At 42.9% G+C, this 144,179-nt stretch overlaps 1 protein-coding gene across 4 annotated transcripts; it reads left to right on the plus strand.

The window, feature by feature from the left end:
* The first annotated feature begins 9,183 nt into the window (after positions 1 to 9,183).
* Positions 9,184 to 77,941, plus strand: FAXC (failed axon connections homolog, metaxin like GST domain containing). Of its 4 annotated transcripts, XM_036249286.1 has the most exons (7): positions 9,184 to 9,208; positions 9,692 to 9,813; positions 15,286 to 15,421; positions 27,776 to 27,972; positions 37,516 to 37,739; positions 68,703 to 68,819; positions 75,067 to 77,941. In XM_036249286.1, the coding sequence occupies exons 2-7, from the start codon at positions 9,707 to 9,709 to the stop codon at positions 75,354 to 75,356; spliced, it is 1,071 nt and encodes a 356-aa protein (XP_036105179.1). In that variant the 5' UTR covers positions 9,184 to 9,208; positions 9,692 to 9,706; the 3' UTR covers positions 75,357 to 77,941. The 4 variants fall into 4 exon arrangements, with proteins under 4 accessions (XP_036105179.1, XP_036105178.1, XP_036105181.1 ...); XM_036249285.1 differs by lacking the exon at positions 9,184 to 9,208 and having other exon boundaries at positions 9,290 to 9,813; positions 75,067 to 75,863; XM_036249288.1 differs by lacking the exons at positions 9,184 to 9,208; positions 9,692 to 9,813 and adding an exon at positions 11,275 to 11,469.
* The last annotated feature ends 66,238 nt before the right edge of the window (positions 77,942 to 144,179 follow it).

Here is a 144,179-nt window from a genome sequence, read left to right on the forward strand (position 1 = left end):
TCTTCCACTTAAGGCCAACTCCGTGAGGGACGCTTCAGTGCATACAACTGGAAGCCACAGTGCAAGGAAGCCATGATGTCCTTCCTGCAGTTCAGCCTGTGAGGCGAGGAGCAGGATCGAGAAGAGTCAGAGGATGTCTGGAGGCAAGAGGACAATGTCTGGCATAGAGACTTACTTTTCATTGCATTCTTTTTGTAGCATTTGAATTTTGTACTGTGTTTATGCATTGATATTAAAAATAAAATCAGTCTCTTTTAAAAGAATGGAAAAGTATTTATTTCCCCCTCTAACTCTATCGTCTCTGCTTTCCTTTTTTGCCACCACATCTGTTGCAAGTGTTGTCTGCACATACATCCTGCCCTTTGTTTTCTAAGCCTAGCTTCTGTCCCCTTGACACTTCAATGTGCTCATCCACCAAGGTCAGCAATGTCCATCCTGCTGGCTAAATTTATTTTACTTGACTTTGGGGGGAACATGACACTATTTGTACCACCTCACAGTTCCTGAACCACAACCCCTTTCCTTTGGCTTCTGCTGCTCCAACACCTGTCTAACTGTCTTCCTGGCCCTTCTCCCTCAGTCCCCAGGATAAGCCTCCCTCCTGTGGCTGTCCTCTATATGTGGTGCTGTCAGGCTCTGTCCTTGGCCCTCCTCTCATCTCACACAGCATTACCGCTCACATGCTTATGTCTACTCCCTTGCTTTTAATGACCCCAGCCATCTCAATCTCAGTTGCCACTGGGCATCTCCATTTGGCCATTGTGTAGGCTCTCTAATTTCCACCCCCTGTATTTAAAAGTAGGCTTACAGTTGTGAGTATATGAAACAGTTTATTCTTGCATTATTATTTATTATTGTATTATTTTCCATATGAACAACTGTAAATATACTTTTAAAAAAAATCCTCACCCAAGGATATTCTTTCCATTTTTGTTCAGATATAGTGGGAGGGAGAGAGGAAGAGAGAGAGAAACATTGAAGTGAGAAGAACACAATGACTGGTTGCCTCCGCATGACCCCAACCAGGGTTGGGTACGAACTGCAACCGAGGTATGTGCCCTTGACCAGATTCAAACCTGCAACTCGTTGATCCACGGGCTGACGCTCTACTGCTGAGCTAAACCGGCCAGGGCTAGGCTGTCTGTTATGGGCTGAATTGTGTCCCCCTAAAAATGCATATTTGGAAGTCCTAACCTTCAATAACCTCAAAATGTTATTTTACTTGGAGATAAGGTCTTCAAAGAGGTAATTAAGGTACAATTAGGTCATTAGGATGGTCCTAAACCAATATGATGAGTGTCCTTATAAGAACAGTAGATTAGGACTCTGGCTGGTTTGGCTCAGCGGTTAGAGTATCGGTCTGCGGTCCAGAGAGACCCGGGTTTGGTTCCCACTAAGGGCATGTAACTTGGTTGCAGTTTGTCCCCGGCCCTGGTTGGGTCGTGCGGGTGGCAGCCACTCGATGTGTCCCTTTCACATCGATGTTTCTCTCTCTCTCCCTTTCCCTCCCACTCTATCTGAACAAAAAAAAAAAAAAAAAAAGAAGAGTAGATTAGGGCACAGGCATAAGAGGAAATACATCTGAAGATACAGGGAAAAGATGGCCATTAACAAGCCAAAGAGAACGGCCTTAGAAGAAAGAAACCTGCTAACACCCTGTCCTTAGATTTCTAACCTCTAGAACTAGGAGGAAGTTTCTGTTGTTTAAGCCACCCAGTCTGTGGTTCTTTGTTATGGCAGCTCTAGCCACTTAATACACTGCAGAAGCTCAAAATGTCCCAAGCTTGTATCATGACCCACCTTCTCAACTGCCCCTCACTCATCTGAGCCTGATTATTATTTACATATCTTTTCCTAGCATCAAGTTTACTGAGACTTATATAATGTTATAAAATGACTGGGTTCAGTGAATCAAAAAGTAGATAGGCAAAGTCCTTTATGGACTCATAGGATTCAGAATACCTGGGTAGGGAAATATTAGATCTCCTCTCCACAAGTCAAGTCATAAAAGCAGAAACTTTATAATAAAAGTCAGGGTAACATTATCAAGTACATTGTTATTTATTTATTTATTTATTTATTTATTTATTTATTTATTGTTCATTCTCACCCAAGGATATTTTTCTACTGATTTTTAGAGAGAGTGGAAGGGAGGGGGGGAGAGAGAGAGACATCAATGTGAGAGACATATCAATTGGTTGCCTCCTGCACAACCCTGACCAGGGCCAGGGATCGAACCTGCAACCCAGGTATGTGCCGGTGACCAGAAATTGAACATCCATCCTTCAGTCCTCTGGCTGATGCTCTAACTGCTGAGCCAAACCAGGCAGGGCATCATTTTTTATTAAAAAAATATATATTTTCGGGCACTTTCGTTCAAGATGGCGGGGTAGGTAAATGCGGTATTGCGTCCTCCCACAACCACATCAAAGTTACAACTAAACTACAGAACAACCATCATTCAAAACCACCTGAAATCAAGCTGAATGGAAGTCCTACAACTACGGAATTAAAGCAGCAGCCACATCCAGACTGGTAGGAGGGGCGGCGGCGCGAGGGGTGGTGCGACGGACTGGTCCCACACCCAAGCGTGGTGGATAAAAATCAGGAGGCTCCCGCGGCTGGGAAGGTCCTTCCTGAGGAATGAGGGGTCCCGTCCCACACCAGGTGCCTCACTCAGGGTTCCAGTGCCAGGAAGAGAAGTCCCCATAACTTCTGGCTGGAAAAACCAGCGGGAACTGAGGCTCAGGGAAGCTGAAGCGGCTGGAGCCCCAGGCAGCTCCCTAAAGGGCCGGCGCACGGACTTATCGGACTCTCTCCCTCTAAGCTCGGAGGGGAGGCAGCTCGAGGGGCACCAGAGTCACACAGGGAAGAACTGAGCTGTTCGGCACTGGAGCGAGGGCTGGAGAGGGGGCTTTCTCCAGGACAAACGTGCTGTCAGAGGCCTTTGTTCCTTTGGTGAGCCCTTCCCGGGGGGGCAGACAGAAGCCATATCTGGGACTCCAGCAACCTGGCTCACACTGGTAGGCCCACCCTGGTGACTCCCTGAGGCCCTGCCCAACCCAACTTTCAAGCCCACCCAAGCTGTTGCCACTTGCTTAACCATAGGATTGGCCTGTCTTGGATCCTGCTTCAGGTTTTTCCTAAATTCTTTCAAACGAGCAGCATCGGGTCTCTGCGAGCCCCATACCTCTCATTAAGTAATACACTGAAACAAACACAGGGAGGCAGCCAAAATGAGGAGACAAAGAAACATGTCCCAAATGAAAGAACAGAACAAAACCCTAATAAAAGAACTAAGTGAAATGGAGATAAGCAACCTAACAGATGCTGAGTTCAAAATACTGCTTATAAGGATGCTCAGTGAACTTAGTGAGAACCTCAGTGAACTTAGGGAGGGCCTCAAGAGCATAAAAAAGGACCAGTTAGAAATCATGGATGCACAGTTAGAATTGAAGGAGGCATTAACTGAAATAAAGAAAATTTACACAGCTTCAATAATAGAGTATGTAAATCCAAGGAGCAAACCATTGATTTGGAATATAAGGAAGCAAAAAATGCCCAATCAGAACAGCAAAAAGAAAAAAGAATCCAAAAAAATGAGATAGTGTAAGGAGCCTCTGGGACAACTTCAAGCGTGCCAACATTCACATCTTGGGGGTGCCAGAAGGAGAAGAGAGAGAACAAGAAATCGAAAACCTATTTGAAACAATAATGGCAGAAAACTTTCCTAACTTGGTGAAGGAAACAGACATACAAGTCCAGGAAGCACAGAGAATCCCAAACAAGATGAACCCCAAGAAGCCCACACCAAGACACATCATCATCAAAATGCAAAAGGTTCAAGACAAAGAGAGAATCTTAAAAGCAGCAAGAGAAAGGCAGCTAGTTACCTACAAGGGAGTTCCCATTAGGCTGTCAGCTGATTTCTCAAAAGAAACTTTGCAGGCCAGAAGGGAGTGGCAAGAAATATTCAGAGTGATGAAAACCAAGAACCTACAACCAAGATTACTCTATCCTGCAAAGCTGTCATTTAGAATCGATGGCCATATAAAAACTTTCCCAGACAAGAAAAAGTTAAAGGAGTTCATCACCACCAAACCGTTATTATATGAAATGATGACGGGTCTTTTTGAAGAAAAAGATAAAATATATGAACAAACAAAATGGCAATGAATACATATCTATCAACAATGGAATCTACAAACAAAATGAACAGGTAGAACAGAAACATTCTCATAGATACAGAGAACATTTTGTTGGTTGCCAGTTGGGAGGGGGGTTGGGGGAATGGGTGAATAAGGTGAAGAGATTAAGAAGTACAAATTCATTGCTAGACTGACAAACCTCAAAGGGAAAGGTGTTGGGGGGTGGGAAGAAATAAACTAAAGAACTTATATGCATAACCAATGGACACAGACAATAGTGTGGGAAAAGGCGGGAGGGGGGCGGGAGTGGGGAGAAGGGGGTCAATGGGGGAAAAATGTGTAACATCTGTAATACATTTTACATCCAACAATAAAGATTAAAAATAAATAAATAAATAAATAAATAAATAAATAAATAAAATATATTTTCATTGCCCAACCAGAGTGGACCATCGACCCATGCACCAAGAGGTCACCAGTTTGATTCCTAGTCAGGTCACATGCCCTGGTTGTGGACCAAATCCCTAGTGAGGAGCATGCAGGAGGTAGCCAATTGATGTTCTCTTTCATTGATGTTTCTATCTCTCTCCCTCTCTCTCTAAAGTCAATAAAAATTTTTTTTGTTTTTTTTAAATACATGTTTTTATTGAGTTTTTTTAGAAAGAGAGGTGGGAGCCCTGGCCGGTTTGGCTCAGTGGTTAGAGCGTTGGCCTGCGGTCCGGAGAGACCCGGGTTCGGTTCCCGCTAAGGGCACGTACCTCAGTTGCAGTTTGTCCCCGGCCCTGGTTGGTCGTGCGGGTGGCAGCCACTCGATGTGTCCCTTCACGTCGATGTTTCTCTCTCTCCCTTCCTCTCTCTCCCTCCCACTCTATCTGTACAAAAAAATGGAAAAATGTCCTCGGGTGAGGATAAAAAAAAAAAAGAAAGAAAGAGAGGTGGGAAAGGGAGAGAGAGATTGAAACATCAATGTGAGAGAGAAACATCAATCGGCTGCCTCCTGCACACCCGCTACTGGGGATTGAGCCCGCAACCTCTTGGTGCATAGGATGACAGTCAATCCACTGAGTGTCAATGCCCCTGGGAAGGGCATTATTTTTTAAATAATTCTGAGATATTTTAATACAATGGCATCTTAAATTTCATCATGTAAAACCAGCAATAGTGCCAACATCACATCCATTCATTACCACAGCAGCAAGTTCTGAAATCTCATAAGTTATATTTTGAAACATGAAGTACATTTAAAAAAAAAAAAAAGCTTATATTGATTTGTTAGATGGAGAGAGAAAGGGAGAGGGAGATAGAGATAGAAACATCGCTGTGAGAGAGAAACATCGATTGGCTGTCTCCTGCATGCCCTCTACTGGGGTTCGAGCTGAAACCTGGGCATGTGCCCTGACTGGAATTGAACTGGGACCTCTCAGTCCATGGTAAGATGCTCAATCCCCTGAGCCACACTGGATTGAAGTACATTCTTGTGAAAATAAATTTTCCAAGATCAATGAAATTTATAAAGCATTGCATTTATTTATGTTCTTTGTGTTGGCACCTGAAAAAGGTGGCATGATATTACTAACTCCCCCAAATTCGATGTCTTCTCTTTTTCCTCTGCTTTACCCCTTCCCACACCATTATCTCTCCTTCCCAGTGGCTTCCTCTCTCAGCTCTTATCACTTGGGCTAGGACCTCTCCGAAGAGATCTGCATTGCTATCTGTTCTAATTGCTCTTCTTGAGTCTTAATTAATTTTCTTTCCATGTCTGATTCTACTGCTGAGTCAACCCTTTTATCTGTCTATTGTCTAAGCTCATCAAGAACAGTGGCTCTATTGAGTTGATTAAGAACCATCCAACATGTGAGGTCCCTTTGGGTAGTCTTTGATCCTCCTCATAAGCCACTGGTCTAGACCACTGTTAATCAAAATGTGGTATGGTCTCACCTGGAAGCTTTTTAGAAGTGGAGAATCTCAGACCCCACCCCAGAACTATTCAGTCAGAATTTGCATATTAAAAATATCTCCAGTGATTAATATGCACAGTATTGTTTGAGAGGCACTGATCTAATTGTCCATTATTTGATCATCACTGCAGAGCCCTAGTTGATACATATACTCTTTCAAGTTTGGGAAGCACTGGTTTAGTTGTTTTTTTGTCATATCATTATGGCCAGGCTGCAAAGTCACATAGCACAGGCATAACAATGCCTGTATAAGGAGCTGTCTGAATCTACTTTTCTCACAGTATAACTGGTAGGCATTTGAAGCTTTGAGCCATTGGATTTAGACAGAAATGAATGGTGTAAGGAAGGAATACCATGAGCAGCTCTCCAGTACTGGTCCTCGGTGTGAGAACTATCTGAGGCTGTGAAAAGTCCAAAGGGCTGGTGGCATGAGATACATGGGGTTTGAATCCTGGGTCTATCATTATGTAGCTCTGAGAGGTAAACTTGTTAATTTATCTCTCTGAGCCTCAGTTTCCTCACTTGTAAAATGGAGATGGCAATACTTCTTTAATACAGGTTGTTTTGAAAAGTTACTGAAAAAATAATCACTAGACAGGTAGGTGTTCAATAAATATTACTCCCTTCCCTTTTCTTGTCTTGGAACACCTCAATTGAAGTTAGTAAAACAAAGTCCTTGAAAAATAAAAACAAGATGCCTCTAGCTTGGAGCTAATGTAATGATACCAAGGCCATCAGACTTAGTGGTGGGAGGGGTGAGGTGGTGAGTAAAGATGACCACTCTGGCTCCCAAGGTCTTCATTCCATCTCACTAGCTGTAGACCCCAGGAAGGGCCGCTGGATGACATTCTCAGCTCCCTACACTTCACCTTGCAAGGCAGGGTCCTGCACAGCCACTATGCAGGAACCCAGGGGGTTGAGCCTGGGATCTGACTCTATGTGGGATTCTAAGGAGCCATTCTTTGAAGAGTTGATCTCCTCAGCTCCGCTGTTAACCCAGCTCTGTTGAGTTCCTGTCTGGCTGTTAATTACACCACCAGCACTCATCTGGGGCTGAGTCCTGCACTTATGCCTCAGCTCAGTTTTTCTTCTCTCTGTGGCTGGATTGTACTCCTTTGTGGAGCAGCTTTTCCATGTGGGGCTCAGTCTGATGTTGCACAAAGAGTTGGCTAAGGCTTGCACCGCTGCTTTGCCTTCACAGCTGTAGCTGCTTTCCTTATTCCCCCAATTTTTATTCTAACATTCTCGTACCAGACTTTCATCCAACTCATAGGTCCTCTCAGACTACTCTGCCTCCTTTCACCTTTATACAAGCCAAGTTCTAATAATCTTCTCTGTTCTGTGCTACGGATCTAAAAACTATACATTAATCTACATCAGATTGTTTAAGGTTATATTTTAGCTTCTCTTATGGGGGTTTATTTTATCTATACCTGCCTCTTACAGGCTTTCACTTTAGGGCATCTCTGAAAATGTAAACCATATTTGAACCAAAGACCAAATAATGCTCAAAGATGATCTGATACTCCCAGGATGCAGCAGTGGGCCACGCCTTCACCACTGGGTGGGCAGGTCTGCCTTTCAGAGCAGCTGTGAGAGTGAAAAGCAGTCAGTGGCTCTCTGGGATCAAAATATCAGTTTCATCTGGTTTCTAAGTTGTTTGCTAGTCATAGGGTTTACCACTGTGGATTCTCCCTTTTGTTTTCCATGTTCCTCCACTCAAGGTGCTTTATGCCCATCCCCACGGCTGGACCTAGACACACAGGCACATCATTTGGTACCAAATATCAAACTGCTGTTCTTTAAATATTGGCTCAACACTTAATGAGAGCAAAGTCGGAGTGCTATGTGGGAGGGACAGAGAATGGAGAATCACTGGTGCTAGCACTCTTTGTCCCCTGTCAGCAGGGGGCATTTCTGCCCTCACCCAAACTTGCCTGCTCTGCCTCCAATGGACAGGGCCTTGTGGCCTCCTTGGAAGGCCCTTGAGTTCCATTCCTTGCTACTTGCTCATGGAAGGTTTGCTTCCAGCCACACCCTGCTTCTTCTTGAGAGGCCACATATGCATATTCAGTCGTGTTAGGGACCCCTCATGTGTTGGTACTTGGGTACCAGCCTGGCTAGCCCCTCCCTTTATCTCCTTGGGACTGGAAATAAGCCCACATTTTAATAATATGAACACACTCTCTGCCTGTTCTAAGGTCTGGTGTGGTAGGGAAGTAGAATGGAAGGGGAGTCCCCCTTTACCACAATCTCTGCTCCCTCCTGCAAGAGCCTGGGGGCTCTATCCACCCTTTCACCATAAGAGTGATAGATAACTCCCCTGGCTGGTATTTTCCCAGTTCCTCTAATTTTCAATTATCCATGCTCCTGCTAAAATTTATGTGTACATCATAAACTATAAAACACGATCCTACTCTTTGTACGTACAAGCATTAAAAAATGAAGTTACAGGAAAAAAATAGAACAGACATAGTTTGACATATTTTCTGCTCCGAAAAGGAAAGGAAAAATAAAACAGCCCACATCAGCAAGTTCCCTGGTAACAATTTCAAAGAGGAAATACTTGAGCTAGAAGGAACATCTCTCTAGAGTACATTTTTGTTATTTGTTACACCAGAGATCTCCTTCTCACGAGCACATGGACAAGACCTCAGTAATTGTGTAACGTGATAAGAGTGTTTTTACAAGTTATGCAAATACACAGCACTTTGCTGATGATCAGAACAATCTAATTCCCGATCCTTGATGCGGGTGTTGGTTTCCAGCCCCGTCGGGTGGCGTTTCCTGCCCGCAGCTCCGCGCGGCCCCAGGTGAGTCCTGCGCGCTCCCCACACTCTCGCTTGCGGGAGGGGATGGAACGTAGGCGGAGGGCGGGCCGCGGGTGGGGGGGACCAAGATCCGGGCCTTGACTGCAGCTTCCTCCGGGCGGATCCGCATTTGTAGACACCCCCGCAGCCCTGCCCTAGCTCCCGGAGCCTTTCCAGGCCGTACCGCCAGAGGCGCGGAGCCCGCCGGGGGCGCCCCAGCCCTGCAGCGCCGGCCGGGGCGGAGGCCTCAGGACCGCGGAGATGCGGGGCGGGGGCAGGGGCAGGGCGCGGGGTAGGTGACTTTATCCCGCCTCTGTTTTCCTGACCCGGGGAGCAATGACATCACGAGGCCTTCTCCAGGCGCCAACACAAAGAGAGGCTAGGAGAGGCCGCTGCGGGGGTACCCGGCGGCGGCCCTTGCTGCCCTGGGCTCTGGGGTCCCGCCGGTCAGGGCCGCGCCAGGCCCTTTCAACTCCTCCTCCTCTGCTGCCACCGCCTGGGTCGCCGACGCCCGCGCCGCCTGCGCCGTCCGCTCCCACCGCACGCAGCTGAGCCCGCGCTCCCCGCGCCGGCCCCTTCCCATGCGGGCGGCGCGGGCCCTGGGAGGGGCGCCCGCAGCCAGCCGCGCAGTATGCACTGGGGGGTTGGCTTTGCCTCGTCCAGGCCGTGCGTGGTCGATCTGAGCTGGAACCAGAGCGTCTCTTTCTTCGGCTGGTGGGCCGGGTCCGAGGAGCCCTTCTCCTTTTATGGGGACATCATCGCTTTCCCTTTGCAGGATTACAGTGGGATCATGGCAGGGCTGGGCTCCGATCCCTGGTGGAAGAAAACACTTTACTTGACTGGGGGAGCTTTGCTGGCTGCAGCTGCGTACCTGTTCCACGAACTCCTGGTCATTAGGTGAGCCGGAGAGAGGGCCCCGCGCTGGGGCGCCGGAGGGGCACCTGGCCAGGGCAGGGCAGGCGCGATGGAGGGGGAAGGGGGGAACGACCGTGCCAGCTCCTCGGTCACGCCACCCAAGTGCTCAGGGTCCTGTCCTTACCTTTCCCCAGAGGCAATCCATGGTCACCTGGCCTTGAGGGGCAGTTTAGAGTTGACAAGAGAATTAAACTGGTGTTGGGAGGGAAAAACATTGTCTCCCAGTCTTGCGGTGCTGAAAGCAAAAAATCTTTGGGAAGATCCTAAGTGCAGTGTTTTGCAACAATAGAATTAGGCCCTGTAGAAATACTAAGTTACATTTTTATGAAATACCTTATTTGTTTATAGATAATAATGCTGGAACATTAACCGCTAACCTTATCTTTTACTTAAAGGTTAGCTCTCCATTCTCCCTCCCCAAATGTTAGTATCATCAGAAGGCTGATATTGCAAAAGGTCCAGAGACTTCTGGGCCCCTGTTAAGGATGCATGCCCAGGTGTGCTGTGCAGTTTTGATGCAGCCTTCACCTGGTTCTCTGCTAATCTGGTATTTAAAGCTAAACATCATCTTCAGGTTTAAATGCCATTGTTGTGTGAGCCCTAGGAGATTCGAGGATAGGACTAGCACATGGGCGTGTTTGACAAGAACTTGGAAGTCACCCAGAGCCATAAACAGTTCCATGGCTGCCTGCCGCAGAGTGTTGACAGGATTGACTTGGAGATACCAGGAAATGGAGGCCCCTGGTGTTGGTACACCCAGCTGTACATGAGATCTTTGTTTGAGGAAGGTAATACCACAGGCTACTGAGATGGTCGTTTGGCTAATTGCTACATTAATTTACCATGAACATTTCTGTGTGTTTGAACCCTCTGTCACTGGGAGATGACCAGAAGAAGCAGTTTTCAATAGCTCAGCATGTCCTTCTGGGCCAGTATTTTTTGAATAGTGAGAAAGGTGCCCACACTGCCTTTTTCCAGTGGAGGAGACCTACACAATAGGTTGTAAACAAAGACAGTGACAGTGACCTTTAACAGGCCAGTAGACATCCCAGGAGGACACTGTGACAGGCTAACTTAGGTATTGTGCATATTTCTAGCCTCTGAGAGGAGGAGGAATCATTTAGGCCTGGGGAAATGTGCTTTCATATTTAGTAATAACTGAGAAATTTTATTTTCATTGTATACATTGAATACTCTCAGCACTACCTTGAATCTAGTTGAACCAAATAATTTAAAAAGTAAAATGATCTCTCTAGATTATTTTATGTTTCTACTACTTTTAGAATTCTATTTCAAGTTAAAGGTTCAAGCTCTATGCAAAACTAAAACATTTGTGCAGTAATTTAAATGGTAATCCCATTGTTTCTCAATTATATTCCAGCCCAAAGCCTTTTCAGGATCCCAAACCATGTGCTTCTCACCAGTTATCCACTTTGTGAAGGGAGTGAAGACATGTCTTCACAGGGCTGAGTCTAAACCTTGCTTACATGACCTTGCAGAAATAGCGAGGAGCTCAGAGCTCACTCTGGGAGCAGGCCACACCCTGGTAGGTGTGGTCGCTGGACACAGAAGAGGTCTGTGCACACAGATGTGTCCTTCACCTGCTCAGGGGACTACTTGGATACATATTTAGTTGAGGTGTGTTTAATCCTTGGTTTATTCACTTTCGTTTCTTGACAAATGCTTAAACTGAGTTGGAAAGTCCTATTATAATGCAAGTAATAAAAGTAGCTGCCCTGTTTTGAGCCCTTAGTAGGGGCTCTGCATAGCAGTGCTTTGCTTGCGTGATTGCATTTATTCCTCACAACTAGCGTTGGATGCTCGATCCCCATTTTATAGGTAAAGAAATTGTAGCCCAGGATAGTTAAGCAACTTGCCCAAGATCACACAGTAAGAGTACTAGGATCCAGATTCAAGCCTGAACTTTTTTACCACTGTCTCCTAGAGAGTACAAATTCTGAAATAGGTTTTGATGGGGGAAGAGGAAGAAAAATGTAGAGAACTGGGGCATAGCTCGGGGAAGACAGGACTGTGGTAAGGACCTGAGTTTTTGACAGCCTCTAGGGGCACGGAGGGATAGTGGAAAAAAACTGAGGTTGCGGACTGATGTTCAGAGGTTACATGATAGAGACCTCCACTTAAGGTGAAATAGTCAATTGTCTGTGTAGTTTAGGGAAAACACATATATGGGAAATGGACAATACACCTTGAAATGGCTACACTGTCTGAGTTCACTGTCAATCAGAGCCTTCACCATTCTGCTTGAATTTGCTGCTGCTTGGACTTAACCTGAAAGTTTGTCTTCAGAGTTGAAAAGTGAAGTTGACTGGTGAGAATTATTTGCGAAGTTTTATTAATGAGTATAACCTAAGTAGGCATTTTGAATTTTACTCATGTTTTCCCTGCCATAATATTTTTAAACAAATGTAGTCCCAACCCTGTGCTTTTTTTGATCCTTGCGTGGAGGTAGCCTCAGCAGCTATCTTAAGTTCAATTCAGCATTTGGAAAGGTATTGTTTATACGTTGAATGACTGAGTAATGACTTTGTTACTGGTAGCTCATTTGCACTTCAGGCCCATGGACTCATCCTGTCCTAGAACACTTAGGGAATCAGAGCAGCCCATGGATCATCTGACCTCCATAAACAGCTCATCAGCTGTACACAGAGGTGCGGTCACCTGTGATATCTTTCCCCATGGGAATAGGGGCCAGTCTTGCTGCTTTACAGGTGTTTTCTTATACAACCCTCATTGTAAGGGCATTTTATAAAATATAGCTGTCCAGGAAACAGGTCACCCACTTCTCTGATCCTAAGTTAGAGGGAGGTTCCTCATGTGTGGAGGGAGGGCTCTGGGGCCAGATAGGGTTAAAATTCACTCTGCTTTTAATCAACCATGTGACCTTGGATTGGAGAGTAAGCTTCTTGGCTATTGGGTTTTCTCATCTGTAAATAGGGATGATAATAGTAGTCTTCCTCATGGAGTTGATAAAATGTTAGCACATATGAAATGCTTGGCACACCGTTTGACATACAGTGAGCATACAATAAAGGTTGGACATTAGTTGTTATAGATTTTCATCAGAAACTTTCAGGCTTGAGTGGTCTGAGTTAAACTGGCTGTTTTAATATTATTAACTGAGAAATTATCCATTTTGGTGTAGTTGAAGTGCTTAAAAGCTTGGGAACTACAACTGTTAACCACATGATCTAAAACTCATATTCCCTGGGCAAGTTATTAACCTTTTTGAGCTTCGAGTTCCCTGTCTGCTATAAAATTTAAGTGTAGTATAATATACTAAATTTAAACCATAACAATATCCACTCTGTAGTGTTACTGAAATAATTTCATATGCATGTATACAAAGTCATTGGCACAAATGCTTGTCGCATAGTGAGCTTCTATTCTTATTATGACATGACTCAACCATTAGAATTAGGTTGTTCTGGCTAGTGGCATAGGGGATTTGATATTTATCTCCCAACCTTTCCATTCGTAAATTTTTGCCTGGCTAATTTACGTGAAAATACCACTCCATGACTTGAATTATTTGGCTGGACAAAATCAGTAAATTGTCAAATCTACAGTTTGCACTGTCTAAGAACATAGTCCAAATGGCTTCTTAATTTTACTATCTGACCTCCCAAACATTTCATCTAAATGAAAACTTTTGTTTCATAGCAAATATTGTCAGAAAGCAGCAAATATTTTTACTTTTTTAACCAATATTTTCAAAGGAGCCATTCTTACCTCTGTAAGTGGAATGGGCACGTCAGTGGTAAACTCCAGAAGAGTTTGTTATGCTGAACGGAGATGCTGCAGTAAGTGAGCATCCATGTGAGGATGGTACGAAGAGCTTGTCCTTGCTTGCTGAGATCGAGCTACTCAAGGGATTTAGCCAGGAACAGTGTGAGGGAACCAGGGGCTCAGGGAAGGCCAAAGGGAAGAGTGGGAAGTGGTTGGACAGAGTGGAAGATGGAAATTGCAGGAAGTTCCTGTGGTGTATGAGTAGAGCTGTGTGGAATGATGAGATTTTGTAGCATAAGGGGATAAGACCATCTCTCTCTGAAAAAGAATAAAGTCTACCCCTCTTTCATAATGCTTGATAGCTCACCAAATATTTATATATATTAGCTTATTTAGTTATCAGGATAATCAATACACAATAGATACTGTCTCACTTTCCCTGTGAGAGAGGAGAAGTCCAGGGTATCATGCCCAGTAGGAGGCAGGACTTGGATTTGCTCCAGGTGTCCAGACTTGGAATCCAGTACTCATTTACCTCATGGTGACTATTATTTATTTATTTATTTTTTTATCCTCACCCGAGGACATTTTTCCATTTTTTGTTCAGGTAGAGTGGGAGGGAGAGAGAGGAACAGAGAGAGAGAGAGAGAGAGAGAAACATCGATGTGAAAGGAACACATCATGTGGCTGCCACCCGCACAACCGACGAGGGCCGGGGACAAACTGCAACCGAGGTACGTGCCCTTAGCGGGAACCGAACCCGGGTCTCTCAGGACCACAGGCCGACGCTCTAACCGCTGAGCCAAACCGGCCAGGGCGTCATGGTGACTATTAAAAAGCTGTACCAGGGAGGTCTTCCCTACCTAAAATGTAGCCAAAGGAAAAGGGACATGAAGTGTGGCTGAGACAGAAGAAGGAAAAGGTAGGGGCACTAAGATACATGCTGTGTGGACCCTGTGAGGGAAGAGAGGATGAGAGAGCCCAGAGCCGGGTTCCTCGGCACCAGGGGTGAAAGGCCAGGTGAGGGCATGGGCAGTTTGGAAGAGGGACCAGCATCTCAGATTTCCTGAAGTTGTGGGTCTTGGCAGAGTAAATCTGCACTGTTATCCTAGGGTCCTGTGGAAGAACACTGTTTCATGGTGCAGTCTGTGGTTAAGGCCATAGGCTCTGACTGCCTGGTTCAGTCTAGGTTCTGCTGTTTACTAGTGATATGACTTTGGGCAAGTTAATCTCTGTGTCTCACTTTCCTCATTTATAAAACATGGATCGCAATAGCACCTACCTCATAAGGTTATTGTGGAGGTTTAAATGAGATAATACCTGTGAAGCCCTCAAAGCAATGCCTGGCACATAATAAGCTCAGAAGATCATTTTATCAATCCAACTTGTTCCCTGGCAGAGAAAATAACCAGTAAGGGAAAGAAGGGAAAGAGGGGGACCTGTACCTGAAAGTACTCTTCCTGTCCAGAGGATAAAGGGACCAGAAACATGTAGTTACTTTTCTGAGCCCTTGGGGTCATAGTAATATCGGGGTTTGTGTCTCACCCACCTTCCACTTCCTGAGAGTCTCCGGGTGAGGAAAGCCCTGTGAAAAACAGATCTGCTTGTTCACTGAGGAGCTACAGCCCCGCAGGGATCTCCGAGGAACTAAGGGAACTGAATGTATAACTCGCGGGTTGTTCTTTATTTCTGTTTTGGTTTTAACAGGAAACAGCAAGAGATTGACTCCAGAGATGCTATTATTTTGCATCAGTTTGCAAGACCTAACAATGGTGTCCCCAGTTTATCTCCTTTCTGTTTGAAAATGGAAACTTATTTGAGGATGGCTGACTTACCCTATCAGGTACTTGTGTGCAAATATCTTCTATTCTCAAGACAGCAACATCGGTCAGAGAGCGGTACCTAGTCTCACACAATGGGAAGGGCTGGCACTTGGTGCTGGAGGGGGCGAGTGTGAACGTAGCAGCACCCAGTCCTTTGTGGGTACTTGACTCCAGGGTCTGTTGATTTTTACATTCAGTTTAATGTAGGTTCAAAAGGGTATGAGCTTCAGTAGGGTTTGGGTCATGTTATTTTTTCTGACATAGAATACAATTTGGTCAATAGTTTGGGTAGGTTTATTGGGCAGCTGTTAATACAGGTGGCTGTACCATTTCCTGATGTGGTTTTATCCTTTAGGTTTCTATTTATTGACAGCATTGCGTTTTGTCTCATGAATCCTGGGAGCAGAGCACCCAGTGGGCACCAGGGAAGTATACGCAGATCTCGTGAGAGTGTCTCCACAGTGTTCCATGTTTTGTTTGGGTGGCATCCTGGGAAACATTGGCTCACTTCAGCATTAGAGAGTGAACAGAGGAATGTATTTAAGGGTATACATTTTTCTCTGAGTAATGCTTGAGTTGTGTCTCACAAATTTGACAGGTTGTGTTTTTATTGTCATTTAATTCTATGTATTAAAAAAAAATTCTCTTATGTTTTTCTTTTTCACCTAAGTTCTAGCCAAATGCAATTTTTTTTTTTTTTTTTAATCCTCACCCAAAGACATTTTTGCATTTATCTTCAGATAGAGTGGGAGGGAAAGAGGTGGAAAGAGAGAGAGAGAAACATCAATGCGAGAGAGAGACATCAAATGGTTGCCACGCACAAATTCTATTTTGTTTTTGTTATAGTGATTGCTCTTAAGATCCTAATTTGTATTTCTTTATCCCTATTTATTTCTTAAATGCATCCTCTTCTGTACTTACCCTCTAATAATACAAGGACCTTAGCAGGTTCAGGCGAACCTTGGTCTCTCTCTTCCCAGCCCTCACCCCATTTGTGTTTCTGTTGTGTAATACGCTTCTTCTGGAAATCTGGAAATACTCTCTCTTTTTTCTCTCGGCTCTTTTTTAGACAACAAGCCTTACTAAGCTATTTACTATCCTAATTTCCCATCTCTTTCCTCACAGGATTTGTTTGTCTTTTTATCTGAGTTCTTCCTTGATGAGTATTTTCAGAGTGAGCCTTTAAGTGGCAGGCTGTGGCCCTGCATGCTGAGAGCACCTTTGCCCTCGAATCTGATAATTCTGTATTCAAAGTCCTTTTCTTTCAGTGGTTTAAAAATTATATTCTCTTATTAATATAAACATTTAACAATATATCTCCATTGCCTTTTTGCGTCCTTGTTGCTTTTGAAAAATCGAGTGTATATCTGATTTGTTGTCTTTCTTTTTTTCTCTGGTAGCTTTTAGAATTTGTGTTTATCTTGACAATCTTAAATTCCACTATACTGTGCCTCACTGTAGGTCCTTATGTATCTTGCTTGATCCTTTATGAACTCTTTTAATTGGAAGTCTTTAATCTTTTTAATTTGGGGGAATTATTCATTTTCTTCAAATACTTCCTTTTTTTCTGCTCCCTTATTTCTGGATCCTGAAGGCTCTGCTTTGGTTTTGCGTCTCTGAACGTGTCCCTTCATTCTCTTCTTCCTTCCGGCAGACCCATCTCTCTGAGCACCCGCTGCTCCGTTCTCTCCTGTCATCCATCCTGCTCTTCCTCTCTCCACTGTGCTCAGCTTTTACATTTCCTCCTTAACAGTTCCCCTTGGTTTCATTACTGATCTCTTCCATGATCTCTTAGAGGATATTTATCATGCTAATTAAATTTTTTTTGGCTTGTCCCTATATTTCTGCCTCACGTTGTAGGTATCCAGGCTGTTGCGCTCTCCTGTAGTGGTTGTACTCCTCTGAAGTCTAGTTGTTTTGGTTTGAGACCTCCTTTCACCAGGGATGTCAGCTTCCCTGCCTGGGAATGTATATGAGCAAGGTCTAAAGCTCAGCCCACAGGTTGTGTACTTCGGGGGGAAGTTGCAGAAAGGGAAGGAGGTGAGCCCCAGTGTGGTTCCTCTGGTTTGTTGCCACTCCTCCAAGTGGCTCTCACTGGTCAGAGGTTCACCTTGAAGTTCTTTCAAAGTATCAGCATTGAGAGGTGGTGGTCTCCCTGAATGGAAGCAGACCAAGCAGGAAGGTTGGAGGGGGAGAGCTCCTCACCCAGCCAAGCTTTTGGCTGCCCTGTTAACCATATTCCCGTCCAAGCCCTGACTCCCCAGGGCCTGTGCTTTCTGAGCCGGTTTTTCTACAGAAGAGGGATGGGGTCAGCAGTGACCCTTCTAAGCAGCACGGGACGAGATGAGTGTCATGCTCTCAGCTTGGTAAGTGCTATTATGGAGTTTCTCTGGGAATGTGGTAGGAGGCACTGAGTCAGGATTGTGGGGGATCTGGGGGGACATGGGGTATTTCTGACTGGGAACTGCAATGCAAGGGTGAGTTTGGAAGCAGAAGCAGGGAGATTAGCCAGGACTTTCTAAGCCAGTGATGGAGGAGAAACTAGCAGTAAAAACAGACAAGGCTTGACTTATCTCAGTGCAGGGGATCTGGTTTGAAAGATCACTGTCCATCTTGCTGTTGGCAGTCAGCACTAAAGAGGTGTCACCGAGGGGTGCAGACTGGAGGAAGAGGCTGCTATCCGGCAGCTGTCTGTTTCTGTTTCATCATCACTCTAGAAAGAGTGCCTCCCTTAGCCACGATAGCTTTGGGACAGTTAGGGTCCAACACCTAAATTCTGTGTGTTGAGTTTCTGGCTGCTTTCAGGATCCCGTGTGTCCCCAACCCCATGAAGCCACCTGCTGTTTGCAGCAGCTGCACCAGCTGCCAGGCTGTCCCGCCTTCTCCTTTCTTGCCTTCTGGCCTTCAGGTGCTGATTGCCGCCCCCCCATCTTTACCAGCAGCCTAACTAAATCCTTAGTTCATGTTTCGGAGCAGCTGCTGTTTAGGTAGTTTAACTGAAGCAGCAGGGCACATGCCTCGCTGTGAAGCCTGGAGCTCTTACAGAGACCTTGGAGAAGGGAAACGCTTACACCCTTCTGAAATGATTATTTCTTATTATACACACACACACACACACACACACACACATATGTTAATCCTCACCTGAATATATTTTCCCATTGATTTTCTTGGAGAGAGTAGAAAGGAGGGAGGGAGGGAGAGAGAGAAAAAGATCAATATGAAAGAGGTATATTCATTGGTTCCCTCCCGCACGACCCCAACCGGGGCCAGGGATTGAACCTGCAACCCAGGTACGTGCCCTTGAATGGGAATTGAACCTGCAACCCTTTGGTCTGAGGGCTGATGCTCCAGCCACTGAGCAAAACCAGCCAGGGCAAGTGTATATATATTTTTAAAAAGGAATGGTCTGGGAGTGTTATTTTCTTCTGTGAGGTCTCTACAGAAAATATGTGGAGGGGTTGTTCAGTGCAGGGCAGAGATCTTGGGTAAAAGGAAAGTGGTTCTGTGCTTTAGAAGAGGATGTGCCTGCCCCAGTACCTGAGCCCATGTGCCATCAGCAAGGCTTTGTGTTGATGCAAGTGATGCCTGGGAAGGGGTGGTGGGAAGTGCTCACTTCTCAGACATCTGCAGACAGGTTTGTCATATTCCCAGGGTGTTCCACCTTCGGCCCCTTCTTTGCCCTGTGCTTTCAAAAAAAAAAAGATTAAAATGTCATGTTCTAAGAGCATGCCTTTATATTTGAAGCTTTTTTATCTTTTAACCTAAGTGAGACTGGAATAAATATTTGAGGACCATTAATAGGCACCCACAGGCCTTTTTATTTTTTTAAACTTATCTTTATTGTTGAATGTATTTCAAATGTCCTTCCTTTTTTTCCCTCCTTGACCCCTCCTCCCCACTCCCACTGCCCTTCTGCTTTCCCCACACTGTTGTCTGTGTCTATTGGTTATGTGTATATGCATGTAAGTTCTTTAGTTTCTCTCTACCCGCCCCACCTCCCCCCTTCCCTTTGAGGTTCCTTAGTCTAACAACCAATTTGTACTTAATCCCTTCATCTTTTTCACTCAACCCCCCTCCCATCTGGTCTCTTGCTGCTTTTAAGATTTTTCTATTTGTCTTTAACCTTTGGCATTTTGATGATGATGTATCTTGGTGTGGACCTCTTGGGGTTCATCTTGTTTGGGACTCTCTGTGCTTCCTGGACTTGTATGTTTGTTTCCTTCACCAAGTTAGGGAAGTTTTCTGTCATTAGTTGTTCAAATAGGTTTTCAATTTCTTGCCCTCTCTCTTCTCCTTCTGGCAGTCCCACGATGCAAATGTTGGCACACTTGAAGTTGTTCCAGAGGCTCCTTACATTATCCTCAGTTTTTAAAATTCTTTTTTCATTTTGCTGTTCTGATTGGGTGGTTTTTGCTTCCTTATATTCCAAATTGATGGTTTGCTTCTTTGCTTTACCTACTCTACTATTGATTCCCTGTACATTATTCTTTATTTCAGTAAGTGCATCCTTCATTTCTTCTGGTCCTTTATTATACTCTTGAGGTCCTCACTAGGTTCCTTGATGTTCTCACGAAGTTCCTTGAAATTCTAAGTTCATTGAGGGTCCTTATAAGCAATGTTTTGAACTCTGCATCTGTTAGATTACTTATCTCCATTTCATTTAGTCCTTTTCCTGGAGTTTTGTTTTCATCTTTCATTTGGGACATGTTTCTTTGTCTTCTCATTTTGGCTGCCTCCCTCTGTTTGTTTCTATGTATTAGGTAGAGTTGCTATGTCTCCTAGGCTTCCTAGGGTGGCATGTTGTAGTAGGTGTCCTGTAGGGTCTAGTGGCACAGCCTCCCTGGTCACCCAGCTGGGCCCTCGAGGTGCACCCCTCATGTGGACTTTACACCCTTTTGTTGTAATTGAGTCTTGATTGCTGTTGGCAATGGAGGGTTTTACTCAGGCTGATTAGCTGCAAGGATGGGCTGTGCCCACTAACCACAGACCTCTGACTACCTTGGAGGGTCAGCTGTGCAGGGGCCCACCACACAGAGCAAGACTTACTTCAACAGGGCTCTGAGTCCACTCCTTGAGTGTGTCACTTGTGGAGGTGGTTGGGTGGTGGTGCTTCGATGTGAACCTGTTCACTGGGTGTGCTGGTTCTGGGGCAAGGTCAGCCACTGCCTTTGTTCTTCCTGGGGTCACCCGGCATAAGCTACAAAGTGATCTGTCAATGGCTGCTTCTTGTGCTGGGCTTGGAGGTGCCCAGGCAATGCCAAGCTGTGAACCAAGGCTGGCTGCTTTCACAAGGCCTTTTTAAAAAGCCTGATTATTACCTTTTTAAAATCTGGATATAAATATCAATAGGTCAAGTTTAAAACTTTTCATTTTGTAATAATTATAGGCTCATAGGAAGTTGCAAAACATGTATAGGAAGCTCCCGTAATGATTTTTGTTAAAAAATAAAAATAGCTTTAGTATTTTTTCTGGTTATGTGTATTTGACATATGGTTATAATAAGAATTTCAAGCAATACAAAAAGTATGGGTAGGAAATGAAAATCTCCTGACATCCCACTAGCTAGAGATTACCGTCACTGATATTTTTGATCACCCTTCCATTCATTTCTCTAGACATATGTGAGGACACCTTCATCATTTGACATAACTGGTTGTGTAAGAAGCATGTATTTCACACAATACTTCTTTTTAGATAAGAGAAAGAAAAAGAAAGACGGGCTTCTTTGGAAGTCGCTGCGCTGACTTTCAGTTTTAACTGCTGCTGTTCTATTTATTTGTTGATCTTGTTTTTTCCATCCCATCTTTTAAGAAAGTCCTACGCTACAGATACGGTAAAAGAATGATAGAGTAAACACCCACATGCCCTTTACCTGGATTCACCAGTTGTTAACATGTTACTTTCTTTGCTTTATTTCTCTTTACAAATACCTTTTATGGACAATTTTATAATGAATCATTGGAAAGTAGGTGGTAGAAATCGTGAGACTTCATCCCTCACTATTTCAGTGTGCATCTCCAAAAAATAAGGACATTCTTCTATAAAACCATAATACAGACTTCCGGTCAAGATGGCGGCGTAGGTAAACGTGGTATCGCGTCCTCCCACAACCACATTCAAGTTACAACTAAACTACAGGACAACCATCATTCAAAACCGCCTGAAATCGAGCTGAATGGAAGTCCTACAACTACGGAATAAAAAAAGCAGCTGGATGGAGACTGGTAGGGGAGGCGGAGGCGGAGGCGGACGGTCTGGTCCCACACCCACGTGTGGCGGATAAAAAGTAGAAGGATACCTGGCTGGGAAGGTCCTCCCTGAGGACTGAGGGGTCCCCGTTCCACACCATGTGCCCCACTCAGGGTTCCAGTGCCAGGAAGAGAAGTCCCCATAACTTCTGGCTGGAAAAACCAGCAGGAACTGAGGCTCAGGGAGGCTGAGGCTGAGGTGGCTGGAGCCCCAGGCAGCTCCTCTTAAAGGGCCTGCGCACAGATTTACTTGGACTTTCTCCCTCTAAGTTCAAAGGGGAAGCAGCTCGAGGGACACCAGAGACATACAGGGAAGAACTGAGCTGTTTGGCATTGGAACGGGGGCTGGAGAGGGGGTTTTCTCCAGGACAGACCTGCTGTCAGAGGCCTTTGTTCCTTTGGTGAGCCCTTCCATGGGGCGGCAGACAGCCACCATATCTGGGACTCCAGCAACCTGGCTCACACTGGTAGCCCTGCCCTGGTGATTCCCTGAGGCCCCACCCCACCCAACTTTCAGGCCCATCCAAGCTGGTACCATTTGGTTGACTATAGGTTTAGCTTATCTTCAATCCTGCTTCAGGTTTTCCTAAATTCTTTCAAACAAGCCGCATCTGGCCTCAGCTAGTTGCACCTCTCATTAAGTAATACATAGAGACAAACACAGGGAGGCAGCCAAAATGAGGAGACAAAGAAACAGGTCCCAAATGAAAACAGAATAAAACCCCAGGGAAAGAACTAAGCGAAATGGAGATAAGCAACCTAACAGATGCTGAGTTCAAAATACTGCTTATAAGGATGCTCAGTGAACTTAGTGAGAACCTCAGTGAACTTAGGGAGGGCCTCAAGAGCATAAAAAAGGACCAGTCAGAAATGAAGGAGGCACTAACTGAAATAAAGAATAATTTATACAGATTCAATAGTAGAGTAGGTAAAGCCAAGAAGCAAACCATAGATTTGGAATATAAGGAAGCAAAAAACACCCAATCAGAACAGCAAAAAGAAAAAAGAATTTTAAAAACTGAGGATAATGTAAGGAGCCTCTGGAACAACTTCAAGTGTGCCAACATTCGCATCGTGGGGGTGCCAGAAGGAGAAGAGAGAGGGCACGAAATTGAAAACCTATTTGAAAAACTAATGACAGAAAACTTCCCTAACTTGGTGAAGGAAACAGACATACAAGTCCAGGAAACACAGAGAGTCCCAAACAAGATGAACCCCAAGAGGCCCACACTAAGACACATCATCATCAAAATGCCAAAGGTTGAAGACAGAGAGAATCTTAAAAGCAGCAAGAAAAAAGCAGTTAGTTACCTACAAGGGAGTTCCCATTAGACTGTCAGCTGATTTCTCAAAAGAAACTTTGCAGGCCAGAAGGGAGTGGCAAGAAATATTCAGAGTGATGAAAAGCAAGAACTTACAACCAAGATTACTCTATCCTGCAAAGCTGTCATTTAGAATCGATAGCCATATAAAGAGTTTCCCAGACAAGGAAAAGCTAAAGTTGTTCATCACCACCAAACCATTATTATATGAAATGTTGAAGGGTTTTCTTGAAGAAAAAGATAAAAAATATGAACAAACAAGATGGCAATGAATACATAACTATCAACAATTGAATCTACAAACAAAATGAACAAGCAGACCAGAAACATTTTCATAGATATAGAGAACATTTTGTTGGTTGCCAGATGGGAGGGGGGATGGGGGAATAGATAAAAAAGGTGAAGGGATTAAGAAGTACAAATTGGTTGCTAGACTGACAAACCTCAAAGGGAAGGGGGGTTAGGGGGTGGGAAGAAATAAACCAAAGAATTTATATGCATGTATGCAAAACTAATGGACACAGACAACAGTGTGGGGAAAGGCAGGAAGGGGCAGGAGTGGGGAGGAGGGGTCAATGGGAAAAAAATGAGGAACATCTGTAATACATTCAATAATAAAGATAAAAAAAGAAAAAAAACATAATACATATTATATATTATTGTATAAAATATAATACAATAACATATTTTTTTTCAGTGTGTTATAATCCACTAAACTAGCCCAGGTTAGTTCAGATTTAGCCAGTGGGAGACCTTTTAAGATGGCTGCAGGGAATGTAATAGATATACATTTAGCTGAAATTTGGGGCATCATGGCTGTGTAGCAAATCAGAATGACAAGACTTTAGGATTTCTTTTTTGTTTTGTTTTGTTCAGACAGAGTAGGAGGGAGAGAGAGGAAGAGAGAGAAACATCTACGTGAAAGGGACACATCAAGTGACTGCCACCCGCACAACCCAACCAGGGCCGGGGACAAACTGCAACTGAGGTACGCTCCCTTAGCAGGAACCGAACCCGGGTCTGTCTGGACCACAGGCGGACGCTCCAACTGCTGAGCCAAACTGGCCAGGGCTAGGATTTCTTTTAAGGTCTCAAGTTCTCCATCTCAGAATGGTGATGGTGATGGTGATGTCAATCCTTATGATGCAGGCACTTTGTCAAACACTTCATGTGCATTTTCTCACTTGATTCTAGCAACTGTTATTATATGATCCCCATTCTATAGAGAAGGAAACTGAGGCCCAGGGAAGATTAGGGAGACTCAGGGAGGCCCACGGTTGTACACTGAATAATGATGGAGCAGATGGTTCCGTCAAACTTACAGCATTCACTGCTGTGCTTATAATGCCGTGTGAGTGTGGATGTATTCATCTCACCAGGGACAGACTTGTATGGGAGACTTCACCTTGGGAGAAATGTAGAGGATCTTCATCTTTCTTCCCAAAATTGCCTTCAGAAACTACCCTTAATGATCAGCCAGACTCCAATTGCTTAAATAAAAACAGACCAGGAGTGCTTTAACATATTGAAGGAAGTTAAGAAAATTATCACATATATATAGTATCTTTTTATTTTTAAAGTAACATAACCACATTTAAATGTTTTGAAATGAATGGTAAAGACCTCCTGTGTCTACTCATAGTCTGACCAATGACTTTTGACATTTTTCTGTTTTCTTTTAAAAATGTTTTTTAATTTATCTGATTAAAAAAATATTTTTTATTTATTGATTTTTAGAGAGAGAGGAAAGGAGAGAGAAAAATAGAAACATCGGTGAGAGAGAACATTGATTGACTATCTCCTGCATGCCCCTCACTGGGGATTGAGCCCACAACCTGGGCACGTGTCCTAACCGGGAATTGAACTAGTGACCTCTTGGTGCATGGGTCAATGCTTGACCACTGAGCCACACTGGCTGGACCAATTTATCTGATATTCAGTTAGACGTAATCAATTAGAGTGTCTCTAAAATGTTGTCTCCTGCTTTTTCTAATCTAGTAAGCAAAATCATTTTTTTGATGAAAATATACTAGAGTTTTAATTTCCATAGTAGTTGGCCATTAATTTTTATTACTACAATTTAAAAAAGTGGTCTAGATAAAAATGTACCAAGTACCCAGGGAGAGGGTGTCTGAGGAAAGGCAGAGTGTGGAAGGAAATCTATGAGAGGAGGAGAACGTACACTGGACGGCGGAAGCATGGAAGAAAGGCAGACAATGGTTGCACCTTGCGGAAAGAATTCATCAATAGTGAAGTTTGAACAGAATGTTTGGGATGGACAGGGCTTTGCAGAGAATAGAGAAAGGAATTCCTGTAAAAAGTAAAGAGTGTACAAAGTCAGAGAGGTGGCAAAATATTTGACTTGGTTGGGTGTAGGTAGTTTGGATTCAGGAAACCACAGGAACTGATAGCAAGGGGGCTGGGCAGTTGGACAGCAGCTAGGTGGTGTGGGCCTAGGCTGCCATTTGAAGGGGATTAGAGTAGATTCATTAAAGCCATTGGGTAATTTTGAGCAGCAGAGGTCTTATAACCTATTGGCATTGCAAACAGTTCCCTTTGATGGTAGTGTGGAGGACAGATTGCATTTGTGAATGACAGAAATGAAGTTCAGAAGGGGATGCGTTAGAAGGTTATGGGTTGTATCAAGAGAAGTTTGAGACTAGTGCCATGTTATATGAACAATTTACATCTTTAGTGTACAAATTATAAGAATGTCAGATGTACTAGCAACTTTTGGAGGTGCGTGACATTTCTCCTGGTCCACATCAGGGGCAACGTCTAGGGTGGCATATCTGTGTGCAGTGCCTGGCAAAGCAGTGGGGGCAGGGAGGACTTGCCAAACTGTGAACCCTGGCACAGGCTGTATCCACCAGCGGAGGTTCTGTTTTCCTAATCGCACAGAAGCAATATGACTGACAGCAGCCCCATTAACTCCCTTTGTTCCAGAATGAATTTTGTTAGAATAAGCAATGGGATAAAGTATCAACACCAAGAGATGGAGACCAGTCAAAATTTCCAGTATGCTCCATCAGAGACAGCAGTAAGCAACATTAAGCTAGTACCTGCTCTGCTTTTTAGCTTTCCAGAAAGGTGATATTTCGTCAAAGGTCTGAGAAGCCTGGGGCCCTCAAGCATAATCCACGCCCAGTCCTTGTGGGCACAAATGGGCAACAGCCTTCAAGTGTTGTGCTATTCAGCCATAACCCTGTTATCTCACTGGGGGCCAATTCAGTGGTCATACAAGCCACTCACAGTTTGCAGGCATAATGCTTAGACACAGAGAGGCTTGACTTCGTCATTTTGTAACATTCTATGTTTGTTATCTCTTGTGGTGAGCGGTACTGTTTGGTTTTTGGGAAAGGCACATACAAATCTTCATGTGTTTTAGGTAAGAACAATTAGAGCATTAGTCATCTTTGTTAATCCCAATGATTTCTCTCATACATAAAATAACCCAAAATGGTAATTAAAAAAAATTTTGGCAAATACTGATTTCTAGTCTAAAAGAAGATTTGACCCGGGCTCTCCTAGAAAGGGGCCCTCACAGAGTTTGCTGTCATGAAGCATCTGGACAAGGAGGGCTCTTCTTGTGCAGGGCTTGGAGCGTATGATTACTTAAGCTGAACTTTGTTTCTCCAGGGGTGATAGGGTAAATGGATGCCTCTAGAGCAGAGGTGTGCAGGCTGCGGGTCTGCCAAAAAAGGGGACGGTTTTCACATTTTTAAATAGTTGAAAAAAGTCAAAAGAATATTTTCTATGACATTACATTTCACATTTTAGTGTCCATAAACAGTGTTTTGTGGCCACTGTCATTCATTTATGTGCTGTCTCTGGCTACTTTCAAGCTACAACTGCAATGTTGAGTTGCTGCAACAGAGACCAGTTGGGTTGCTTAAAATGTACTGTCTGGGTGGTTACAGAACAAGTTTGTTGATCCCTACTCTAGAGAAACAGTTTAAAGATGTTGAGGTCTGATTTATTTAAGATTTGTCTAATGCAGTCTTTTTGAAGTAAAACATAGCTTTATTGAGGTCTAATTGGCATACTATAAATGGCACATATTTAAAGTGTATAATTTGATAAATTTTGGCATATGTAAATATTCATGAAAAAATTCACCACAATCAAGATAGTGATGTATCTATTACCCACACACTTTCTCTTTGCCCCTTGATAATCCTCTCTCCTGTCACTTCCTGTCCCCCATCCTCCTGAGCATGGTCAGCTTTCTGTCCCTATAGATCAGTTTGAATCTCTAGAGTTTCATATAAATGGAATCCTACAGTAAGTACTCTTTTTTTGGTCTGGCTTCTTTCACGCAATGTTATTTTGAGATTCACCCATGTCATTGTGTATCAGTAGTTCATTCCTTTTTATTATAAAGTTATACCAGAATTTACTTATTTATTTATCTCTTGATGAACATTTGCATTTTCTCCCGTTTTTAACAATTGCAAATAAAGCCTCTATGAACATTTGTGTACAAGTCTTTGCATGGATATATGCTTTCTTTTCTTTTGGCTGGCTGTCTCTCCTCTCTCTCTCTCTCTCTCAATAATAAGCTGGAGCCCATGATAAAATTTATTGGAATAAAGTAATATCTTTATGTGAAGGAAATCTTGTTTTTTTTTTTTCTTTTCCCAAGAGAAATCATTTATTCTAAGAGTTTATGTGCTGAGTACAATCACTTGAGTAGTCCAGTCACTATCAAATATATGGTTGGAATGTTTGCTTCTGTTAATCATATGGTGAAATTTAAATAAAACATTGCTTTTCTCTTTTTAAACTTTACTCTGCTTAGAACTATTTTGGTGGAAAACTCTCTGCTCAAGGGAAAATGCCTTGGATTGAATATAATCATGAAAAAGTTTCTGGCACAGAATTCATAATTGACTTTCTGGAGGAGAAACTTGGAGTGAATTTAAACAAGCACCTCGGGCCTCATGAAAGAGCCGTGTCCAGGGCGGTGACCAAGATGGTGGAGGAGCACTTCTACTGGTGAGTCCCGGGCGCCGGGCTGCCCAGGGCCTGTCCTTGGCCTTTGGAATAAGCCAAGTTCTTTGTCACTTTTCAGCTACTCCCCAAACCTTTCCTTTAAAAAAAGCTTTTAAAAGTTTTCTGCATTCTGACTGACTTAGGGATCAAACTTAGACTGTTAAGTTTCCAGGTATGTCGAACAGGGCTGACATGTTCTGTAGAGCCCCAGCTAGTACCTGGTTTAGGCTTTGTGTGCCATATGTCTCTGTAGAAACTACAGTTGACCCTTGAACAACTTGGGGATGGGAGGCACCAATGCCCTGGGCAGTCAAAAGTCCACATGTAACTTTTGACTCCCTCAAAACTTAACTGCAACTAATAGCCTACTGTTGACTGGAAGCCTTACCGATAACATGAACAGCCAATTAACACATATTTTGTATGTTATATGTATTATTACTACATTCTTACAATAAAGTAAGCTGGAGAAAAGAAAGTGTATTAAGAAATACATTTATAGTACTGTATATATTTATTGAAAAAAATCCACGTATAAGTGGACCCACACAGTTCAAACCCGTGGTGTCCACAGTTCCAATTCACTCCACCCTGTCCTGCTGTTGTAGTGGAAAAGTGGCCATAGATGATATGCAAATGAATAAGCATGACCGTGTTTCAGTAGAAGCACTGACATATGAATTTCATTGAATACAAAAGATTTATTTTATTTTATTTTTTTGCCTCAACCATTTAAAAATGTAAATGTGTTAGCCTGTGAGCTATAGTTGGTTGACCCCTGATCTAGCCACCCCTCACTAAGGTGAGGGAGATATTTCAAAAGACTGGGCTCTTTGCCAGTACAAACCGCGGAATTAAAACAACATTTTATCAGATGCCCAGAGAAGGGGACAAAGAAGTAAATCAGGAGAGTGGTCTTAGGTGAAATAAATGACCCAAGCTTTGTAGGATTATTGTCAGTTTTCCCCAGAGGACAGGAGCGTCTCTGTATTCCAGAAGTAAAGCGTGCTACCTCTCTCTGCGTGCCTGTGCCCCGACTGCCTGACCGCTAGCTTGTATTCCCTGACTCACACTGTGTTGATGAGTGAGTCTGTTCTGCACATGGCCTTGTGCAGGCTGTGGCCCTGCGGGAGTTAAACAGGCCTGGGTCTTCTTGCTTTACAAACTCATTGTCATCTGTTTGTTTTTTCTTTCATCCATTAGTTGGAGCACCTCTCTATACCCCAGTAGATAAGAGAAGTTTTTTCTCTGATTTCTGCAAACTTTGTCTTGTTCCAAAGATTCAATAAGAATTGTTAAGCCCACTTCTTTAGTCATGAATTGTTGCCCCTGGTCAGGAGGTCACCCAGCTTTTACCTCCTGCACTAGGAGAAACACTCAGTGTGGAGTTGATATGGAAGGTTCTTCCTTGTCACCTTCCCATTTCATCCATTCAGCTCTCTTTCTAAATGGAAAACTTGTGGTTCTATCTCTTGGATTTTAAGTGCTCCTCTATTTTTCTTTTCCTTTTTCTACTTCCTGTTCTTTCCCAGTTTATTGCAGGGCTGACCTGAAACACCACTTCAGAAGGGGGTGGGAGCAAGGTGGGAGCAGGCAGGGGTGCTGGTCTGTGTGGGAGTAATCACAGACCAGGTTCCAGAACGAACCCAGGTCTTTTCCTTGTAGCAACACTGCTTGAGAACTGCTGGCCTTCCCATTTCAAAGAATGCAGGGTTCTGCAGGGAGGACCCAAAGGCATGACTCTTTGTGACATGCTTAGCCTGTGTGACGGAGCCTGTGTCATGTGCTAGCTAGATCCCAGTCCCCACAGTGATTGAGGGACATGAAGAACCAGTAGAGGGCCCTCCTACCCCTCCTTGATGTGGCCCTCCAAAGCCTACCTCATTTGATTGATGGGCCCTAATGTGGAGAGCTGGTGCTTTGTCAGCTGCTTGAAAAGAAGCCAAAGCCTTACACTGGTTGGTAGTTTTGTTACAACTCTTTGACTTCTGTAATGGTTCCTGAAATTTATATTTTGGTTAGAAAGATTCCCAAGTACCACCTGTCACTGCTTCTTGCTCTGGGTGTGTGAATGGTTTATGTATATTTACTTCATGGTAGAAGTCCATCTTCTGCTCTTCCTCCCGCTTCTCTCTCTCAAGGGCCCCTCTGATACTTGCTGGGAGCAGGGTATGGTGGGGGAGGGAGGAGTGCTGTGCGAGGGGTGGAGGGAGGTGGGAGGTGGTATCCTGGTAGGAAAGTATCTTAATTTTATGGACCACCAACCTCCAAGTGCTTGGGTCATACACAGACTCTTCTTTCTTTTTAATTAGAAAAACACTTATTTTTGGGTTAGCTACTATTTCTCATTTGTGTCTCCTCAAGAGTTCATTTGAGAAAGAATAGTTAAGGTGGAAGGTCAGGTCCTAATTTCTCCAATTCCCTTAAGTCCCTAGTAGCAGAAGGAAAAACAGACCTTTCTTTGTTTCATAAGGTTTCCAGACCTTCAGCCAACGTCTTGCTTTGGGGAGGTGCTGAGCAGCCTTTCCTGAAAGCTCTAAATGCCAGGGGAGAAAAGGTCTTGTCCTCCTTCGTGGTGAGAAAATGGGTGACACAGAACCCGCGGATTCTCCACCCTCAGGCTCCTCTCCTCCTTCCCCTTTCTGGTCTCAGAGGCAGGACAAGTGTGTACCTGTGGAGACCAGGCCAGCACAGGAGCTTGACCACAGTATGTAGGGAAACAGTGTAAGTGTGAGCTTTCCATGAGAGCCCACTCAGTTCTGACAATCCACAAGCTCCCAGGTTGTGCCTGTCCTTACAGCGGTGGAAGAGGCAAAATCAGCTGTTTAACTCGGTTGATTCAATTAGCTGGAGTTTTCAGATATGTTTATTTTGGTCTGAAACTTTCAAAATACTCCCAGGTATGGTTTTCTGCAGAGCAAAGATGATGGAAAGCTGTTATTGTTATGTAACACCTGAAACTGTTTTAGGTCTGCCCAAATAAACACGCTCAACTATAAAGTGGCTTTTTCCTTGCACTTGAAAGCCATGTAATTATGTCCTACTTGCTTTATAAATCTATTATGGAAGATGAAGAAGACAGGTTTTTATCCCCATTGTTCCACCGAATGCTCTAGTTAGATCCAATGCAGGGGAGTCCATGTAAGGGGAAGTCTGGGAGACATAGGGTCATATTATTGGAGTGATACTGATTTTTGGTAATAGACACAATAGCTTCTTCTATGTGACATCTTGTCCCCTGGTGGACACCAGTGAGTGTTTTGAGCGTCTTCCAACCCCCTAGGGAAGTGTGTGGGGCACCTTTGTCAAACTAACTAGTCATAACATTATCACCTATAAATATAAAGGCTTCTAGGTTGGCTACAATGGAAGAGTTTTGAGTTTTTCAGTGAATGGGGAAGTGGGAAGTTTTAATAAAATGGCTTGCCACCAAGATCTTCTCTAAAAGCCAGAGGATTTTCTGTCCCTGATTCCAACCATATTGATGTATTCTCCTCTGGTATCTCCTCCAGTTTTAGATGTAGTGAGGGGTTCTGTTTGGAGGAGCTGATCTCATGCTCGTGAAAGTTGGTGAAAATACTGAAGTGTATCATATACTCCTGTACCCTTGAGTGTTTAGAGCACAAGCAACACATGGCAAGGGCAGCACAATGTGGAGAATGGCATTCTAAGGGTCTGGAAGGTCACATGCAAGGACTCCCTCATCAAACATGGTTTGCAGTTTCCCACATATTGTTATTTGTTTCTGCTATGGGCTAGGTCTTGTGTTAGGTTATAACGAGAGATATCTTCATTTAAACATCCAGGGTCAGTTTTTCTTTCCTGTCTTCTTGATCTCCTTTAAAAATGTTTGAGCAGGGTTTGTTTTTCTGTTCTAAGATAATCATTCTTAAAAACCAAACAAAAAAACCCCAAACCCTTTGACCCCATTTTGCAGAAGAGATCGGATCCATCAGTCGCAATAAAGAAAACGAGTATCTACTTCCTGAAAGAGGCTCTCAGAGTGATGAATTATTTTAATTGCTTGGCCTAGTTTAGTTTCCAAATTGGCCCTTCTCAGTCTCCCCAGTTAATAATTCATGACTCCATGTTCAGTGGCCTCTTCCCAGTGAAGAGTGACACAGATCTCAGAAGAGAGAAGTGGTCACCTCTTCTTCATTCTCCATAGGCACTGCAGCTCTTCCCATTTTTCTATTTAAACATTGTCATCCCTTAGAAACACTACTTAGCAGTGCCTGGTTCAGAAGTGAAGCCTTTTTTCATTCAGTCCATGATTCATTTCTTCAGCTAACTTAGTTTCTGAATGACTGCTAGTGGCCAGGCACTGTGCTGGATCAGTGGTAAGCAAGGTGACGAGACTCTGTCTCTGTCCTCAAGTGGCTCCCAGGTTGGAGGGAGACATGGAGCCTTTATAATGGTCAGTGTTGGGGAAGAGTTTGAAGAATCAAGAGGAGGCAGCCAGAACCTGCTGGAGGGATAAGGGGACAGCTTCCCAGAGGAAATGGTGTCACAACAGAATCTAGGGACAATGAGAGTGACAGGTGAAAGGACTGTGTGGTAGGGAAAGATTAGGATATCCAAGCGGAGGGAGCAGCATTTGCAAAAGTTTAGGTGCATAAAAGGGGAATTTGGGAGACACACATAATTCTGTATGGTGATGCATGGGAAGAAGTGCAGGGTGATGGGTCAGACTGTGGGGAGGGGGCTGGCGTGCCAAGCAAAAGAGCCACGGGGAGTTAATGAATGACTGAGAAGCAGTGCCATTCTAACATATGCTTAGATTTGTGTTTTAGGAAGCTCTTTGTGGCTGACTTTGGGCAAAGGGATTGCCGGCTGGCCTTGAGGGGATGTCAGGAGACCAGCTAGGAGGCCACTGTCCTCCGGGTTGAGAATACTGAAGGGCTGAACTCCAGTGTTAACTGAGTTGGAGAACAGGACCAATTCGCAGGGTGACGGGCTGTCAGGAGTGAGGGGTGGGGGCAGTGAGGAATAGCTTCAGAGCTTCTTTCTGGCTCTGGTGAAGGGAGGCCGATTTGAAGGGAAGGAAGATGATGAGTCTAGTTGTGGAAGTGTTGGTTTGTGGTTCCTGAGGACCCCTCAGGAGGGTCTCTGGATCTCAGGAGAGAGGTCTGGGCTGGATGTGGAGTTGGGAGTCATCAGTTTGAAATCATGGGTTGGAAACAGATCACTCGACGAGTGAGAAGATGGAATGAGTAAAGATAAACATCTTGGGGACATGTAAGAGATGAGAGGAAAAGCAGTAGAGATGGAAGATAAGGAAGAATTCTAAGAAAGACACCAATATTGTTGATGCTATAGAGAATTCAAGAAAGATAAATACGGAAGGTTGATTTGGATTTTGCAATAAGGAGGCATTGTGGACTTGGCGGGACGGTTTTGGTGGAGCGTGACTGGTGGGAAGTCCTGCCATGTGGACAGTTTTCAGGAAGCGAGGTTGCAGGAGGAGGCAAATTTGTGGTTGTAATGATATGGAAGCATATGTCAGTGATGCCTTTGGCCTGCAGTAGTTGATTTAGGAATCCATGAAGCATTTATTTTCTTTGGTTTAAAATTTTTTTTCTTTATTGATTTTAGAGAAAGGAAGGGGGAGGGAGAGAGATAGAAACATCGATGAGACAGAACATGGATTGGCTGCCTCTTGCATGCCCCCCACTGGGAACTTGGCCCACAACCTGGGCAGGTGCCCTGATCAGGAATCAAACCAGCGACCTCTTGGTGCATGGGTTGATGCTCAACCACTGAGACACACTGGGCAGGCAATTTTCTTTGTTTTTTTAAAGTTTATAAACACTTCACTTGGCTTGACCCTGAAAGAGCCTGCTTGTCCCTCATTATCTTCTCTTCCTTAATGCATGTTTATATATAGGGCCCAGTGAATGAAAGAGAGGAAAGAAATCAAGAGTAGGGCAGGAAAAAGAAGGGATAAAGACCAGACAGTGTCTCAGGTTACTTTCATCTGCAGACCTCTGAGTCAACCCAGTGTCCCTTCTGTTCTCGTCATTCAACTTGCTAATGCAGGTGGAGAACCTTACACCCTTCCTTGCGTTGGTGGAGACTCCTGCCTGCTCAGCTGTGTGGCCCAGACAGGTGCCTCTCCCACCCTCACCTGCTACTCTACCCACTAGTCTTCAAAAATTCGTTCCTCATTGCTGCATCCTCATCTTCTGCACCTGCCCTCTTCCTGCTGTACAGAGGAAACTGAAGTCATCAGGCAGGACCTCTGAACCTCTCTGCAGCTCCTCACCTCTTGCAAGTGGTGCCCCTACTTCTGTTTATCTCAGAGGAAGCAGAACCCTTCTCTTCAAGCTGCCCTCCAGCCTGGCTGTCTCCTCTTCTGCCTTGCCCTTGAACTGTGGTTTCCCCACTCCTTACCCTGGAAACTTCTTTAGGCACCTCATCTCCTCTCGCGGCTGTAACCCTGCCACCGGCGCCCCTGCCCACACGTTCTTTATCTTGATCTAAACCTAACTCCTGCGTTCTCAACCTGCTGGACTCCTCACTGAGGGGTTCCATGGAACCATCAAATGTGGCAGGTTAACTCATCTTTCATCAACTAAGTCTGTTCCATCTTGTGTATTGCCAGCATTGTTTAATAATAATATCATCCATTAAAACCATCAGCCTGGGAGAAAATGCCTAGTTTCTCCTTATACCTAGTCTTGTATATCCACTGGCTTTTTTTTTCTTTCTCATATCTCAGTATTTTTCCTCTGCATTCCCTGTTCACCATCCCCCGTGCCATTGCCTTGGTTCAGTGCATCCTGTCTTGCATGGTCTTGCCATGGCCTTCCAGCCAGCCTTCCTCTGGCAGTTTCTCCATTTTCAGCCCTTCTTTCACCACAAGTCTGATCATGTTTCTGGTCTGCTTAAAGCCTTTCAAGCAGTTAAACTTTGCTTTCAAAATAAAGTTTATCCTTGTTTGCTTCAGATCCATCCGGATCCGATCCTTGCCCACCCTTCCAGCCTCCAACTCTTACAAGCTTCCTCAGGCATCCAGTACCCCACCCACCTGCCCTGAAGTTCTTGCCATTTGTCACCCAGCCAGTGCTCTTCCTGCATGCACCTGCTCCCTCTGCTTGCCGGGTGAGCTTCTGCTCATCCTTCAGGCCCAGTTGTACTTACGACAAAACCTATGTAATTTGCCTACATACAGTGCATTTTCCCCCATGTCAGCCTGTCAGCTAAGAGCCACAGTAGTCCTAATTTTTACACTTTAGATGCTTCCTGGATGCTATTATTACCTGGTCATGCTTAATTTAGGATAATTTAGTTTTATTCCCAGATCATTGAATTCCAAAATAATCAAGGAAGATATAGCCTATTTATTGTGAATTTATATGTAGTACAATTAGAATGAAAGTACTGAGTTATTCTAAGAGAAAATGAAAGTTGACACCTTAATTACTTAATTGCAGGTATAAAGAGAAGAGCAAATAGAAAATATTTAGTTTGAATATTTTTATTTATTTAAAATATATTTTTATTGATTTTTTTTTTAGAGAGAGAGGAAGGGAGGGAGAGATAGAAACATTGATGTGAGAGAGATACATCCATCAGCTGCCTCTTGCATGCCCCCTACTGGGGATGAAGTCTGAAACCCAGGCATGTGCCCTGACCAGGAATTGAACAAGGACCTCTCAGTCCATGGGATGATACTCAATCCACTGAGCCACACCGGCTGGGCTAGTTTGAATATTTTTAAAGAATTTATGAGAATAAGTGTGAGCTCTTTCATATCAAAGCTCCATTGATTACTCTGACTGTACACATTAGTTAGTCACCATTGGGATATACTTTTTCCTCTTCTCACCAATTCCATTTCTTGACTCCTTAATGTTCTATTTTGAAAGACTTTTAGAAAAGAGGTACAAAAACCCTTGTAACAAGATTTGCAGGCATTCCTTTAACAAGGTGATACAGAAGAGTTATGGTTGCAGTACAGAGAGAATGTTGAAATTGGTTGTAGGACCTTTCAGTAAAAATCAAGAATACTTAAACATTTTTAGAGAAATCTAATTTTTTTCCTAATTTTCATTTTATAGAGGAACAAACCCTAAAAAAATAACAATACAAAGTGATCAAAATTTTAGGGTCTTTTTCCTTTTGTGTTGTTAATCCTCACCTGAGGATTTTTTTCCATTGATTTTTAGAGACAGCAGATGGGAGGGGAGAGAGAGAGAGAGAGAGAAACAGAAACATCAATGTGAGAGAGACACATTGATTGGTTGCCTCGTGCATGTACCACAACCAGGGCCGGGGATAGAACCTGCAACCCAGGTACATGCCCTTGACCAGGAATCAAACCCGAAACCCTTTGCTATGTGGACCAATGCTCTAACTCTGGAGACATACTGACCAGGGCTCAGGGTCTTTTTTTACTTTTTTTTTTTCTTGAAGTGTGAAAGTAGCTATAATTTACTATCAATCCTTGTGTCCTCTCTGTAAAATTATTTTTCACTCTTCTAATTATTCTGAAGTAGCCATTACTGCTGTATTAACCAACATAGGAGTAGAGATGACCGCTAATACATCTTTTATTGCTCATTATTGCAGAAAAACTAAATATCTTATGCCTGTACGCCCACAGCTACATTTTTGTCAGCCTTCAGTAGGAAACCCTTTCATTTCTACATACCAACACTATTAACCATGAAGACATTCCTGCAGCTGCTCAGGCACAGAGAACAGAATCACCAGGGGCCTGGGCATCCGCCAGCATAACACCTGAACAGTGACTAGCTGCTTAACTGTCCATACCTGTTACACAGGGACCCTGGACAGATGGCAAAGTGCCATGCAGATGCAAAAAGTGATTCCACTAAGTTCCTTTGGTATTTGTATCCACTTTAGAGTCCTGGGGAACAAATCGAAGCCGAGAGTTGACTTTCTGGAGAGTAAGTCATTAATATAATATTTATAATTTATGTGGTTTATAATAAACATCAACAAGTATACCTACTTCCTAATCCTTTCACAAAGGCAACAGTTTTGTTTTTTTAAAAACAATTTATTGATATCATGAAATATAAAGTGCACACACAACATGTACAAAAAAATATGCAGCTTAATTAATTAACAGAACACATACCTATGTAACCATTGCTTTGATCAAGAAAGAGGATGAAGCCAGTCCCCCAGTCGCTGCCGCTGCCTCCTAGTGCCCCCGTAGGTACGCACTGTGCTGCCTAAAAGACTTTTAAAGTGGGTTTCTGCTCGTTTTCTGTGGGGTTCCTAAGGGAAAGCAGACGCATGGCCTTGGGGGTGGGACAGGGGCATGGTCTGAGGGCGGGTGCCAGGAGAGGTTTGGTGGAATGGTAGCATGGCATTGTTATCTGGGTTTGTTACTGTGTCTCTCACAAGCCCGAAGTCCAGGCATCCACCAGGGCCTGTGGTAATAGCTGCCATGCAGACGGCTTTTTTAGAAAAGCCGCAATGACTCGGTTTCTCCAGAGTGTGCTAAATTCTGAACCGCTCATGGGAAATGTATCTAATGCACAGTAGTAACTTGTTTCCACACACTTCCAGGACGTTAGCTTATTGCCAGTGGGTGGACAATCTCAATGAGACCCGGAAGATGCTCTCTCTTAGTGGTGGTGGTCCCTTCAGCAACCTGCTGAGGTGGGTCGTGTGCCACATAACAAAAGGAATTGTGAAACGCGAGATGCACGGCCACGGCATTGGCCGCTTCTCAGAGGAAGAGATTTACATGCTGATGGAGAAGGACATGCGGTCTTTAGCAGGGCTTTTGGGTAATGTACCACACCTTCTATTCTACATTTTCTGTCCTTACTTTTTGCATGATTAGTAAAGCACTGTTAGTTCACTGCTTTAAAGTTTGATTTTGGTTGGTTGCTTTGCCTCCATGGGTTTAACTGTGCTGGGGATGCCCCTCCAGGGGAAGCACAGCCATGTATGTCCATGGGCTGGTGAGGATGCTGAGATAGAGTGACTGCCCTTGTTCCCTGGCTGGTGGCAGGGGCTGGGCTTATGTGATTTTGTACTGGGCAGAACTTGAGTCTTAGCTATAAAGATTCATAAATATCATTTGAATTTAGGAGGTTCTATGTGTGAATGATGGGCTCTCCTAGGGACAGGGAGCCGAGCTCTCTAAGTGACTAGCCATAGAACTAGTCCTTTGGGCTGCTGACTTTGTTTGGGGAAGGTGGGTTCCACTGCCCCCCTCTCGGCACCCTCACCTCCATTCTGGAGCACATTAGGTACCTCACCTCTAGGAAGTGGGGTTTGGGATTTGTTTTGTTGAAGTCCACCTTGTGCCCCAGGCACTGGGGCTGTGCTGGGTGTGACATGCCCCCTGAGGATGACCCACTCTGACAGGCCCCTTCCTGGTCCACATTCCAGATGCTTACTGGGCCTGGAGTCCTTCCCTGCTCTGCAGCTTGCAGGGGGAGAGCCCGATGGCACACTCAGCACTCACATACACCTCTCGGCCAGCTGTGTTATCTGGGGGTGCGGAGGGGGTGGTGCTGGCTGGGCTCCTACTGACATTCAAAAGCACTGCCTGGCTTCAAGATTGACACTGTCTGGACCTTCTGGTGCTTTTCCTCTCTGAGCCCAGGTGGGCCTGCCTGATGTAGGCTTGAACGGAATTAGCCTCCAGTGTGTCTTGTTTCTTTGGAATGTTAGACTGGACTTCCAGCCTCACAGAGCAGGTGTGCAGAGGGCCATTTACTCCTTAGTAATGGCCGTGTCCGCTCCTGGATTCCTCCCTTCCTCCCCAGCTAACGGTGTTGGGAGGCCCAGCCAGCAGGCATCGAGGCACAGCAAGCCAGAGATTATGCCGGTGAAGTGTTGCTCATCTCTCACAATTTAACAGTGTGGTTCCTTAACCAGAGAGGAGTGATTGTGACCTTTTCGGAGCATTTCTGTTTGGGAGAACCGGGAGCAGCGTGCTAGCTATAATAATGATAACTGCCAATGTTTCTCTGGCATGTAATGACTTAGAAAAATGCTGTCTCCCCAGTTGTGGTGAGATGGGAGGTGAATGAATCGCTAATAGCCAGGCTGTATACCTGGCAAGTATTCAAAACAACATCACAAGCCTAGATAGTTTTTTCTGCAAAGAAAAACAGTGGGCGGCTCAAAAGCTGAGTTAGCTGGAGGTAGATTTTGTACAAGGGCCTAGGGAGGAGTCAAACTCTTTCATAGAAGCACTTTTTCTGCATTTGGGGAGGAAGAGAGAGGCTCTTTGGCTGAATACCATGGTTTTTCTTACCAAATGCGGCAAAAATCATCAACTTCTCCCTTCACGCAGAGATAGAGTTTACCTTTTATTTTTAATTGAAATTTTTTTATTACAGATATCCCTCCTTCTCCCCCCTTTGACTCTCCCCCCCTTCACCACACTGTTGTCTGTGTCTATTGGTTATGTATATATGCATGTAAGTTCTTTGGTTTATCTCTTCCTGCCGCCCTCCACCCCCGCTTCCCTCTGAAGTTTGTCAGTCTGTTTCATATCTCTGGATCTATTTTGTTCATCAGCTTATTTTGCTTATTATATTCCACAAATAAGTGAGATCATGTGATATTTATCTTTCTCTGATTGGCTTATTTAGTTTAGCATAATACGTGGAACTTACTTTTGATGCCAGATTCCTAAGAGACTCAAAATGCAAAAATGACTTTTTGTTGAGATCATTCAAGATTTGGGGAAATTGTCCACAGATGTGTTTGATTCATTAAGATAAATTAGATATCGACATTTTCGTGTAATTGACATCAGTGATTTGAACACCTCTATGCCCAGGAGCTAGGGAATACGAAGATGGTGTAGAGATCATCCCTGCTCTCAAGGAGCCTACAGTCCGGCGGGAGAGATGAGACTCTAAAGTATGAGTAGGCAATTATGGCCCCGAGCTGGTGGCTGTTTTTATTTATTTATATTTTTATGGCTTGTAAGTTAAAAATGATTTTACATTATTAAAATATAAGGGCAAAAATGCAACAGAGATTAAATGTTTGCCCTCTGGCCCCTGCTCTGAAGGAGTAATCGTGCACGAGGCGGGCTGTGGCAGGTCTTTTGACGGAGGTCTGCACCTGCTGCTCTGGGGACACAGTAGCGGCAGGGATGAAATGGTGGGGAGGACTGGGGAAGCCATATAAGAGGTGGCAGTCATGTTGGCCCAAGAAAGCAGTCATCCTAATGAAGAAAATAAGGAAGGACCCAGGTCTGTCATTTTCTAGCTTTGTGAACTTGGGCAAGTTTCTAGACTTCTCTAGGCCTCAGTTTCCTTATTTGTAAAGTGGGGACAATAATGGTGAGAAGGCTACTAATATGTGTAAGTGCTCAGAATAGTGCCTGGCATGTAGTTAGCAAATAGATAATGAGCAAATGTACAGTTCAGTGGTGACACGGTCAGGAAGGGGAGGTTCACCATGCTGTGAGAGCCCATGATGGTGGGGGTGGCTCCTAGTCAGTGCTGTTCCCTATTCAATTTTGCATGTTCCCATGCCCCCATTGGGACGGTGTGTGTGTGTTTCAAGCAGAGGTACCATATATGTAGTGAATGCCTGATTTTCACCTTATGCAAGAAGTACACACATTGTCTGTTTCCACCCTCCTCTCAAAAGGTGAGAGTCAGAAAGAGCACGGAAGAACAAAAAGGAAAAAAAGGTTAGGCTCCTGGGAAGCAGTTAGGTAGAGGCAAGAAGCCTAGTGGCCCTCACAGGAGAGAGGGAGTTCTGGAATCAGATCCCTGTGTTCATACCTTGCACCCCACGAGTTACCAGCTGTCTGACCTTACCTCAATACCTTCAGTTTTCTCATCTGCAAAATGGGGTCAGAACAATACCTACACCATAGAGTGTGAGGGCTGAATGAGAATTTAAGTAATGTACTTACCATAATAATGGGCACATCATAAATGCTAACTAAATATAAGCTGTCACCGTTATCACTTTCACAGATTTTACGCATAATGCAACATTAGGAACATTGTGTTCTGGGGGAAAAAGTATTTTTTTCTGATTTTAAAATTTCTTAGTTAATTGTAGAAATTCGGGAAGGTTAAAAAAGGTACAGATGCCTGGCCGGTATTGCTCAGTGGTTGAGCGTCGACCCATGCACCGGGAGGTCTCAGGTTTGATTCCTGATCAGGGCACATGTCTAGGTTGTGGGCCCGATCCCCAGTGGGGGGCATGCAGGAGGTGGCCAGTCGATGTTCTCTCTCATCAATGTTTCTATCTCTTTCTCCCTCTCCCTTCCTCTCTCTCTAAAAAAGCATAAAGAAGAAAAAATAAAAATAAAAAAAAGTACAGAGAAGGAAAATGCCACCCTAATCTTATAACCTATTATCAGCCACAGTTACCATTTTAGTGCATATCTTTCTAATATTTTTATGCATAATTTTGAATCATGTATATGTAGTTGTACACAGACACACACTCACAAGTTCTCAACCTGTCTTTCCCTACTTAGCACACTGCAGATATTTTCTTCTGTTATTAAGTATGCTTTAATTCAATTCTGTGTGCCTGGAAGCACACGCGATGCCATGAAAACTGATATAAGACTCACCAGCCAAAGGTCCAGTTTGCCCTCTGCCTCTTTTATATTTTGACCTATTATTAATCCTGAGTCCACAGTTATGATCTTGAGGGAGAAGGAAAATACGACAGAATAAAAATAAATATATAGTTGTGTCCCGTGTTAGCACAGAGATCTCCAATTGTGGCTATTAAATATGAGATTGAAGTAAGAATATAAGATGGAATCCAGTACAAAGTCAAAGTAACTCCACCCTTTTGCCATATAAGGAAACTGAGGCACAGAAAGGTTAAGTGAGTTGCCCTTGGTCATACAAGCAGTAAACCTGGAGCCAGGAATCAAATCCAGGCTGACTCCAAGTCCTACCATTTCTGACCCAACAGCTACCCTGAAGTTCCCTGTGAACTGTGCCTTAAAGTGGAGGGTGTTATGTCACGATGACTTCATTTGAGCATTTTCTGAAGTTGTCAGAACTGGCAAGTTAAAATGTAGTTTTCAAAGTACTTCTTAGATATGTTTTATCGTGTTGCTCCTAGAGGCTGAGTAGAGAATTGCACAGGGAGTGTAGTCATTGATTTAGATTTCTGGGGCTTTGTGAGCTGAGCTCATCCCTCCTTCCTCAGGAGGCTGGCTCCCCAACAGGGAGATGTGTTAAAACTTCAAGCTGAAGTGCATAAGTACTTGAGGAGAAATGATCTCTTTTTGGAGCTGCAGTTGAAAGAGCCAAGTAAAGTGGAATTTTTTAATGGAAGTGAGAAAATCAAGCTGATTGCCAGCCAACTATACTTGACTAATGAAAAATGTAACCCTTCTTCCCCCACCCAATCTGAAGCCTTTTATTAAGACATAAAAATGGCTAGGGAAGTCTTTATTTTTCAGAGTCCTGGTTAACACTGGGTTGGCACATGTCAAAGATCCAAATCTCTTGGTTATTTTAATAAACATCAGCATGTGATCTTAACTATTCAATGGAGTCCAGGGAGGCAAAGTAGTGCTTCCTTCCAGAGGCAGTAAAAATGAGTCACTTGCCATGCATGCTTCGTGTCACCCACATCAGCATGTATAAGTTACAGTGTGGTACAGTTTTTCAGGATGAATTAAAACTTAAAATAGTTTTTTAAAGTACATAGCTATTCCATTGATCACCTAGTTCTTAGTTAAATACTATATAGGAGATTATAAGAAGCATTTGTGATTAGTAATAGAAAATTTCTCCCCCACACGTAACCAAAAATGCCTTTGGGGTTTCATATCTCCAGACTGGGGAGCCTCACTATGGCGCAAAAGGGGTGATGTGGTCCGGGAAGTAGATGCACCTGGTGGAGTCAGAGGACTCAGGGAGGGGCGAGTATCGAGGAAAAGGTAGAGACAGTGTAGCTGCAATTGTGCCTGGAAATCGAGGCCAGAAATCTTTGAAAGGCAAGGTGCCATGTTGAGAACCCCTTACCACTCAGTCAAGGAGAAGAGACAGCGGTCTCAGTGAGCTGGGACTCCAAAAGAGGGGGTGGGGCTCTAGGAGGAAACAGAGTAGGGCAGGGGGTGTGGTCACCACAGCGAGGGAGCTGCCCTCTTTGGGGAGTGTGCCTTGGGTTGTTGCCAAACCCTTGCGGCGGCTTATACTCCTTGTTTTGTGGTTCTCACACTTCTAGTCACAACACAAGACTGCATTTTGATGCTTTTGGAAAGCAGCTTTCGTAAGGTTGAGCTGAGTTATTAAGGACAGGTGAGGTAGGAACCCCTTGTGTGTGGGTCAGGGCGGATTGCTGCTGAGCCTGAGTTTCCTCTCTTGTCCCTGCTGACCCCTAGGGCTCAGGCTGGGGTAACAGTCTGGGAGTCTGGGGATGGGGTTGGGGAATGTTGGTGATAGTTCCAAAGGAGACGTAAAGAAGCTGTGCATTTATCTAATCGCACCAAGGCAACACAGACTGCTAAATTCGAATGTTTCTTTGCTTTTAATTGAACTGTTATAGACCCTATGTGATGACACAGCAGTTAACTCATGGGAAAAGCAAATGAATGATTGGTAAATAAAGTGGGTTTGGGAGAGATAATCATATAGGGGGAGAATAATAAAAAATATGGTTTCAGTTATGAGGCTCGGCTGTGCACCATTGGTGACCAATGAATATGTGTTGGATGAATGAAGGGAAGAGCTAATGGATGTCATGACACATTTAGCAGACAGCCAAGCTGGACTCCAGGATCTGTGGATCTGGGAGTATTTTCTGAGCAAACAATTAAAATTTTAAATGCCTTTAAGAGGCGGAATCAGAAATAATGATGGGTTCTCCAGGTGGGATCTGCACTTTCCTGTCAAAGAATGTACTTTTCAGTCATGGCTAGAGACTTAGGAGGGAGAGTATACTTGTAATAATTGGAATTCAGACAGAAGAGCAGTGCCTGTGAGTGGGGGCTGTATGAGTCTGGCTGTGTGGTCAAACACACAAAGATGTGCCGGGCTCTCTGGGAGGGGCTGAGAAGACGGCAGTGAGCAAGCACATTGGGCACAGCCTGAGAGACTAGATTTATCAGGAGGGAGATATCATTGTAGACATTTATAATATAGCAACACTTATGAGAAGTACCACATTGGACAAGTATGAGGTGCAACGAGGACATTTTTACAGGGCAACTAAGTTGGTCAGGGGGTTTGGGAAGGCTTCTTTGAGAGGATAACATATAAGCTGAGCTCTGACCGATACGCTGGATTTAGGCAGACCTGTGCGTGGGGAGGAGGAACCAGGGTGGGAAGGGGAGAAGATTAGCCTGGAACATTGAAGGAACATCACAGGTAAAGGCTCTGAGATGAAGAGCAGCTGGGTTCTTTAAGGAATGAAAAGGTGGCCAGTGTGTCTAAAAATTGTGCAAGAGCTGATGTGTACAATGAGGTGGAGGTAGGCAGGGGCTAGATCACACCGACCTCACATGTCCCCTAAATAACTTGTTTTAAGAGCAATGGAAGCCATCAGAGGTTGAAAGTAGGGAGGTGGTAGGACCTTATTTATATTTAATATAACCTAAATGTAATGTCTTTAAGCCAAGAATGGATTTGAGGGCCCATTGAGCAGGCCGCTGCAGTCCAGAAAGATAAGATGGCTATAGCCATGGTGATAGAGTTGTGCATAAAATGGTGGAGGAAGGCTATATTTTAGAGACAGAAATGACTAAAAATTAGTGATTTGATATGTGTGTTGAGGGGCAGTGAGGGTAAGGGTGGAGAATAACCAAGTTCTTGGCATGAAAACTTAGTAAACAATTTAGTCAGTAGATTTGGAGAACACTGGAGAAAAGGAAGATCATGAATTTCAGTCGTAGAAATGCTGAGTTTGATATCCCTGCAAAACAGACGTGGGTGGAGATGAAGAATATGATAAAGGCAGCCTTTCCAATCAGTGGAGAGAGGACAAATCAATTTGGTAAAAGGTATTGGGACAGCTGGCTAACCATTTGGAACAAAATAAGTACAATCTGGACTTTATGTCATACACCTGAATAAATTGCAAATGGATTAAGCATTTCAATGTAAAGAGTAAAACCATAAAAGTGTCAGGATAAATTATGGAAAACCTTTATATAATCTTGAACTTGGGAAAGTTTTTCTAACATGGCATGAAAAGGAGAAACCATAAAAGAAAAGTTGAAGTGCTAGATTACATGGGAAAAATAAAATGAACCTCCTGTATGTCAATAATCATCATAGCTAAAGTTAAAATTGAAATGGTGAGCTGGAAAAATGTTTGCAACATGTGACAGAAGAATTAATATTACTAAATATATAAAGAGCTTCTACAAATCAATAAGAAAAGTGAATACCTGAAGGGGAAAATTGGCTAAAAGACATAAAAAGGCAATTTGCAAGAACAATACAAGTGAAGAATAAATACATGAAAAATGTTGAACCTCTTTGTAATCTGAACAATGCAAGTTATAAACATGAGGCACTACTCTCAATCAAATTGGCAAAGTTCTCTTTCTTAAATAAGGTGACATTTCGGCAGGGGAGGTACTGACACTCTCTGCTGGTAGTAATTAAAACTAGTACATACTTTCTGAAGTTGAGTTCCACAGTTTTAAAAGTTATAAAATTTTACACATTTATTTATTAAATAATTCAACTTCTAGGATTTTTTTTTTCTAAGAAAATTATAACAAAGATTTATCTATAAAGATTATAAAACTGAAACATTGACATCTTACAGTTGTTATTAGTGTGGATTTTTGGTCTTGCGTCCCTGGCTTTTGTTTGAGTTGGTAACAGGGAACTCAGTTCCTTGAGGCACTGGCTGCTCTCCCTTTCCCTGCCCTCCTCTCACCCCTTATATGGTCAACTTTAGCTTCTTTCAGGTGGGGGTATAAAGGTTTAACCATGGCAGGATACATATAAATTGGAATACTTTTAGGTGCCAATTTGGGGCTCATTTGTGAGTAATTTGCATTTCTCTCACGAAAGAGGATATCATTTCATCAGTTCTTCTACTCACAGACATATGTAAAGAAATCATTATTACTGCAAAGAGCTGAGCAGTGAGCTTGGTGTCAGGAGGTTGGAGTCCAGTGGGCCACCTGAAGGTTTTTTTTAGGATAGAGTGTTAAGTGACAGCAAAGAGAAAGTCAAAACACTTAACTCATAGTTGCTTCTAGACAGGTGAGAACTGAAATACAAACTAGGTGAGAGGGTCACTAGAGAGCACTTCATTATTTTTAAACAACTAACAGACTAATAAGGAAATTATTTAAACATCATTTTTTTTGTATTAGTTATGTACCAGGTGCTATGCTAGTCTCTTGGGAAACAATGATGAATGAGAAGGTCTCTACCTTCAAGAAGCTTATAATCAATTCCTAGGATGTGAAAAATGTCCCATGTGATCTTGGAACTCTGATTGTAGTCTTTCAGAAATAGGAAGGATAGGGAAAATGTCAGAGGATGGAGATAGGAAATTGTCCGAGTTTCTAAAAGGGGAGGGAGAAGCAGAGTCTGATAGTAAAATAAAATACTAGAATGGATTATTAAGTCGATAGTTTTCATGAATGACTATCATTGGTTCATTATGAATAAATCATACCAAAAAGTAACTGCTGTGTCTCCTTGGCTTGCTGGACTTACTAGTTCGATAGACCATCTCTTGATTTCTTCAAACCACAGGGTACCATTTCTCATGATATTCTTGTGGGCAAGATGCCTGGTTTTCAAAGGGGGTATGTGTAGTGACACCAAGGTTTCACTACAAGGCTTTGTGGGGAGGAGGGGGACTCATTCCACTCCTGCTTCACCTGAAGCAGCTCCTCTGTTGTTTGTTTATACAGGTGGGGCAAAAGTAGGTTTACAGTTGTTTGTATGGAAAATAATACATTAATAAACAATAATACAAACATAAACTGTTTCTCATGCTCACAACTGTAAACCTACTTTTGCTTACCCTGTATGTTGGCAATCTGCTGTATTTTGTTTGACAGACAACTTCTACCAAAGAAAAAGGGTTCAGAGCCCCTGGATTAATTATGCCGCATTTGTGGCTGGTTGAGTAACTGGACCTCCACGGTGCCAGTGAATGGATTGATACAACCCTGCTCTTGACTCTTCTCAGTGACCTGTTGACAACTTCAAAGGAACATCTAACAGTTTCTGAATGACTCTAAGTTGAAGGATAGCTAAAAAATTGGACAGGAAAATCAGGACTCAAAGCTTTCAACCTTAACAAAAAGAAATCTAATAGGGATAAGTGTCAAATTCTGTATTAGGTCCCCACACTGAATCGCACAAATCTAGGGTGAGGAGAGACGTATGAAAAAAGACATCGTTTTAGTTGATTTCAATCTCAGTATGTCACCAGTGCCATTGTCTGCCAAAGAAGCTAATAAAAACCTAGCCTGTCTAAACAGAGCATATGTCACAACTTAAAAGTTGTTTCCTCAAGGAAACCTTTCTGGAACTTTCTCCCGGCATGTGTCAGGCCAACTTGTCCCATGTTCCCAGGCACCTGGTGCTTTCCTCCTCAGAGCACTCCCTGCACCTTCTCTCAGTGATTTGGTTTGACTGTCTCCTCAGCTGGACTCTGGTCGATTCATTTCTGTCTCTAGGGCCTGACCGAGTGCCTGGCACACATTAGGTGGCCAACAAGTGTTTATTGAACAAGGAAGTGCAGTGTTCAGTTCTGGGATCCATCTTTTAAAAAGAAGTTGGCCAAACTAGGGTGTATCCAGAGAGGGGTAGTTAGGAAGATGGTTAGTCTCAAAATAATTTTATGTAAGGAATTTGAGGGTCCTGGGGATGGATGTTCTGGAGAAGTGAAGATGGATGGGTCATATGCTAGTGTTTTTTTAATATTGAAAGTGGTTGCTACAGATGGTGAAGATACTTGGGGAGAGGAGAGGACAGAGAGGAAGGCAGAGTGTGTATGTGGGAGGATGACAGTGGGTTACAAGTTAGGGTGAGGCAGCACTTGAACACAGACCTGTCCAGAATTGGAAGGGCTCATCTTGTGTGGTCAGAGCAGCCTTCTTTGGAATTACCCCAATGTGAGGAAGATGGCACCATCAGGATAGCTGAGGAATCTTTTCACAGATGATGAGATATTTAACTAGAAAAGGTCTCTGGAGGTCCTTCCAGTTCTGATGGTTTCGTGGTTTTATATTCATGCTCTAGAGAGGAACAAAGGCAGTTTTCTAAGTTATAAGGCAAGGCAGAGGCCAGAGTGGAAATTCATCCACTCATGCTTGGTTGATCTCTTGGATTGTGACTTGTTTAGGGGGCTACTCCTGTCTTCTGAAGGCCCAGTGCTTTAAATGATCTGTGTTTACTCTTGTCTCCTGTTGGTAAATCTACTTTTGAACAACAGCTGGCTTCTAATAAACCTTTCGTCTAATCTTCCACTTCTTTTGAGATTATTTTTACTCAATGGCTTTGGACACCAGCAAACTTGTTTTGTTGTTGTTGTTGTTTTTATCCTCACCCGAGGACATTTTTTCCCATTTTTTGTTCAGATAGAGTGGGAGGGAGAGAGAGAGAGAAACATCGATGTGAAAGGGACACATCGAGTGGCTGCTACCCGCACGACCAACCAGGGCCGGGGACAAACTGCAACCAAGGTACATTCCCTTAGCAGGAACTGAACCCCGGTCTCTCTGGACCATAGGCGATGCTCTAACCACTGAGCCAAACCAGCCAGGGCAAACTTGTTTTGTTTTTAAGGAGATGGGGAATAGGCTCCTTTCATCGCCACTTTTGCTACCGTGTTCAGTTATATCATGCAAACAGCACTGCCCTCAGACCTAGGCTGGGAGCCACCTGGATCACAGCAGCCACACTTTCTGCCTCCCAGCGAGGGACAGGGGAAGCTTTCAGGCCTAAGCAGTAGCAAAGGATGAGCAACACTGGGTTACATCTATGCATGTTTCAGCACAGTTGGCGTATGTTGAGTAATTGGGAACAGAAGGTGGAGGAGAATAAAGACATAGAAGTAATTATGCCTGTCAATCTAGCTAGAGAGATGAAATCCACAAATAAGAAGAAAATAAGAGACAATAAGGAATGTTCTAGAACCTCAAAGCAGTGTTTCCTAATGCAGGTTCTTAGCCTTCCAAATTACATGTCTAGAACAGTGGTTCTCAGCCCTGATTGCTCATTGAAACCAATTTGAGGGCTTTTAATTTTTTTCTTTATTGATGTTAGAGAGAGGAAGGGAGAGGGAAAGAGAGATAGAAACATTGATGAGCGAGAACATCGATTGACCGCCTCCTGCATGCCCCACACTGGGGATGGGACCCACAACCTGGGCATGTGCCCTGACTGGGAATCGAACTGATGACCTCTTGGTGCATGGGTCGACGCTCAACCACTGAGCCACACAAGCCAGGCACCTCAAGGGCTTTTAAAACACAGCTGCAGCCCAGCTGGTGTGGGTCAGTGGATTGAGTGTCTCTCCGTAGACTGAGAGGTCCGGGTTGGACTCCCAGTCAGGACACATGCCTAGGTTGCGGGCTCGATCCCTGGTAGGGGGCATGTAGAAGGCAGCCGATTGATGTTTCCCTCTCACATCGATGTTTCTATCTCTCTCACTTCTATGTTTCTCTCTTTAAAAATTCAATAAAAACATATCATTAAAAACACACGCACACAAAAATCCACAGCTAGACAGGCCTTATGCTAAGCCACATAACTTAGTTTCTGGGAGTAAGGTCTGGGGAAAGGTAGTTTTAAAACACAGCAGGTGATTTGAATGTGTTTGTAGTCTAATAATATAGGGCAGGGGGGAGGACGGAAGGGCCAGCCTGGGTCTTGGGAGGAGGATGGTGGGTGAAGAGCCATGGACGGGGCCATAAAGAGGAGACTGTGCCTTGTTTTGGGCGGGTAGGAAAGGGAGAAAACTGTAGTCTTTTATAAGGGAGGTGATAACATTCAGAGCAAACCAGGCCTACTTCACAGTTTTGTCGAGAGGGTGACCCAGGTTGGGTCCCTCTGCATGGTACTTAGTCCAGTCCTTCTTGATTTCTGTGTCAAAAACAAACCTATTATGTAGACTGTAGATTTTTTTTGTGTGTGTAAATTTTAGATATTCTTTTTAACAGCATCTTGAGATGTTGTATTCTTACAGCTCCCCTGAGAACTAGTTATCTTACAAATGAGAAAGCTAAGTGAGGTAAGTGAGGGTCAGAGAGCCTAGGGACTAGATCTCAGGCTGCTCAGCTAATGACAATGCTTCTTTCTTTTTTTTTTTTTTTATCCTCACCCGAGAACATTTTTCCATTTTTTGTACAGATAGAGTGGGAGGGAGAGATAGGAAGAGAGAGAGAGAGAGAGAGAGAGAGAGAGAAACATCGATGTGAAAGGGACACATCGAGTGGCTGCCACCCACACGACCAACCAGGGCCGGGGACAAACTGCAACCGAGGTACATGCCCTTAGCGGGAACCGAACCCGGGTCTCTCTGGACTGCAGGCCAATGCTCTAACCACTGAGCCAAACCGGCCAGGGCCCTTCTTTCTTTTTCTCCAGTATAACTTCTGCATGATTGCTTTGGTGGTTTGTTAAAATCATATGCAGTGATGAAATCATTGGACTTGGAAACCATAAATTCTATTTTTACCTCTATTGATTGGTTTCCAGTGAAAGCCTTAGCTTTTTTTTTTTTTTTTTTTAAATTCATTTATTTTTTAGAAAGAGAGAAAGATGCAAGAGGGAAACTGCCTTCTGCTGAGGATCAAGGATGGAGCCTGAAACCGGGCGTGTGCCCTGACCTCCTGGTGCTCTGGACGACACCCAGCCCACGGAGCCACACCGGCCAGGGCCAGCCTTAGCTTCTTTACAGGTTCATACCAGAGTCCTGTACTCACTGGCGGAAGTGAAGTGATTCACTCTGAAAGGTCTTTCCATGTTATTCAATAACTCTAAATTGCTCACTGCTCACTAATGGAGAGGACCATTAGATCAGAAACCAGAAAACATCAACTCTTCTTTTCCACTTCAGACTTCCCAGGGAGGAATGGATGGCCTGGGGAACCAGAAATCCTTAAGTAGCCAGGGATCCATGCGGCCAGGCCCTGCTCTTACGCAGGTGTTTGCATCCTTGTGGGGACTAGGCCAGTAGGGCCAGAGTTGTGCTCCTTTCTTTCCTATGTTCATTGTCGCTATCTCAGTTGCTAAAAATATGTTGATTATTCATGAAAACATAAACATTACCTTTAGCAAAATAAAATTAAGTGCTGATCAGTTCTTAGAAATCTTTGCGGCTTATCTATCAACACAAACAGGTTGGTCTAATTTTGCCAGAAGCGATCTGGTCTCCACTTGATCCTGGGGGCATTCCAGCTGTGTCTTCCTCTGAGAATAGTGACTTTGGCTTTGTGTTTACATTTTCAGGGTTCCAATGTACTGAATGATTAAAATAAAAGAAAAAGGATAGGACAGAATAACGTAGATAATAAATTTTTAAATCTTTATTAGCACATATCTTTTTTTTATCCTCACCCGAGGACATCTTTTGTTCAGATAGGGTGGGAGGGAGAGAGAGAGAGAAACATCGACCTGAAAGGGACACTTCAAGTGGCTGCCACCCGTTGGCCGGGGACAAACTGCAACCGAGGTACATGCCCTTAGCGGGAACCGAACCCGGGTCTCTCTGGACTGCAGGCTGACACTCTAACCGCTGAGCCAAACCAGCCAGGGCTAGCACACATCTTGTAGGGGTTTATGCATTAGGTTGATGCACAACGAGAAGGCTTAGTGCTTTCCCAGTGTGCCAGGTGTGGAAGCCCTCCCATCTGTGGCTGATTTGTCTGGATAAAATTCACCGAGCAGACTGCCTAAATCAGGGAGGAATTGTAGATAAATAATGACCTGATGTGTCCTAATACATTGTCAGTTGTTTGGTCCTTGGTGAACCCAACAACATATTTTTTAGTTATTTAAATTATTCAATTTGTATGAAAAGATTATAATCAACACTTAAAAAACTGAAAAGAATTTAGGTATGTTCCATCATTCTGTCCACCTAACTCAGTAACCTATCACCTAACTCAGTAACTATTTTCTGTTTTCCTGTATCTGCCATATGTATATTTTTAATGCAGTTTTATTTCTGTTGTATACATCTCTTTGTATTCTGTTCATTGAAAAAAGTAAACTCTAAACATTTTTCTGTTTGTCATAGTTTAGACATTTATCTTTTTAAATAGCTGCATAATACTTTATTGTGTTGGAAAGTATTAAGTCCCTTAGACTTGGACTTATGTTTTTTTATTTTTTATAGATAACTAAATTAAATATCTTCATGCTTTGCTTCTGAGGAATTACTTACTCAAGACACACTCATAAGTGTGAAATTTCTGGGTGAAAGAGTATGAACATTGCTGGGTCTGTTCCCAGGCATTGCCATGGCGTTTTCCAAAAGAGAAATACAGATTTACAAGGTGACAAGTAAAAGATGAGGTTACCCATTTGAAGGCTCATCAGTAAGAGGTCATATTGCTAAAAAATGGTTTACTACTTTATTCATTGTAAACTGTTATCTTAAGGATATTTTGTTTTTTGACTCTTTAATCACTTGTAAGAAATATTTTTCTTTTGATTTTTCATAATTCTGTTTCTCATGTGAATTAGTTTTCAACCCTTTGTCCATTTTTCTATCGAATTTTGAGGTTTTCTTTAAAATATAATTGACCTATTTGTACCTCACAGATCTAGTCTCTGAGTGACAGTTGAGGCTAATATTTTCTCTGTCTCACTTGGAAGCGTAAAGATTTATGTGAGTGGACAGTCGGACTCATGGTCATCCTCTTCAATCCCAACCCCTCTGTGGGCGTGCACAGTGATTGTGTGGACCTTTGGGCCAACACCTCACAGCCTTGAACCCCATCCCTGCAGTGCCCTCTGCTTCTATGGAGCTGCCTTCTGCCTGAGGCCAGCTCCAGACTCAGACAACACCTGGGCTGTCCCGCATCTGACCAGGACCTGCCAGCATGCTCCGCTTAGACTGTCTCACTCCCACACCTCATCACTGGCTGCCTCTAGATCTCAAGCGTCTTTCTCATTCACCTTCCCTGCACTTGCCATTTTATTAGCCCCCCTTTTTATATTGACTTTCACTCATCCGAGCCTGACATCCATCATGGGAGCTGCTCTCTTCCCCGGTTTCCCCATCCCTTGGACCTTCCTCATCCAGCAGTGCTCCAGTCAGCTCAGTTAGCCGGTCAGCCTTGGTCTCCTCCCCGTGCTGAGTCCCAGCCTGCCCACCCATACCCCTCTTCAGGGGTTTGAGTTCAAATTCTCTCTCTCTTCTCTTCAACTTTATTTCTTAAAAAGATTTTTAAAATATGTTTTATTGATTTTTTTTTTTTTTTTTTAAGAGCGAGGAAGGGAGAGAGAGATAGAAACATCAATGTGAGAGAGAAACATTGATTAGCTGCCTCTTGCATGCCCCCTAATGGGGATCGAGTCCACAGCTTGGCCATGTGCCCCGACTGGGAATCAAACTGGGACCTCTCAGTCCATGGGACGATGCTCAATCCACTGAGTCATACTGGCCGGGCTTCGACCTTATTTCTTTATAGGCTCCTTCTACTTACCATGTAAGTTTTTCCCATCTTTAAAAATAACACTCCAATTCTGACCTATCTCTTGCTTTGCCTTCACACAGAAGCTTATTTGAAATGCATTCTTCACCTATCTCCCCTTTACTCTTTTTATTTATCTATTTTTTAATCCTTTCCCAAGTATATGTTTGGCTGTTTTTCATTGATTTTTAGAGAGAGAGGAAGGGGAGCGGGGAGAGAGAGAAACATCAGTGTGAGAGAGAAACATTGATTGGTTGCCTCCTATAAGTGCCCTGACCAGGGATTGAACTTGCAACCTGAGTATGTGCTCTGTCTGGGAATCGTATCCACAACCTTCTGGTGTATGGGATGACCCTCTAACCAACAGCCACGTGGCCAGGGCTCTCCCTTTTACTCTTGAGCCACTTTATCCTAACTGCTAGTCCCCACTCCCATCCTGCCCCCAAAGTACTCATGAACAGGTAAATAACACCCTGTCTATCACCAGATCCATTTAAAAGCCTTTTATTTTAGTTTTCTATTTTGACCTTTTGGAAGAAGTAAACTTCTACCTGAGGGAGAAGCTTTGAGAAGTCTCTTCCCTGATGTAAGGCTAATGAAAATGAGGTTTCTTCAGTGATTGATGTCCAAAGGATTCAAGCTTTCTCTTCCTGTCTTCAACCCTACAGATTCCCAGGCACCCCCTGAGGAGGCCTTAGTCTCTTGCTATTTCAGGTAATGCCCTGATTGTTGGGTATAATCTGCCAACACATGTAAGCACTTACTTTTCATGTATTAACTCATATACTGCTCACTCTGATCCTATCCATGAGGACATTTAGGCCCAAAGAGATAACTTGTTCAGGGACGCCCAGCTGGTAAATGGTAGAGCTTGGATTTAAACCTAAGTCTAGGAGAAGCCAGAAATCATTGCTGAATACTTTTTAAGCCTTTATCTTACTTATTGGATAAGTAACCGTTTTGGAACATTCTTCCATGCTTCTCCTTTTTAGGTTTCTTAAATACTGATGGTTCCCAGGGTTTCACCCCATAACCTCTATTCATCTCCTGAATCCATCTGTTTTCTTTATTTTCCCAGAGATGTCCCACAGCTACCTCAAATTCAGCACATCCCAAAACAGAAGTCCTCACTCTTCCACCAAACCAGCACCCTTTCCTGTAACTTCTACTGAAGGGCACCATCGTTCATTCAGTTATTCAAGTTGGGTCCCTAAAATTTATTCCAGATTTCTCCTCCTCCATTATCTTCCACCTGCCTTTCAAAGCCCTATACTGCCTGGGCCCTGCCTTCTTTCCAATCATATTTCTTAACTCTCACCCCTTGCTCACCGTACACCTGACACTCTGGTCTTCTCTGTGCTTCACAAACCCACCGACGACCTCAGGGCATTTATTTGTCTTAGCGCTTTCTTTCCCTTGCCTAAAATTCTCATCCTCAAGATCTTTGCACTGCTGGATTCTTCTTGACATTCGTATCTCTGTGTAAATGTCACCTCCACAGAGAGGCCTTCCTTTCCATGCAGTCTAACGTGGCTGTCAGTAACCCTTTATCACACCACCTTCCTGTAATTCTATGCATAGCACTTATCACCAACTAAAGCTTTCTTGTTGATTGATTTGTTTATCATCTCTCCATGTGCTGTAGACTCCATGAGAGCAGTGACTTTGTCGGTCCTTTTAGTCTCTGAATCCTAAGCACCCAGAGCTGTTTCTTGCATATAATCAAGATAATACTGATAAGAGCTGATATTTATGTAGAATTTCCAACGTACCTCTTCAAATAGTAATACAATATATAATATCCCCATAATATAATAAATACTTTATAATAACATATATGGTGTGTATTATACATTAATTATATAAAATACAATATAATAAAATATAGCATATATAACACAGATATGATACAGTATAATATATAAGTAAATACCTACTGTATTTTGTATAATATATAAATATATATATGTGTGTGTGTATACATATATATATGTATATGTATATGTATATGTATATGTATATCTCCTAATGGTAATAACAATACTTATTCTTATAAGGTTTTGGAAAATTAAACGAGCTAGAAACCATTCTCATTAATTCTCACCAAAGCCATATGAAGCAGGTATTTTATTATCATCATCATCATCATCATCATTGGTATTCTTATGCCTGGTTTGTAAATGAGGAAACTGAGGTACATAATGGTTAACTAACTTACCCGAGATCACATGACTACTTAGTAGAGGGGTCAGGCTTGGACTCACGAGTCATCTCTAGAGCCAGATGCTCAGTAAGTGCTTGCTTACTGGATGAATGGATGTAATTCATTCATCAAATACCTTACTTAATCTCTTACCTCCTTTCTCCCCCTCAGCCACAATAGAGGCACCCAATGTCTCTTGTATGAATTTTGCCACAGCTTTTTAGCTGGTGTCCCAATCTCCAGTTTTGCTTTTTAATTTTAGTAGAGTGGTTAATCTAAAATGTACATCAGAACTATAGGCTATCAATTGTTTTAGACTAAAATCCAAACTCCTTTTCTTTACAATCTGAATTCTACTCACATCTCTTTCCTCTCCCCCCTTCACCCCCACCATGTGCACCTTGATTCCTACCACACCAAGTTACTCCTGGATCCCAGAAGCCCACTGAGCTGTTTTTCAGCTTCTTGCCTTCGCATAGTCTTCCCTTACCTCACTTAATTGGACAGATTCTTAAGACTTATTTCCACTTACTTAAAAACTTCTGAATGTTTTCCCCAACCTCCTCCAATCCCATGGGGCTGCCTACATTGGTAGGTCCCTCTTCTCTCCTGTTCATTCTCTGCATACTTTTATCATGGAAGTACTACATTGTCCTTGTGGGGGCTCTTCCTGTGCTTCCTTCTTCCCCCAACTTTCCCCCAACCTTGCCTGTGTATGTTGTAATTTTGCAGGAATTGGCTCTAACCTTGATACCTAATCAGAGGCCTGGTAAATAGTAGGCACTCAATAGTTATTTGCTGAATAAATAGTAACTTCCAAAAGGAATTTGAGGCAATTCACATATAAGACAGGGCAATATAATATATTCAACATTAATACAAAAATTTTAGAAGCCAATTTAGAAAACAATTATGTTCTTGGAATGAGTGTTTCTGTAACCGGGCACAATTTCACTTCGAGTGTTTTGGCTACCAAGATGGACTGGGAAATGCATGGGACAGGTTTGTGCTTACTTTCTAGGAGAAGGAAACACACAGGTTCTTCAATTGGGACAATTTTTTTTTTTTTTTTAAATCCTGAATTTAGAAGAAGGGATTGGATTTCCTTATAGACAGTGTTTTGAATATAAACATTTGTAAAAAAATTCTCAATTAAAGCTCAAGATTTAACATTGAATTGAGGCTCCACAGGTATTTGTTTGGGGAGCTACTTTAATATAATTCCAGTATCTTTTTTTTCTGATATAATTTATTATAGGAGTGGAGCTTAGAGAACCTAGAGGTTTTGATAACTTGCCCTACAACCTTGGCACAGGCACCTCTTAGAGCCACTTTCTAATATGTTATTTTTTGCAGGAAAGGGTTGAGGGCAAGCTTTGGCTAGTCCTGAGTCAGCTATTTTACATTTAATTCTTTGGTGACTACTAGAGGTATAGCTCTTCCACATTGTTGTATAAAGAGAGTTCTCCTTGGAGGGTGTCAATGGTGGAAAAAGAAGAAACATCTGTAAGAAGGAAAGAAGGAAGGAAGGAAGGAAGGAAGGAAGGGAGGGAGGAAGGGAGGGAGGAAGGGAAGGAAGGAAGGAAGAGAAAGAAAGAAAGGAAAGAAAGGAAAGGAAGAAAGAAAGAAAGAAAGAAAGAAAGAAAGAAAGAAAGAAAGAAAGAAAGAAAGAAAGAAAGAGAGAGAGAAAGAAAGGAAAGGGAAGGAAAGAAAAGAGAAATAAAAAAAAGAGAGTTCTCCTTGCATTAAGTGATCCAACCTTGGATATTTTCTCAGAAGAACTAAGGGCTGACTTGCTGTGCTGCCTGGTTAGAAGGCCATCTTACCTTTATGGAAGGTGAGCTATAGGCAGTATGGGGCAAGGCCACAGTAGTTCTTAATGAATTATTAGCTCAAGTACCTATATAAGCCCTTGGATGATCCCCAGAGTTCTGCATCCTAGAGTCCTATACCATCACGGGAGGGACAATTTTGGTTTAAAGGATTTAAGGGCAAGGTATTATAAAGTAGTTGCCATTCACTGAAAAATATATTTATTGAGTATCTAATCTGTGCTGGGCACTAGGATGTGTACTAGGGGATACGGTTTTAGCGCTTAAATGGAGCTCATCATCTAGTCTGGTGTGGTTTCTTTCCCTGATTGTACAATTTAGGCAAAATCACAAGAGAACCATTCTGATGACTCTGTCAGGGCATCCAGGTACCAGTAAGCCCCCAAATAGCTGAGTTCATTCACCTATTAGATGATGGTCACTTGGCATTGTCTATTTAAACATTGAGGTATGGCTGCCAAATGTTGTAATTTAAGATTTAGCATAGTCGATATATTTTTTCCTTGACCCATTATTAGTGAACAAGATCAGTTGGTTTTGATATTTTTCATGACATTTTTTTCAAACATACAAAAAAGTGGAACAGTAGTCCAGTGAACAGCTTTTATAACCATCACCTCAATTTAATAGCTGTTAACATTTTGTTACAATTTTTTCAATTATTTTTTGAGGGTGTATGTGTAGGTGTTTGTGTGTGTGTGCGTGTGTGTGTGTAGATGTATTTTAAAGAAAATCCCGATATCATGACACACAACCTCCAGAAACTTTTGAATCTAGCTCTGATGTTTTCCTCCAGTAGCAGGCAGCCTTGAAGGTGGCTGCCAGTGATGCCCACCTCCCAGTGTTCATCCTCTTGTGTAATCCTCTCCCCCAGACTTACTGATGGTCTTCTAACAAATAGAATATGGCAGAAGCAATGGGCTGTCCCTTCCAGGATTAGGTTACAAAAAGACAATAGCTTCCATCTTGGACATCTTCTCTCCCCTGCCCTTGCTTTCTCACTCACGTGCTCTAATGGAGGTGAGCACCATTGTGAGCTGTCCGTGGAGAGGCCCACCTGGTAAGGAACCGATATCTCTGACCAAGAGGCAGCAAGGACTGAGGCCTGTTAGCAGCCATGTGACTGAGTTGGGAAACAGGTCCTCTCCAAGTCAGGCCTTGAGATAACTGCAGCCCTGGGTGACACCTTGATTGCAGCCTGTGAAAGACCCTGACCTAGAGGCACCCAGCTAAGGCCGCATAAATTCTTGACCCACAGAAACTGTAAGGTAATACATGTTTGTTGTTTTAAGCTGCTAAGTTTTGGGGTAATTTGTTACTTAGCTAGTCATTACTAATATACCTACATAGCTCCAATCCCATTAATCTCAGTCGGTACCTCCTTGAGGTGCCGTTGAGTTTGAAGAGTAAAGCCAGGTTGTCAGCAGAGAAAGTTCCCCAGCTAAGGTGAGTGGTGGACACTGGATCTCAGTTGGCTCAAGTTATTTTGATAAAAAGTTTGACATCATTTAGAAGCCGAATCTTATATTTTAGTCTCTCAAGAGACAAATATTACTACCTTTTCTGATTCTAGCAGGAATATTCTCATCTTAGCTGTGTAGAAACCTGGATCTATTTAAGATTATAGCGCTTGGCACACAAGAGTTTTCTGTCTCCTGATTCACTAATCTTTGAGGAAGTAGTCTTCTCTGGGGAGAGTTACAGAGGAATTCTTAACCATTTAATAGTCAAGATACACGGACAAGAGTTTTCAGTAGGGAAGTAATAAGGCCTCCTACAGAGTAGTAGATAAAAAAATTCCTGCACTTGAAAAGAAGCATCACACAGAATTTTGATCTGATGCCCAGCATACTCAGGGCTATATCATTTGGGAAGGTGTAGGATTTCCATTTTTAAAAATGAAGTCGATAACTGTTTGATTTCTTCCCAAGGGACCTGTGTCTACTGAGTAAATAAATAAGGTCTACCACTCTGAGCAGGTCTTAACAGTTCTGAAGGTTAAACATCTTTACCAGTTTTTGATGATTGCTCAGATGTTTGAAAGTGGATAAGGATCCTGGGATCCATAAAATAAAGCAAAATCCTTTGGGAATGTGGAGTCCACGTGCATAGCTCTATTGGCCAAACACCAAACCTCCCATTAGAATCCATTACTATTCAGCTTTCTTTTTAAAACTTTTTTTTTCTTTATTGATTTTTACAGAGAGGAGGGGAGAAGGAGAGAGAGGTAGAAACATCGATGAGAGAGAACATAGACTGGCCGCCTCCTGCGTGCCCCCGCTGAGGATTGGGCCCACAACCTGGGCATGTGCCCTGACCAGGAATTGAGCCAGTGACCTCTTGATGCACGGGGTTGACGCTCAACCACTGAGCCACACCGGCCGGGCACTATTCAGCTTTCTTAAAATAATGATAATGTCTTATAAAAGGATTTGAACTTAAATTGCAACATGGCATTGGGTTCTGTCTGCTATGTTGTTTCATGAACTAAAGCAGACTTTGGGGGCTACCAGATAGTCTTTATTGAATAAAGAGAACAGTTGGTTCCTCTGATTGCCAAATACACGACAGCCAAGGCAGAAATGAAATTAAGGGGAACACTTCTCTTGGGGTGTAGTTTGAGTTGAGTGTTCTATATTCTTTATCCTCAAAAGGTGTATTTGGGGAAGTGAAACTGGGAAGCCCCATATGACTTTTATACCCCTTAAACCTCACCATTTCAGTCAAATATGTAGTCAGACTCAGAAGTAACAATACTGCAGCAATTTCAAGAAGAGAGACAAATAGCCCTGGCTTGTGCGACTCAGTCTGTTGGGCATTGTCCTGTGCACAGAAGGTTGCTGGTTTGATACCTGATTAGGGCTAGTGCCCGGGTTGCAGGCTTGATCCCTGGTAGGGGGCATGCAGGAGGTAGCTGATCGATGTTTTGCTCTCACATTGATGTTTCTCTCTTTCTCTCTCCTCTCTTCTTCCCTGTCTCTGAAAAATCACTTTAAAAAAGAAGAAAGACAAATAAGCAGGCCGCTTGTCAGTGAGTCAGTAACACTGTGTCATCGTTAGATTCTTAAGACTGCCAAGAGCTGCTGTTTAAGGATATTAAATTATAATAATAAGTGAGTCCGATCAGGCATGTGCCTCCTCCTGAGGAATGTCCTGTGTATGTTTTCCCACAACTGCTGCAGAGTTTTCTAAAACAACAGTGTATAACATGGAGGCTTTGAGTGGACTTTGGAAGGTGCTCAGGAGGACTGAAGTACAGAGGAGCAAGTACAACCTGTGCCTTGTGGTTGAGACGGATGTACTCCCCTGTCTCATCTTAGGGACTTTTAAGAGCCAGGGTGTCAAAGAGGCTGAGAGGAAGAGTTGAGGTGGTTGGTCTTGGTGGTCACTGGGAAAGGGGTCTGAATAGTTCATACAAGCTGAAAAAAAATTCTCCCTTGTGTGTTCTTTCAGAGAATCTTATAGAAAATTGCAGGAATATCTAATTGTTTTCCATAATGAAATCTGAGAAGAGATTAAACTTAGGGCTTCTTCTGTCCCTCCTCCCCACTACCTTTATCTTTTCCCAGAGTGGGAACCAATTGGTGCAACTAGTAGAAGTCAGAAAGTTGTCAAAGTTGATGATTTTAATTCTGAGATTTACTCATAAGGAGCATTAATAACCTCACATATAAGATAGCCCCCTCCCCCCAGATGAAAGAATCACATACTCAATTATTTTAGAGTATGCTGGGGATATGAATAAGAGCTCTGTAAAAGAAGTGGCCTGTCATATTATTTCTGACAAAGAGAGAATGGTCAGGAGTATGAGAGAACAGAAAGTAGATTTTATTTTCTCCTGTAGGTTTGGGAGATTCGCATGTAGAAAAAGAGTTTAAGGAGTGTATTCTTTGAAGGTTGGCTGGCAAGATTACTGTGACCTGTGCTGTCTTTGGGGAGACTACTTAAAATCTTTGTTTCTCAATTTTTCTTAGATTCCCAGTTAAATAAAGGCAAGAGGAACAATTAGAAAAATAGATGCTGTCCATATTAACTTCACTTAAATGATCTGCTTATAAATTGTATCTGTGCTGTAGTATAGGGAACTCTATGTAGGTGAAAGAAACAATTATTCTTTGTTTCTTAGAGTAATAGAAAAACGAGTGCTTGAAAATCTGACTAGTCTCTTTAATTTTTCTCTTGAACTTATATTTTCTGTCAAAGCCAGCCTTTTGTGTTTTACATGTATAGCACTTGAAAATTTAGCTAAATGGCATAAGTGGAACAGATAGTGACCATTAGCTGATGGGGACTAATTCTGGGAAGAGGATTTGTAATGGAGGAAGCAGATGCCATTCAGAGATTCATTTCTATAGCAGTTTCCAGTGCTCTGGAATAAACTTTCTACCTACTGTTCCGTAGTAATGTATGTGAAAACAAGTAACCAACTTTTACTTAGAAGGATGTTAGTGGAGACTTACTTTCCTAGGAATAGGAAATGTGGCCATAAATTCTTTGTGTGATTCCAGGGGAAAGAAATGGAATTGATGGTGGAAGTTCTAAGGAGACATGTTTTGTCTCAGTATCAGGAGCTACCTAATCATAGAATAGTTTGCCCTGCCCAAGAAGAGATGGAGAAGTTCCTATCGGGGTTGAGGTTGAGGAATGTTGGTAGGAAGTGGGAAAAGGGATTTCCACACTGGGAGAGAGACTGGGCTGCATCTGTCTACAGGCAGTACTTGTTCTGATTATTGGCAATGAGTATAAAATAACTCCTTATGTTAGAATAGCACCTTCTAGTTTGCAAAATGCTTTCACATTATTATATCTTTTAAAACTTTATCTGAGGATATGTTTCTTGATTTTAGAAAGAGAAGAGAGAGAGGAGGAGGAGAAAGAGAGAGAGAGAAACATCGATGTGAGCAAGAAACACCAATTAGTTGACTCCTGCACACTCCCTGACCAGGATCAAACCCGCAACCTTTTTGGTGTGCTGGATGATGCTCCAACCAACTGAGCCACCCAGCTGGGGCTCACATTATTATACCTTTCAAACATTACAATAGCTCTTAGTTTGAAGAAAGGACGGAACTCAAACATAATTGAGGCCCTCATCACCTTCGTTGATGGTTTCTACACTGATAGGTAGGTGCCAGATGGACAGAAAAGTAAGACAGAAAGTTACTGTCCTCAAGGAGCTTATAAAATATTTGAGATAGGACATCCACATAACTAAGACTATGAGGTGACATGTGTGAATTACCTAATGGATGATCTAGATCAGTGGTTCTCAAAGTGTGGTCCTTGGGCAGCAGCATCAACCTTATGTGAGATCTTGTTAGAGATGAAATTTTAGGATCTCACACCATAGCTACTGACTTAGAAACTCCTGGCTTGGGGTGAGGGCATCGATTAGTGTTTTAAAAAATATCCCCAGGTGATTATGATGCATGCTCAAGTTTAAGACTGCTGGTTTATTCTAGCCTAGAATGATGCTTCTCAAACTTTAATAATCGTAAGAATCACCTGGAACAGTGCTACTCAGAGTGTTGCCCAAGAACTGCTGGCCCTCCAGGTGACTTTCATGTCTCTCAAGTTTGAGAAGCACTGACCTGAAAGCTTGTTAAAACACAGATTCTCTAGTTCCACCCTCAGATGTTCTGATTCAGTATGTGGGACCTGAGAGTTTGTGATGCTGCTGCTGACCCTAACTAGTTTTTGAGCAGTGTGCTCTAAGCCATTGTGCCTACAGAGGAGTGGGCACTGAGAGGTACTAGTGGACTGGGACAGGGTGGGTAGCCTTCATGGAGTGGAGGAAGGAGGACTTGATCTGAACATCAAGGGAAGGGTTAGGTTAGATAAGTGGAAATTATTTGGGACAGGGAGGATGGGATGAGGGATGGTGCTGTGATGAGCACCCAGCGTGGTTAACTGAAGTAGAACATTCATGCTGGGTATACCTCGGCTCGTCATGCCTGGGCCTGGAGAGAGTTTTTTGCTGCTAGCTCTCCACATCCTCCACAAGGAGGAGGCTGAGAGCCAGGCAGCTGGCCAACAGCCCAGGCCCAGGAGCCTTCCTCTGTTACAGTGTTATGTAGTCCCGGCCTCTAATGGGACTTTTAAGACCCATATTGCTCTCTGCTTTTCTTCTCTGATTTTCTCCTCTTCTTTTCTGTTTACCAAACCCAGTGTGTATTAACTCTGCAGCTTCCTTGTTTTCTCAGGTGGGCTTGGATTCTGGTCACTCACCTCAGATTCCATATAGGTTTAGTTCTCTCTGGACAACTGTGTGGCGTTGCCCTCTGCATTCTTCCCTGCCTCCCATCTCCCAGCCACCACCTCAGTCAGTGCTAATGAGGATGAGGGGCGGGTAAGAGGGGTGAGGGTCCCAGGCGACACGCTCATTCGTCTTCCACATACTGCCGCCTGGTGTTGCATCCTGGTGTCTCCTGGTCAGTCCTGTGTTGTGGCTCATGATAGATGTGGAAGACGATGTGGGAAGGGCAAGAGGCCAGGCTTGGAGGTCAGGATAAGCAACCATAGGTTAATGGGTTATTTAAGGTGTTGACCAATGATCTATGATAAAATCCAATCACAGTAAGCTCAGATCTGGGGTATAAAGAGTATATAACCTCCAGGGCCTCAGAATATTCTTTTTGTTCTTGACTTCGTACTTCCCCATTCCGTTTTTGATTATCCTCGGATACCCCAATGGTTCTTGCATCTCCAGCATAGCCTTTCTCATGGAAAGGAGCTGCCCAAACCACCAAAAAGATGTAGGATCAGATTCTAGAAACACCCAGGACCAGCTGTTATTTCCCAGCCCTCAGTGAAGCCAACTCTTGCCTTGGGCTCTACTTCTCCAGATCTCCCCGGCCCCTCCCCTCTGGCTGCTTGATCACTGTCCTTGCACTTCCTCACTAGTCTCTGCTTCTTAATGGCTACTTGAAGACCCAGCCATGGAGCTCTGTGAAATCACTCTGGGCACTTGAGGTCACCCTGCCTTCATTTGCTGGATATGCTCCATACCCTCTTGTGACGTGGGCTCACGCTCACAGTCAGGAGGGCTCTGCACACTCAGGGACACAGCCTGGGTGCTTGGAAGCTGGCCTCTGGTGGAGCATCCCTCAGGGAGTCTGCTGTATCCTATGTCTCTCATCTCCTAGGGATTCTGATAAATTCAACCTTCATTTGCCCTCACCAGGGGTTCTAGCCTATACTTCCAACCTGGCAGGGAGCTGTAAGCACCCAGACTTGCTCAGCTGCTTTTGTCCATCCCCACAGGAGCCAGTGGTGTGGTTCCGCTCTGAAAATGAAGCTTGAGTTGCCTCATCACCCAGCCTGCTCCTTCAGTGCCCTTCAGAAGTGCCCTTAGTGCTTTGTTTTTGCTAAAACCCTCTGGTTGTGAGATCTGTGATCTCTTGGTAAAACCTGGTAGTGCTCAGACTTGAGGCTTTAGCTTGGTTTGTCTCTCTCTAAGCAGTCAGATCTGAATTCAGGTTCCCTCTTAGAAACACTTCCCTCCAAGGACCAGAAGGTCAAAGCTGGAACAATTTGAGAAACAAAATGAATAATGAGTGTACTGGATTATAAGCCATAGAATAAAGTAATTATTGGTAAGTGCATACTTATATAAATAAATAATTGAATGCATTAGTAAATGGATGAAGTGAACAGTAGACTTCTAATCAATACATGTGGAAGGAATGAGATAAATAAAAGATCTTGATTAGGCAAATACCACAGTGGTGATTGTTTCAGGTAATACCCACCAATGGATGCTGAAATCAAAGGGCCAAAGTTTGTGGAGAAACAGGATATTTATAGTCTCAACAATATCTCTCCTAATATTATTCATTGCAAAAGGAAAAATAGTACCATTATAGTAAAGAAACCTCACAGACTACCTTTAACACATGGTCAAGGTTAACATTTCCAGTGATAAGACACAGACATTATGGGCCCTCTTCTGATTTGATGCCCCAAGAAGGTGTATTAATCAGGGTTCCCCAGAGAAACAGACCAACAGGATATATGACAAAAAGTTTTTTTTTTAGTATGAAGATTTAGTGTAAGGAATTGGCTCATGCAGTTATGGAGGCTGACATGTCCAAAGATCTGCAGGGTGAGTTGCAAGCTGGGACACCAGATAGCTGATGGTCGAGCTTGAGTCTGAAAGCCAGCAGGCTCAGACCCAGGAAGAACCAGCGTTTCCATTGGAATTTGAAGGCAGGAACAAGCCCATGTTGCAGCTGGAAAGCAGTCAGGCAGGAGGGATTCTTTCTTACTTGGAAGAGAGTCAGCCTTTCTGTTCTATTCAGGCCTTCAACTAATCAGGTGAGGTGCACCCACATTAGAGAGGGAAAGCTGCTGTATCAGTCTACCACTTAAATGTTCATCTCATCCAAGGACACCTTCACAAAAGCACCCAGGATAGTATTTGACTTAGCACTCCATGGCTTAGTCAAGTTGACAGAAAAATTAACCACCACAGAAGGGTACAGAATTACCTCGGTGGTATTCTCACCCAAAATGCATGACCTAATCTAATCACAAAAACCTCAGACAAACCCAGATTGACAAACATTTTACAAAATGACTGGCCAGTATTCCATGAGTGTCCAGGTTATGAAAGACAAGATGGAGCGATTTCACCGGTTGAGGAGAAAGGAGGCGTGATGAGTAAATGCACCGTGAGGTCCTGGATTGGATCCCGGAATAGAAAAGAACATGAGTTGAAAAATTAATAAAATTTGAATGAAGTCTGCAGCACAGTTAATAGTGTTGTATTAATGTTAATTTCTTAGTTTTGATAGATGTACTGTGGTTATATAAGATGTTAATATTACCAGAAGCTGGTTGAAAAGTGTACAGCAACTCTGCTATTTTTATAACTTTTCTGTGAGTCTAAAGTTATTTCAAAATAGAATGTTTAAAGAAAGCTTCCTGCCATTTGGTACATAAAGGACTTTTTAGTAACAGGATATTTTTATATTCTTTAAATTTATAACTGTTGCATGTGTATACACATATAATTTTGTATCTACCTTTCACCATTTCCACAACTGATAAGTTCCATCAATTTTGTTTGCTAGCACCTTTTAAAAGCCCTGAGACTTCTCTTTTCTCTCTTTCCCCTTGTATTCTGTATTCCTTCCTGGCTAAAGCATCTTTTGTAAACAAGCTCAGCCCGCCTGCTGTTCCCTGGGGTCTTTACCACTGAGATGATGACCTGAGGCATTTCAGGCAGAGCAAAGAGCATTGGGCTGGACGTCTGAGACCTGGGTGCCAGCATTCTTAGTCCGGTTCTGTTACTAACGCAGTGTCCTTCCAGTGACACATTTGGGCTGAATACTATATGTAGTGGTTCATGTATAGTTTCAAATTATTACATGTTTTATTATTTGTTTTTTTTTTATCAAGGTCCCAGGTGTTCCACTGTTAGGTTTCCAAAGTTTTTTTCACCCCTATACATTTACATTTTTCCTCTGGGATTGTACAGCGAACTTCACAATTTACAGACTTGACTCTGGTGTTTCCCTGAGACGTCGTAGCAATTTGAGATGGTCGTTTCCTTTTGATCAGAAAGACACGCTCCTCTATCTTTTCTCCTCTGTGAGACAGTGTGTAGCCCTTCTCCCAACAGTCCCTAAAACCTCTTGTGGCTTCCACCTGGTGGGCGTCCCCACTTTCAGGCCCTGGCTCATTCCCTGGGCTGGAACCCCTCTCCTGCCCTGCAGGCTGATGCCACCAGATAGAGCTAACACAGAAAGCTGTGAAAGGAGGCTTGAGCTGGACCTCGAAGGAGCAATAGGATTTATCATATGGAGAGAAGTGAGGAGCACATAGGTTTTGGGGGCAGGGGAAGGAGGAAGTGTAGCATGAGCAAAGGTGTAGCAGTAAGAAGCACAGTGTCCTGGGAATGGGGGTGTGTGTGTCCCCCGGATTTGCTAAAGAAAGGGAGGAGTGAGGGATAGAGCTGGAACATGGGTTGGAGGCAGAGTATAATGAGCCTTTAATTCCAAGTTAAGTTTGGGCTTAATTTCATAACTCATTTTAAAATCATTAAAAGCATTTGTCAAAGTGTGTGATATGATGAAAGAGTGTCTTAGAGATTTAAGTTCAGGGGTACGGGATGGACTGGAGACCCAGGGGGACTATCATCATGAGAGCTAATGTTTATTGAGTTACCCAGTTATGGTGCTATGTGCTTTACATGCATTACACCATTTAATCCTCACATTAGACCTATGAAATGGGCACCGTTAATATCATCCCCATTTTCCAGATGGGAAAACTGAGGCTTTGAGAGGTTAAGTAATGACCAGGCTCCCACAGTGAATGCCAGGATGTGAACTAGGTGGATCGCTTCCACCTGTGCTACCTCTATTTGCTACAGCAGCTGACCGTGGCCCAGGAGACAAACTGGGGGCAATTTTCATAGTTAGATGTGATAGTCCAGGTGTCAAGGCCTGAACAAGGTCAGTAGTGTGGAAAAAGAGAGCTGGGAGCAGCTGTGTGAAACATCCTTGTACAGGAGCCTGATTCTGTGCTGGGCCTGTCATCTTACAGCTTTTCTTTACGTAGTGTTTCCGTGGAAGCTGGTGCTCAGTGCTGAGAACCTTGCCAATTAAGGGGGCATACGCATCTTAGGCTTCTTGTTTTTCCCAAGGAAATGTATCAGTTTAATAAATTAAGTGCTGAGTTTGGGGGTGCTAGGCTTGGGTTACTTTGGTTTAAGTAACCCAAGTTAAGATGGTTTAAGCAAACTTCCAGGTTTTGTCAATCTTCAGTCACGCGAGATGGAGATGAAGAGTTGCCTTCAGAAATCTGTGGGTGATCGGTTGTCCCTTTTTTACCATGAACCTCCTTCCTTATTTGTTTTTCTTGATATCTTCCCAGTTACTTCCCTGCTTCACAATTGTATAGGTTGATGTATCACAGAATTGTTTAATTTGTTTTACTTTTATTTCTATCTTTTTTTAAGGAAAAGGGGGTGCATACATTTCTCCTATTTCAGGGAAGTGTCTGCAAAGCTTTTGATTCACAGTTAGATGAGCATATGATACAAGTGTGCTGAATGCCCTTGTGACCACGCAGGCAGCGCAGGCCAGCAGTGACCTCTCTGTTCTGTCTGCTGCAGGTGATAAGAAGTACATCATGGGGCCCAAGCTTTCCACTCTCGATGCAACTGTCTTTGGACACTTGGCACAGGCAATGTGGACCTTACCTGGGACGAGACCTGAGCGGCTGATCAAAGGCAAGCACTGCAAACCTCTTCAGGTTTTGTTGCTGGGAGGGTGAAGGGTAGGGGTAACACAGTGGAGAATTCTAGGCTGATGCCTGTGAGCTTGATGGTGCTCTATGGAGATACCAGGCTGTGGCATCCAGGGCCAGGGTCAGTTTTCTGTGCTCGGGGTATGTACGGGTGGAGGAGACACTGGGTTCTCACTTGCCATCTTGTTCACGCTGTGCTCTGGCAAAGCTGATACAGGTCTTGCCATGTCTACACCAGGGTGTTTCTTCCAGTTCCTTACATAGTGACTTAACGCTTGTGGTTGAAACAGGGCTTGAGTTCTACCTAGTGCCCTTGTTTTGTTGCTCATTGTTAATTCCTTGGGACAGTGGTAGCTCACCACTTTACGGGGTGCCCACTGCTGCAGTAAGCAGAGTGGGTGGGGCTGATGGCCTCACCGCCCGGCTCAGATGCTCCTCCGTCTTATCCGATCTCAGCTATTTCACATGTAGGTCATGATTCTGTGTCATTTGAGTTCACAGCACTCCTTTCTATTTCAGTGGAGTGTCTGTAGATCATACAGACAACAATGAAAGTGTCAATAAAGCCCTGGCCTCAGCGGTTAGAGCGTTGGCCTGCGGTCCAGAGAGACCCGGGTTCGGTTCCCGCTAAGGGCATGTACCTTGGTTGCAGTTTGTCCCCGGCCCTGGTTGGGTCATGTGGGTGGCAGCCACTCGATGTGTCCCTTTCACGTCGATGTTTCTCTCTCTCTCGCTCTCCCACTCTGTCTGAACGGAAAATGGAAAAATGTCCTCGGGTGAGGATAAAAAAAAAAGAAAGTGTCAATAAATGCTTTGTAAGTCTGGTGCTCTGCAAAGTTTTATTATTAGTATTATTATATGTACATTTTGACCCAAGAAACATAATCTTGTATCTTTGTTGAGTGATCTTGACTATAATACCTGTCAGAATTACAGTTCTAGACTGGAGGGGTAGAAGTGGGGATGAAGGGGACCTGAGCTAAAGGATGAATGTCCGTGTGAGGGTGGGGGTGGGGTGGTAGCTAGGAATACATTTCATGTTGGTTGGCAAGAGGTCAGGGAAAGTCAGCTCAACTAGGGTTGATGTCAGGGAACTAGATCTGTGTGTGTGTGTGTGTGTGTGTGCTGTGCTTGTGCTTGTGTGTAGTGGAGTGAGGTGGTGGGATAAACAAGGCAGCTGGGGTCCCTGGGAGAGGCATCCCCTGCATTGGTGGGTGGGGACTGTTCAGAGTCATCTCCAGTTCGAAGCAGTCCCTAAACAAGTGCCTGGGGGCTGGGGATGTGGGAATGGCGGTTCGATGTTTAGGTTTGGGGAAGGGGATTGACAAGAGTTAATTAAGGTGTTTATGCCCCAAATGAGCAGGTGAAGGGTGCAGATGAGATCACCAGTGCATAGTAAGGCTGAATTGTACATTAAAATGAGGCGGGCGAGTAATCATGGATGGGGATCGTGGGTGGGTTGGCGAGGAGACCGGCTGGTGAGGGCTGTAGCTGTGTGTGTGTGTGTGTGTGTGTGTGTGTGCGCGCGCGCATGCTCAGAACTTCAGACCAGGTTTTGGGTAACAGGAGTCACTCTCCACATGGTGGTGAAGCTGGGGTTCCAGATGCAGTACCAGGTTTGGTAGCAATGGTTCAGGCATTGATCAAAGGTGTTCTGGACTTCAGCTAAGTGGGGCAAGGGCTAGTATGTATTGATATCTGATTTCCTAAATGATCATCATGGAGGTGTTCCTTGTGTTGGGATGTATCTAAATTGAATGCTATCACATTGGTGATATTTATAGCTTTTAAAATATTACTTTTCCTTTTTAAATCAGATTTTTTATGGTAGTCTAAAATATAGTTTCCTTTTAGTTTATTTAGGAGTATGTTTTATATTTACTCTCTCTTCTTGTTACTTCCTACTCCCTCCCTCTGTTTCTCTGCCATACCACCCTTACACACCCCCTAGCAATAGCCCCCACACCTACTTACATACTTCTATACACACACACCTCATACACACTCACTTATACTTCTAGCCAAGCATATTTGCGCGCGTGCACACACACACACACACGCATGCACATCTGTTGAGGTCATCTGCTAATTTAGTCAGAAACATTCAGGAACCCATCATCAGTGCAACTCTCAGATTCTATAGTATTCTTTCTTGCTGAAACGAAGCATCTTTTGTTAATTTATTTATGACTAGCCCTTTCGTCTGTTACTTCCTGGAAGGGTGTGAGGCATTTAGTGTTCTTTTTAGAGAAATGATTAGCCTTTTTGGAAGATTGATTTTGTGTCCCACCCTGAGACACACACATTTGGGGGAATCTGACACCATCATCTGCAGGGGACTTCTGGCACAGAGTTGCATGTACTTTGATTCTTAAAACAATGTAGCGGTGTCCAGCTCTCCCTGGGAAAGGGTGTAGCATGAATTATTATTTAAAAAAATTTTTTTTTCTTTATTGATTTTTAGGGAGAGAGGAAGGGAGAACCAGAGAGAGATAGAAACATCGATGAGAGAACATTGATTGGCCGCCTCCTGCATGCCCCTCACTAGGGATGGTGCCCACATCCTGGGCATGTGTCCTGACCAGGAATTGAACTCATGACCTCTGGTGCGTGGGTGGATGCTCAACCACTGAGCCACACCGGCTGGGCAGCATGAATTATTAAAGTGCAGCAAGTCTCTAAATCCCATTAGATTCAGACCCCTTCCTAACCTCTGCATCTGAGCTGCTAATATGCAAGCACACTACTAATTTGGTCTCAACTTCTTTCTCTGCTTTTGTTATTTTCCTGTGTTAGAGACTTTCCCAAGAAGTAACAAGAGAAAGGAGATATAGAAACAACCAAGGACCCTGGGTAATTTAGAACTGGCTCAAACCCAGGAGCATTCGTGAATAGCTTGGAGGAGGCAGTATTTTCTGCCTTAGCGTTGGAACACCCACGTTTGTGAGAGTGTGGGTATAAATATTAGCTTTTTGGTTCCAGATATTATTTACAATATCTAGCCACACAAGCTACTTCTGGAACAATCTAGGTTAGTGAGAAGTGTTTCTTAATTTAGGCGAGTAAAAGACAAACTATGAATATTCAGCAATTAGAGTATTTATGTATTTGTTTATATATCTGTATCTCTATAGATATATGAAATATTATTTTCTTACTGGGGAAAATTTGAAAAAGATAGAAAGGTAAAAAAAAAAAAAATCAACTTGTGACCCCATCACTCACAGAGGCATGCTGTTAATATTGTGGTATGTATCCTCATCTTTTTTTTTTTTAAATCCTCACCGGAGGATATTTTCCCATTTATTTTCAGAGTGAGAGGGAGGGAGAGAGGAAGAGAGAGAGAGAGAAAAAAAATCTATGTGAAGGACACATTGATTGGTTGCCTTTTGCATGACCCCAATCAGGACTGGGGACTGAACTGCAGCTGAGGTATATGCCCTTGACCGGAATTGAACCCATGACTCTTTGGTCCGCTGACCAACACTCTAACTGCTGAACCAAACTAGCCAGGGCTGTATCCTCATCTTTTATCAGGTACATGAATGTCTATATTTTTAAAAATTGAAATCATGATATTGATACAATTATAACCTGCAGTTTTTACTTTTTATTTTTTTAAATCCTCACCTGAGGATATTTTTCCATTTATTTTCAGACAGAGCAAACCCTTTCTTAACTGCACGATAGAATAATCACTTCCTTCATGACAACTCATTATCTTTAGGGGCAGCATCTTATAATTCCTTGAGACCCCAGGCAGAATTACAGGAAAATATTCTGTGACAGGCGGTGCAAAGCTGTCAGTTTCCAGGCCAGGCTGTCAACTCCCCAGCAGAGAGGCAGAGTAGAGTTGTAGTGAAGGACACGGAGCCTGGAGACTGCTCGCGTGTCTGAATCCTGGCTCTACCACTATTTAGAACTTGACTTTAGTCAAGTTAATGAACCTCTCTGTTGCAGTTTTCCTGCTACAGATGGGGATAATAATGTTTCCTGCCTCATACAGGATTTTTGCAAGAACTAAGGAAGTTAATATGAATTCAAGAAATGAAGAAAGCACTTCAAACAATGCCTGGTACACAGGAAGGACTATCTATATGTTTGCTCCTCTTATTAATTTTTATTATTTCACAGTGAAGTGGTATTAATGTCACACAGTCATGAAGGGGGCAGGTCTCGGGGAAGAAAGGTAAAGAAACAGGCTGAAGAAAGAACAGCCACAACAGAAGTGGATAGACTCAGAGGTGGTGGAGATCCTGTGGCCCTTGTGAATAGATTCTGACTTTCTGGCAGCTCCTGGAGAATGCACTTGATTGAGGCAAACAGGGCTGTCCCCAGGGCCTGCTGTGAAGTGGCCAAAATTCATTTGCCATGTCTCCCCTCACTTCCTCGCTGCTGGGATCTTTATCCAGTTCCTGGGTAGGTGTGACTGACAGCAATACCTGGTGAGGTCTGTGTCACGACTGCCTCCTTGAGGGAGAAAATAAATGAAGGTTTTGCATGCACCTCCCCCAAAGGGACAGTGACGTCGACTTTTCTGCTTCTGGTTCCTTAGCGTGTACATAAAAGTCTTCGAGTGGGGAGCAGTCAGAATGGACTCTTACAAGGTGTGAATTGAGCTATTATGATCTGATAGGACTGAAAATGGTGACCTGCAACCAATGTGAGAACACTGTTCTACAGGGCTCAGGAAGAAGGGAGATGTGCTTCGTGGGGTGTTTATTTAAGCAGGACAACAATCAAGTTGTGAAAAATTGTAATGACATGTGACAACTTTTACATTCATGTTACAGGAAGTTATGGAGAGATCAAAGTAATAATGACAATAAATAAATAGGAAAAGTACTGAAAGAAATGACACCAAGATGTTAACTGTGGTTATCTTGGATGGATGAGATTATAGACCCTTTGGGTTTTCTTCTTTATGATTTATAGTTTCTTTATACAGACTTATAATTTTATAAAATGGGAATATGTTATTTTATCATAGAAAATAAAATAGGGTAGTTATAGACTATTATTAAAAGAGCAATTTATACAGAAACAACCTAAATGGCCTGTGATACGGGATTGGTAATAAAATGAAACCATGGTACATCTGTATAATGAAATGCTATGCAATTATCAAGGTGCTGATAGTGTGAGATCGAAAGGTTTCCATGATATGTTAAGTGGGGAAAAAGTAGGATAGGAAACAGAATATATAGTAAATGTTATACAGCAAATGTAAATATGCATAAATGTATACATAAATACCATATAAAATTCTAAAAGAATGTAAATTAAAATGTTATTTTTTTCTTATCTATATTGTCTAATTTTCTGCAATAAAACTTGGATTACCTACCTACACAATAAGTGAATGTTTATATAACTTTTAAAAAGTAAACATCCAAAGAATATTTTTAGGGCAATGAAGTCCTGAGACAGATTACATCTTTATAAGCAATGTTGCCACCTGGTGGAGTAAAGGCAAAAACTCACCCTCTTCCATCCTTCCCCATTTGAAATTAGGTGATGAAAGCCAAATACTGTGTCGTGTTTCAGACAATGTCTGGAGGATTTTAGTGACTTAACCACAGCGCTCCTTTGATTTACATGGAAAAGAAGTAGTCCCGGCATTGAGTGGGGACCCGATTGTGGGTGCAGCTGTGGAATTTAATTAAAAAAACTAAAAAATCTGCTGTATTGTGGGTACACTCATCCATAAAGACAATTCTGAGTTTTGCATTTTATGGATTATTTAGAGCTAAGTTTCCATCCTAACATAACATTTATTAACTTGGCATAGTACCCAGCCCATAACAACACTACAAATATTTGTGGAATGAATGATCACTCCTGGCCGATTTAATCCAATTAACAGTTGGTGTATTTTCACGGACTATAAATTAATTTAAATATGAACCAGTTGACGCAAACATAAAATAATAAAATGCTTCACAAAGCCAAATGATGGTCGTTTAGCTGCCATTTCGGATAAATGACCTACCCCCAATTTCTCATCACCAAAGGACTCACTCCTAAATTTCATCTAGCCTCTCACTGAATTTAGCTTTTCCCACTCACCTTTCTTATTATGAGTAGAAAATCTAAATATTCTGACAGTTCCTCGGTGGAAAACATTTTTCATGTCGACCCCACCCCATCCTTCCAGAACCCCAGACAGCCAAGTGGCGGGCAGATGGTTGGCTCTGGGAACTAACCTGCCTGTTCCTCCCGCACTGCAGGTGAGCTCATCAACCTCGCCATGTACTGTGAGCGGATCCGGAGGAAATTCTGGCCCGAGTGGCACCATGACGACGACAACACCATCTACGAGTCGGAGGAGAGCAGCGAAGGCAGCAAAACGCACACGCCCCTGCTGGACTTCAGCCTTTACTCAAGGACAGAGACCTTTGAAGATGAGGGAGCAGAGAACAGTTTTTCCAGAACCCCAGACACGGATTTCACTGGACACTCGCTCTTTGATTCTGACGTGGAGATGGATGACTACACGGACCACGAACAGTGCAAGTGACACCGCCTGGCTGGCCCTCTCCTGCCGGGGCGGGGGCGCCTGGCCCGGCGGCTCCCTGGGTGGAGATCCCCCCGATCCGGAGGGGCTCTGTGCCTGGCACCCTTCTCGCAAGCAAGCTGGACTAGAGCAGCCTTATTTCTTTTTGTACAGACAAGACACAGAACCATTCGGATGGCTCCATTTCAAACAAACAGGCAAAATGCAAACACAAAAAAATGTCAGCATGGTTCCTGAAACCCATCTTTGTTTTCATTAGAAAACTTATATCCTGAGGTAGACCAGGTGCAAGAATAGGTTTTCCTCAGATTGTGTGTTGACCCTCTTCAACATGAGGGCTTCATTGAGAGACGAATTCCTGGGCATCCTCCATCCACCAGGGTTTGCAGTAATGAGAGATGTCGTCAGAAGAAATGTAGGAGACGGATGTTCTGTGGCTGCTTGTATTTTATGTGTGTATATTGTATGTTGAGATATAAGTCAAATAAAATCCATAGATATTCAGCAAACACCTACTATGTGCAAAGCACTGTGCTAAGTGCTAATCAGTGTAAGTTTTATTCTAAACACTCTGCCAGTGACTAGCTGTGTGATTTTAGGCAGGTCTCTTAATTCCTGTGTGCCTCATCCCCCCACCTGTAAAGTGGGGATAACAAAACTCTCCACCTACCTACCTCACAGGGGTGTTGTGAGGATTCATAGGGTCCCATTTGGCGCTTTAAACCTCTTGGAAGAGGTGTGGCATAAACACAATATCTTATTCTGTATTGTGCTTCATACATTTGGAGATTTGAGGGCAGAGGAATTCCACACCCAGGCAACAGCCGCCACTATCCCGAGAAAAAGCCGAGCAGATGAAACACACTGAGGCGCAGTCAGGACCCCGTCATCATTCCTCTTTGTGATCTTGCTTGAATTGAAATCTTGTGTTGAAAGAACCTTGGAAATATTTTTATACATCATCAACAGCTACAAATGGTCTTTAATTATGTATATTTGCAGAAACATCTTTCTTCCATTGCCTGAACACACCCTGGGATGTTGTCCTTTGCTGATTCCTGAGTTTAACTTACCTGTGTTTGATTTATTTGGCGGCAATAAAGCTCCAGAATATGATGAGCTTCATAGAGGTGAGGGAGAAAGTATTTGATTGAATTCTGTAACCAGAAGCTTGCCAACTTGTGATGTCTTTTTGAAAACAAACCTGGCAGGAGGCATGGAAAAGGGGAAGGAGGAAGAGGACCGTGTACTAGTATCAAAGCACTTTGTGCAGTGTAGACTCCACGCAGCTTTATTAATGCAGCTTCTCCGGTGTTCTCAGCCATTGCCCAGTGAGAGGACAGCGATGCTGAGGAGACATTTTAATGTTTCTTAAGGATCTCCCATTCCCTTCCCAGACTCCCACCGTCCCTTTAGAGACCATGAACTCTCTATTTACTGTATTTACCAAGGCACCCATCTCTGAAGACACAGTTTTTGTTGACTTAAAACATTTTCCAGTGGAATTTGGGGTGAAGATCCTGGGGTGGATTTGGGCTAATAGAGTCAGTGTTAAGATTTACAGCTGCAAACAAAACCACTTTGCTTCTGATTTCAACTGGCTGGCTGGGTAAGGATAATTCATTATGGGGTGAAAGGCATTTCTTGAAAGACAGCAGTTTCTTCTGAGAAGTTCATGTACTTTACTTCAAAAAGACTCTTTGAGTATAGCTTTGCAAAACAATCCTAAAATGCTGAGGATTCACCGAGAGTTAAAGAGGGAGAGTTTTTGAGGTTGCTTACCATTTAAGCAACTGTGTGGGGAATATAAAGCAGGAAGAAATGTTGAAATATCCTAAATCAGAAATTCTTATTCTACAGATAACTTCATTGTTAGTGTCTTATTAAAATGATTCATTTTTGAGAGGACTATTCAATTCCTAATGAGAATATGTTGGCAAAGATATGAGTGGATAAGCCTATTTTTTTGTGTCCAGTATTATTTGAGAGGACTGTTTGCCTCTTTTTTCTCTAGTAAGTGTGTCTCAAGGCGAGCTGGACGTAGTTCTGTGTCACAAGGGAAGCTCCTGGCCTGAGAATGTGATGGTAGCGAACAGGCGGACTGTGGACCTGTCTCCACAAAGACTCAGTTGCCCTTTCTCCACCCACAGCTGGAAAGACTTGTGTTTGAAATTTTGTCTACAGTTTATGCTTCCTGTATAGCACTGTTTGATGTATCATCACTCCAAGAATGATTAAGTTATGAGTCTGTAGATTTACATATGTTTTTTATTGTGTTGTTCTTGGGGCAAGTACATGGAGAGCCAACGTTCAGAGTGAAGTTGTGACAAGTTGAGTCTATCCAGGTAACTCCCACGGGAGCTTGAATGGACATTGCCACCAGGAGTCTTGGGTACTGACCTGATAGCTCATGACTGGGTCATTGACATTTTGTAGGTGTAAAAATGATTTGGAATCCTAGAATATATTCAGATTTTATTTCTCAATATATGTTATGGAAACAAAGTGACCAAGACAACATCACTGTTGGGAAATGACTAATGCAGTCTTTATTGGGAGGGCTTTAATTTTACATGGTTCATTTTTAAGCTATCCAGATTTGAAGTGTTCGCCAATTAGATGAACAGGTGTTACTTATTAGAAAAATTAACATCAAGAAATTAGGGGACATTTTGGTCATCTGGCTCACTTGTTCAACTTCTGTGTTTCTTTTTACTGGAAAGTAACTTAAGGAAGTGTGCTCTTTTTTTAAATTTTTATTTATTTTTTTATCCTCACCCGAGGATATTTTTCCATTTTTTGTACAGATAGAGTGGGAGGGAGAGAGAGGAAGGAAGAGAGAGAGAGAAACATCGACGTGAAGGGACACATCGAGTGGCTGCCACCCGCACGACCAACCAGGGCCGGGGACAAACTGCAACCGAAGTACGTGCCCTTAGCGGGAACCGAACCTGGGTCTCTCCGGACCGCAGGCCGACGCTCTAACCGCTGAGCCAAACTGGCCAGGGCAGGAAGTGTGCTCTTTGATGCTAACTGGTGCCATTGGTTGGACAGGAGACCCATAGGTCGTCTGTTCTGTTTCACCTCTCATTGTGAAAATAAATTCTGCCTCTCTATTCACTTCCCTTTGCCCTCCCATTCATCAGGATTAATGAGCAGCAATAGTATGTTTGCATACACCAGAACAGATACAAGGGCAATATAAATTTGTGCAGTAAACTATATTGTGAGAGTTTAACATTTTGTTCTTATAACATGATGAAAAAGGCCACGGGCTACCCAGAAGATCGACCGCAGACTTAGAACAACTGGGACATGAATCACAACAGTGGTCTAGTCCTCAGGTGAGCCCTGCCTGTGTGTACTGGGTATTAGGATATGCTTTTGTGTAACAGCTCGGTTCAAGTAAGGAAGTGTTAAGGATTAGCTTCATGGCTCTTGCTTGGATTATTTGAGATAGAGTGTCGAATCATAGAAATATATAGCTGGGTCATAGATTTGCTCTAGAAAGCCCTTAGAAGGGAACCCCACGGGTCATTATTGGCTCAATGTCACATGCATATTTATTTGCAGGGCAGAACCAGGAACTGAGGTTTTTCACCTTGCCTTAGATGGTTCTTGCTATTATGCTACTTTGACTTGATTTCCTTTTAAAATACATGCTCCCTGGGAAATCACTCCTAGATGTTCCTAGGACTAGCACATCCCAGCCTTTCCGAGAGTGCTGGGAACCCTCTACCCTTGTCCCCCATGTCTGTTCAGCCTGGTCTAGGCCAGTTCTAGAGACCTTTTCAGTATCTACTCTGTGCAAGGCACTGGCAGGCCCTGTGAATGATGCCAGGATGGATATCCGAGTTCTTTATCTTTTAGAGCGTCCATACCCATATGCTCACTATCCACTGAACACCTACCCTCTGCCTGGCCCCGGGATCCACACTGGGCTTAGGGAGCGCCACAGACATGGCACACTGATTCAGGACATCCTCTTCCGGCTAGACTTCTGCAATAGCCTCTTTTACATTCTTGGCCACTTCCCTGGTCCAGTCCACCTATAACACTAGGTCAGTCTCTGTTAAAAGTCTTGGCCCTTGTGGGGTGCCATAGTGCCTCAGGATAAGGGTCACTCCTTAGGGTCTGGTGTCCTCACCTCTTCATTCACACCGTCTCCTGGAGCTCCTTCCTGTAAGCCACCCAGGTGCAGCCAGGTTGCCTCCATCTTGCTGCCTGTGCCCCACCCTGTGCCCCACCCTGTGCCCCTGTCCAACCCAGTCCCTCTCATGAAATACTTGCCTTTCCTCTTAACTGGCCTAACTCATACCTGCCTCTCTAGAATCAACTTCATTGGTTCTGCAAGAAGACAGCTCAGCTCTTTTCAGTCTAGAAACACAACACCCATCATTTCCTTCCTTGAAGGCTGCATGGGAAAAGTATACTCAGAAAGTGGGCCCCAGGCTAGAAAGTCCTGCTTTTAAATGTTTGTTTTCATTGATAATCTAATGACTGTCCTATACCCTATTCCCAGAGAAATACACATGCAAATATATACAATTTACATATAAATTCAGGAGATTCAGAAATCTTTTGAAAAATTGGTAGATTCCTTAAGGGGCTCATGAACCCCAATTGAAGAAGCTTTCTTCTAAAAAGTCTTTAAAAGTTGTTAGTGTTCATTCTTTCTTGTCTTTAACATATCCAGAGAGGAGATAAATTGAAATAGGATATGCAAGCAAGAGTAATCTCTATTATTATCCCCGCCAATTATGTTCCCAGCGATAGGAAGGAAGAGCTGGTTTATGTTAATTGAGGGAATATCTTTGTTTTGACAGATTTGGCATCTTGAAAGTGACAGGATTTTGTTGTTACCATTGTTATTTGTCTTTCTTTTCTTTTCTTTTATTTTGAATTAGATCTATTTGACAAAATCAGTCCAGGGCCCGGTGAGCTTCATTTGAACACTGAAACCCACCACTTCTGCATGGGCAGACTGACTGGCCTGGGGCTGAGGAGGGAGGGAAGAGGCTGGATTTTCCTTGTAGGAAAAAGTTCTGTACAAGCAGGTTTACCTGTATCCATCCATCCATCCATCCATCCATCCATCCACTCACTCATTCATAGAACAGTTGTTGAGTGTATTTTCAATAAAAGGATGGTGACTTTTGTTAATAGGGAACAACTCCTCCTCCACCACCTTTTTCTTCTTTCTTTTCTTGCCTTTTTCCTTCTTCCTTATTTTTCTTTTTATAGGGTGAAGTTATTTTTGTTGCTCCTGACTATGACCCAGGCTGTTTTCCTTTGCATGCAGTGCTGTTTAAGTTAAATAAGAACTGATGGAAGTTATATTCAATGACAAATACATCCGAATCTAAATGCGGAACTCTGGCCGCTCATCTTAACAGGTCTAGGAATCAATTGTTTGTGATTGAGGAGTGCTTGACTTTTATTCCATTGTTTCCAGGGGTCTGGGTGAAACTTTCAAATTCAAAAGGATCCCCTTGGTGAGTAGGGCAGGAGGTGCCTCTTGCTTGTAGGACTCTTGCCAGTGCCAGGATTTTCGTCGTTTGAATTCCTCGCCAGAAATTTAGATTTTTAGTCCCTGACTTTAAATAAAGAATATCTTAAAGATATTTAAGATTTCTTATTCTTTAAGATAACTTGACCTTGCCCCTAGAGATGGTTACAGAGAATACTGAAAAACAACTTGAAGAAAAACAACTCACTGATTTGGGGCTGACCGTGACCACCTCAATCATTCTGGCTCTTGCTGAAGCAGAGAACTTGTTTCCAAACCAAAGCTATCCGAAATTGCTGTCTAGACCATGACAAATTAGGAGGCTCTAATTTCAAAAGGACTGAGTTGTAAATTTGTATACAAATAAAGAGGACCATTACAACAATAAGGCAAATAACTTAGGGATGTGGTCTAGTCAGCACCAACTGCTCCCTGTCATTCCAGTGGGAAACAAGTTATACAGAGCAAAAGATCGGCACAGTACTTTGGTGTTCTGCATACAATGAAGTATTTCAGCAATGAACTTGGTGGCCTTTTTGAATATTTTAAAATTGCTGCTGTCCGTAGTTACAGCTTTAAATATTTTTGAAACAATAAAAAGTAATGTTACTGTGACTAATTTGCTTCACAGCCCTTGTTGGCAAACATCTTAAAACTTTTTTTTTTATTTTGTGGCTCTGCAATCGAGTAACGTTTATTTACCAGTAACATTTAACGCCCCCCCCCCCTTTTCTATTTGTATTTTTAAAAATTATCCCATGGCTCTAGAAACAGTAGGATTTAGCTTCTGAATTGCCATGTTAAGTAGTGTTGGCTAAACAGATAGCAGAGGGAAAATAATGTAATTGCCCAGTCAGGGCTAGAGAAGAGAAATGCTGTGGATATTTACTACCTCCCTCCTCTTAAAAAACAGTCTATGGACTTTTCCCTCTAGTAGTTATTCAGAATTGGAAGTAGTCTATCTGATTTGCTACTATCCTCCCAAAAGATACCATATCTGGTTTATTAAAACATACACCGTGTCCAGATCGTTGTATTATTGTCTTTAACAAATTACATGAGAAATTTTTTTTTGCAGCAATAAGACTAAAGATAGCGCTCAGATTTTTGAGGGATTTCTTCTTCATTAGGGGTGACATGTTTGTGTGACTCTTGTCAAAGTGATTTTACTTCAAGTAATCAGTCTCATGGGATTATGCTTATTGTTAACATATGTTTTTCCCAGTGATCTGCATCACACAGGGTGTCTGACAACTCTAATGCTGCTGATGAGGGTGATGATTCCTTGATGGTTGGGAAGATGAGGATCCCAGTCTTTCCTCTGATCATAGTCAAATTTCACTGAGTAGGAGGAGACGAGGAAATGACATACTGGGGCTTCAAGCAACCTGGTGGTCTGGTTGGATTACAGGTGTGTCAGGCAACTGGATGTTTTCTAGGTGGTTTTAAATAAAAAACAAATGCAATTTTTAGGAAGGATGGTCTACAGATATACAAGTGGCTGGTGCAGGAAGCACTGAAGTAATGTGATCTTTGTCTTAGTTTATATTCTCATGCTCCCAGATTGTCCCACCTGAAGTGGCCAGTCCCAGTATGTTCACTCCTATGGAATGCCCTTCTAGTCTCTCAAAAGTGTTGGTGGCATATAGTTTCCATTTTATACATATAAAATGTACAAAGTAATGTATATTTGTTGTATAGAAATCCTTTAAAATGTTTGGAGATACCCCAAATCATCCCCATGTAGGCGGTGGTCTCCAAACCTTTGTGCTCATTCACCTCATTAGTAAAACTTCCGGAGCATGTCCCTCAGCATATTTACTTATAAACATACACACTGTGCTCACACTGCTGTACTGATACATTATGCACATTGAAAACCATGGCAAGCACAGAGATTTATAAAGACTGTCCTCCGGTACTCTACCATGGAGTTTGGAGAAAGAGGCAAGGGCAAGCACTTGGGGTAGCACCTAGAAGGCTGTGGTGGGTTAAAGAGTGTATGTAACATTTGTGGCAAAGTGGATGTAAAATAAACATGGTTGCATGATTTTAGGTCAAGGTATTTATTATTTTAACTTAAAATAGGCATATTTGGTTAGGGGAAGAGGAGAGTGAATAATTTGATTCCACTTTTACACGATCTCACTTTAATTGTTTTTGGGACCACTTCTTCTAGGATATCTTGAAAATTCCTGAAAGATCTCACAGTACACCAATTTAAGCAAAACAAGAAAAGAAAGGAGGAGGAAAAATAATGCAAATTCAGGATGTATTGCCTGAGAATTTGAGCACCAAAGGAGGAGGAAAAATAATGCAAATTCAGGATGTATTGCCTGAGAATTTGAGCACCAATCTGAAAAACATGTTTTGGTAATTCCTGGTAATCATCATCTCATTGATAAATCTGTCTTCTATTTGTTTATAACCTTGTGCCTCCAAATGCGTGGGAGATGTACAGATTTATCTTCAGATATCTGAGATGAGAAGGACCACTGTTGGTATAACTGGAACCCACATTTCAGCTAGTTGGGGGCTGATGGGTGGATGCTACCTGGAAACATTTACCTGCACCATCTGTTTTGCAAACACAATAACTAGCATCTTGCTGAATGAGGGCCTCCGGGTGGAGGCGACATTCCAGTGTTTATTTCTGGACCTATGAGTTACTTTAGCACAGTTATTGTTAGTAGTTTATAAAGCCATATTTAAACTTGTATACTTGATTGTAAGATAGATTTGAATTGTGCACTCTGTTGATTACTGTATATAGATGTGGAAATTCTGTATATTTGGTCTTAATGCTGTATGTATTTGATGTGCAAATGATAACTAATGGATATGAAATAGTTTTCTGTGAATGTCTTTATTCCAATTCACTTCCCTTTTGCAAATTCGAATCTTTAAACTTTACACCCATAGGGAAAATATGAAATTATTACATCTAATATACTGTTAAGTGATGGTCTCTTAGATGATTGGGAGAATATTTTAGTTGTAGGGCTCGTGTATAATTAGAACAGAGGTAATGAATTTTTTAGGCATATAACTTTCTGATAAAATTTCAAATGAATGTTTTTAAGGTGGAAAAGCAGGTCTTCGAATATGATGTCCTACCCTCTCCTGCCTTTACCTCATGCCCGGTGTGCTGCCTCTCAGAGCACTCTGAGGAGCAATCTCTACTGCTAGACGGAGGAACAGGACAAGGAGAGAGCAGGGCATGTTATTAAGACCTTCCTTGGGTAGCTAGGCCTGATAATAGACCACATTCCCTTTATAAAAATATCTCAATTAGTTTTTTCACCTCTTCAATCAAGTAATTATGATCCCCATTTTACAGATAAGGCTTGGGGGGGTAAATTAGGGTAATATGGTTAAAATATGTTCAAGTAATATTTGGGGTCAGAGATTCACAGGCAGGTTTTGGAAATACAACTCTTATTACTGAGTATTTCACGCATATGTGCATGAACTGCGAAGGGTAGCTGGGCATAAGGGCGTGTCAGGATCGAGACATTCTGCATGTTTGAAATCCTATTTACAAATTTGACCAACAATCATTCAAATATTAGCTTCTTACCATTTAGAGCAAATTACAATAAGGTAACATCCGAAATCCCCAACTGCCCAAACCAAGGAAATATCTATTAAGTAGAAAATGAGAGAACCCCATAGTCATACATTCTAGAGATACACGTCTGTTACCCCTTTACACCCCTTTTCTCTCTTGACCTAATAAATCCCAACTATTTGGTCTTACTAACATAGACCCTAGTGGGAGATGCTTTGGGACAAATCTATATCTACTTCAACTTAGGTTAGCTCCAGACCCTTCTAGAACTTGTGTCGGGTCAAGGACTCAAGCTTGGCATCTGTCCCCTTAGGGAAGCTTTGTTCTCTTTGCTTTCAGAAGGCATTAGAGGGAAGGGGGTTATTTGCCTTTCCAGAGCGCTGTGTTCTCAGAAGTACGAGAAATGTTGTGCTGCCAGTTGTATTGAACATTCCATAACCTGATTTTTCATATTCGTCCTTTTCTTCAGAGGAGAGGCTGAATGTGGGTCTCCTGATGGCTCAGGGCTGCTCCTTTTGATTCCACTGTCAGCACCCATTAGGCCCTCACCAGCTGGGCTGCTTCCCATGAGTAACAGACTTTTCTTTTAAACCTTGCCAAGGCCAACGTAGCTTATTCTTTGGATGAAAGGAAGCTTTGGAAAACAAAGGGGCAATGACTGTTGTTGCCCTGTGTGCTTGAGGTACCTGGTCTATTTTAGTGATGAGTTGTGGGAAGACTTAGGGGTCATCTCCAGTTGAGGAACATTAGACGGGAGCTTTGCCTACCTGGAGGTGTGTTTGGCTTGGGCAAGCACACTGGGTAACACATGCTCACCATGTATCCCGGTCAACCCTGATTAAAACAACATCACAGGCAGCCTTGAAGAGGAAAAGAGTGGAGGGAAGGGCTGTGTGTGGAAGGGAGCAGCCCCAGCCCCTTCCCCAACCCTCTTGGGCCCACACGTTCCTTGTGTGGAAGCCCCGCTGCTTCCTTCTCCACCCTTGCAATCCACCCTCCACTTTAGCTGGTGTGTTCAAAGGAAAAGAGCAGACATTTTAAGGCGGCTCAGGGATGTCAAACAGTCCAGAGTTGCTGGTAGCACAAGCAAGGGCAAGGAGGACTTCGGGCAGACTGTTGGGAAGCCATCCCTTTGGGGGTGAGGAGGGTTTTTGAGCAGAGGACTAGCATGAGGAAAGAGTGAGTAAATAGGATTGATCTGATGGCTGTCTGGGTGCAGGACTAGGCAGAGGAGAGGCAGCAGCCGAGCAGCTGGACCTGATCTCCATCTCGGTGTCCCAGAGGGGAGCTGGCGGTGTGAGATGGGTGTGGGGTGGTCGGAACAGGGAGGGGGAAAGAGCAGCCACTGAGCACATAAAAACACTGAGACTCTTGGATGTGGGGAGCCCGAGGTGGTGGGTACGGAGATGACAAAGGTAACCCTGGGAGATGGGGGGGTCAGGGTGATAGGGCTGTCAGATGTAGAAAACGAAAAGGAGCGGGCACTGGTTGGTGGAAGGGGGTGTTGCCTGGTTTTAGCCACACTGAATTTGAGGAAACAGTAGGGTGCAGGAGGGGGTAAAAGACCAGCCACAGCCCCTGAGGGGATCGCTGAAGGAGGTGAGCTGGACAGAAAATAAAATTCAGTAGTACCTTGCATTTGTAGAATGTTTGCCTTTAAGACACTGTTAGAGTCAGTGACACCCAGACCATGTCCCTTGGTTTAGGACAGTCCTTGCAGGTTGATCTTCAAGGTATCCTCCCCCTCAGATGTCCTGTCTTCTTTCCTTGAGGTTGAAAACCATGTCTCTGTAAACACCGGTTCCAGCTCCTGCTTTGTAGATTCTCATTGTGCTGAAAAGAGTTTACTGATCAAATAACTAGTAATAGCTAATATCTACATAGTAATCACTGTTCTTAGCAACCTACACATATTGATTCATTTAGTCTTCATAACAACCTTGTGAGATAGGTGGTACCTATCTCATCACCTTCATCACCATCATCACCACCATCACCATCCTCAGTGTACAGGTGGGAAATCTGAGGCAAGGAGAGGTCAAGTAACTTCCCCAGATCTCTGCCAAGTGAACAGAGGAGCGGTGGTTTAAATGCAGAGTCGAGTCGAGCTTTTACCTTGCTGTGTACCACCAGCTGTACACCTTTCAAGGGATAAAGGGTGCAAAGAAGGGTCCTACAAGGGTTAAAGTGGACATGGAGTGCATCTGCAGGAGGGAGGACAAGGTTTGCCTGGGAGGCATTATACCAGCTGCTTGGAGGCAGGTGATGGGGGTTGATTGGGTATATGGACCTCATGTCTCAGCGTCAGCTAAGTCAACCCCTTTCTCCCTGAGTCACTGTGTGGTACCTTTTCCCTACGAGTGGGGCCCTGGGGAACTGCATAGCCAGAACCCCGAGGATAGAGCACTCGGAACTGCAGCCCACAAAGCCCGTGGCTGTATCCCCATTACACTTTTGTTTCAGTCTTTGTTGATTTTGATGGGCATTTACCTCTAGCTGGCACACATAGAGGAACGTCTGATTTCTGGCGTTGGGTGTCTTTAAGGGTGTAAAGCCTGCAGCAGTTGGAGGCCAGGAGGACTGACTGCACAGTCCACTTCTCCCCATGTCATGGTATATACGTGTAGTAAATGCTCAATGAAGACTGGTTACAGGAATAGGCAGATTGTCGAATAAAAGACAAATCAAATTGCAAAGAAATATCTGAAGTTTGAAGTTTGAGAAGATAGACTATGCAAAGGCAGTAAACTACGCATAGAACAAACCACAGGTGACTGAAATATGGGGTAGTAATTTCTGTAGGCTCAAGTGGTTTATGCAGTCCTCAGGATCCCCGATGGAGCTATAGCCCCATAATTCAAAGAGCTCCTGTTTCCTTGACACACATATGCTGTGGATCTGAATCCCAAATCCTGCTAACGGTTGGCACTGTGTTTTTCCCACCCTTGTGCTCTTAGGCTGCCCAATCAATTCATCTGTTAGAGCTTCTAGTGTTAGGTACATTCACCTGTTCTTTGTCTTATATTGTTTCGATGTATTACTGGATTTTAACGTATTAATGAGACTACATACATTACAACTTTGTAAATACCTTTATTTTAAGGTCTTGGAAGTTTTTTCCTTGTAGCTATCACTTTTGCATCCTATAGGAGGCAGAGAGAGGTCTTTCTTAAGTACTGACACGTATGGATTTAGCCCTATCTCTGTGCACAAAAGTAGGAGAAATCCCTGACAGCTAGAAGATAAATCTTCTTCTTTTACCTTTTCTACTGCCTGCTTCCACACTTTCCTGATATTAGGAATTTAAATTCATGGTAATATGCTATTGCTTTGAGCCCTCTTTCCTATATTGTCATATATCTCTATATCTATCTATCTATCTATCTATCTATCTATCTATCTATCTATCTATCTAAATATATAGTACCTTAACAGTTGACATGAGCCTTGTCAAGTACAATTAGAAGTATATATATATATATATTTTTTATAACTGCCTCTGAAAAGTTACTCTGCAGGGCAGTTTTTCCCTAGTGTTGGATGAAATTTTAGGCAAGCTTCATTGTTTACCTGTTCACTCTTAGCCAGTGAGAAGTTGGGGATCTCCTGAGTCCCTCAAGCAGCTGCAGTTCTGTTATTAATACACGCAGTTGGTCTAATAATAAGAGCTCTGAATTGGGGGCAATGCAGATGCTGCTTTCCTGACTGGCTTCCTTTCCATTCACAGTGTTGACTTCAACTGGGGTCCTTATTACTTGTCAGAACTTCTTGTTCAGATACCTTTGATGGCTTCTCACCGTCCACAGAATAGTCTCAACATTTTTTTTTTTTTTTTTTTTATCCTCACCCGAGGACATTTTTCCATTTTTTTGTTCAGGTAGAGTGGGAGAGAGAGAGAGGAACAGAGAGAGAGAGAGAGAAACATCAATGTGAAAGGGACACATCGAGTGGCTGCCACCCGCACAACCGACCAGGGCTGGGGACAAACTGCAACCGAGGTACGTGCCCTTAGCGGGAACCGAACCTGGGTCTCTGAGGACCGCAGGCTGACGCTCTAACCGCTGAGCCAAACCGGCCAGGGCTAGTCTCAACATTTTAACCTACTTGTCAAGGACTTTCAGTATTTGGTTTCTAAACATCTCATTTTCCTGCTGTCCTATGTGAAGCTTCCTCACACGAACTGTGTTCTCCACCCAGGCAGCTGATTGACTCAAAATTGTGTCATACCCTTGGCTGCCTTCATGTCTTGGTTGATGGGGTTTCCATCCTGTTGGCTTATCTGTGCCCATCCTGTGCATTATTTCCACAGCAAATTCATTTTTCTCCGGGGAGTCTTCCTGCTAAGAAGTGGTCCCTATTCTTTAATTTATAAAGCAGTCATTGTTCATCTGTTCTTTGAGCACCAAAATGTACCTACATGCTTTCCTATTCATCTCTTGTCCCACTTTCTGGATTATAGACTTTCAGAAACTATCTGAGTTCCTATATTTTTAAAATTTCCTCTGAGGCTTTAATAAATATATGTTGTCCAAAGTGGGGACAGTGGATATAGAGGAGAAGAGATATATGCATGAAGAAGAATTCACAGACTTTGCTATTACTGACTTATCTGAATCCTTCTTGGGGACTTATTTTTATTTGCACACTGTTCAAACTCTTGAAATAATGGGTTCCATATACATCCATGTTCTTGTGCAAACAAATTCTTCCTTTTATTTGTCCTAAATTGCCCTTTATACAAATGATCCTATTTAAAGCATAAGGTCTATATGCCTTTTAAAGGTTAGGGCACTGTTTAGCCAGACGCCCAAATATTTATATACTGAGACCTACACGAGTGTTGTCTGATTAATACCTGTCTTCTTGGGAAAGCTGTGAATAATGTCAACATGAACTACATTATTCCTGCTAAAAATTCATCCATTTAGTTTAACTTGCACATAACGACACCTGAAAGTCAGAAGCTGTTTGCTGAGCGCTGTTGCAATACTGTTGTAGCTCATTCATACCGGATGGCGATGGAGTACCTTTAGCATACCAAATGGGAGAATTGGCATAAATAGGAAATGTAGGGGCTCCTGGATACCTTAATATGTGATAAATATAAAGAGAAAATGCAATGGGTCTCAGGGAAATCCTTGTTTGGAAGAAAAAAAGACACTGTGAGTAATGAAATTGATTTGAGAGTTAAAACTGTTGTTAACCAAATGCTTCACATTAATGTCAGTTGAAATCTCTCAAAATAGCAAACAATAAAGAAGGTGGAGATGGAGCTATTAAATAAACAGAGGAGGGTGGGAAAGGCAATTATTTATTCTCCTTTCACCCCCCCCCCTTTTTTTGTTTTTTCTTTATTGACTTTAGAGAGAGAGGAAAGGAGAAAGAGAGAGAGACAGAAACATCGATGAGAGAGAACATCAATTGGCTGCCTCTAGCATGCCCTCCACTAGGGGTTGGACCCACAAACTGGGCATGTGTCCTAACCTAGAATCGAACTGGCGACTTCTTGGTGCATGGGTTGATGCTCAACCACTGAGCCACACCGGCTGGGCTCTCTTCTCTATTTTTTGATTCCTTATTTCCTCTCCTGTTAATGACTCTGTTTATGGTTTCTCTTCCCTTGTGAAAACTTTTATTTCCCCTGGTCTGTCATCAGCCTCTCCTCTTTCTCTAGTTTAATTGCAGAGTCCTTTCTCCCCTCCATCCTCTTTCCTCCTCTCTGCGAGTCAGATTCCCTCTCCGTTGTAAATTACAGTTTTGCGATGCAAGAGACCATGAGACCATCTACTTCAGTCTCCTAGAAGAGGAGACTGAAAGGCATGAACTTACCTGCTCAAGTCACCCAGACCGTGAATGATAGGATCCACCTGAGACACATCGCATCTTAGTAGTCATGGAACTGAGAGGACATCTGTGCCTCATCCAGCCAATGCAGAAGCACTTTCTAAAATATGCACAAGTATTTAGCCTGTCTGAGAGTATTTCTAGGGAGGAAACCACAAACTAGGAGTATTTAGCCCAATTTTTGGTTAGGAGCATTCTTATATTGTTGGAGAATTCTGATAGACAGTTAGTCCTTAGATTAAATCCTGCCTTTCTATAACTTTTTTCCACTGTTCCTGCTTTTGTCTACTAGAGTTATAAGGAAGGCTTTCTTTCATGTGCTTGCTTTTCAATATGTGATAAAACAATCATACTCTCTAAAGCCTTTCCTTCCCTACACCAAACATCCCCAGTTCTGTTAATGGTTCCTAACGTCACATGGCTTATACTTCTCTCAACACTTAAAACTCCTTCCCCATAGTCTCTAGTCAGTGCCACACTTATAGAATGACAATGGATTTAGATACATTATTTCCAATAATATTTAATGCACATAGACTGCAGTGACATGATTATTTATCATGGTCTGGAAACTTGATCAATTGCTCAGTGCTCATTCTGCTGTGCTTATATATTAGCTCATCCTGGGATTAGATGCAGCTGAAACCCTCAGGACTCTTCTAATTAAACTGTCAAGAATCCAGATCTTTCCAGCTCCTCTTCTTTGATTATGTAGATGATTATAGCATTCATTTAGGTCTTAATCATTATTCCTATAGTATTTTGATCATTTTGGTTTTGGACCATTTTCTCCCCAGCAACCTGAGCTCTTTCTAGGTTGGTAGATTTCACCCACATTCCTGGGCTTTACAGGGTACCAATAGCTTCTACTGGTCAACAGCCAACTCTGACCAATGTGTGAATTTGTTTAAGCTATGACTTAGTGTCCATGTTGTTACCTGCCAGATGGAATGTTGAGGGAAGAGTCACATGCTCCAGAGTGGAACGGAGTACACCTTGGCTTGTATCAGTTAAGGTTCATCTGATTGCAAGCAATGGAAATCAATTGGAAGAACTTCTGTATCTCACAAAGCTAAGGAAAGAATTGGACAACCAAACTTCAGAATGGGCAAGTCTGTGGTAAGTGTTCATGATGTGTTCTAGAGATTGGTGACTCCCAGTCTTTGTGTCAGATGCACAATCTGAAGGGTCTTTCAGAATAAGAGAGCTTGAAACAAATAAACAAAAATATATAAATACTCTACTAAATGCAGGACTGTGATGTTCCTTTCCGCAAGAATAAACCCTGACCTTGAAAGCTGAGTGGAGAGAGGGCCACTCAGCTTTTATAATATTTGGTGAAAAAAATCTGATTAATTCAACTTGGGTGCCACTGAGGTCCTTGGGGCCATCTCCCCATTCATGGTTATCTTACTTTGCTCTGGGTCATGAAGTCAGTGGTACAAAGTGTTATAACGTAAACACAGAGTCACCAGTATCCAACTCCTGTGCCCAGACTTCCTAGTGAAGAAGAAATATAAGCTAGTCAGCCTCAGTGACTAAGGGCATGGCAAAGTGTAAGGAGAATGCCAAAGGAAGAGAGTGTGTTTACCGAAATATGTGAGAATGCAGCCTCATCGGTATACAAAGAGAGCAAGGTCAGGCCAATAAAGGATTGTCTCAAACAGCTACACAGTGCTGAAGGGCAACCCCAGGACTAGGGAGAGGTTTAAGGACACTGCAAAATGTAGTTATGCTGTAGGAGTGATTCTGCTATAATTGTGCTGACCTCATTTGCTCATTAATAGTCATCAACTACTTACTATATGTTTACTACATGCAAGTCATTATCATAGGAGCTAGAGAAGCTGTGGTGAATAAGACATGGCCACTGAGCACTTGACACGTGGCTAGTCCAATGGAGGGACTTTAATTTGAATGAATTAACATAGAAATTTAAATAGACACACATGGCTAGTGGCTACCATTTTGGACAAGAGATTCTAGGTAGATAAGGGATGCAATTAGATATATGTGCAATGATTCCTCAAGTGGAGGAATCATTCATATGGAGCTGTATCTCTGCAATACTAGGACAATCGGCCAAGAAAGAAAAAAATAAATTCACTGATTGATTTCTGCATGGACCAGCCTTAGAAATAAAATAATGGTGATTGTGGAGGTGGAGGATGCTCATCATACAGGTTTTTCTAGCATAAATTCTCATGCGATCAAAATAAATGCTGCTTAAAAACCTCTACTTTAGTATTAGTATTAATAGCTTTTGTATTGTGATATAAAAATAAAAAGATAACAAATAAGGTATTGTTTTATTAAGACTCCCCTCTTTCCTTAGGTTGGTATGTTGCATTTCTGTAAGATTTCTGAAATTTTGTGTATATATTAAGAATGCAATCATTTAAAAAAACCCATCCTGGCCTGGCTGGTGTGGCTTAGGGGATTGAGCATCGTCCCATGGACTGAGAGGTCCCGGTTGATTCCTGGTCAGGGCACATGCCCGTATTGCAGGCTTGATCCCCAGGGCGGGTGGGTGTGCAAGAGGCAGCTGATCAATGTTTCTCTTTCACATCGATGTTTCTATCTCTCTTTCCCTTCCTCTCTCTCTCTCTCTCTCTCAAAAAAAAAAAAAAAATCGATAAAAACTTATTTTAAAAAATCCATCCTAGTTCATTTATCTGTCAGTGGTTAAGTTGCAAATGATGTGGCAGCTAACAGGGAAATCTGAAGTCTTTCGTTAGCACAGGGTAGTCTCCAGAGAGACTGTGACTTCAACACACATTTTTGGTATATTCCAAACTAAGGAGGACATCTGTCCACATTTCTAAAAACAAAAACAATCCTTTTAGTTCTGGAAGGGCTAAGGTCTTGTTTGGCCCAGTGGGGATGAGACTAGGGCTGCCGTGTTGGTCGGGGGCACAGCATTTGCTTCTTGCCCCAGCTACTCAGGGTGGATTCACCTCCCTCCTGCCCCCTGGAGCCTGGCTTGATTTCACGGTTGATCTGTTCAGGATTTTATGATGGGCCTCAGCCCCTGACCTCCGCTACTCTAGAGATGTAACCCTAAGGCCTGGACCTGAATACCTCAACTTACTCTTTTCCCACCCGCAACCACCTATGGCTGGCCCAGGGTTAGACCAACAGATTTGTGCCATTGGAATGCTATAAGCGTTATGATCAGCCGGACCTTTTGTTGTTTCTCCTCCTTCATCTTTTCTTCCAAGGCTGAGGACATACCCAAACTTCCCTTGAGTACACCAAGCCCCCGCCAGTCCTAGAGGGATTTATGGACACACAGCGGATGGTCGGGAACAAGCAGAGGGGGAATTTGTCCAAGTCCTTTGCTGAGGTGGGCCAGGCTTTTGGACACTATGTATACTCTCCCCCGCCCCCCTTTTACATATGTCTTTTCTTGCAACCTGGTTGGGAAGGATACCAAGTTACCACAAGAGGGCAGCAAATGATTTCCATTCTAGCTCTGTTTCTCTTCCACAGAGCTCTGTTTAGTCAAGAAATGAAAATTTGATGCTGTTGGGAGGAATGGGACCTGGGTTTCATTTCCCTGTGCAGCTTTCTGTTGCATATTTCCCAGGTATCCTTGTTAGAACAGCTTATCGCTGGAGTGTGGCACGTCCTGGCTGTGGCTCCTTGGCCCAGGCATGCGGATGGGAAGGCCTGTGGGGATCTGGCCTTCTCTTCCTTCAAGGTCAGGGTTTATTTTTGAGTAGAGGAACGTCACAGCCCTGCATTTAGTGTGTGTGTGTGTGTGTGTGTGTGTGTGTGTGTGTGTGTGTATATATATATATATATATATATATATTTGTTTCAACTTCCCTTGTTCAGAAAGATTCTTCAGATTCTGCCTCTGACCAAATTATCAGACACTGTTCAGTTGTTAATTTACTGACACAGGGGTCTTCCCCTCATGGGCGCGAAATGCTGCCCTGTTGGTGAATGGGGTGTGAGGCACAGACAGGCCTTGGCTCAAGGGTGAGACTGCCCCTAAGGTGGCAGCCTTTGGTCACCTCTCTGTGCTCTTGTCTCATAGGAGGAACTTTCTATCGTCTCCAATTCAAATCAACAAATGTTTATTAAGCACCTTCACTGGCAAGCCACTGGGTAGATGCTCATGACCCACCAGCCTGGAGGGACAGGGTGTCCTTGACCGGAAGAGGGGCAGAGCTGCGGCACCCCCCACGGGAGGCCGGCAAAGTGCTCAGCAGATGCCCGTCCTTCCTGCCCTGTGCGGTGTGGCGGCTTGGGCACCGGTGTGGGGTTTGTGCTGTAGGACAGGTCGGTCAGCCCTGCCTGATTTCATTCCCCCCTGGACCAGCTCGGCCTTTAGGCTTGGAAGGACCAGGGTTCCGCTCAGGCTGTCAGCACCCGCGTGGGCGTGGCCTCTCCCGCCTCAGCTTCTCCATCCTGAGATGGGGACCATGCTGGCACCTCTGGGCGGTTCCGCTCAGGAAGCCCCACACACTCTCGCCCTCTTTTCATCATCAGAACCTGCGGTCTTGTGTCTAATCCCTACATTCCATGGTAGGGATTAGACATAAGAAATGGCACTATTAATGACAACTTACTTATTAAATGCATATCTTTGGCTCATTTCCCAACATTTCATAAATTCTGTAAACACCCCTCTGAATTAGGTATTATTCCCAATTTGCAGATGAAGAAATTGAGGCTGGGAAAGTTAAGCAATTTATCACTTAGCCACAGGAATTTAAACTCAGGTTTGGCTGACTTTAAGACCTTAACTGTGCTACTATATTGGTTTTCTTTCATAAAGGCTGTTAGTCTCAAAGACCTTGTAATTTTGTTGTTGTTGTTGTTGTTAATTCTCACCTGAGGATATTTTCCCTTTGATTTTTAAATAGAGTGGAAGGGAGTGAGTGAGGGGGGGGGGAGAGAGAGAGAGAAAGAGAGAGGAAGAGAAACATCGATGTGAGAGAGACACATTGACAGGTTGCCTCCCGCATGACACCAACTGGGGCCGGGGATCAAACCTGCAACCCAGGTGTGTGCCCTTGATCAGGAAATGAACCCATGACCCTTTGGTCTGTGGGCCGATGCTCTCACCATTGAGCCAAACCGGCCAGGGCAAGACCTTGTAACTTAATGCAGTAGTTTTCCAACTTGGGTGTACATCAGAATCGCTGAGGGAGCTTTGAAAAATCCCAGTGCCAAGGGCTATCCCAGGCCAGCTGAAGCAGTGTGTGTGTGTGTGTGGGGGGGGCGGGTATGGTGGTGTCCCAGGCATTGACATTTTATAAAGCTCCCCAGGTGATTCCTCTGTGCCGCTGGAGTTGAGGAGCCCTATCTGGAGGAGGAGGAGGGATGGGTGACGTAAAGTCCAGGCACCAAAGTGAAGAGAGGAATACACTGGCCCTGGTTGGGATCACCAGGCAGTGTTGCTCACCCCTCTCCAGCAGGTGCTTGGCCATTCCTGAGCACCTGTGTGCAGAAGGTGCTCCCATGTGATAACAGTTATAATAACTACTATTTTTTGAGTGCTTGCCCCTTGTGAGGCAGTTTTAAAATTTTACCTATATGAACTCTTTTAACCCTCACAACAATCTAATGCAGTAGGTTCTATGTTTTCCTCAAGTCCAAGATGCTGTGGGTTCTAAGAGGCACCATCATTTTACGTATTCTAAGAAATAAAGAAAAAACACTGCCAACTAATTGTTAAGTCCCTGCAAATTATGATTTGTTTTTATTCCCCAGAGATGTTAAAATGGGAGAAACCATACATCTTAAAATGAATGAAGTATGGTGGTGTTATATCCACTTACAGATGAGGAAACAGAAGCCAAGAAACCTTAAGTAACAATTGCTCGGCTAGGAGGCATTATGAGCAGTTACTGTGCCATCAGTATTCTTTCTAAACATAATTTTTATGGTAACATTCAGTTTCATATAGATACACTCTAATTACTTTAATTACTGCCCCAATTTTAGTTGATTATAGCTTGATGTAGGTTTTTATATGTGTCTTTTCCCAGGGCATCACCAACCATACATTATGTGCTGATTATTTTGCAGCCAATAATGCAGTTAAATCATCCCCACTGATTCTCCATGTGTCTTATGTGGAAGAGATGCTGAGACGTGGCAGGCCTCTTGTAGAGCTTTCTCTGTTTTCACCGCGTTACGTTGAACTCCGTGGATGGTGGGGCGCTGACTGGCTGCGCTTGGCTGGTTTTATTGTCCAGTATCTCTTGTCCATCGGCTCAGACCAGGCCTTTCCTTTGCACTCCCCCAGCTGCTCTGAGACCTAACATCCAGTGATTGTAGAGTAAATCAAGTCTGCAGTGCGTGGTTTTTCCTTCAGCACTGGGAAGTGAATGGAACTTTATGACCTGAGGGTGAGCACATTTGATGATGAGGAAAAAGTTGCTGGGCCTTTTGATTCTGGGAGATCCAACCCTCTTCATTGCAAACACCCACAGACACCTGTGCAGAATAGAGATAGAGGAAAGACAGACTCAAATCAGGAGGATCACTAAGAAAAACTTCAGGGATGTTAGCGAAAAGAGAAAGGATTCAACAGGGCCAAGAAGGCTTACGAATAGGGAGAGGGTGCTGTAGCACAGGCTTCTCATATGTTTATTACAAAGAACTTACAGAGAAGTGCTGATAGAATGCAGACTCTTATTTGGTAGTTTAGGGTGGGACCTGAGAGGCTGCATTTCTAACAAGTTCCCACGTGTTGCTGATGCTGCCTGTCCAAGAAGAATGCAGTGAAAAGGAGAAAAATGAGACACATTTTCAGGAGGGGGAAAAATAGGTGCAGCTCTTAGGTGTTGTAAAAGGTACAGCACCCACTTTTCTCAGAGAGGCCTGACCGACACTTCTCTACAGGACTGTGGAGGGTCGTGGAGGCAAGACCCTTCCAGAAGGCAGGTGTGTGGGAGGGAATGTCCCAGGTTTTGTCTACTTTTTTGGTACAGTTGGGCAAGTTGAATTTAGATATTTTCTAAAATATTCCCCACTCAACACTCCCCTCTCCCAGTGCAGTGGGATCCCATTTTTCTAGCATGAGTTGTAAATGGTCTCAGAGGTTCATTCTTTGGGGGGAAATAGGGAGTTTGTTAATTTTGAAACTTCTTTGAGATTATGGACAGGTGCCGTGATAGCCCCAAATTCATTTGAGGATCAAAGTGATGTTTGAAGACTTCAGACGGTCAATGAAGATGAGAAATACTTGAAAAAAAATCTAAGGCAGCGGTTCTCAACTTGTGGGTCACAACGCCTTTGGGGGTCGAACGACCCTTTCACAGGAGTCACCTAAGATATAACAGTAGCAAAATTACAGTTATGAAGTAGCAACAAAAATAATTTTATGGTTGGGAGTCACCACAACATGAGGAACTATATTAAAGGGTCACGGCATTAGGAAGGTTGAGAACCACTGAGTCTATTTCCTATTTAAGGCAATTATATATTTTCCTATTTTTACGTGGCAAGACTTTCATTTTCTCAGTTCAGTATGGTAACTTTCCTAAATAGTGTGAGGTTACTTCTATTTCTAAGAATATGCTTCTAGTCTTCCAATAAAATCCTGTTAATCCTAGGGGCACTCGATCCTGGCTGACTGAAGGGGAGATTATACCCAAGAAGCCAATGGCGTGCACTGTATGTCGGCACCCCTTCTGAGATAGACGGGCCCAGGGCCAGCATCACTTCCATGGTGAGACCTGTATGTAAACTGTAATGGGAGGTTAACACATCTGTAGATTTTTGACCCCCAACCAACCCCCACCACCATTCAGACAAACAGTATCTCCTTTTATCACATCCCTCAGACCTGACCTGGGAGATCACAGTCAGGGTCCAAATAACTGATACCATCAAGTTCACTAGAAGATTTTTGTATCATAATAGTTATTTCACGTGTACACTCTCACGCTCTATGAAGCACAGTGTCCTATCTTTCTTTGTGTAGGAACTGTTGATTTGTAACACTCATTTTCCAGATAATTGTTTTCCTTGGTCTTGTATTGCTGCAGACCACTTCCTGGAAAGCTAATATTGGGTCTTCTTCTTCTTTTAAAGTGGCCCAGTGTAGATAAGGAAACATGATTTCAGATTCTTATCCAAAGCCCATGCAAACCACTTTGGTTTAGAAAATTGGTCTGTAAATCTTACAGGGTCAAGGATTTTCTTGGGCACTTACATGATTTCAGATGGATCAGAAATATCGATGCGGTCTGTCCTTAGAATTACAGCATTGCCTTGAAGCCGGCCTCTAATTGCAAACACTGGGTAGTGTTATGAGAAGGAAAGGAGAGGTACCTGGTTGTTTTGAACTCTAAAAAGAACTTCTGTTTTGTTTCCATGTTAGCTTAAAGGCCGGTCTTCTTCAATGGTAAAGCTTAGTGTCTCTTCTGGGGCTCACCTAGCCTTGATAAAAAGTTTGCCTCCTCTCCAGTGGCCACAGGTAAAGGCAGCAGAGTGGGGTGATGCTGTGTCTGCCTGGCCTCGTGCAGTGGCGCCGTGTGTGATGCTGTGTGTGGCGGCCAGTTTCAGGGAAGGCAACAGTAGGGCACAGGACGCCGGTGTGCATGACTTGTCAGGGGAGGAAACAGTGATGCCTGCTCCCGTGTATTGCTTGCCTGCCGCATGCTGGGCTCTGTGCAGACATCATATCATTTAATTCCTCCAGCAGCCCTGCAAGACAGGCAGCATCATTTCCACTTCCCAGTAGAGAAAACCGCAGCTTAGAGAAGAGAGATCTGCAACGTTCTGCCAGGATGACAACAGAAGGACCTGTCAGCACAGCTGGCTTTATAGTGGCAACACATTCATTGGATTGGTCTCCCCCTCAAACCACCTATCCCTTCAACCTCTTTGTCCTGCTCCCCACCCTCCAACCCTGATTTTCCCCACTGTGAATCCTGGAAGGGTGTGAGGGGAGGGAGGAGGAAGAGCAGAAAATGAGGATGTTGTTAGTGGTTCAGTTAGGAAAAGGACCCTGCACTCAAAAAGTGGAGGTAAATGGAATACAGTTGTGCTGTCTCCATCCTCCAGGCCTGACACACATGAGCGGTTTTCCACGGAAGGAGACACGAGTGGTCCAGATAAATTCTTCTTTGAAATAGTGTAGGAGAGGCTCCCTGGAAACTTTGTTAGTGTGGGGGAAGCTTGCTTATTCTTTAAAGACAGGCCAGTGGCTGCCGTGTTATTAAGGATCAGAATTCAAATAGTCCCCCCCCCCCCCGCCCCCAGTACAGCCTTTGGGGGAAGCACTTCCTTTCCTTTGCTAGACCTACACTCTGCCCTAGGGGTAAGGATGCTGTGTCCATGGCTTCACAGCTTGTGAAATGAGGCACTACTGACCCTGCTTCTGGAAAGTTTAGTCTTCCTTCTGGAACCCTCCATAGAGGCTTTGGGTTTGCAAGGCAGCTGCCTTCGTTCTTTGAAACTGGGGTTATTTGCGAAGCAAAGGCAGCACCATCACATCTTGCTGATGCTTCTAGCAAACATCAGTAGCAAATGATCCTCTTAAGCAAGTGCAAGTGGCTGGAGGCAATGCTGGGGGCTAAAAATACGGAAGGGACTGAAACCAAAACAACTCTCAACCTCAATGCCAGGCATCAGAGGACCCCTTCAGAATACTGATGCGGGGAAGGTGCCTTAGAACCGGCGGGCTGATGGAATGAGAGGAGGGGCTTCTTTCCTTAGGAGCAAACTACTCATGTCCTGGGGCACTGAGAGATTTAAGCTCTTCTGCTTTTTCTTTCTGGTTAGAGAGAGGCTCAGCCGCAGAAGCCAGCGTGGATGAGGGTATAGGAGGACTGGGCCTGAGCTGGAAAGGGATGCATTATTCTCGTGAGTCTGATGGACCATTTCCATCCCTTTCAATGGATGGCAGAACCCTGCTGCTCCAGTGAATGGTCTATGTTTTGACTTTGGAAAAGAAAATCCTTGCATATTTTTCACACAATTCTTGCTCAATCTTAACATTCCTGCCAGCAGTTTATTTTAAGTCACAGGAATCCCCTTTCCTGATGGAAGTCTGGGACAGGGCTTTTTCATGAAAAGGACGTCAGGGAATGTTGATGGCTGGTGGCACTGTGTTGCCAGGTTATTGGTAACATGAGGTTCCCAGTGCAATTGGGACTCATTGATGTGGGACCACATGAGGATTCAAGCTTCTTAACCATGGAGCTATTTTTCTGTGGAGTGAAGGTGTTTTCAGAATACTGTTGGAATAACCCACGGGGTTTGATGTTTGCATTTTTGTGGAACCCCATCTTCTTTCTATTTACTGGAGTCATTAGGGTCCTGTTTGCTCCCCAGGTTGTCTGTTTTCCGCCTTTGTTGTCTTCTCTCCCCAGAGCTGGGTCTTCCTGGACACAGCCATAGTCTCAGTCTGCCTTGGGCTCAAGGACTAGTTCCATTTCCAGGTAGGGGAGATTTAATAAGTTTCAGACTTCAGCATCAAGCGGCCATTGGTGCTAGTTCAGCCTTGACCTCATGCCCTAGTTCTGGTCGCTGAAGTTGTGTCCTGAGTCATCTCATTCTGTGTCTTGGGTCTGAAAACTGAGCTTCTGTCTAGTACTCAAGACCCAATTATTTTGTTTTCTCATTGAAAAGTTTAGTTTATGTGTCATTTTTCTGTGTTAAATTGTTGTTTCAGTGACCTTCCTTTTGTTTTATTTTTTAAAATTTTTTTATTAATTAATTTTTGTTTCTCCTTTCCCCCCCCACTGATTCCCCCCTCCCCCACCCTCCCTGCCCTGTCCCCAGCTTTGTTGTCCATGTCCATTGTTCATGCATACATGCATATAAGTTCTGTGGTTCATCTCTCCCTCACCATCCCCTGGGGATTGTCAGTCTGTACCCCACTTCCACGTCTCTGAGACTACCCCATTCCTCAGACTGTTATGTTCATTATATTCCATGAATAAGTGAGATCATATGATACTTGTCTTTCTCTGTTTGGCTTGTTTCACTTAGGATGATCCTTTCCAGGTCCCTCCATGTCGTCTCAAAGGATAAGAGATCTTTCTTTCTTACAGCTGCGTAGTACTCCACGACCTTCCTTTTGTTTTGGTTTCTCCAGGATAGGGATTCTGCTCTAACTGAATTACTCCTGTTTTCCGTCTCTGAATACCTGCCACCTGCTGATAGGTATTTCTCATGCTGCCTTCCTATTAGGGCTGCGGAGTTTCTGATCTGTCCCTCATGTCCCCTGATTTGCTGCCTTTATAGGTAACATGCTCTCTTTTTGGACTCTGACTCCAAATGGCCATTCATCCACCCATCCACCCCCACTTATCCATCTGCTCACACATCCATCCATCCTCCTACCGTTCATCCATCCATACAGGAGTTATGGAGTACCTACTGTGTGCCAGTCATCACCTTCTGTGGCTTTACTCTTTAGAGACCATGTTGTGCCTGGCAGGTTGTGTTTCCTTCCAGCACTTACAACTAGGTCTGTCATTCAACTCCATCGAATGGATCAAGGCACTGGGCATTCTTCCCCGATGTTAGGCCCTTCTAGCTGCGCTATCCAGTACTTTATTGGGAGCTCTCATTTGCCTGTGTATGACAGAATTCTCAATTCTGTTTTTTCAATCTTTCTTTTATGATTGTGATCACCCTTATGAAACTACCATTAGTTTAACATGTAAAAAAATATATTTTTATTGATTTTTTGAGAGAGAGAGAAAGGGAGAGCGAGATAGAAACATCGATGTGAGAGAGAAACATTGGTCAGCTGCCTCCTGCATGTCCCCTACTGGGGATTGAGCCCACAACCCGGGCATGTGCCCTGACAGGGAATTGAACTGGGACCTCTCAGTCCATGGGCTGAGCCACACCAACTGGGCTAACATTTTATTTTTTATGTTTTTATTCATTTTAGAGGGAAAGAGAAAGGCAGAGAGAGAGAGAGAGAGAGAGAGAGAGAGAGAGAGAGAAACATTGATGTGAGAGAAACATCGATTGATTGCCTCTTGCATGCCCCCTATTAGGGAATCAAACCTACAACCTGGGCATGTGCCCTGACCAGGAATCAAACTGTCAACCTTTGGGTGCATAGGACAGCGTTAAGCCAACTGAGCCACACTGGCCAGGGCTAGTTTAACATTTTAAATTCAATTATTATTAACTTAATGTTATTTATGAAGATGCAGGATCAGTGTAAACATGATTCTGATATTCTAGATATACTCACATTTCTTCTAAGTTGTACAATTAGTTCATAGAAATTGCACTCCTACTTCTGTCTTGGTAAATGGTCAAAATCTGTCATATTTTAAAGACACAGATGAATGGAAAAAATAAAGTGGCAGAGAATAAATGTCTTGCTAACTTAAGTGACCTCAGAGAGTGACAGGCCTAGAGAGAAAGGCTTGGATACTCCCTGTTTAGACTACTCAATAGGTGATTATTGTTCTGCTCTGCAAAAAATTGTTTCAAAATTATTTCCTTTAAAGGGGTAGATTTGTTCTGAAAAGAGTAGAACGGTAGAAAAGAGTTAAATAATTAAGAAGACAAAAATGTACTGGTTTAAAGGAGTATAAAAAGACTTTTAATAATCTGAAAATATGGTAAAGAAAATTTTTTTGGCACGTATAATAAGTTAGTCCAAAAGCAAGTGCTAAATGCAAAGTAAGCGCTCAACCCAGTGAACGGGTAGAATACATAAACATCTCAGGGAGAGGGGTTGGTCCTTCTTGAGGAAGATTATTGGAATATGGGTGCTGCTCTCTGGAAGGTCAGAGGTCCCAGGATTAGGGTGGTGACATTGAAAGATAAGCAGATGCCACTGGAATCCCGGACACTTTCATTTAAGCTTCTAGACAGTGTGTTCTGAATGAGCATTTGAATAGTTCTTCTGGGCAAAGTCCTTAGATGTGGTGGCTGAAAGCCAGTCCTATTATCTCCACAGTTCTCCTCCTCTCAGCTTTATAACAATTCACTTGATGCCCAAATGAAATATTTCTCTCCTGCCAGAGTCTTTGATCTGGCAGGTCAGCATCACAGTAGATCGCGTCATTTTGCTGTCTTCTCTCCGTGCAGTCTCGTTGTCCTCAGTTTCTTCTGAACTGCATGTCCCTTCAATTTGGATAATTGTTTGAAAGCACTGCCTCGACATTTTTCCTATTGTATCATGTGTCGTGTGCTCCCACTTGTTGGAAATGAGATCGCACAGTTAAAAGAGACCCAAACATTTTAGTTAACAAGATAGGACAGAAACCTTACTATGGGTGCCACGCACTGGAGAGACACCCTTAAACAAAAAAGAGACTTCTTTAAAAGCATTGCATATAATTCACTAAAACTATTACATTTTAAGTTTAGAAAATTCTAAATCTGCATAGACTCTGATTGATTCCTTTTCTTCTGCTTTTTTTTTGCAAATTGTTAAGACCTCCATGCTAAATTGTATGGTTCTCTTCGCTCTTTATTACAGCATGGTATATAATTTTTTTTATGGAATAGTGTTCCAGTCTGTTATATGTTACTTAAGCATGATCATAATTATCTGGACCCTCATCAAATTTATAATTATAATAGGTCCTGCTTATTGAGCACATACTATATAAAATGGTTTTCAAATGGGCGCACCTGAGAATTACCTAGGAAGCTTTTTAAAATCACACTGGTTAGCCCCCCACCCCAGACCACTTAAATGAGAATCTCAGGGGGTGAGACCCAGTCACTAGTATTTTTTAAAGTTCCTTGGCAAGGTGTACTCAGGTTTGAGAACCAGTGATGTAAAGCCTTGCTACTCCAAGGCTGGCCCATGCACCTGCAGTATCGGTATAACCTTGAGCCCTACCCCAGACTTACTGAATCAGAAGCTACATTTTCTCAAGATCCCAAGATGCTTCCAGATGCACTTGAATATTTGGGAAGCACTGGTGGACGTGGAAGGGCCTCTGCTGGGCCTCTCTGGCCATTCATCCTCAAACAACGTATTACCTTCTACAGTGTGCTGGGCACCATGCAAGCCTTGAGTTCATCACTGCCTAGCAATGTGACATTTGAGCATCATTTTCTGAGGAAATTGAGGCCTGGGCCGGCTGAACGTTACAAAAGGAGCTTAGCCAGGATTTGTATGCTGGCCTCTGTGACTCTAAAACATGGCTTTTTCCACAACACCAAGCTGCCTCAAAATAAAGTTCTTAGATGTTTTCTACAGTAAGCCAAATAAACAATGCTTCCTAGATCTTTACTGGTTAATAACATCTTTAATCTGTTTGCAAGAACAGAATTAAAGGTGAGCTTGCCTGGTGAAGCATGTCATTCCTGGCAGAGAAACACAGTAAGGCGGTGAGCTGTTAGTCACTGATGCAGAAGGCAGGAGGCAGGGTACAAATATTCCCCTTTCCTTTCGAGTGAGTCCCAGGGGACACACTGAATATTCATTTTAAAGAGGAAATAGGCTCAGTGAGTTGTGTCGGGGCTCTAGTGTGCCCGACTTTGGGTAACTGGTCTGGAAGAACCAAAATTGCCTGTGGGGTAGCTTCACGGAATTCAGCATACATTCTTGTCATCTCGCTCAGCTGTTTGCCTCAAGGGCATCATTCTGGGGCTCCTTGTTGGAAGGTTTTGTGTAAGCAGATTCCGGGGACTCTAGTAGCTAGGATGTGAGGGATATTCGATATGACTGGAAATGTGCTCAGGGATGTATATTGTATGTACTGATATTATTTCAACTAAATAATAATAATGATCTGCCACTGTAGTTCTTTTTCACAAATCTAACTCTTGGCTATCTTGTGTCAGTTTTCTTCCCAAATTAGAGATGGTTTTAGTGGAACATTTCTAAGATATATTAGACATAATACAATGGAATAGGTAAAATAAACCCTACCTTTTCACTTAATTATAAATATTATTCCTGTCATTAAAAACCATAAACATGTAACAGCTTTCTTCTTGTTCTTCTTCTTCTTGTTCTTCTTCTTCTTGTTCTTCTTCTTCTTGTTCTTCTTCTTGTTCTTGTTCTTCTTCTTCTTCTTCTTCTTCTTCTTCTTCTTCTTCTTCTTCTTCTTCTTCTTGGTTAATCCTCACCTGAGGATATTTTTTCCATTGATTTTTAGAGAGAGTGAAAGGGAGGGAGGGAGAGGGAGAGAAACAGCGATGTGAGAGAGATACATTGATTGGTTGCCTCCTGCACATGACCCTACCAGGGCTGGGGATAAAACCTGCAACCCAGGTATGTACCCTTGGCCGGGAATTGAATCTGCAACCCTTTGGTGTGAAGGCCGGCGTTCTAACCACTGAACAAACCAGACCAGTCAGGGCGCAACAGCTTTTCAAAATTATCATTTAACATTTTCATTTATGGCTACTTCCTCATTTACTTCACTACCATCATACTTTGGCTGCCTCATTTTTTTCTATGTTATATAAAAACATGTTATATAGGAACATTTTTCTCCATAAAGCTTTGTTCATAATTTAGATAATTTCCTTAGGATGTGTTTCCTAAGTGAAGATAGTGAGTTAGAGACTATGAATGTTAAAACCAGAAAATAAATGTATTAATTTACAATGAAAAAGATAATTATCAAAAAGGCCACTCATCAACACATTCTCTTCTTTCCATAGAAAAGTACAGATACATATTGTGAAGTCGCTTTCCAGAAAGTTTGTACAAGCACGCGTTCGCACCACAGAGTGGCATTTGAACACCAGCTGCCCCTGCAGGGCTTGCGATGGAGGTTCGTGTGCTGGAACAGCCATCTGAAGGGGAACAGAGCTGAAACGACGGGAGTTAACCCCAGCTCTGCCACTTCCGAGTTCTATGATGTCGGTGATCATCTGTGATTGCTGTTTTCTGCAAGAAAATTCAAGTTATTTAGCTAAAGCAAGAATTCCAAGAAGAAGAACCAGGTCACAGGCACAACCAGATCTAGTGAACTCATTGCTGTCATTCGGACATTGTATCCTTTCTCAGGTCTTTTTTTTGTCTCTTTAAGTTCATTTTCAGGTGGGATATTTCCCACTTTATGGCAAAAGATATGCTTGAGTAGCTTTAGTCGTAGATATTCCCCATAAACAACACTCTGGGGTCAAAGACATGAAGTCTTCTTCCTCCATAGTCAGACCAGTTTCTGAAAAGGATTCTAATTGTTTGTATCACATAGCTGTGCCTAGACCAAGTCCTGTGTCCTGGGGATGCGCATTCTTTGGCAGCCACAATCATGTGTCCATTTCTGTATTTGAAAGTTTACCAGATAGAGAAGGGAAGCTACTCAAAGAAAAAGTTGGAGGACAGACAAAAAAGTTAATGTGGAAGACAAAATTTATTCATTGTGTAAATCTCTGGGCTCTAGGTTCTTCAATAATATAATTAAGGAATTGAATGAGATCATCTCTAAATTTCTTTTAAAAAACTTTTTAAACTTATGTGATTCTTAAAGTAACATAGGTTGGTGAAACATTTAAACCCTATACAAATTTATTTATTTTTAAAGTGTTAGCATGCAGACAGTTTATTTAGCATCCATTCTTAGGAGGACCGTTCACCAGTATTATTTCAATGAACAATACAAATTTATAATGTAAAATAGCAAAATCACCTTATCTCCAATTTAGTATGTTTTCTAGATCCCCCACCCCCCATGCATTGCCAATAATTATTATCACAAAATTTTATCTACTACTGGGTGTTTTCTGGAATGGGTGGCTTATAAACAGAAATTTATTGCTCACAGTCCTGGAGGCTGGAAGTCTGAGGTTGGGATGCCAGGATGAGGTCAGGTGAGGGCCCTGTTCTGAACTACAGATTTCTCATTGTATTCCCACATGATGGCAGGAGGTTGGGAGGAGCTCTTTGGAGTTTTGTTTTTTCAAAAGAACACAAATTTCATTCATAAGGGCTCCACCTTAATAACCTACTTGTCTCCCAAAGACCCTATCTCCTAATATGGCATGTTGGAGGTTAGAATTTCAACGTATGAATTTGCAGGGGTGGGACATTTAGTCCATAACAAATAGTATGTGCATTTAAAACAGACATATATGATGACTCACCAAAGGGTTGTGTGAATTTACATTCCCACTGACAGTGGTTGAGAAGACTTGCTTCCTTATACCTTCATCAACATGAAACAGGGTCTGTTTTCTTAATCTTTGACACTCTAACAGATAAAGTATATTTGACCAATTATAATGGACGAAATTCTCCCATTTATTGTTAAGGCTTGCTATAAGGTGATTCTGGCTAATATAGTCAACCATCACTTCTATAATTTCATGTAAATGGGGTCAATATGGATAAAATTTTAAGGACTTTTAAGGGCTGCACATGAATCGCAATAGAACAGACTGTAGCAGAAAGTTCTACATTCATTAATATAGTCAACAACTATTTACTGAGCACCTGCCATGTGTATGGCACTGTGATTGGTAGTGATTATTTAGAAGTCACTAAGATAGCTATGATTCCTGTCCTCTTCCTTAAGGAAGGACAACAATATTACATAATTGACTATTAAAAGAAAAATAGAATGCATTGGGGATTTTTTTTTTTTATCCTTACCTGAGGACATTTTTGCATTTATCTTCAGATAGAGTGGGAGGGAGAGAGGGAGGAAGAGAGAGAGAGAAACATTGATGTGAGAGAGACACATTGAGTGGTTGCCACCCACGCGACCCCAACCGGGGCTGGGGACAAACTGCAACTGAGGTGTGTGCCCTTAACGGGAACCGAACCTGGGTCTCTCTGGTCTGTGGGCTGACGCTCTAACTGCTGAGCCAAACTGGCCGGGGCTTTATTTTTATTTGATTATTATTATTTTGAAATCCTCATGCAAGGATATTTTTTCATTTTTCTTCAGATATAGTGGGAGGGAGTGAGGGGGAGAGAGAGAGGGAGAGAGAGAGGGAGAGAGAGAGAGAGAGAGAGAGAGAGAGAGAGAGAGAGACATCAATATGAGAGAGACATCAATGTGAGAGAGACACAATGATTGGTTGCTTCCCACACGACCTGACCAGGGCCAGGGACTGAACCACAACCCAGCTATGTGCCCTTGACCAGAATTGAACCTGAGACTCATTGGTCTAATCGCTGAGCCAAACCAGCCAGGGCAGGATGCATTGGGAATTTAAAATAAGGGGACCAGACTTTATCTGGAGAATTAATTAAGCTTCTCTGAGAAAATTATATTTCTGTTGAAACCCAAAAGATGAGTTAGCTATACGAGTGAGGGCAGAGAGACTTCCAGGCAGAGGGAGACTTCAGGGAAACATGGGAAGGGCTGGAGTTGAGAGAAGCAAGGTCCATTTAGAGAAGGCTGAAGTGCCTGGGACAGAGGAAAGTGGAGTGCTGCTGCCGTGCTGGACCGGCCTGGGGTGGGGAAGGCCAGGTCACATGGGTCTAGTAGGTCACGTTTGAGATTTTGGTTTTTTTCCTTAAGATTTATGCAATGGAGTGACATGATTGTATTTGCATTTAAACGATCGTTTTAGCTGGAGTGTGGATAATGGATTGGGGAGGAGTAAGAGGAGAATGTTGAGAGTTGATCAGGAGGCTGCTGCAGTGGTCCAGGGGACAGGGACCAGGTGAGGGTCTCGGATAAGAGAGATGGGAGGTGGGTCGAAGAGAGAATCAATAGGCCTTAGATGCAGGGGTGGGAGAAGACTAAAGGGTGCATTTGATAGAAGGCTTGTCTAGATGACATTCAGATTCCTTTGCATCCCTGAGGTGGTAACATTCCATGAGCCTTGGGCACAACAGGGTCACATGAATTTGAAAATTTTTCTGTTAGGAAATGCATTTGGCTGTGGGGAGAAAAAGGCAATCCTTGAACTCAGGCAGAATCCTCAAAGCTGGGATAAAACTAAGCACAATGGTAACAATAAAGTTTGTTATTTGAAGCTTATTTATTTCAAAACAGCAAAATAGCAAAACAGCTTTATTAAGATATAAATGATAGCCAGTGAACTACATATATTTAAAGACTATAACTTGATATGTTTTGAGATATTATACAACCACGATAGCATCACCCCAATCAAGAGAGAAAATGTATCCATCACCCCGAACGATGCCTTGTGCCCCTGGGTAGTCCCTCTCTGCCACTCCATCCCCAGGCAACTACTCATCTAATTTTTGTTACTATTGAATAGTTTGCATTTTTTAGAGTTAAATGGAACCATACAACATTGTACTCTCTATTTTTGGTGGGCGTGGGGGGCTAGGGGTGGGGGGTGGTGTAGGTCTAGTTTTTTTCACTCATGAAGCTCTTTTACATACATTTGTCCTATCTAATTGTTACAGCAATAACCCTATTAGCAAGAAATCGATATTTGAAGAGGCTAAATCTCAAGGTCACCCAGCTAAACAGGGACAGCGATAGTCTCAGAGCATGCTTTCCCTGTGCTCACACACAGCCTGGCCCGGGCACCCCCACAATATAAACGGTCTCTGAGGCGCCTCATCTCCATGGCCTGAGTCTAAGAGGAGAGGTTTAGCCGTGTCTTATGGGTTTGGAGGTTGGAACCACGGCCTGGAGTATCTGAAGATGAGCCCCTGGCCTCCCATGACAGTGCCCCTGTGAAGAATTTTGGTGGCGGAGCAAACAGACACGAGTGGTCTGGAGTTCTGAAGATCTTCAGCTGTGAAGGCCATGAGAGGCCTGGGCTGGCGGGGACCGAGGGACTGGAAGGGACTGCGGAGAATATGCTCCCTTGGCCGTGAGACAGAACTCGGCAGACCTGGGCTTAGCAGGAGGCGGGAGGAGAGCTCTGGCCGCCCTGATCCTCTCTGTGTCATGTATTGTGCTTCTGCATAAGATTTCTCTTGACAGAAGACCTTTGTCCTTGAAGAATTTGAACATCACTGATCCAGTTTAATATTCCACTTACAGATGAGGAAACCGAGGCCTTGATAAGGTTGCCAGATTAAGGTCAGGATACACAATCAAATTAGAATTTCTAATGAACGACAAAAAATTATTTTAGTATAAGTATGTCTCAAATATGGTATGGAAAATACTTATATTAAAAATGATTTATTTTTCCTGAATCTGACAACACTAAGTACAGAATGTCCAAGGGCCAATGAGGCACAGGAAGGGGTGCCTGTGGCCGACTCCAGTGACAGTTTCCTGTCCAGAGGTGTGCCGTGGCAGGATGACACTGTATTAAAGTACAGCTTCTCGCCCTGGCCGGTTTGGCTCAGCGGTTAGAGCGTCGGCCTGCGGTCCTGAGAGACCCGGGTTCGGTTCCCGCTAAGGGCGCGTACCTCGGTTGCAGTTTGTCCCCGGCCCTGGTTGGTTGTGCGGGTGGCAGCCACTCGATGTGTCCCTTTCACATTGATGTTTCTCTCTCTCTCTCTCTGTTCCTCTCTCTCCCTCCCACTCTACCTGAACAAAACATGGAAAAATGTCCTCGGGTGAGGATAAAAAAATAAATAAATAAAATAAATAAAGTACAGCTTCTCCCTTGCTGGAGGCCTAAAAGTTGTTTTCAGCAGAGCCAGATTTGTTTACGGGAGGGAGTGAGAGAGGCTACAGAGGCATGTGGCCCGGCTGGCGTCCACCTGGCCACCTCCTCCCTGTGTATCGTCCTGTCCTCCCTTCCCAGCTGTGCCGTGGCATCTTGGAGCTGAGCAGCCCATGCCCCTGGCGGTGATGAGCCACACTGGTGCCTGGTAAAGGGGTACACTGAGTCCTGGCACTGTAGACTTCCACTTTCTCTGGAGCATGGGAGAGAAGAGAGGAGGGGAAGGAAGAAGAGGCCTGAAAGTTAACAAGCAAAATCACTCAAATAATCTCCTGTCTCACTCTTCCCTGACTCGGCCTCATTAGCACAAGGAGGCTAATATTTGGCTCCGGAGCAGGCAGGACGGAAGCTCTCTCCAGGGGCTCTGTTAAATGTCATAGATTGCGGGAGCGCAGCTTGAGGAGCTTGTGAATGGCATCTGAGCCCGAGGCCATCTAGTAATATTTATACTGTGGAAGTTCAGCCTTTTTCCCCCTTTAAAAAAAGTTTCCGATTTGTTTCAGAGGATGTCCATCTTAATCACTGTTTCTGGCTCTCTAATGGGCAGGAGTCTCCGGTCCCGGATGCCAGGGGAAGGCTGTGGAAGAAACAAAAGTTTGTACTCGGGGAGGTGCTCACAGGAGCTGCTCCTGGACCTTTTATTCTGCCCAATGCCTTTTGTCTGTTTGGGTACAGTTAGGAAACAGGTCTGTAACCATCGTGGGCAAAGAGAATCATACTTATTTTTGGTCTATACAATCCAGAGAATGAATTAAATATGCCTGTTTAGCTATGTCCAAAGGGCATAAACTCCTCATCAGAAATGATAAAATATTACCAAAAAAATAATAATATCATAGTCATATGGTATATATATTCATTTTATCCTTCAAATGCTACTATGAGGTGGGTACTGTTATCCCCATTCTAAAGTCTGAGAAACTGAGGCTAGGGAATTCAGCACTAATCTCTGTTACAGACCCAAGTAGAAAATCAGCTGCTCACACCTACGTTGGCTTCTGAACCCCAAGGTCTGGCATTCCATGCCCCTCACAGTTTACTCCCAACATGGCTTTTCATTTTTATCTTGCATGCCTCATCTTCGGGCACAGCTCGGCTATGGCAGGTCTCACTGTCCCTGAGCTCATCAGACACCTTTCTCCTCTGAGACTCTGAGTCCGTTGGGTATGCTTTCTGCCCATCTTTCCAAAATATTCCATCCTCCCTTGGTTCAGGTCCCACCTCTACCTGGGCATCCTCATGGCTATTCCAGGCTATCGAGAATTCTCTCTTGGTCTGAATTATTGAAGAACTGTTCCTCAGTCTATGCAGCCCTGAAGTCACCTTGTTCTGTCCCTCAAGTCTGTGCTGTTTCTTAATAACTCTTCTCTCTGTCTTCTTCCCTAACTCAATTATAAGCTACAGGAGGGAAGAGGCTTTGTATGAACATAATCGTCCCTCAGTCAGGATAAGGGGCTGGGAGCTTTATTTTATACTTGCTGATTCTTAAAAGAATCACAAAAGAGATAAGTGGCAGTCTTCACGGGCAACTGGGATGCTCTTGGTGTCTCCTGGATTAGGCAAGGTCTAACATTTAATATTGAATATAAGCAGACAACTCTCTCCCTTATGCAGTACTGGTCTTATGCAACTTCATTTTCCTCAAATTATTCCATAAAACACATAATAAGATTTTAGGGTTGGAGAAAGTTTGTGCTTTTACAGGAACAAAGAGTCAACTCTTTCGGGCAGTAGCCGCTATAAGCAGGTCCTTCCCTTTCTTTCTGGCATTATTTTGGTGACCATAGGACTCGTGATGCATCAGCTTATCGTATGTCAGTGTTATTTGTGTCATTTTCCCATTAATTGCCATGAGTTCCCATTAAGTGCCTTTCCCATTAATTACAGAGCAATGATTTAGGAGAGACTAGAAGTCTGACTGAAGATGTAAGAGTAAAGTCCAGTGGTGCCGACACCGACTTTGTGTCTGGCTGTGGGTGGCTCAATAGATTGAGCTCATGCTTATTTTTATAATGCAAAAGTGAGTTCTGAGTGGGGACTGAGAGGAACGGACTTTATGCTGAAGTATTTGTGACTTTCACTGAACATGAGTTTTGCAAGACTTTCTATCTGAACGGTTGAGTGTCTCGGGGAGCATTCGTCATTGGTGAATCTGGGTAAGATAAACAGAAGGTGAAGTATTTCTGGAAATACATAAGCATTATGTGCCTTTACCTGTTGTGAGGGCTCTCAGCGCACACCTATGGTACTCTGGCCTCCAGGCCTGTCCTCGGCTTTTGTCATTGTTCAGAGAGAGCTGTTTGTCCTCATGACAAGGGGGAGGAGGCCTTCCGGGGACAGAGAACAGCAGCTGCTTTTCTTTTATATTCATCACAAAGATCAATAATCCACATATAATTTCCACACTGGGCTGTAAGTATAAGTAATTACGGAATAATTAAATGTGCGAAGGGTGGCCAGGACTGTTAAAGGAGCAATTATGTAGCTAACCCCTCTGGGCTGCCTTCACTATGAGTTGAAATGAAATAATCTGAAATATAAAATCAAATTTCAGAATGAACATTTCAGAGCCCTCTTCTATTACACACTATTTACCTGTAATAGAACTTCCTTTTACTTTCTCAAAATTTAATGAACAGATCACACTTAGGGCCTCAAACAAGGGCAGGGACAAAGGGAATTCAACACTGTGCCAAGGTAAGGTTGCCCCTCCCTGCCTCTGTGCCTGTCTCCACTGGAATCCTGCTGGTCTCTCAATACCTAGTTCAAATGTCACTTTCTCTTGAAGACGTCTATGATCCTGTTTGTCTGAGTCTCCCCTAACCATAGTACTTTCTATGTCTATAGTAGAATTCAGTAAAATCTGTCTTATTTCATAAGTATTTGATCATTAAAACCTTTCTGTAGTGCTTTATAATTTATAAAACATTTTTCACATTATCTCATCTCATTTTAATCCTCATAACTTTGTAGGAGTACACAGCAATAAACACTTATAGATGAAGACATTAAAACTCAAATGACTTAAAATAAGACTTTTAAACTCAAATGCTTATAGGAGCCAAGCGAATACAAATACAAAATAATCTGTTCAGGGATGTATCACTCAGCATAGCTAAAGTATGTGTAGTACAAAAGTGATCCCCAAATCTTTGTGGCTTGTATCAATCCAGGTTTCTTTCCACATCAGGTTTCGTGTTCACTGTAGGTTGACTGCGGTCCTGCTCCATATATCTTAACTTTGGGATCCAGACTGACCACAGAGACACTACTAGGAGTGATGCAAAAGATAACAGGATATAACCATGTTATGCCTTCGAAAGATCCTCCTTGGAAGTGGAACATATCTCTTCGGCTCACAAATAAAAACATGCCTCTTTCCTGGGGTTTCTCTAGCAGATCCTACATTAAGGGTTGGCAAACTAAAGGTTGATAAAAATCAAAAGAAGAATAATATTTTGTGACACATGAAAATGACATGAATTCAGATTGTAGTGCTTTTATCAATTAAGTTTTATTTGGACAAAGCCATTCTATTTGTGTATTGTCCATGACTCTTTCATGCTACAATGGCAGAGATGAGTTACAACAGCCTGCGAAGTTTAAAATATTTACCGTCTGGCCCTTACAGTGAGTTGGCTCTAACCTGTCTTGTGTCACTAGTCAGAAAGTAACTTGACCAGGTAGGAGCTCAATCTAGTTAGTTTTAGCTGGTTATTATTTAAAAAAAAATTTTTTCTTTATTGACTTTTAGAGAGAGAGAAGGGGGGATAGAGAGACAGAGAAAGAGAGAGAGAGAGAGAGAAACATTGATGAGAGAGAACATCAATTGGCTGCCTCCTGCATGCTCCCCACTGGGGATCTGGCCCACAACCTGGGCATGTGCCCTGACTAGGAATCGAACTCGCAACCTCTTGGTGCATGGGTCAACGCTCAGCCACTGAGCCACACTGGCCAGGTTAGCTGGTTATTTTTTAGGTTTCTATGGATAATGTGTTTGGAATCCAGGGCCACTGCATACTGCTGTGCATGCCAGGGGGTGTTGTTCTAGTAGCTCCCGAACTCATGGGGCGGGGAGGGGGAGCAGCATGGCTGTTAGCATCTATATGCAGAAGGTCTCTTACCTCTTAGTCGGTGCACTTTCAAAATGGCATTGAAGCGTAACTAATGCAGAAATACCCTACATTATGTTCAAAAGCAAATGATAGTCTGTGGGGAATATTGGCAACAACTACAGTAGACCAAAGATGGATATTTTAATGCATAAAAAAGCTCTTGCAAATTAATAAGAAAAAGATAAATACTACAATTGAAAAAAATGGTTAAAGTTAAAAAATGTATGCAAATGTTCAAAAAAACACATAATGAAATTTTAATCTCCCCAACAAAGAAATGCCAATTAAAACAGAGAACTCCAAATTTCATTGATTAAACTGGCAAAATAACAGACACACTCGCCATTGGCAAAGGTGCAGAGAATAGGGCACATTCTATAAATGTGTCCAATTTTGATGGGTAACTTGTTAAGATAAACTGAAAGCTTAAAAACATTTACACTCAGATTTTGCCGCAAGAAATTTATCTTAAGGAACTAACTAGTAGAGATGCCCAAAGAGATTTCTGTACAAGAACTTTTACTACTGTTATTTCTAATAGAAACAAGTTAACTATCCAACAGCAAATACTAGACAATTCTTGAAATTATGCCATAGAAGGAAAATTAATGTTATAGGAAATAGTTTATGATATATCATAAAATGAAATAAACAGGATACAAATGCATACAATATGCTCCCATTCTTGTAAAAATGAAAACAGGAGAGACATGTCTATGCGCAAAAAAGGCTCACATCTATTCACTAAAATGTCAACACTGGTGATCTCTGAGTTACTGGATAATAATTAATTTACATTTTTACCTTTGTGCTTTTCTGTACTTTCCTAATTTTCTACCTTACAAACACCTATTACTTTGTTGATCAGAAAAACATTAAACATGTGGCCCGAGGAAACTTTGTACTTACAGGAAGCTTGTGAGGGTCTTGGGGACCATGTAATCCTGGCATTGTTTCCTTAACTTTGAGAAATACAATCTTGAACCTCTTTTTGGGTGAATCATGGGCTTTGTTTTCTTGGACACACTAGAGAATGTGTGGTTCCTGATGTTGGTCTCTTTTACTGGGCATCAGAGAGAAAATATTTTGCTCGAATGCTCTGAGGTATTTAGAGAATTGCCTCAGCTCAGCAGACCACTTGATTACTGTGGCTGTGGCTCAATCGGAAGCCAGAGCGCCTTCTGAGATGGAACGATCCGGCTTTGGATAACACTGCTCTTCTAAATTGGGGTAGGGCCCTGCAGCATGTGGTCTTCATTGAGAGTCTGCATGCCTCCCACCCCCTGAGCTGCATGGCACCTCACCCAGTCCAGGCATGCCTGAACGTCAGGGGGCAGCAGCCTGGGGCCTGGTGCAGCCTCGCTGTGGAAAGGTTTCCGACTGTTACTCAAGAAAATTGCTTTTGCTCTCTACTTCTTGTTACTGCTAGCCTGGCTCTGGTTGTCTGTGGTAAATGAAATTCTAAGCAAAGTTTGGAGAAAGTGCAATCCTTCTCTTGGGTCTGAGGCTAGACATCTTGAAAGTCCCATGCAAAAGCCTGTTCATTCATTTTGAAAGTCAGCTTTTGCTAGGCTTCTCAGCCACGATGCCAGCACAGAGGGTATTACCTGACATTCCTGGTGTCCAGATGCTTCCTGTCCTTAGGATCCACACTGCCGTGGATCAGGTGTTCACAGGCAGATGGGGGCAGATTGAGAGAACTGGGAAGAGGCCCGGAAGGGCTCTGGTCAGCCTTCAGGGGCCGAGGGAGGATTGGTTTGGCCAGCACAGAGAGATTCCAAAGAGCAGGGAAATAGCCGGGTACCGCCCAGCCATGCCATCATTAAGGGAATCCAAGACCAAGTAGCTGGAGGTCCCAGCAGAGAAGCAGATCCCAGCAGGTGAAGTTATGGGGTGAAAGTGTTCTGAATTCCCAGTGAACAGCTGGTCATTGGTGGCAGGGCACCAGCCACCAGATTTAGAGGTGCTGGATGCCTGGCACAAGAGCATGGGAAGGGTCTAGCCCTGTCTAGGTGGTACAGCAGAAGGGTATGGGCTTTGGGGCCACACACACCTGGGTTTGACCCTGGCTTCACCACCGCCTCACGGTGCGCTGCTGGTGAAGGTCTCACTGTCTTAACTGCAGTAGGGTTAACACCACCCAGCACTGGAAGGCGTCGGGACAATTACATGGGGTAAACTGTATAATGCATTAGAACAGAGCAGCCACACAAAGGGACCTTGTTACCGCTCTTTGCCCAGCTCAGAATTAGAACTGGGAGTTGGGCTGGGCTTGCAAATGGAGAATCAGAGGTCCCAGGCAGGGGACCTGTTGTGCTGAGGCTGAACACACCTGGGTCTTCCACTGCTGATGGGGATTTTAGAAAAATGTTCCCACAGGGTTTTCCTACGTTCTTTTCTAATGGCTTCTCTTTGGAAAGTCAAGGACTTTGATTGGATTTGATCAACATTTGAGGTGATAAGAAAAGAATGAGGGTGGTTGAAAACAATTGAACTTGGACTGTGGAGAGAATTTTTGGATGCAGTAGAAATTCTTGTAAAGATATAAAATTATGAATGTGTGTTGAAAGAGATAATAAAAATGTAAAGATTATTGTTCATCTGACATGTTGTTATCCCGGTTTAAAGAAAATGAGCGTGAACCTATTCTTCAGGTTTTAGACCCTTCGCAAATAATTTAAAAAGATTTATTAAGGGAAATATTTATTTTTATTAGTTTGTAAAATTACCACCACTGTAACCCTTTCAGCACTGCATAAAAACATTCCAGATTTTCTATCGTCAGGACGTAAGGCCCACTATGACGTTCAGTGGACACAGAGTGATCCAGCTCCTTGAAGCCCACCGGAGCTCCGCCACATTCGCCTCTGCCTCTCGGACCCTTGTCCAGGATGTCCCTCCTCCTAGTGGGCCCTCAATATAGGGATGCTGAGCTGAACTGAATGGTAAGAGCATTTTGTTTTTTTACAGCTCTATTGAGGTATAATTGATATGCAGAAACTACATATTTAATGTATACAATTTGATGAGTTTGAACATATGCACACCCCCGTGATGTCAGCACTGCAATCGAGGTAATAAACATACCCCTCACCTTTCAAAGTTTCCGGAGAAACAACATTTTCTTCTTCTTTTTTTTTTTTATCCTCACCCGAGGACATTTTTCCATTTTTTGTACAGATAGAGTGGGAGGGAGAGAGAGGAAGAGAGAGAGAGAGAAACATCGACGTGAAGGGACACACCGAGTGGCTGCCACCCACACGACCAACCAGGGCTGGGGACAAACTGCAACCGAGGTACGTGCCCTTAGCGGGAACCGAACCCGGGTCTCTCTGAACCGCAGGCCGACGCTCTAACCGCTGAGCCAAACTGGCCAGGGCCGGCGAAACAACATTTTCAGTTGAATACACTGCACGCTAACAAAATCCAAAAACCATCCAGATTTACCAAACAGATACATAGGTGGTGGTGGTGGTTTGGGACGTTAACATTCACACTACAAATGGTTTGTTATTTTACATAGTGAAAATGCCTTGAAGAGAAAGTCCTGTGTTGAATTAAATATAAGATTCAACTTGGGGAAGTTCACCTTTGCATCCCTTTTTGGGAACATGATAGTTTTATGAACTAGGGAACACAGATCCTTCTTTTTCTGTTTAAGTCATTTAATAAAAATAATAATAATAATAATAATAATAATAATAATAATAATAAAGCTTGATTTTCCTTGTGTAGTCAGAGAATATGTGCTTCTCTGATCCTGATGAGGAAAAGAACTTCCCCAATTCTGCTCTGGACCTATAAAACCTAAATCCCCAAGACCTAGATTTTGAGCCCTCTCCAGCTCATCCACTGAAGGTCTTCCACTTGGCTTCAGTGCCCTTGGACACATGGTAGGACCACAGTCGTGGGGACAGAAAGTTCCTGGGCAGTGGGCTTCGGTGTGTCCGAGTTCCATGGCCTCTCAGGACCAGTCATGCTTCGTGTGGAAGTTCTTTTCTGCAGAGAAACAAATGTCTCTGGGTGCTTGGGCTGTAGGGAGAGATTCTAGTGTCAGGGTACCTGAGGGTAGAGGCAAAACATCGGCAAAAAGGTGATTCAGCCAGAGAAGACAATTCCTAAAACATAGAAGATGAAGTCAGTTACTTACCCTGCTTACATTGCCCTGGGAGTCCTTATTACCAGTGCTGAGAGCTCCACCACTGACCTCTTTGAAGCTTCTTTTGTGGATCATAACAACCAACCATCCTTCACCAACAGGAGCATTTCACACTCAGTATTGGTGGCTACTCACAGACGCAATTTTAGCCACAAAGGCAAAGTAGATTAGGTTTGGGCGTGTCTCTCAGTCAAGCAGTTTGCCGCCGAGAGAGAATAAGGTTCTTTATGCGGAGACTGAATGTTTAAAATGTCATCTCTATTTCAAAAATTATTTCGAAATCTCCATGCTATGTATCGATCCTATGGTATGGGATGTATAACCTGGCTCTCTCATCGTGTCCTGCCGCATTTCTGTGGATCCTGAGGTCCAGCTTTGCTGAATTATTCACCATTCCCCTTTATCTCTGTGCTTATTTGTCTCCATGCCTTCATTTGAGCTGTTCCTTCACCTGAAATCCCCCTGCCATCCACAAGCCAAATCCTACTTTTTTCTCTAAGACCCTGCTATAGACAGTGAATATCTGTGTCCTCCTAAAATTCGTATGTTGACAGCTAATGCCCAACATGATGTGACAAGAGGTGAGGCCTTTGGGAGGTGACGAAATCATAAGAGTGGAACCCTCACAAATGGAATTAGTGCCCTTATAACAGGGACCCGGCCGGCCTCCCTCGTCTTTCCCAGGTGAGGCTGCAGCGAGGAGACGGCCTTCTGTGAGCTCTCACCAGACTCTGAATCTGCCTGCACCTGCACCCTGGACTTTGCAGCCTCCAGAACTGTGAGAAGTAAGTGTTTGCCTATCAGCCAGTTTATGGCATCTTAGTTGTAGCAACCCAAATGGATGAAGGGAGACCCCACTGAAGCCTGATTTTCCATGAACATTTGCTGGGTGCCCACCCACCTTCCCTTAGCCCACCCAGGGGACTCGCAGGCAGGTCCTGTTAACTCTGCCCCCGCCCCCCCCGAGAGTATTTTCTGGTCTCAGTCTGGGGTTTTAACTGCTGGGCAGGGGAAGTCAATGTGCCAGGAGTGACCCTTAATCCCATGAGGCGGGAGTTGTGGGACAAACACTAGCTTCCTCACTCCTCATTTTGAAGATTTTGAGGGATGTTCAGCCTCTCCCAGAGACCCCCCATGGGGTGAGCCCCAGATGTGTATAATGGCCACCGATCATTACAGTATTCGGTGTTGGTTTTCCTCTTTTTGCTGCCTCGACTTCCAGTCCTTGTGCTCACTGAGATCTCCCTCCCAAATAAACTACTCGTACTCAAATTCTTGTCTTAGGATCTGCTTCTGGGAAAACAAACTGCAGACAACTTTCCCTGTGTTCCTAATGCCAGTGGTGTATTTCCGGTCCTGAGACATCTGCCGCGCTCTGTACTCTCTGCATAGCGCAGACTACACTGTACCTCACCTTAGAGAAAGCAACGTCCATGACTCACCTCCTCCATTAAAGCATAACCTTTTTGAGGGCAGGACACCTCATTGTCTGACAGTACTTTTCACAGAGTAGATATTCAATATCTATCCATTCAATAAGTAAGTGAACGCACAAACGAACCACCAAGGTCCTTTCCACCCTGTTGTTTCCCAGGGCGGGTTCAGGGAGAACATGTGCCAGAGGCTCTGCATCCCCAGTCTTTGCACACAGGAGTTGCTCTAAAGATGTCAGTGGTGGGAAAAAAGCATATTTGGCTGAAAAAAGTGTGATCGGCAGGAGTGGCCAGAGTCTCTTATCAGACCAATGTCCAGTTCATAGTAACTTCATCCAACAACAGGCAAGAAGCCTGCATATTCTGCTGACTTTAGAGGCCGTTGGCAGCCAAACCCAGTTTTCTGGGGCTTCGTGAAAACAGCCCAAACAGTCTGTCAGTCTGGGCTCTGTCCCTGTCTCAGTGAATGAGCCTGAGGACTGGCTGGCGGCAAGAGGGAGACCTGCCTCCCTGACAGCTGTCAGCTGCCCATGGACAGTGGGAAACCAACTCAAGTTATAGCCTATAAAATTCAGGCTACTCTGAACCACTGAGGGAAGCCTTAAAACCCCTCAGTTAGTGCCCTAGGGCCTGATCTCAGCCTGAAGAAACCCCTGGGGGGCTGGGGCTTGGCTGGACTCCACTGGAGATGGATGGGAGGAGGGAGCCCAGGAAATTCTTTGGGTTGTAGAGGTGTTGAGGAGATACTGTTTCAGACTCTCTGCTGCTTGAAGGATTTTCATGCTGGTTGGACTGTGTTGATGCCCCAGGGTCCAGGGTGGTAGAAGATACTTTCTTGTATCAAGGGAATTGCTTAGTGTGTCAGGAAAAGATCTCACAAGAAAATGAGGTGTGTGGGCAAGGGCACGAACATGCATTAGGTGACTGTCCACTGCAATCTCTTGAAGGAGTGGACTTGGGAGTCGAAATCACTGAGGGAGAGTAAGAAAAGACACACCCAGGTCTGATGCTTGGGCCACGTGCGAGTTGCACACACACACTCAGCCGCAGCTGCCTTCCCTGTCACTGGGAACAGTAATGATAACCTGGGACAATTAGGAGGACGTGAGAAATAAGTGTATAAAACACCTGGTCCACGTATGCCCTTTCTTTTTGTGCTCTCCTCTCCCTTCTTTTCCATCTCTTATTTATTTCCATGATACCTTGAGAGAAAGAGTAATGAACTGGCAAGGATTCCTGAAGTATCAAGTATTTTATCCTTATTGTTGATAAACTCTTGACTGGTCTGTTTTTCGAACACTGCAGAGGGACATGTAGGAGCATGTAGGTTCCAGTCAGTTTTCAGGGGCAGCTTATTAGAATTCTTCTCATGGCTCCTCCAGGTCCGGGGCTTTGGGAGCCACCTGTCCTCCCATCCCCGTGCCTGTCCTGAGGCTGGTTCTGACCCGAGACCCCAAGTTTCTGCCTGAGAGGTCTCGGAGGAAGTAGATGCCCCCAGGTACATCGCAGTCACCCGAGGTAGGCTTCTTAGTGGGACTTGGGAGTTTCCAGAAGTGAAAAAACTCAGAAGCAATGCAGTTGATGGAGATGGTTTTGTACCTTCCTGCCTCCTGAAAGGAAGCAGACAGCAATATGTAGTTTAAAAAGGAGACAAAATCCTCTAGGAACATTCCATGCAACTCAGAAAAGACATTAACAACTTCATAATTTTTAATGTTAAAAAGCTAGTAATTTAAGTATACAATTGGTAGCAGAAACAAGAATGATGCATAATAAACTTTTTAACACCTTTGTTGGGAGGTTGGGAACAATGAACAGAGAGTAAAAATGTATAAGCCAAATCTACTTTGTTACGGAGAGAAAACAAGTCTTTAATTTTTTTAGTTTACTTTTACTGTTGACACTATTAAAGATGTCCCCATTTCCCCACCCTTTGCTCACTCCAACCCAGCCCCCACCCCCCTTTCTACTGGAAGGTCATTAGAGAGTCACACTAAAATGAGGGATGCTCATGTCTCCATGGATACATGGAGATCAGTATAGTTGCTTACAGGAAGAGGTGTGGGAGGTCACAGGGTGAAGGAGAGGTCAGATAGCTTGACACAGCCTAGCTCCCATCTGTCACGGATTCACCTAGAATAGATTATAAAAGGCCCTGAATTCTCATGAGCCCAGGGTGTAGGACCTTGAGATAGGGAGATTACCCTGGATTATCCAGGGGGTATCCAGTCTAATCACATGGGTTCCTAAGAGTGGAGAACCTTTCCAGGCTGAGGTCAGAGAGCGATGTGACTACAGAAAAATGGTCAGAGGGTTACAATATTGCTGGCTTGAAGCATGCTAGGAAGAGGGCCATGGCTAAGAAATGCAAGAAATGGAGCCTCCAGAAAGGAATGAAGCCTTGCAGACACCTTGATTTTAACCCATAAGACCTGTGCCAGACTTCGGGCCCACAGATCTGTAAGATAATGTGTGTTGCTTTAGGCCATCCAGTTACAGCAGTGTGTTACAGGTGCAATGGGAAACTGTAGTAGTAGGGAGCGTCACTAAATGACCGAAGATCTTTCAGAGTGCTTCTAGTCTGGGATCCCTTAATCCAATCTGGTATATTAAATCCCTCCTCCTGTATGAATAATTTCCATATTAGCCTCACGTGTTCCAGAGATCGAGACAGCATAAAATATTTACGTCAAAACAGACAGACTTAATGAGTTGGCTTATCTTGATTTTTATAAACATTTTCTCATTGGTCAAAGGCAGTCTTTTTCTTGTTCTGTTCACTCAGAGCAGTCCATTTCAGACACACTTACGTTAAAATTGAGTCCACATGTATATCCTGTGCACATTGTCAGGGTTTTGTGCTCTAGGACCTTAGGAAATTAACTTTTATATGTTACCTTTTAGCTGCCAAGACAGGTCGCTGACACCTGAAGAGACGAGATTTAATTAAAGCTTAAATGAAAATGTTCCAATGTGCTACCGAGAGCAAACCAGTCCTGTCTGAAGAGGGCTCAGGACAGCACTGATTCCGAGAGTCAATTAGCAGCAGAAAAGAACCCAGGGACCACAGAGCAGGGAGCCATGGGTCACCGGGGCTCACTGGACTGCTCCAGGAAGGGATTTCCCTTTAAAAGCAGCCATTAGGCAAAACACCCTGAAATAATTGTTTTTAAGGATTAAAATGAATATTTATGCTCCAAAGACTAAAAGAGTTTGTAAAGGTCATTGAGTCTTATTCCTTCCTAGCATGTTTTGTAGCTCAGAAAGGAAAGAGCATGTAGCAAGAAGAAGCATCCACTTTCCAAAGACAAAAAAAAGAAGAAGAATTAAATTTCCACTGTCAGCAGGTGAGTGGGACACAGCCACTGAATCACAGATTTTTTTCACATCCCTGTTCCCCAGATCCCTTTTTACGTCAAAGCTTTCTGGAATCTGTCGACAAGAAGGTAAATCTAGGGCATACCATTCCATTCTTTCTATGCTACTGAATTAAGTTCAGTTTATTTTTATTGAGCACCTATTATCAGTCAGGCATAAGATACAATTTTTTCCCCTCAAATAACTCAGTGTTGAGCAGGAAAAACTTGCAAACAAATTTTAGTTCAGAGATTAATGCCACAATAGGGGTAAATAGAAAGTGCAGATGGAGCAGAGGAGGAAGGGAATAATCAAGGGGCAGAGTGGAAAGCTTCCTGGAGGAGGTGATGTGATGGGTATTTTATCAGGTGGCAAGGGCAAAGTGTTTTGTGGGCTGTGGAAGCAGCTCTGTGGTGTATTCTCACCTACCCCTGAATGGCTGCCTGGAGCCCTTCTGAGCAGATTGGATACTAAAGGGTCATGAGTATATTGACCATGGATTTTTTTTCCAGAAGAAACTTCATGTGAATTTTGCCACCAACTTCCTGTGTGACCTTTAAAACAATTACTTAACTTTTTAGAGCCTCAGATTCCTTTTCTGTACAATGGAGATACGAATAGTGACTACCTTATAAAGCTGTTTTGAGGATTAAATGAGCAAATGCTTCACATGTTGCTTGGCATCTAGCAGCAAACTGTGCTGATTAATTTTGTCCTCACCTAAATTTTATTCTCCAAAAGCCTGAGTGCAGCCCTTTCTATTACTACAAGTCTGCTTAAGTCATTAGAGTGTCATGGACACTAAACTCATTTTCTCTCTTTAGCCAAAGACATTGGAGTCAGAATTGATCCGGCATGAGCAGAGGTGCAACCAGATGGCATTAGGGGCTAAAACAGAAGATGACAAGCAATTCTGGCTTTATGGGCATGTGACTTGTGTAGTCACACAAGGCCTCACACTCAGAAGGGACTTGCACTTGGTTTCTGCTGTCACTGTCTTGAAATTCTTAATTTTTGAACAAAGGACCCTGCATTTTCATTTTGCACTAGACTCTCTGCAAGTTACGTAGCTAATGTTGCTGATGGGTTGTATTGGGGGTAGTCTGTCCCTTCAGTGCTATGCTCCCCTATTGTTTAGGGATTGTGGATCACACCCTTTCTTGAGGTCCTTTCTGGGGGAAGGGCTGTGGCATTTCTTCCTATGGGCCCCTCAAGGTTCCTGGCACGACACTGAGGCCGGGCAAAACCCCTCATCCACCAGCTCATCTGGTCCTCTGCTGGGGCATTTACAAAGGTGGATTTGGCACAACTTTTACCTTGGGGGAGCTCACAGTCTCGAAAATGGAGACGGTGCATACACATAGGCGACTGCAGGTTGATACAGCCAGTGCTAGAAGCAGAGATACAGATGTTCTGGGACGTGCATGGATCTTATTTATGGAACACTTGTAACCTCTTTCCCTGTCTTCTTGGCCGAGAGAGTACTTTTTCTCATGATTTTATTTCCCTGAGTGAGGCTCCAAGGAAGGGAAGTTTTGATAGTGTGATTCTTGAAAACTCTAAAAGGCACACTACTTGGGCCTGTTCTGACGGAGGCTTCCTGCTCCTGAGGTCTTACGGCTGCTCCTGGAAGCTCATCTCACCAGGCTGGCAGAGGCTGGTAACTCTGTGGCCTGGCCAGCGGGCACCTGGAGCCAACGGGGCCTTTGTCACGAGGTCCTTTAACATATTTTCTAATAACATTTTCGTGGGTATTTGTACCTTTTCATAATAAGTATATCTCCCTCGTCATTTGGAAGTGCCTTGAGTATTACCGTTGCTAGAGGTGAAAGAGTTCTGGAAAGAAATATTTATTAGCCCTGGCCAGTGTGCTCAGTGGTTAGAGCATCAGACCTCACACTGAAGGGTATCAGGTCAAATTCTGGTCAAGGGCACATGCCTGGGTGGCAACTTTGACCCCCTGGCCCCAGTTGGGGTGTGTGCAGGAGGCAACCAATGAATGTGTCTCTCTCACATTGATGTTTCTCTCCCTTCCTTCCTCTCTCCTTCCCTTCATTCCATCCTCTCTAAAAATCAATGGAAAAAAATATCCTTAGGTGAAGATTAAAACAAAAAGAAATATTCATTCAATGCTCTCAATTATGAAATATTTTCTTGGTCACCCAAAGAGATGATTGTGGGAGATTTAGATTTTTATCCCCTTCTGACAAAAGAATTCTAGACAAAATCTAGACTGGAAGGTGTCCCCCTCTAGCAAAACTGTTATGTCTTCACACTGGGCTCCGTGAAGGCAGGACTCATGTCCTATTGGTCCTTTCCTCTGCTGTGCCTAGTACAGTGCCTGACACCTGATAAGGGTTCAAACAACAGCTGTTGAAATGGAATAGAATAATAATGGAGTTGGATTAAATGCCTTTCAGAATATGATTATCAAAAAGCAATTTTGAGAGGTACAATGGAGCTTCTGTAGCATAACCTGGTGAAAAGTAGCAAATTGTGCCAAGCTCCTGGTCAATTCAGGGTCCTGGAGTATACCTACCTTTGAACACAAAGGTTATACCTCCTTGATGCCAAGCAATTGGATGGACTGATTTTGGCTTTCCCCCAGTTGGCCGGTTGTGTGCTGTCCCTGTGGAGAGAATCGCAGAGCCCTGCGGTTTCTCTTCAGTCACATAAACTGAGGCCCGAGCCCCTCTCCATAGTTTTACCCAGCTGACTGGGTTCAATGTGTTGCATTATTTTATTTAACCTAATAACCTTTCCAGGCAGAAACAACAGATCTGGCCTCACTTATAGCCAAGGCATGAATATGCACATGTCTAACAGAACTTGGTGCTCTTTCTGAGCCAAAGCCCACCTTTGGAGGGTGACATTGCTCCTTTGGAAATCACTGGGAGCTGGGAGCCCATGTCCGCAGACAGCAACCTGGCCTTTTGATTCCAGTCATGTTCTCCAGCAGCCGAGAAAGGAATTGAAGGTGAGCAGGAGCTCTCGGGGGCTGAACTTCCGCCCCTTGTTTCCGTATGTGAAGACCTAGCACTTCTCATAAAATAACATCTGGCATTTGTTTTATTAAATGGAGAGAGAAAAACCAAGTACAACAGAAGACATTTGAAATAGAAAGTTTTTGAGGTTGACGCTCTGAGATCAGACTCCTGCCCTGAATGTTTTATTCCTCATTTGGGTATCAAATAGCAACTTGTTAATCAGATAACCAGCGTCACCATTATACATCAGCCACATAGCACTAGATATGTGCAAAGTTACTTACAATCACTCTTTATAATTTATTAAAGAGAAAATAATTCTTTGAAGAGAACTGACTTTTCAAAGAACTGACTATTTGTCTACTGATCTCTGGTTCACTTAACTCAGGCAGCAAAAATGAATGGCTCATTCTCACTCCAAAATTTGAGCACCTTTGTACACAACCTCCAAATTTTAGAATTTAACACTGGTGAACAATGAAAGACATAGTTTTTTTGTGAAATTTTCTTAGCCTTTCATAAAAACATCCCTTCTGCAGTTCTTGTAATTCTAGTAGTTGTAGAGACTTTAAATTAGAAAAAGAGAAAATATTAAAAAATGGGCAGAGGACCTAAATAGACACCTCTCCAAACAGGACATACAAATGGCCAAGAGACATATGAAAAAATGCTCAATATCACTAATCATCAGAGAGATGCAAATTAAAACAACTATGAGTTATCACCTCATACCTGTCAGAATGGCTGCCATCGACAAATCATCAAACAATAAGTGTTGGTGAGGGTGTGAAGCAAAGGGGACTCTAGCACACTGCTGGTGGGAATGCAGACTGGTGCAGCCACTATGGAAAACACCATGGTGTTACCTCAAAGAGTTAAAAATTGAACTGCCATTTGACCCAGTGATCCCACTTCTAAGAATATACCCTAAGAAGCCTGAAACACCAATCAGAAAGAATGTATGTACCCTCATGTTTGTAGCAGCACTATTTACAATAGTTAAGATCTGGAAACAACCCAAGTGTCTATCAGTAGATGAGTGGATAAAAAAAGCAGTGGTACATATACACAATGGAGTACTAAGCAGCTGTAAGAAAGAAAGATCTCATCACTTGAGATGACATGGAGGGCCCTGGAAAGTATTATTCTAAGCTAAACAAGCCAAGCAGAGAAAGACAAATATCACATGATCTCACTTTTTTGTGGAATATAATGAACTAAACAAACTGATTAACAAAATTGACCCAGAGACATAGAGGTAGGGTACAGACTGACAAATCCCAGAAGAGAGGATGTTGTGGGGGAAAGAGATAAACCACAGAACTTACATGCATGTATGCATAACCAATGGACATAGACAACAAAGCTGGGGAAGGGGCGGAGGGTATGAGGAGGAGAGTGTCAGTAGAGGAAAAAGGAGAAACATCTGTAACAAAAACAAATTAATAAAAATAATTAAAAAAAAAAAGAAAAAGAGAAAATAGGTTGGAGGCAAGAAGAGACTGACGGGTTTAAAGCAAATGTCACCTCCACTGCCACCATCTGAATTCTGGCTCTCTTTGTTTGGTGTGGGCAATTAGAATAACTTATTCTGTCTCCCCCTCCACAGTTCACCTCCCACAGTAACAGTCAATCCTCATGATCTTGTCACCCCTTGGTTGAACTTGTAGATCGCAACCTATTGCTTTCCATTGCTACCCAGTGTCTGACACACAGTAGACACAGAGCAAACTTGAATTTATTTGTTGAAATTTTCATTTACAATACCCCTAGGCCATAGAAAAGGAGTCAGGAAGGAGAGAGACTTTTGATTGATTACTAATGAGGTGGATTTTTTTCCACTAAGTTTATAGTTTATTAAAGGTGTGTGTGAATTTACTACTAATGTCCTTTATCTATTTTTCTGATGCGGTCAACATGCACTGTTTAAACATTTTCTTGTAAAACTTGGTGGGCCAGCTCATAGCTCTCTTGGTCATGAATGTGTGTGCATGTGCACGTATGTACACACACATACACATACACATACACACACAGAGCTGTTCTGTGACTTCTGCTTTGCACCATTACTTAATAAATTGTGCTTACACTGCTTCAATAAAGTCCTAGTCTCATATTCTTTCCTAAAAACCTTGCCTTTTCTTCCTGTCCCATATCTAAAGTGCACATTAGTACTAACATTGTCTAGGTATTAAGTTTCACCAGTGTAGTCTCAAGCACGAGTTTAAGTGATTCCTTTGTCAAAGAGGCCTGAGCTTTATGCTCTGGAGTGAGCACTCTTCCCTCTGCTGGGATCCTTAACCAGGTCCTCACTGCCAGTGTTCCCACCTGTCCTGCATGGAGCTGGTAAGAAAGGACAAAAAAAGGATTGATGTTCAACAAAAACGTTAAAGAGCACTTACTGCACACTTTCTTATCATTGAGCAACTTGTGGAGAAGACCTGGCCCTGCTCCCCAGGAGCTTGACTGGGTTGGGTGTTTGAGCCACAGAAACACCGTATTTCACTTATGAAGATATGAGGCCATAGTGGTTAATAGTTTGAGGGAATGTTCAGATAATAAGCACTATAGGAATCAAAGAAAGGACAGAGCCATGGAGACTGAAAGGATGGGGAAGTATTGCTAGAGAAAATAGGACTTGACTTGGGATCTGAAGAGTGGCTAATTTTGGTTATAAAGATGCTCCATGTAAAAAGAGAGAGATTCTGAAATGGGGATTCTGTTGAGAAAAAGGCCTGGGGGGTTTGCTAAAATGGATTCATTGGACAGATCTTGTTATTTTGTGGCCTTGTGGCCAGGTGAAGCCTGGGCTCTGGGCTGAGGACCTGCTAGAGATTTCTGAGCAGGGCTGGTGAAAAATGTGTTTCAGGAAGATGACTCTGCAGCCATCATGGGGGAAGAAACAACAGGGAAGGAGGCTGGAGAGAGGGAGAGCCTTTGCCTGTGCTTGGTAGTCTAGTGACAGTGTCAGAGAAGGCTTCATCTAAAGAGGGCGGTCAGATAGACAGGCTTGGCCAAAGGTGGGATTTGATGACTGACTGGATGAAGGTCAGAAGTTTAAACATGTTAAACAAGTTAAAACATGACTCTCTGGTGGGGTCTCTGACAATGGCATGTAATGTGGAAGAGAACTGTGTTTCTAGTCTTTGGTGAAACAATGAAAGGCCTGGAGTACTGGTCCTCTGAGTGCTGGGACTTCTGTCCCTCAGCCACTGCCCTACTTTCATGATCACCTAGGGACAGTTTTGCTGTATTGGTGCCACCTGGGCTATCAAAGGGCCTGCCACTTATGTGCCACCTCTGAACACACTAATTCACTCTGCCGTTCCCACGCTTCTCTGGGAGCTGGAGGTGGTGCGTTGAAGGACCTATCAACCTAGATACAGGGTGTGGCCATCTCTTCCCAGGGCACGGGGAACTCTGCCTCACTGCTGTTTTCCTGGGGCTCTGTTCAGGAAGGGCCTCGGTTCTCTTTGCTTTAAACTTTTCCAACCTATCATCATACTTCATGCCTTCTCCCAACACACACACACACACACACACACACACACACGCGCGCGCGCTCTTTACTTCTCTACGTTGCCCTCAACTCTTCCTTTGCTTAGACAAGGGGATCTTTATCTAATCTTGGGGTAGGAATGTTGGAGAGGTTTTGCTCTTCTCCACATTCATCTTTCCAGGTATTTTGCCCATGTTGTGGCTGAGACATTTGAAGTCAAGAGGTGACTCCTGTGAGTTTTCTGTTGTGTCAGCTCTTCCCTGCGGTAATTAATATCACATCAGGAAGAGTAGAACTCATGAGAAATATTGTGAAAACATCCTGGCTAATAATTTAATATATGAAACAAATTTTGGGTTGAGAGTGTATTCTGCTGTTTCACTTAATATTGTGTTTTCACCATTTTCCTATCTCATTTAATATTTTTCTAAAATGTGACTTTTAACGACTGCATCCTTTACTTAACTACCATACCATGGTTGGAATTCATTGTGTCTTAGTCTGTTGGGCTGCTATAACCAAATACCACAGAATGGATGGCTTATAAGTAGCAAACACTTCATTGCTCACAGTTTTGGAGGTTGGAATCTGAGATTAGGGTGCCAGCATGGTCGGGTGAGGACTCTCTTCTTAGTTGCAGACTTCTCACTGCGTCCTCACATGGTGGAAGGAGGCTAGGGAGCTCTCTGGAGCCTCCTTTAAAAAAGGTCTAATCCCTCTCCTGAGGGCTCTACCCTCATGACTTAATTACAACCCGAAGGCCCTACTTTTTAATACTGTCCCCTTTAGGGCTTAGAATTTTGACATGAATTTTGTGGAGACACAAACACTCAGCCAATAGCACATTGTTTCCAAGATTCCTTTTTTTTTTTTTTTTTCAATTTTAAAATAGCTTAGTAATAAAAAAACATTGTACATTTCTCTTTATTTCCTTATTATGAATTCTTAAAGAGGAATTACTGAGTCAAAGCACACTGACATTTGAAGGCCTTCTGATAATTGTGTCCAAATTGCCCCCCAGCCAAATTGTTCCAAACACTGCGCCGTGGCACCTGTTTACACTGTCAGCAGACTTATTGTATGAGAGGCATCAATTATAGAATTGTTTTCTTCTTGAGATCCTATCTTTCTGTGTAATTTTGAGGTTGAATGGTTTTATTTGTAGTGAGCTTGAATAAACAAAAAAGTATTTTGGAAGATTCCTGGAGAAGTGGGACCAGTGTGGGTGTGTAAGGGAAAAGGGGAAAGGCCTGATGGTCTTGGGAAGGGCTTGCCATCGGTGCCCAGGAGAGCAGATGGAATGTGGAATGAGGAATGGGAAAATGAGAGCTCAGGGAAGACGTAGCGTGAAGGGTCTTCCTGGGAGATGGGGGTGGAGGCAGGATCCAGGTGCCACCTAAATTTTCAGCTTCTCATGGACCTCAGTGTGGTCACACTCATGTTTGCTTTGCAGCTACCATTTTATAGAAGAAAACCTCGTTATTTATTTATTTATTTTTAAGTAAAGTAGAAGACAGGAAAACTGTGAGGCTGACATGCAGCACATTCTAAGTGGAACATATTTGCTGGCTAAGCAGTAGATCAGCACAAATTATGAGCATTTAGACATGTGTTAACCTACTAATTGAGGGTAGGGGGACATTAAATGATATGGTCTCCCTAGATGCCCTTGATCTTCCCCTCCTGATTCCTGAAACACCAATTAACACTCTCAGTCAATACTAGAAAACATATGGTGACGATAAACACTATCCCATAAAGAAATCTCACCCTGGCTTGTCACAGGACATTAACCGACCCATACTGGCACCCCTAAGGGGGTGGCAGCAGCAAATTGTAATGGAAAAGTTACTATTTTCCTATTTAACTTTCTATTTGAGAAAAAGATCCTTCGAATGTCTAAGAACAATAAAAGAAAGTGTGTGTGTGTGTGTGTGTGTGTAGTCTTGTGTTCTAATTCTTATTCTCACTCACATATGATCTGACTATTGTTGCTTTGGTATAAGGTCACCTAATTAAAAAGGTTGTTGGAGGAGTGAGTACATGATGCATTGTGAGAAGTCATCCATATAACTTCCTAAATGATGTCTGAGATTTTTACCATTGATAAGTCATCTTCAGTGAGCTCCCACGTCATGGGAAGATGTGGGAAGTTCCTTGGTACATTTCCTCTGGAGACTTCATGGATTAGTTCATCACTTCACATTCTTTCCTGAAAGGAGAGATGAAGTCACCTTAAAAGTAGAGGACTTTGGTGGGCTCCCTGGGAAGGACAGCAGCACTGGCCCTTTGGCCAAGGGCTCTCTGTGGGCAGTGCTTTCTAGTCTGAGGGATTTCTCTGTTCCATCCTGGGGCAGTTTCTCCCAGGAATTTGAGATTTCGCTTCTCCTACTTTTTATGCCTATGGTAGTCAGAATGATGGCCCACAAAGCTGTCCATGTCCCAGTGCCTGAACATTTGAGTTTGTTAGGTTACATGGAAAAGGGAATTAAAATTACAGATGGAATTAAGGTTGGTAGTTACCTGACCTTGAGATAGGAAGATTATATTGGATTGATCAGGTGGGCTCAACATAATCATAAGAGCTCTTATAAGTGGGAGAGAGAGAGGCAGAAGAGAGGGAACCAGAGAGAAAGCAGGGCGAGAAAGTGTCACCTAATGTTAACTTTGACGATGCAGAAATGGGCTTTGAGCCAAAGAATGCATGTGGCCTCTAGGAGGTGGGAGATAAAACAAAACAGATTCTCTTTTAGAGTCTCCAGAGGAAATGTACCCCTGCTGACACCTTGGTTTTAGTCCAGTGAGACCCGTTTTAAACTTCTGAATTCCAGAACTTTAAGATAATAAATTTGTGTTATTCTAGGCCACTAAAGTTTGTGGTAATTTTTTTTACAGCAGCTATAGAAAACTAATACAATGCTCAGTTTGTTTGTTCCCCAGCCTGGGACCCCAGTAGGGACATTGAACTCCCACCAAATTCATGGTTGTGCTGGTTCTCTTGGATGGTATATGCTGGTTATTTGTAGAAGCTTAAAATTCTCAGAATGGGATGCCTGGGACACCTGGAAAGATGCTGCAGAATATTTCTAAATGGAACCAACTGGACTGGGGAGGAGATGGGAAAAATACAGGGATGATTGTTTGAGTCCCTAAGAATTTTCAACTCGTAAATAATACTTTGTGTCCCTTTTTAAATCATTAAGATCTACTGTCCACTTAATCATCTTCATGTGTTTCTGTTCAACCCAGGCATTTTCTCCAGGGGTCTTTGCTATTCAGAACATTAAGAATCATAAAAAGAGGTTTTTGTCTTTGTATATAGAGATGACTGTAAACATTTATTCACTCATTGATCCAAATTATCTTTCGGTTTTTGTTCTGTAAGCTGGCAGAATACTGTTTCCTCCTTAGAAAATGTAAACCTGTGGAAAGCCTGAGAGCAAGGACATGAGATCTGTCCTTGAAGTACGTACCTTGTAGTGGAGGAACAAAGACAGATTGAAACCCCAACTTTATTGTAAGGGATATTGTGGAATTCCTTAAGTGAAGTATTAGCAGGGAGCAACGCGAGTTCAGAGGGTCAAAGATAATGGTTACAATGGGACAGTGGTCCCAGTCTTTAAAATGGGACATATCCTCTGTTGCAAGGGTGCATCCTTCTTCAGGTGGAATTTAGTGTAATATTCAGAGCCGGTTCAGTTTGAGGGACAAAACTCTCAGTGCTGTCATCAGAACAGCATTTACTCTTAGGGTTAGAAGAGCTAAACACATTTTTAGAAATGGGTTTACTTTTCTCAGCTTTCATAATAATGATGCAAGTGTGCAATAGCAGCATGTCGTCCTCGAACAAAGGGACGAAGCTATAAATATAAATGGTCAGAGTGTAACAATGTCCTAAGGATGTGAACCATAGGAGGGCAACCCAGAGTCTTAAAATTGAGTTGCTTTGTTGTCTAAGCTCAAGTAATGAGCCAAGTAAGTATATGTGAGTCATTCTGCTTCTGTTTCCAAAACAGACTCACTGACTTGATTTAAGAGGCATTAAAAGGGACGAAGTTGACATTTGCAAATATATTTAACTTATTTGTCTTGCAGGCAGAGAACATGTTGGGACAACTTTCAACTGCATTATGTGTGGTCCAGGAGCTTTGATCTCTTTATGCCTCCTTTATATTAAAAAAAAAAAAAGAAAAAGAAAAAGCTTTGAAGTATCCTGCAATAATGAATACAGTAGACGCCTGTTGTAATGGGTTGCTATGAAATTGATTTGACTCTACCAAGGGTCAACTCTTGTCTCCTGATGAAACCCTCATATGCTATAAAAGCCTTTTGCCTCCCAGTAACCTAAGAGAGTGTTAGTCATACTTCCTATTTCAGCTCAGGAAGGGGTATTTACCATTTCAGTTTCTCTTTCAAGTCATTGATTAGATAGGGTATCCATACCAGAATGGCTGTCACATTGGCCAATACAAGATGAAGTGACATGATTCCTAGGCATCTACCTGTAGGTGATTTTTTTTTTTTCAGTTGTAAATGAACGCTTCAGTGATGCTGGTGATTTTGACATGATGCTTTTTCTTATGTCTATTCCATTGATCAGGGAAACTAGAGCAAAACCTAAAATTAACAGTCTCTTGTATTTATATTATCCATGGATTGTAGGTAAGTTCATTCTGATTTTACCTGACAGTTTGGAGCACAAAGAAAACAAATCATGTGTTTGATCATCTGAGTATCTCCTTCTGAGTTCTTTGCCTAGGCATTTCAAATTAGACCAAAGAATCGGGGCTCAGCAATTCCTGAAGTCCTACCTTTCTGGGTTTTGGGACTCATAGCCAGGAGTTCCTGAAAGGGGATGGCATGCATCTATGCTGGGCACTGTAACTCTTAGCCATTCCTCAGTTTGTAGAAAAAGGTGAAAAGAATACTTGTGCTTCCACTGAGCATACATAACTTTGCTTTTTCTCTTTCTTTTCTGCCTCTCACCCCATTCTGGTCCTTTCATATCCCCAGGCTTCTGGTCATGTGGGCATTATTATCTCAGAAGTGGAGATGGGTAACCAGGGGAACAGTACACTCATGTCTCCGTGTTTGTGACTTCTTTCTGTACTGAGGTGGCTCTGAGTGGGATACAAACCCTTGCCTGGGATTTGCCAAACCACTGTCAAACCTTTTATGAAACCCTAATTCAGTGGGACAGGTCATGAGCACCAAGTGGATTTTACGTCTTTTGGGTGAGGCTAATTTGCAATAGCTGGGTTCTATTTTCAGGAGAAGGTGGGAGCAAAGGGGTGGGTCTAAGTAACAAGTATCTCTCCTGTGGTGGGGAGGAGGTGTCTTTGAGACTTAGAAAGTGTGGCTGTAGACATAAATAATGACTGCTGGAATTCCAACAATGAAACACAGGTCTTTAATAAACTCCAAATAATTTCCTCTCACTGGATTGACCTTCACTTCAGCAGGATCAGTTTGAGGCTGAAATCCACTCACAGTGCTCCTTTGATGAGAAAATAGTGACCTGGGATGAGGGAGGCCAGTTTAGGGCACAAATAGCTATTATTACAATCTTAGATAACCCAGTCTAACAGATGGCCATGTGATTGAAAGGACAGATGATAAAATCTAAATACGAGTAGAGCCCGAGAATACACTCTTTCTTCTAGTGCTGACTGTTTAGTTGTGTTTGTTATCTAACCCTGTAATTAGGATGCATTTAGAAAATACGAGGAAAGTTGGTATTCTTTTCATAACCCCCAAATCTTTGCATTGCTGCATGAAACTTTTGGCTTCAGCTTTTCCCTGTTCATTAACCATGCCAAAATTTTTAATCTAACACCACTGTTAAAGAGTGGCAGGCTTCCAGGGAAATATATCAGCCAGGCTTATTAATTTCATGCCAAGTGCTGGAGGCGTGAATGTAGAGAACGCTGTTTGACTTTGGATAATAGGAATCAGGCAGCTTAAAGGCAAGGGATAAAGATCAGGAGCCCTGTGTCTCAGGAGGAGGAGCAGGTGCAGGCTTCAAGCAAGGCCTTCAGGCCCAAAGGGGCAGCCCGTGCTTAAAACAATCTGCAATGCTTTTTTTTTTTTTTAATTTGGCGTGTGCCTCTCACAGCTTAACAGACCGCTGCTCCACAAAGAGGGGTAAACAGAGAAAGGGAAATTAAAAAGGGATGTCTCAAGGTAGACAAAAACAAATTAGGGCAAACAAATTACACAGAGTCAACAAATAAACAAGGGAACATCTGTGAATATATTTCTTGGATTTTCTGATTCTGAATGCAACCTAAGAAATGGCAGAGGGAGGTGAGCAGTTTAATCTAGAGCAAAGTCCTTTTTGGAAGGAAGAACAAGTTGAACACAAAAAGAGTGAGAGGTATTTAGAAGTCTAACTCTCAGCAGGGTGCCCTAGGAGGGGGTCAGACACATTGCAGGGCTGGGGGCTGAAGAGCCTGCGGCGGTGGCCTGGGCGAGCTCCTCTCTCGCAGTTGCTTTCCCTGCTGCACCCTGCCTCCCTCGGAGGGCAGTGGCTGCTGTGGTTTCTGCCGACCTTCACACAGGAAAAGGCTGTAGAAATAGAAAGAGGTGTCAGTCTGCTCACATCAGCAAAACAAAATAAAGCAAGCAACGTGCCAATAGAGAATGTGTTCACCTTATCCCCTTTTCACATCTAGTTCTAGTGGGCACACTTAAGTCTTCTGACCACGAGACACTTGCCAGGTGTTGACTGGATATTGGGAAACATTTGAGATGCTCCTTCTGGCAGTTTGGTTGCTATTGACACTTTTACCCCAAGGCTGGTGAGATGGACTGAAGGTAGTACAGGAAGTACAACCCTTGCATGCTGTTCACCAAAGGCAGAAACAGTGTTACTGATTTTAAAGACCCGTCTTTATCTAAAAAGTGGGAATTGGTTTACATCTTCCATGGATCCTCTTACTGTGGAGAGGGAAGAAATGATACATATTTGATATATTCATTACATAAACTCAGATGGTATTTGTATAATTCTTAGAACTCCTCCTTTAGATTTTTTAAGCTTCATGAAGTGTGTGGCTATTTAGGGTCTAAGCCACTCTTTTTCTAATCTTATTGTTGTTCTAAATGTCCTATTTACCTTTCCTCTTTTTTGCTTTCATCTTGCAGGTGAAATAACCCACAAGAAACCTTAAAAAATGTAGGGACTTTTTGTTTTGGTAAATGCAAGAAGGAAATGAGTGTCCAATTCTCCCCCTATTCCTCACTTATATAAATTTGCTTTATTGCTTATTCCAAAATGGGGCACAACAGGTGAGTTGTGCATTAGAAGAATTATACTAGATGTGGTCAGTTTGCAAACAGAAGAATGGTACCACCATATTAGAAAGTCGAGCAGTTAGAATTTGGTCTATGAAGTAAACGGTAGTGAGTAATGGTAAGCAGAAAGTCAATACTAATCAATAACTCACTAGATTGGCAGTGGGGACACCATGACACTTTACTTAGCTGAGGTGATTTTTGTTGAAATATTGAACTTCTGTGTGCTTGCTGATTTGCAAAATGGACATAGTCATATTTGTTTCTTCCTAGTCTTTCAAGAAAAGGTAAGAAGTCCAGCCAGTTTCTGTGAGATACTTTTAATTCTGGACAAAAATTGGCTATAGAAATACTAGCCTCCATTTATTATTAATTCTCAATTCATAGGGCTGCAAGGGGCCTTGTGAGGCCAGCCTATTCTCACCCAGCTTGTGGTGCTTGTTACTTGGAATCTTGGAGAAGCGTCATGATGGATTATTCCAAATTCCTTCGTGTCAAGGTATTAAGATGAGGTACCCAATTACTATCAAAGCCCACTAAAAACTCATTGTAGGATGTAAGAAATCAATATCATCAAATATTTATTGGGTGTCTATTGGATGCTTTGTGTTCCATTTGTAACTATTTGCCATGATTTAAAGTTCAGGTCTACAGACTCTTACTCGCTTATCTAGTAACTTTTCTCCCCACTCAGTTCTTCTTTTTAAATCTTTAGATTTTTTTATAAGCTGAATATGCTTCTCTGGAAAGAATTTGTAAGAAATCCATGTTTAATGCCAGTTCTGGAGAGAAAGCATGGAAATAACTCCAATTTCATAGAACAAAATATCACTTCAAAGGCTACTGCTACACTAAACCCGAAAGGATAAGCAAAATATGGTTTGTAATATTATTACGGTTGCACTTACACAAGAAACCCAATTCTGAATTTAAACTGCGGAATGTGTTGTTCCATAAATCTTGTAGAAAATTATTTCACTGTAATTATGTTGTTAAAAACATAATTTGAGTAGCCTTCATACAAATCTATTTTTGCTTTACTTGATGAAGTATCCAAACCAGCATTTACTACATTCTACATAGTTTCCATATTCCTTTAGGGCATGAGAGGTTGTGGGGAGTGATATGCTTAATGGGAATCATGCTGTACTTGTGGAGAGAGTCTATATCCTTGCATTTCAAACCATGTCAATGATTTGGGCAATCAGCATGTTTAGTACCTGTTTTTATCTAATTTCTCTGGATACCTATGTACCTGGGAATTTGTTATTTTATTCTATTACTCCAATTTTAGATTTACAAATTAGAATGGAAGGGAATTAGTAGTGGTCTTTTGTTAATGTATAGAAGTGCTTTGAAATCCTTGGAAGAATGGTGGTGTAGAAAGTCAAGGTGGTTATTAGTGTAATTAACCAAATAATTTAATGAATCCAATTAGTTCTTAACTTTGTATTGCTTGTAGACTATTAAAAAGTAATTACTACTCCTGCTTTCGATTAAGATTAAGGAGCTAGTATCAGACTAACCTTCCTGCTAAGAGCAACTAAAAAACAGATATTTGAAGCAAGGATGGGAAATCAAGGCAGCCAAGACTTGACAGATCAAAATTCCAAAAAGAAGAAAAATGCATTCAAGGAGCCCTACATTCACTATCAGCTTTTCCTGATGGGTGTTTGCCAATTGTAGGACAGGGCATAGAGTCTGGACAGAAAGCTTGTGGTGAGTGTCTTCATTGGCCTGGAGTCAAATATTAGAGTTCAAGGCTCCTAAGGCAGCCAGGACTTGAGGAGCAAGATCCTAAAGGAAAGGGTGCTACAGACTATTGAGCCCACTATTCTACCTACAATTTCTCCTAGAGTCATTTGTCACATCCTAAAAATTACGTGCTTTGGATGAGATGCTGATAAACTAAGCAGAAAGCTGCAAAAAGCTAAAAAGCAAAAAAGTGGTATTACAGTGCTTTGGAGACTGAAATTGAGTTCAGGAAGAGGGGCTCTGGTAAATAGTGGAGGCTTTCAATTGAAACTTCTAAAGGGCCAAGCATCAGATCAAGGAAAAACCAGATATAGACTCACCTTATCTGGATCAGGATAATCTCTTAGTTCTCCATCTGTCTTCCAGAAAGAAAGAAAAAAAACAAAAACAAAACTAGTCTGTCGAATTATGCACGGTCAGGATTTCTCACACAAAGAAATAAAGGATTATCAGGCATAATAGGAAACAGAACCAAATGATCCCTCAAAAGGAAAAATAATAAAAGAAATAGACCCACAGGTGATCCAGATATTAGGGTTCTCAGACATAGGCATAGTTTAAAATAACTATGATTACTATGCTCAACAAAATAAAGGAAACAATTGATAATTTCACTAGAGAATAAGAACCTATAAAAATGAAGCAAAAACACGAATCTGTATAATTGAAATTATAGAAAGTGAATTAAATAATTCAATAGATAGGTTTTATAGCAGATTAGAATTCAGTAAAATAGAACTGTTGAACTAGAAAATAGGTCAGTAGAAAATACCCAGACTGATGTGGGGGGGGGGGGGAGAGCAGGGAAAAGATGGAAAATATGCAGTAAAAGATATATATGGAAAATGGTGAAAAGCTTTAAATATATGTAATGGAGTCCCAGAAAACAAAAAGGGAGACAATGGGTCAGAAGTAATATTTGAAGATATACTGGCTGACAATTTTCATAAATCCATGGGATATCAAACTATAGATGCAGAAGTTCTATGAAAAAATGCAGAGAAAACTGTACAAAGGCATATCAAGATAAACTCATGAAAAGCAAAGACAAAAATAAGAATTTTATTTTATTTTTTATCTTTATTATTGAAAGTATTATTTTATTTTTTATCTTTATTATTGAAAGTATTACAGATGTCCGCCTCCCCCCCTTTCCCTCATTGACCCCCTCCTCCCTGCTCCCATCCCCCTCCTGCCTTCCCCATACTATTGTCTGTGTCCAGTGGTTATGCATATATGCATATAAGTTCTTTGGTTTATCTCTTCCTGAACCCCATTCCCCTTCCCTCTGAGATTTGTCAGTTTGTTCCCTAGTTTCATGTCTCTGGAACTATTTTGATCGTAGCTTATTTTGTTCATCATATTCCATAAATAAGTGAGATCATGTGGTACTTGTCTTTCTCTGACTGGCTCATTTCACTTAACATAATACTTTCCAGGTCCCTCCATGTTGTCTCAAAGAATAAGAGATCTTTCTTTCTTACAACTGCATAATATTCCATTGTGTAAATGTACCACATCTTTTTTGTCTACTCATATACTGATGGGCACTTGGGCTGCTTCCAGATCTTAGCTATAGTAAATAGTGCTGCTATAGGGGTGCATATATTCTTTCTGATTTGTGTTTCAGGCTTCTTAGGATATATCCTGAGAAGTGGGATCACTGGGTCAAATGGCAGTTCTTTTTTAATTTTTGAGGAAACACCATATTATTTACCATAGTGGCTGTACTAGTCTGCATACCCACCAGCAGTGTACTAGAGTCCCCTTTTCTCTACATCCTCACCAACACTTGTCATTTGATGATTTGTTGATGGCAGCCATTATGGCAGGTGTGAGGTGATACCTTATAGTCATTTTAATTTGCATCTCTCTGATGATTAGTAATGTTGAGCATTTTTTTATATGTCTCTTTGCCGTTTGTATGTCCTGTTTGGAGAGGTATCTATTCAGATCCTCTGCCCCTTTTTCATTGGATTGTTTGTCTTCCTTTTGTTGAGCTGTATGAGTACTTTGTATAGTTTGGATATTAACCCCTTATCTGATGTAAAATTGGGTTCTTTTTGCTTGGGACTCTGTGTTTCTTGAACTTGTATATCTTTTACCTTCACCAAGTTAAGGAAATTTTCTGCTACTATTTCTTCAAGCAAATTCTCTAACCCTTTCTCACTTTCTTCTTATTCTGGTCTTCCTATGATGTGGATATTGTTACATTTCATATTATCCCACAGCTGTTTTAAACTGTCCTGTTTTTTAATTGTTTTTTCTTTTGTTTTTCTGATTGAGTGATTTTTTTTTTTTACCCTGTCTTCTAATTCACTGATCCAATCTTTGGCTTCCTCTAATCTGCTGGTTATTTCTTCCAGTGTGTTCTTTATTTCTGCTATGTAATTCTTGATTTTTGATTGGTCATTTTTCTTCGTTTTTATATCTTTTCTAATGTTTCTGAGCATCCTTATAATCATTACTCTTAATGCTATATCTGGTAACTTGCTTATCTTTATTTCAATTAGCCCTTATTCTGGAGAAGTCTCTTGTTCTTTCATTTGGGACTTGTTTTTTTGTTTTACCATTTTGACTGTCTCAGCAGGGTTTGGAACCTGCCAAAATCTTCCTGTGGATATCAATGTTGTGCAGATTGTGGCTCCTTTTTCTGAGTTTGGATGTGTATGGAAGGGACCATGCTGAACACCAGCATCTGGTCTTACTCTCCAGGGTAGAGTCGCAGGCCAGGCAAAGACTCAAATATCCCAGAAATCTGCCTCTTCCTGCAGGCTGACTATTAGTCTTAGTCACTTAATGAACCTCAGTTTGTAGTTCTCAGCTGGATGTAAACTCCCCTAACTGGGCAGGGTGAGAGGATTTCCAGTGGGGTGGGGCTATTGCTTCCCTAGGGGCTAAAGCTGCTTTGAGAGAAAAATTCTACCTGAGAAAGATGGTTTCTGAAGCATGAGTTAATGACTCAGTATAGATACCTAGGCAGCCATCTTCACAGCTTACTCCCCAGAGTCACAAAACCCAACAACCATGAGCCAGGCCCAAGGCTCAAAGCATCTGGAGACCCATTTCTGTCTGCATGTTGGTTGGTAGTCTCTGATAGCTAATGAGCCTCAGCTGGCATTTCTGTGCTAGGTGCAAACTCCTCCTGGTGGGTGGGGTGAAATTCCAACTGGTGGGGCAGTTGCTTCCCTCCCCAGATTAAAACCACTTTGATGGGAAAGTCTGCCTGAGAAAATGGTTTCTGCAGTGTGGGGGAATGACTCAGCATAGGGTTCCTGATGGCCACCTTCCCAGCTCTCTCCCCAGTGCCATAACACCCTGACTCTCCTCACACAGCTCCAGTCCAGTCAGCCTTCCCTCTGCCAGAGCCCAAGGTGAATAGTTGTAGCTGAAATTTAGTGCACTGGCCCTTCATGTGGATGCTTGTGTTTGCAGCACTTCTCTCTGCTGGACAAGACTTCTGCTCTGATGTTTTTCATAGCCAGGTGTTATGTGGACACTTTTCCTTATTCTGCCACGCTGTGCTGGGGAGCTCAGCTTGGGGCTTAAATATCAGACTTCTCAGGGAGAACTTCTCACAGTTGAGGTAACCCTCAGCCACTGCCTGTGGGAGACCAGCCAGCCCTCTCACACCATCACACCTCCTACCAGACTCGATTTGGGCTCCTCTTTACATCCTTGGTTGTAAAGGTTCTCTCCAGTTGTTCTTCGGTTGGTTATTCTGGAAGACTTTTCTTTATTTTAGTTGTAATTCCAGTTTGGTTCTAAGAGACAGTCTGTAGCTTCCATTCACTCTGCCACCATTTTTTTCTTCCTCTGATCCAAAAATAGAATTTTTAAAGGAGCCATAAAGAAAATAAATATGTTCATAGAAACAACAATCTGATCAATACCTGACTTTTAAGAGAAATGAAAGCTAGATAAAAATGGCATCTGTTTAGTGTCAAAAGAAAATAATTGTCAATCTAGAATTTCATATCAAGGAAAGTGTTCTTCAAAATGAAGATAAAATAAAAATGACATTTTGAGACAAACAAAAGCTGAGGGAATTCATCTCTAGCATGTGAACACTACAAGAAATAGTAAAAGGAGTTCTTCAAGAAGAAGGATAGTGATCTCATAAGGATATTAATGATATCTGATATTAAGATCAGATAAAGTAGATTTTCAGGTAAGAAGTATTATTATAAATTAAGGTTTTTCTATTAAGCACAATTGGCATTTTGGACTGGATAATTCTCTGTTGTGGGGCTGTCCTGTGCAACAATTGTAAGATGCTTATCAGATCCCTGGCATTCTTTCACTAGATGACTACCACCCTCCACCCCAAATTGTAGCAACCAATTTTTTTCCAGACATTGCTAAATGTCTCCGGTTGAAAAGCGTTGTCATGGATAAAAAGAGACATTTCACAGTGTTAAAAGAGTCAATTGAAAAGGAAAATGAAACAATTCTAAATTTAAGCTTTACTCCTCTTCTAACATAAGCATTAAAGTTATAAAATTTTTTCTAAGTGTGGCTTTACCTAAGTTTCATTGTGAATATTTCTTCAATCTATGGTTAATTAGTATTGTATTGCTTAATTTTCAACATTTGGTGACTTGCTAATTATTTTTTTGGTACTGATTTCCAGACAACAAAAATTAGTAAGCATATAGAAATTGTGAACAGCATGACTCATAACATTTACCTAACTGCATATATAGAACACTGTTTTATATGACTATAGCTATACTCTTTTTTTTCAACTGAATATGGAACATTTACCAAAATATGCCTGGTCATAATACATGTTTCAACAAATTTCAAAAATCAGAATT

Source organism: Molossus molossus, unplaced genomic scaffold (assembly GCF_014108415.1).
Source record: "Molossus molossus isolate mMolMol1 unplaced genomic scaffold, mMolMol1.p scaffold_m16_p_8, whole genome shotgun sequence".
NCBI lineage: Eukaryota > Metazoa > Chordata > Mammalia > Chiroptera > Molossidae > Molossus > Molossus molossus.

Excerpts from the sequence above, each read along its gene's own strand:
- FAXC (XM_036249285.1), top strand. The coding sequence starts at position 9,548 with ATGCACTGGGGGGTTGGCTTTGCCTCGTCCAGGCCGTGCGTGGTCGAT. Across the intron at positions 15,422-27,775 it reads TGGCTGACTTACCCTATCAG|AACTATTTTGGTGGAAAACT; the intron begins GTACTTGTGTGC and ends TACTCTGCTTAG. Across the intron at positions 27,973-37,515 it reads GTGGAGGAGCACTTCTACTG|GACGTTAGCTTATTGCCAGT; the intron begins GTGAGTCCCGGG and ends ACACACTTCCAG.